This window comes from Primulina eburnea, chromosome 13 (assembly GCF_022965805.1).
Source record: "Primulina eburnea isolate SZY01 chromosome 13, ASM2296580v1, whole genome shotgun sequence".
Taxonomy (NCBI): domain Eukaryota; kingdom Viridiplantae; phylum Streptophyta; class Magnoliopsida; order Lamiales; family Gesneriaceae; genus Primulina; species Primulina eburnea.
In genome coordinates, this window is record NC_133113.1 from 21,709,263 (window position 1) to 21,853,441 (window position 144,179).

Below are 144,179 nucleotides of genomic sequence, written 5' to 3' on the forward strand. Positions count from 1 at the left end.
AGCCACATATCTTTGGCATGCAAGTTAATATATAAAAAGTGTTAAATTCCTTCATTTTTTTCAGAAGAAAACCGAGAGATTTGGGGGAGATTTTCAATTCTTGATCTTAGAATTCGAGTTGTGAAAGATCCAATCGTTAGAATTTCAATCCGACTTCAGTACCGTGTTTCTAGTGACGAGAGCTTAAATATGACGTAATTTTTACTACGTTTTGATATGGTTTGAAATTATGATATTGGAGGAATTATGATTTGCTTATTATTATGTATTCTGAATATACTGATCAGTATATAATTGAATTCAGATCGAAGAACAGACTGTTTATGCAACTGTTATGATTTTCAGAATTGATATGATCGAGATTGTATAGATTTGAGATTATGATCTGTTATTGTTAAGATTATGGGTTGTCGTGATAGAGATTATGAGTTGTGGTATTATGTCTGTGATGTTGAGATTGACGGGGTTATCGAGATTGTGTAGTTATGCCGTCGAAATATCAGTAAAATTGATATTGATCAGATTCAGTATTTATTGAGATTGTACCGCTATGTCGTTGACATTGATCAGATTATGTCTTGATTTGAGTATTGATCATAACAGGTCTTGAATTGAGTTGTATATTGATATTGTATTTCTCGATATGTCATTTCAGATTAAAGTGACATTGATAACTTCGAATTCGAGGCTTCGATTATATCAGATCGACAGAACGAAATGTATAAATCAATGTGAACCCAAGATTGCACAACTCGAGTTGGATTTAACTTGAGTTTCCCTAAATCACTTACTTTATTTTATTGCCTTGATAATTGCAATTGAATGAGATTGATATGTGTGGTCTATTGATTTATAGGTAAAGCATGTATTGAGTCATAGGCTGATATGCCTAGTCTTTGGCTGATTTGCCAAGTCTTCGGCTGAGTTGCCAAGACACTGGACATTTGGTTTATGTCGATGTTTCTTAGGAATTGATTCATTCCTATCGCCGAGATTCGATATATGAGATAATCACCAGGAACCGCGATCCCTAGATTAGAGATGAGTCGAATCTGAGATGAGGAGTCATGAGTTGAATTACAGTTTTATATCGATTCATGTTTTCAGATTTGATACATGTTATTGATGACCGTTTATGCTTTTATATATGTTTTATATGATTACATTTATTCATTATTTATACTGGGATTATATTTTCATCGGAGTTATCCGGCTGTTGTTGTGCTTGTATGTGTGCACGACAACAGGTGGGGCAGGATCAGGGTCAAGAAGAGGATGAGAGATTCAAGTATAGCGTGGAGATCCGGACATAGAAGTAGATCTGTTTCATCACCTGATTTGTATTGAATGGACAGTAGTTGATTATGACTTACTTTTGTACAAGACTTGTACCTTAGATCTGCATGTTGATCTTGTGTATGAAATAAGATTTATTTCATTTATTGCACACTCGTGTAATTTAAAATAAAAATTATGTCCCACATTTATTAATTGTTACACTGGATTCTAATAATGATTAAGAAAATGAATTAAGTTCGGGTCCCCACATCAGTGTCTTTCACCCTGAGCTGATGGTATCCGGAGCGAAGATTTATTTTAGAAAAGACAGAAGCTCCTTGCAATTGGTCGAATAAGTCCTCGATCCTAGGCAGTGGGTACTTATTTTTCAATGTAACTATGTTCAGCTCCCGGTAATTGATGCAAAGCCTCATGCTTCCATCCTTCTTCTTCACGAAAAGTACTGGTGCGCCCCAAGGTTAGCAACTAGGGCGTATGAATCCTTTATCCAATAGCTCTTGTATCTACTGTTTCAGTTCCTTCATCTCTGCGGGTGCTAATTGATATGGTACCTTGGAGATTGGCACAGTACCCGGCATAAGTTCAATAGAAAATTCCACCTCGTGCTCAGGTGGGACGCTCGCGATGTCGTCAGGGAATACATCGGGAAAATCTCTTACAACTGGGACATCTGCTACTGTCTGACTGGTAGAAGCAGGGGCTGAAATAATGCTCGCTAAGAATGCCTGGCACCCCTTAAGTATAAGGTTCCTCACTTAAAGGAATGATATCATCTGAGGCAAGCTGCTGCGTCCACTTGGCTCGAACACAAACTCATCTTCACCTAATTGTCTGACCCTCGCTGATTTTTGTTGGTAGTCGATGTTACTCCATTCTTTGACAACCAATCCATTCCTAGAATGCTGTCAAACTCGGGCATCAGCAATACTATAAGATCAGCATGGACTGTGTGAACGGTCACAAAATAACTCACATCGAGCCTGGTGGGATTGATGTCCAAAAGTCTCACAAAGCCGTCTGATATAAAATAATGAGTATCCCCGGAATCTAATACTCCCGCTATATAGATCCTCCCCGAGATAATATTAGCATATAATCAACCCAACAATTCACAAAAGGCCAACTTAATCTCATGCACGTGCTAAATCTACTATCCTAAAGTTCTCATGCAAATTTTGAAAATTAGCCTACTAATTGTTGTAACATTTCATGTTCGCAATCTTGATTTTGATGTTAACAAAACTTGTTTTTTTCTAATAAATTTACTTAAGTGCGCAGAAAACTGAAACTGATCATGCTTCGAACTGATCAGTTACCGAGCCAAGACTGAAGCTATCAAGAAGCAAACTAAAAGTACCAACTGATTATCCGAACTGAACCAGTCCAACTGAAATATCAAAGACCAGTTCCACTGATTGTTCAGTTGATAGGTGGTTTTGCAGAAAATCTTTAGAAGCCCGGCCAGCTGATGAAGAGCTCAAATGATGAAGAGGCTAACTGACCAGTTCAACTGAATCAGTGAAATCAATTCAGCTAACGACCCAACTGACTTCACCTCACCAGTTCAGAACATCAGTTAGGAACCAACCATTTTGCAGAACTCGACAAGCTTATCTAAATGGAACCTAGTTGTGCACAATGGTATAAAAGCAAGTGTCTGATCAAAGGAAAATAATGGACGTTGCAGCAGAGCTTAAAGAAAAAATGTTCTAGAATGCCTGTCGGAAATTACAAGACAAATTTCGAGGAACGAATTAAAACTGCAACGAACATATTTGATGAGTCTTGTTATACGATCACATAGCCTCTATAAATACAAGATCAAGACCATAAACAAACAAGTGAAAATAAGAGAGAAGGGCACGCTCAACGCATATCAGCTTACAAGAAGCAATTAGCCCAGATTTGATGGAACATTTCAAAATGTTATCAGCTTAGATTAGAAGCGCAATTCCCTCAGTGTGTGAGAACACTTTCGTATTGTATTCATATATCAGTTCACACACACACACACCCCATCACTCACATAAATACAGAGAGTTGAGCTTATTGATAAGTCGAGTGAGTCTTGCACAAAGACGTAAAACTTGTGTATGTAGTTTTTAACTCATAGACGTTAAACAAGTATTGGCTGGAAGGTGCTGCCTTTAGTTTAGACTACGAATTTAGTTAGTCAGTGGTGTAAGTCCTAAGCTAAGTGGATTTGTACAAGACATTGTATAAATCAAAATCTTCTAGTGGATCTTACCCGAGGTGGTAGGAGCAGTTGAAGTCTCCGAACATCCATAAACATATCTTGTGTATTTAACTGCTTAAATTTCGTTTTAAAATTGATTTGATTAGTTCAGCTGATATCAGAACAATAACTGAATGGCTACAATCTCGTACGGATCCCCCTTATATCAGTTTAGACAAGTCAAAAGGTTTTAAAACTAGTTAGCTTTCTTAACGAATGATTGTTTCAAGTATTTTTCACTTGGTTTAAAATCAAACTCGATCTAATTCATCGATGTTTACATTCTTATAACAGGAGCTATTGTAGCTCATTGATAAAAAAAAATTGAAGCACCCTCGCAAGTGTCAGAACCCATCCATAAATTGGTATCAAAGATAGTTGTTTTAAGAAGGACATTTGAAAGCTGCTATGTTAAATTTGTTTCAAAATGTTGTTTAAAATGGTTTTCAAAATCCTCTTAAAAATTTTATATGAGTTTACCATGGGAAGAGAGAAGATTATTGGATCTGCAACTAACATTGTAGTTACTTCTCTCGACTTCGTAACTTTGCTGTTTTAGCAGCTTGCAGGGTTTTGAGTCCAAACTGACAGCAGAACATCTAAACTGATCAGTGGATAGGATTTTAGTTGTCAGCCTACCAGTTTAGCTGATCAACAGACGTAACCCACCACCAGCTAAAATGTTGGATGATTAGGAGCTTAATCATCAGTAGTATATCGCCGCTTGATTGTTATATCAAATCAAAGTAGATGATCAATGCGGTTTAGCATCAGTTGAGTCCAGTTTGAGTCAGCTCGATTACACTTTGGGCACACTGGATATTCAGTAAGTTTCTGAGCGGCCTTCTTTTGTGGTTGCTGTCATTTTCCCTTGTTAGGCCCTTGAAACAACTTCTTAGCTGGGTGCAGAACCTGTCGCTGAGGTGCCTGAAAGGGCCACTTGCCCTGCAATAAGTCTCAATGTCCTTCAAATCTTGCTCTGCTCACTGCAATGGCATAACTAGGAGGACAAGTTATACGAACATCACGGCGCAAGATCGGCCGTAAACCATCCATGAAATATCTTAGTTTCTCCCTTGCTTCATTAACTATCTAGGAGGCATATTGTATCACAATTTAACCAAACACGTAACCAACATGCATAACCGAGTTACTCATATAACATGCTAAAGTGATTCAAAAACTTAAACATGCATTTTAAAGGAACTTGTACTTATTACTTAATGCATTTAAAATCGTAAAAATTTACAGATTTGAGGCGTGAGTTTATGAGCTTCTCACAACCAGCAGTGGTAAAACCCTATATCAGGAAACCTTGCACTCGGATACCAACTGTGAAGAACCATACCTTAAAATACTAATACTTTAACATTTGAGGAAAAATTTAAAATTTTCTTATTAAATATTTTATTAAAAATATAGCTCTTAAAATAAATTAACAGTCACCACTCATACTAAAATAATATTAATATTAAACTCCGTCATTTATAATAAATCACCAACATCTAATTAATCAAAAAATAAAAAAAATACTAATTTAATTTAAAATTAGTCAAACAAAATTATAAATTTATTTTTTTTATCACCAATCCTAATAAATCAAAAGTCAGAGTAAATAGTTTAAAAACGTACGTAATCATATAAATTAAACGACAAGGTTCTTGGGTTTGCACTGCCACTGGCCCGAGCCTGCTCACTGGTCACCATCTCCCATCTCCTCAACTACATCATCTGCATCGATCAAGTCTAGTGAGTCTAATGACTCAACGTGCATAAACCGTGAATAACGAATAATACGTAATAAAATCCATGCAATTTAAACTTATATGCAAATCTGCAAAATTTATGTTTAACAAAGATTTTAAACATGATGTGTCTAAACAAATGTTTGCAAGATGGCAGGCTCATTTAGATCCCTTTGATTTTGAAATTATTTATAAAAAAGGTGAAGATAATCATCTACCTGATTTCTTAACTCGAGAATATTTATCTTAATGTCTTTATTTACATATATGTGTTGCGTGTTTTCTTAATTGCTTGCAAGTGCACAACGTCAAGTTATAGTAAAATGTAATTTTGAGTACAAGTGTCGATCCCACGAGGAATGTATTTCTAAATTTATATTAATGCTTGTAATTAAAATAGTCTTGATTTTAATTAGAATAATCAAATAACAGATTTGTTCGCATCAATAACTGAATTGAAAATAAATTTAATTGTAATACCAAACAGAGTTGAACAACAATGGAATAAAAGATCTAGAGGTCCGATTTCACGCAACTATCCACCATGTGTATTTTTGTGTAGCTATATTATATTTGTCTTTCTTATTCATTAGCCAAGAATTCTAAAATCATCTACTCCCTCTCCCGAGTGTTAAGCAGATACTAATTATCTAACAAAAGATTGTAACGTTCCCATCAACAATCTATAATTAAATAACACAATAATCACTCAAATCTTTTAATGGCTTCAATAGCACTATATGTCCCTCCCGAACTATATAAATACTATCGATGTATTTTTCCCTTTCTTGTTTATAAATTCCCTTTTCCAAGTGATAATTTATAAACACAAGAATCATTCAAGATATGGCCAATAAATTGAAAGCATTAAAATTGGAAACATACAAATGAACAATAAGACAACTTATATAGCATAAATCATGAATCTCAACACATGGTTTCTAGTTTTGTTCCATCATTCCTCTAGAATTAAGATTTAGTTCATAATAATGAAAATAAAACAACAACACACAAATCTTAAACAAAACATAGTAAATAAAAATGAAAGTAAAGAAAGAAGAACTTAGAACAAGAGTTTTGGAGTTCAAATGAAGCTTTTATCCAAAGATGTGCAAGAACTTTCCCAAGGATGCACTTGATCTTTAATCTCTTTGTTGTAGCCTCCAACCTTTTCCTTTTGATCCAAGATGCCCTAGATGATGAATAATGGAGGCTTTTTATAGTCCTCAACAAGTCTTGCACGCAAAACACCAAAGTCTTCAAGTCCCATGCGCAGCACACCATAGTTTCACAATTTCCGGAAGTTGTCTGTGCATGACCGCAGGTGCGGTGATGGTAGGACCGCGGGTGCGGTGTCTGTTCGCCAAAAATTCTGTTGCTGCATAGGTGACACCGCGGGTGCGGCGCTTGCATGACCGTGGGTGCGGTCATGCTTCGACAATCAGCGCGGGGGCGGCGATGTAAGCAGCGCGGGTGCACTCTCTTCTCGGCAGGCAGCGCGGGAGCAGTGATGTTTCGTGCGCGGGAGCACTGTTGCTTCGTGTCTCTTTGTCCTTTGCACCTTCTAATTCATACTATATCACTCCAAACTCTCATTTCTAAGCTTCCAAACTATAATAACAAAAACAACAACATATCAAATAAAAACTGCTCAAGAATCACAAAATTCCAAGTTAAAAACAAGTAATAAAAGTACAATAAATTGCACTTATCATTATGAGTTCTTGAGGAAGAGGAGAGTCATCTTATAGAGGGCGAGGTGGTAGGGGAAAACCCCCTAATATTATTGCACAACATGGAAAGCAAAGGCTAATAGCCCAGAACTTATCTAGTTCATCAGCCAGTAATACTGAGCAAAATAATGAGTTATACAATGAGTTTCAAGAATTTTTGAAAAAAAAACAGAGAAGTAATACAGATTCTCAAGCTTCAGCATCATATGCTAATATCATAAAAAAAGATGATAATGATTCTGCTCTATATACAGAAACAAAACATCGTGAATTAATTCTTCTTATAGAAGAAAAAGATACCCAATGGGAGAAATGATAAATTAATTTATTTGGTAGCTTGAAAGGCTCAATCGATCCAAAAATCACCTAAATCATTCCTAAGTCATAATTTGTCCGTATTTCGTCTCGAGTGATGTTTGGATAGTTCTAGACAACATCTCAATTCACCATCAAAGAGTAGAATTCTAATCATCGTGAAAATTGTGTCTCAATGCATCAACCAAATACATATATATTCAAAAAGAAATGTGCTTGGCTTCCAAGGAATTTAAAAGAAAACACAACTCTTTTCTCATATAGGCTCAAAAGGGCTTCAAATGAATGTTTATGAATAATATACATGGCCCAAATGAATTCAAAGATTGCCTAAATCATTTATATGTTTGCAAAAATTTTATTTCAATGTCAAAATAAAAATCAAAAAGTTTTATAGAAATTTTAAGTCTCAAACTCACCAAATCTCATGATTATTCTCTAAATTTTCAAAGTGGTCAATTAACATGAATTTGATGCATGACATTGCTTTTCTAAAAAAAATTTCATCATTGGCCAATTCATTAAACATTTTATGACTAAAATACTACAAACACACAAAATAAACCAAAAAATTAAACACACAAAAATACACTAAGTAAATAAACACACAAAAGCAAATAAACAAATAAACACTCTAAATAAATTAAAACAAAACACACAAAATAAACAAATAAACACTCTAAATAAATCAAAAAATTAAACACACAAAAATACACTAAGTAAATAAACACACAAAAGCAAATAAACAAATAAACACTCTAAATAAATTAAAACAAAACACACAAAATAAACAAATAAACACTCTAAATAAATTAAAACAAAACACACGAAGATAAAATAAAATAACTCCCCCAAACTTAAACATGTGCATCGTCCTCGATGTAAATAGTCATGATAAATAAGAAAATGCACATACACTGGGCAACGACCGTCAGTGGTCATTGCCATCATCCTCGTCGTCGTCATCATGGTGGAGTGGTTGGAACTCTGGCGGGTGGTAGACAGGTGGCCACTGTGGAGGAGGTGGAAATGGATGTCCTGAAGTAGAAGCAGATGGGAACTGCTGAGCCAACACCGTAGTGAAATCCATCATGTAATCCATGAATGTATCGGTCCTATACCGAAAAGCATCCATCTCTTGGCGTTGTACCCTCATATCCTCCTCCAACTGGTTCAGCCTATTTCTCCTATGCCTTTGCTGTGGCTGTGGCTCTTGAGCTTGGGCTTGGTCACGCCTCTCTGCAGCTCTCCGATTGAATTCTCTTTCAGCTCTACGTGCTGCAGCTTGGTCATTTCTGAATCCCATAAATGCCTGAGCTATAACAATAGGATTTTTCGGCTTCAGAACTTCCTCATTTGGAGCCCAAGTAACCCCCACATGTTGACATAAAACAGTGATGAGAGAGGGGTGGAGAAGTCCACTCGGAGAGTTGCCACTTGCATAATCGTAAATTGAATTCTGAAGCAATCGACCTAGATCGATTGTCTTCCCTGTAATAATGCAAAATATGAGGATGGCCCTCTCCTTAATGACAGTGGTTGTGTGTTCGGTTGGCTTTATTCTGGCAGCAATGAATGAATACCAATATTTTGCCATTTCCTTGAGGTCAGACTTTGCAAGGCTTAAGTGCACATTGTCTCTCATTCGCCATTCGGCTCCCTGTGTACAAATAGTCTGAAGAATATTGTCATAATCAACATGCTCATTTCTATATTCTTCGTACTCGTCGTGCATGATTTCAGGAAAGCCATATATAGTGTTGATTGTACGTGCATCAAAAGCGACATCTTTACCTCTCACAAACACCACTAACCGATCATGTCTCACCTTTAAGTTTGCATAAAACTCTCTCACCAGTGATATGACAGCATCCTGTGGCTGTCTTCCAAACTCCTCCCACTGTCGATCCCTAAGCATTTGTTCTATTTGAGTATTAGGGTTACTAAGATCAAAACCCCTCTCCTTGATAATGCTTCGATTCAAAATTTTTCCGTATTGTTCCTCCGCCCTCTCATTATAAAACCGAGTCGCATCATAATTCACCCTTGATGAGGATGAAGCACCCTTTGATGACTTTCTTTTTAGTGGCATTTTGTCAAACACCTTGCAAACACCAACTTTACTTCAACCCAATTCTCACAATTCAATGATTTTTTACTCCCCCAAACTCAATACAAACAATATCCACAACACAACAATATTCACAACAATCAATGAAAAATATCCCCAAAATGAAGAATGTATTCACCAATAATTCCTTCTATAGCCACTAACACCAACAATCTCGAATTTTCCAACAAATATGCAATGAATTTGCTCACCTTGAGTGTGTTGAAATGTTTCTTGAAGAATTAATTCAAAGCTCCACTCAAATCTTGAAGAGATTTTCGAAACCCCTTTTTCAACCCTAGGTTGGATTTGTGAATTTGATGTAAAGAAATGAGGTATTTGATGGAATGTGTAAGATTTGTTAGTAGTAGTGATGAATTTGTTGAAAGAAGAACAAAGATTTGGTGAGTGAGTTGAATTTTGGGTAGGGATTTCGAAAATGGAAGTGGGTTTTCTTGAGTGTGATTTTCGGTAATGGAGAAAAAATCCCGATTGTTTCTTAAAAAGGTAGCACCGCGGGTGCGGTATTTGAAGCACCGCGGGTGCGGTGTGTTTTCGAAAATGAAGCGCGGGCGCGGTGTCCTAAGGAGCGCGGGTGCGGTATGTGTTCGGCATTTGCATGAATTTTTCCATCGACTCAGCGCGGGTGCGGTATGCTAAGGAGCGCGGGTGCGCTCTTGTCTCGGCAGTTTAGCGCAGGGGCGGTAGCTTAGGAGCGCGGGTGCGGTATGTGTTCGGCATGTACGCGCATTTCTTCCTACAGCACACCGCGGGTGCGGTAGTGTACGCACCGCGGGTGCGGTGCCAGTTCGGCATTCCAAGCGCGGGGGCGCTGTCTTTGTGCTGCGGGTGCACTCCTGCTTCGAATTTTCTGTATTTTGAATGCACCTCAAGCATAGGTGCAGTGCACATGAGACTGTAAGGGCACTCCTTGTTTCGTCAAAATATTTTCTTCTCAAATTTTCATTCCTGAAAAGAAAACAATTGGGATTCATTAAATTTGGGAAGATATAAGCATACACTATATTAAAAATACACAACTAAAAATAACATGATTAAAATAAAATCAAAACTGAAATCACAATGCAAACAAGAAACAAAGAATTGAGTTGCCTCCCAATAAGCGCTTGGTTTAACGTCATCAGCCTGACTACCATCAGTCTATATCAAGTTGATCCGCCCAAAGGAATGTTGTCAAGGTGCCTTACTTCATTTCCATAATATGGTTTAACTCTTTGGCCGTTCACCTTGAAAGTCCTCCCATCACTGCATTTTAGCTCAATCGCCCCATGAGGATACACTGTCTCCACCAAAAATGGACCTGACCAACGCGATTTCAACTTACCAGGAAACAACTTAAGACGGGAATTGAACAAGAGTACTTGTGTCCTGGTTTTAGTTCCTTTCGTACAATGAGCTTATCATGCCACTTTTTTGTCTGTTCTTTATAAATCTTGGCATTTTCATAGGCTTCATTGCGGAATTCCTCCATTTCATTTAACTGTAGTTTTCTTTCATCACCAGCGGCTTTCAAGTCAAAATTCAATTTCTTAACTGCCCAGAATGCTCGATGTTCCAATTCCAGCGGCAAGTGACAGGCTTTACCAAAAACCAACCTATATGGAGACATCCCTATAGGTGTTTTGAATGCTGTCCTATAAGCCCACGGTGCATCATCCAACTTTATAGCCCAATCTTTCCGGTTTGTATTGACAGTCTTTTCTAAGATTTGTTTGATTTCCCGGTTGGATATTTCAGTTTGTCCGTTCGACTGAGGATGATATGCCAATGCCACTCTGTGCTTCACATTGTATTTAACCATCAGTGAATTGAAAATTTTATTGCAAAAGTGCGTACCTTCATCACTTATGATAGCTCTTGGTGTTCCAAACCTTGTGAAAATGTTCTTGTGCACAAATTTAACTACAACACGAGCATCGTTAGTACTGATGGCGATTGCTTCCACCCATTTCGAAACATAATCTACAGCTAATAATATGTAAGATTGACCAAAAGAAGGGGGAAAAGGTCCCATGAAATCTATGCCCCAGACATCAAAAAGTTCCACTTCCAAAATATTTGTCAGTGGTAATTCATGACGCCTAGAAATGTTCCCTAACCTTTGGCACCTATCACATGATTTCACTAAGGTATAGCTATCCTTGAACAAAGTAGGCCAATAAAAACCTGATTGCAATACCTTAGCTGCTGTTCGTGTTACCCCAAAATGTCCACCATATGGTGATGAATGACATTGTTCCAGAATTTTGTGTGCATCTTCTCCATCAACACATCTCCTAATCACTTGGTCAGCACATCTCTTATACACACAAGGATCATCCCAAAAGAAAAATTTGATATCATGGAAGAACTTCTTTTTCTGGTGATGATTCAGATCTGGAGGAAAAGTACCACAAGACAAGAAGTTAGCTATATCAGCAAACCACGGGAGTTTAGAACTTACCTCAAACAGTTGTTAGTCTGGGAACAACTCATTTATAACTCCACTTTCCGTTCTTTCTTCTAACTCTAGTCTTGATAAGTGATCTGCCACCTGATTTTCACAACCTTTCTTGTCTTTTACTTCAAAATCGAATTCTTGAAGTAGGAGTATCTAACGTATCAACCTGGGCTTGGCATCCTTTTTGGCAAACAAGTATCGAAGCGCTGCATGGTCAGTGAAAACAGTTACCTTGGTGCCAATAAGATATGTTCTGAACTTGTCAAATGCGAACACTACTGCTAGCATCTCTTTCTCAGTAGTTGTATAGTTCTGTTGAGCTGCATTAAGTGTACGACTTGCATAGTATATAGCCTTGAACATCTTATCTCTCCTCTGTCCCAATACTGCTCCCACAGCATAGTCGCTAGCATCGCACATGAGCTCAAAAGGCTCCTTCCAATCAGGCACTATCATAATGGGAGCAGAAATCAGTGCTTTCTTGATCTTGTTAAATGCCTGCAAACAATCATCATCAAAAATAAATGTTGAATCTTTCTCTAACAAATTACATAAAGGTCTAGTAATTTTAGAGAAATCTTTGATATAACGACGATAAAACCCGGCATGTCCCAAGAAACTTCTTATTCCTTTCACGTTCTTTGGCGGTGGAAGATTTTCAATTGCCACAACTTTGGCCCTGTCAACTTCTATTCCTTTAGCTGAAATTTAGTGGCCAAGCACAATACCTTCGGGAACCATGAAGTGACATTTTTCTCAATTCAGAACTAGATTCTTAGCTTGACATCTCTGCAAAACGAGCATTAAATTTTGCAAACAATGATCAAAAGATGTACCAAATACAGAAATGTCATCCATAAAAACCTCCATTATTTCCTCAACCATGTCAGAAAATATGGCCATCATACACCTCTGAAAAGTAGCAGGTGCATTGCATAGTCCAAATGGCATTCTCCTGAAAGCAAATGTACCGTAAGGGCAAGTGAAAGTAGTCTTCTCCTGATCCTCTGGTGCTATGACAATCTGATTATAACCTGAATAACCATCTAGAAAACAATAATAATGATAACCACCAACTCTATCAAGCATCTGGTCAATAAATGGAAGTGGGAAATGATCTTTCCTAGTAGCATCATTCAATTTCCTGTAGTCTATGCATACTCGCCAACCAGTCACTGGGCGAGTTGAAATCAATTCATTGTTCTCATTTTTCACTACAGTTATTCCTCCCTTCTTAGGCACTACTTGTACTGGTGAAACCCATGAGCTATCAGATATAGCATAAATAACACCAGCATTTAACAATTTTAACACCTCAGCCCTTACAACTTCTTTCATTGCAGGATTAAGCCTTCTCTGATGATCAACATAAGGTGAATATGATTCCTGCATCAAAATTTTATGCATACAAACAGTAGGGCTAATTCCCCTTATATCAGCAATTGTCCATCCCGAAGCGGATTTAAATTCTCTCAACACTCTCAACAATTTTTCTTTTTCAGTACAAGTAAGAAAAGAAGAGATGATTACCGGATATGTTGAATTTTCACCTAAAAATGCATAACAGAGGTGACTTGGAAGTTCCTTCAATTCAGGGGATACTTTTGGCACCTCTATAGTTGCATCTTCAAGTAATTCTACATTATGCACATCAATCTTTTCTCTAGGCAATGTATCGAGAGCAAGTAATTCCTCTTGCACATCCCAATCATCTTCATCCAGTATAGACGCCGATTCCAACAAGCATCTTTCCAAAGAATCTTTCGTCAATCTACCTGCACCAACATGAGATACACATGAGTCAATTACATCAATACTATTACAAGTACTTACCTCATTTGGTTCTTTGATTGTGTTGTAGATGTTGAACATGACTTCTTCTCCACCTACTCTCAATGTAAGCTCACCCTTGTGCACATCGATCAAAGCTTTTCCAGTGGCCAAAAATGGCCTTCCAAAGATAAGTGGGGTGTCCTGGTCTTCTTCCATATCTAGAATGACAAAATCAGCAGGAAATATAAATTTGTCTACCTTTACCAGAACATCCTCCACTATACCCCGTGGATATGTAAGTGATCTATCCGCCAGCTGCAAGGTAATAGTGCTAGGCTTCACCTCGCCAAGCTCTAAAGTCCTGTAAATAGAAAAAGGCATTAAATTAATATTGGCACCTAAATCACACAAAGCTTTATTTATTCTAGAACCACCAATAACACAAGGGATAGTAAAACTCCCTGGATCTTTGAGTTTCTGTGGTAGTTTCCTTTGAAGTATGGCGCTACACTCTTCTGTCAATTTCACTGTTTCAAACTCATGCAACTTTCTCTTCTTTGACATCACATCTTTTATGAACTTTGCATAGTTTGGCATTTGCTCTAAAGCATCAGCAAATGGGATGTTGATATGAATCTTCTTGAAGATCTTCAAAAATTTGGCAAATTGCTCATCCAATTTCTTCTTTTTAAACCTCTGCGGATATGGAAGTATTGGCTGAAATACCGGAGGTTTTTCAACTTCAACTTCAACTTTGGAACCCTCAGTTTCGACTTCTTCAACAGTTACCTCCTTTTCATCTTTATCATTGGAATTTTTACCATCAAGTTCTTTTCCACTCCTCAAAGTCACTGCCTTGCACTGCTCTTTTGGGTTCACCTCTGTGTTACTGGGAAATTGCCCCTTGTTCTGATCTTTTAGAGCGTTGGCCAACTGTCCGATTTGCGTTTCCAAAGATTTCATTGTGGCACCCATGTTTCCCATGTGAGTCTCCATATTGTCAAGACGAGATTCAGTTCTCGCCATCCTTTTTCCAGACTCAGCAACAAATGTACCTACCAAATCTTCAAATGAAGGCTTTCCCTCCCCCTTTGATGTATTGAACCCCGGCGGAGGATTCAACACATTCTTATTATTAGCATATGAAAAATTTTCATGATTTCTCAAACCAGGATGATACGTGTTAGAGGGAGGGTTACCTCGATATCCTCCATAACCACCAAAATTCCTATTGTTGATATAATGAGCCTCATCAGGAATTTGTGGTTCTTCAGTAACAACCGATGCATTTTCAACCTCTGATGTACCAGTCTTATTCATTGCTGCAATTTGATTTGTCAAAGCTGAAACTTGAGCTGTGAGTGATGTAATAGGATCTATGGCATAAATTCCAGCTTGCTTCTTTACTCCTGACCTTTCAGACGGCCACTGATAACTGTTAATGGTCATCTGTTCCAGCAAATCATATGCTTGATCAGGTGATTTTGCAAATATCGTGCCACCAGCTGCTGCATCCACAGTACCTCTTGTTTGTCCATTCAAACCATTGTAAAATAATTCAATTTGTACCCAATCTTCAAAACCATGGTTTGGACATCTTCTCAACAACTCCTTATACCGTTCTCATGCCTCATATAGTTGCTCAAAATCAGTCTGCCTAAAAGTACTTATCTCGATTTTTAACTGTGCAGACTTTGCAGGTGGGAAATATTTTGCAAGAAACTTAGTTGCTAACTCCTGCCATGTAGTGATACTCCCCAAAGGAAGCGATTGGAGCCATCCTCTTGCTTGGTCCCTAAGAGAAAAAGGAAACAAACGCATTCGAATTATATCATCAGAAACACCATTTATTTTTACCGTATCAGTAATTTCAAGGAATGTTCTGAGATGTAGATGAGGATCTGCAGTAGCGGCTCCATTAAACTGATTCTGTTGAACCATGTTTATCAATGCAGGCTTGAGCTCAAAGTTGTTTGCATTAATAGTTCCTCGTGCTATACCAGAATAATGAGCATTCAATACTGGTCTAAAATGATCTCTGATGGGTATTGCAGGGGGTGGATTTTCATTGTCTCTGTTTTCAGCCATTGCTAGAATCTCTTCTCTTCTTGCCTTTCTTAACCTTCTTGCGGTTCTTTCGATTTCAGGATCAAAGATAAGCAAGTCAAGATTTTGCGATCTTCGCATGCACTGTCAAACAAAAACAATAAACAAATCAGTGTTTAATGTAGTATAATAAAAAATAGCTCTAAATTAAAATCTAGACTAATTGGTAACAATACTAATATAAATTCAAATTTTACACTCCCCGGCAACGGCGCCAAAAACTTGTTGCGTGTTTTCTTAATTGCTTGCAAGTGCACAACGTCAAGTTATAGTAAAATGTAATTTTGAGTACAAGTGTCGATCCCACGAGGAATGTATTTCTAAATTTATATTAATGCTTGTAATTAAAATAGTCTTGATTTTAATTAGAATAATCAAATAACAGATTTGTTCGCATCAATAACTGAATTGAAAATAAATTTAATTGTAATACCAAACAGAGTTGAACAACAATGGAATAAAAGATCTAGATGTCCGATTTCACGCAACTATCCACCATGTGTATTTTTGTGTAGCTATATTATATTTGTCTTTCTTATTCATTAGCCAAGAATTCTAAAATCATCTACTCCCTCTCCCGAGTGTTAAGCAGATACTAATTATCTAACAAAAGATTGTAACGTTCCCATCAACAATCTATAATTAAATAACACAATAATCACTCAAATCTTTTAATGGCTTCAATAGCACTATATGTCCTCCCGAACTATATAAATACTATCGATGTATTTTTCCCTTTCTTGTTTATAAATTCCCTTTTCCAAGTGATAATTTATAAACACAAGAATCATTCAAGATATGGCCAATAAATTGAAAGCATTAAAATTGGAAACATACAAATGAACAATAAGACAACTTATATAGCATAAATCATGAATCTCAACACATGGTTTCTAGTTTTGTTCCATCATTCCTCTAGAATTAAGATTTAGTTCATAATAATGAAAATAAAACAACAACACACAAATCTTAAACAAAACATAGTAAATAAAAATGAAAGTAAAGAAAGAAGAACTTAGAACAAGAGTTTTGGAGTTCAAATGAAGCTTTTATCCAAAGATGTGCAAGAACTTTCCCAAGGATGCACTTGATCTTTAATCTCTTTGTTGTAGCCTCCAACCTTTTCCTTTTGATCCAAGATGCCCTAGATGATGAATAATGGAGGCTTTTTATAGTCCTCAACAAGTCTTGCACGCAAAACACCAAAGTCTTCAAGTCCCATGCGCAGCACACCATAGTTTCACAATTTCCGGAAGTTGTCTGTGCATGACCGCAGGTGCGGTGATGGTAGGACCGCGGGTGCGGTGTCTGTTCGCCAAAAATTCTGTTGCTGCATAGGTGACACCGCGGGTGCGGCGCTTGCATGACCGCGGGTGCGGTCATGCTTCGACAATCAGCGCGGGGGCGGCGATGTAAGCAGCGCGGGTGCACTCTCTTCTCGGCAGGCAGCGCGGGAGCAGTGATGTTTCGTGCGCGGGAGCACTGTTGCTTCGTGTCTCTTTGTCCTTTGCACCTTCTAATTCATACTATATCACTCCAAACTCTCATTTCTAAGCTTCCAAACTATAATAACAAAAACAACAACATATCAAATAAAAACTGCTCAAGAATCACAAAATTCCAAGTTAAAAACAAGTAATAAAAGTACAATAAATTGCACTTATCAATATGAGTTCTTGAGGAAGAGGAGAGTCATCTTATAGAGGGCGAGGTGGTAGGGGAAAACCCCCTAATATTATTGCACAACATGGAAATCAAAGGCTAATAGCCCAGAACTTATCTAGTTCATCAGCCAGTAATACTGAGCAAAATAATGAGTTATACAATGAGTTTCAAGAATTTTTGAAAAAAAAACAGAGAAGTAATACAGATTCTCAAGCTTCAGCATCATATGCTAATATCATAAAAAAAGATGATAATGATTCTGCTCTATATACAGAAACAAAACATCGTGAATTAATTCTTCTTATAGAAGAAAAAGATACCCAATGGGAGAAAACTCCATGGACTATCATGGAACGATACTTAACCAATACATCATATGTATATGGTTCTTATAAGCAAAGAGGATTTTATGAAAATTTCTGTTATCTACAAAAAGTGTGGACATAACTCACTTTTTTAGTAATACTCAGCAGAAAGGAAGTTATAACTTCTCAAAGTTTATTATAAAGAAGATAATATCTATTGAAGAATGGGGTATATCTCCATTGGTTGAAAAAGAATTTTATTCTGAAAATCATAAATGAGTTTTAAATTCAATTTTTAGGATTATATTGAAAGTTTTAATAAAACTTTGTTTTATGAAAATGAAAAAAGAAACATACATGGTTTCTAAAGATTTGTGAAAATGTTTTTCATCATCCTATTCCAAATTGGTTTTTCATTTGGTGGAAGATATTTGATCCATTTGCAAAGATTTTGCCAGAAGTTTTTATAAAACCCATGAATACTTGGTTGAATGTTTCCCCAAGTATTAAAAAATCATTCTCTGAACATTGGATAGATGGCAAGACTTTATGTCTATTCTTCATGGAATTTGGAATTTCTTGGATCTGGAAATGGCAACCAGAATTTGGATATATTGATGAAAGAAATTGAGTCTCACTAAATTTTGGGACAAATTATTACGTGATGATCCTGAAACTGAAAAGCCTTATGGCTATGACACTATTCATCAAATGGAGGAAAAAATTTCATTGTATCAGAAAGAACTTCATAATGAACAAGAAAAGGAAAAAGCCTCTATGAGTCCATTCAAGATTCTCACTCAGAAATATTCTGAAATTTATTCAAAAGATAATATGATTGAGATTTATATTGAAGAAATGAAGAAGGATCTTTTTCAGAATATTGGATGCTCTGATTCAAAGTCAGATAAATCTATGGCGTCTGAATCCAGTGAAAATCAATTCATACATCTAATGCAAATGCAGGATGCACAGGATCCAGAGGATGATACTCCTCAATTATCTCAAATCGAAGATATATTTGAAAATTTGAAGAAATCTCTAAAGGACAAAATCAAAGATGATTAAAAAATCGTTGGAAGTGGAATCTCACTATTCAGAGTTGGTGGAATAACACATCATGGCATATCATGACAAAAGTGGGTGGAATATCACTGTATACTTTTTGAATTTTGTAACCATGTTGCTTTTTGCTTTAATAAAGCATTTTACTATTTTTATTTTGAGATGGAATCCGGGGTTTCATGTTCGGCTCCTCTGTCTATTTATAGGTTTATTCTGTGTTCTTAGAGAAACACGATTGATTTTGCTCCCCTCTATTCTGTCTTGTAAAAAACCCTTCTGAAGTATATCAATAAAAGCTTGAACTTCTGATAACAACTTTGTAAGTTATTACTGTTTTTATTTTTTGTTTTTATTTACTGTTTTAAATAATTTTTATTTCATAAGATTAGCCTGAATGATAGGCTAAAGTATTCGTGCTAAATTATTACATTACTGTGACATGATCTATATTTATTTGTAACTTGGAATTAAATTGAGATAATAAAAGATTTATTTAAATTTTTGGAATTTAATGTAATATAAGAGTTTTTGGTTAGAACATAAGGTAAAAAGATGAACCAGGAAATGGTAAACACAATGTTCGAGTTTAACCAGGAAAAATAAATTCATGTTGTAGCCCTTCAGCCTGCTTAGTCGAGAATTGGCGTTTAAGATGTTTATGGGTGATTTTTATGAATTTATGATTCTATGGGATCTCGGTAAAATCCTCTGTTGTTTAATTTCTTTGGTATATCTTTTATAAATTCTTTTATGTTTTGTAAAAGTTACATACAAGAATCTTATATTCATTATTATTCTGGAATTTAAATTCTTCCTTTTCATAGCTCAATATGAGTTGAAAATGGTATATAGGCTGGAAACCAATAATCTCCATGTGTGTGAAAGTCAATAAGAAAAAATTTAGTAAAACAATGCCACGTATCAGATTCACTTTGATTCCAAGCCTCAGATGGATTACAATAAATACATTAGTAATAGTTATTTATTATTTATAAAAAGCATAACGTATACATTTGTAATTAAATTAAGTATAGTTATTATTATACATTTAATATTATAATTATTCAAATAAATAATTATTCCAATAATACAATTACTATTATAATTATTACGTGATGCATTCATTATTATACAATTATACAATTAATATTATAATTATTCCAATAACATAATTTATATTACAACTAATTCCAATAATACAATTAATATTATAATTTTTCTAATTAAATTAAGTATAGTTATTATTATTACTTAAAATTAATATGATGCGTTCATAAAGTGCTCGGTAATGCAAATATTCTAAATTATAGTATTATAATTCCAATAAAACAATTAATATTATAACTATTGTTATTATTTAAAACTACTATAATTAACGAACAATAATAAATTACTAGCCACCGAGGCACATGCGTTGCGTGTTTCATGAATATATTGAGCTAATATATTAAACATTTATGAAATTACAACAGCATGAAAATTCAAAATTTTGTACGTGAATCATGGAAGACATGTTGATTCCAACGCTTAAATAAATCTGCCAAACTCAATTTGTTACCTTACATTATATAGGTTGTGTTCAAAAAAAAATATTTCGTTTGAAGTCGCAATATCATCTCATGTGAAATAATTATAAATTTCAACATAAAAGAAGTAAACAATTAGTCATTTACTAAAAATGTCACAATATTGTTGAACTAAAATATACTGAAGATAAACACATCAAATTTGTCTCTTAAATTCAGCTACTAAATTGAACAAAAACAATTAAAATTGTATTCATCTTTATACAATGTATGCATAAGTTAAACACTCTATGTTATCGCGTATTGATAAAATAAATATGAATTTTATCGAATCATACCCAAGTACAACATAAATATACAAAAGAAATAGAGCAATCTATTAAAGCGTGCTATAAAAAATTGACATGATATAACAAAATGTAAACTACTGCAAGGATTTTGCTAAATGCATGAAAAATCAAGTAGAAATTGAAAATCTCCTTTTATTTGCCAAAAAAACCAAAATGTTGTAAGTATATTATTTCACGAAGATTAACAATACAAATTCTAGCAATAGTTTATACATGCATTGATGACATTGAGAAAAAAGTAAAGTTTGTAGCTCATCTGAAGGACTGATACCATCAAGGAATGTATAGTGTGGGTTCCACGCATACGCATCTACCAGATGACCGAACATGTTCATCCAGAGTAAAAATGTAAAGAATGTTACTTTAATCAACTCACCAAGACTTAGTTATAACCATGATTATATTTCATACATCCACATCACCTATCAACCCCATTTCCTTCTCTGTTGTCCAATGGATTGCTGTGATAGAGTCTTCCAGGTATTGCATTGCCTACCGAGAAGTGCATATTGTCAACTTCATTCCCATGCCAAGTCTTGTTTGGCAAGAATGTGATCCTTCTTCACAGCCGCCCATCTTGCAGAACATATATTTCTCAGATGTGTATAAAGTGCAGATTATAAAAGTCAACAAAAGAGAAGTACACACTTACCATATGATAGGATGCGTTTTCACCAATTTGAAACATTGTATCAACAGATGGGCAACTGTTATCATTTCTGGAAGAAAAATAAAGATCATTGATAATTGCGAGCAATCTTTTCAAATGATTCATACAACTTCCAATGTACACAGAATCTAATATTAGCTGTCCGATTCGCTTTTGAGAGACAAAAAGACGATACATGGTTATTGTAGAAGTCTAAAATTACAGCTGTATGTATTCAGAAATCGGAATGCTACGAACACATTTTACATATGTAAAAGAAAATAAAGTAGTAATACTTGTTATTTCTTGACATATAAAGAGGCAAATTGAACTCGTGACCATTGTGAAAATTAAAAAGCACAAAACTGTGTAAGATCAGCAATATGTTAAAATCCAATGTTTTAACACAAAACTGTGTAAGATCAGCAATATGTTAAAATCCAATGTTTTAACACAAACACTTGCTTTGTTCATATTTTATTATCAGGGGAACCATATATTTTGAACAGGTGTCGCATTCATATTTCAATTCCATGGGCTTATGCTTGTGGGAAAATAAAAACTACATATTTGACATAAAGATTTCGTGAGAAATGCAATTTTACTCAAACATAGAGTATCATTGCTAGAAAAGCACCGAGAATACTATGAATAAAAGAACACAAAAGTTAAAGCAAAAGCTAATTTTTTTATCCCCGCTAATTCCAACAAATAACCAATGTAATCAGTAACACAAAATCAGTTTAAAAAAACTTGGAGATCAAATGCTTTCAAGTCACAGGCACATAATCCAGATATTTGAGAAAATTTAACTTACTCTTTAGCATATGCATAGTTTCCATTAACTTGCAACATGAAGTAAGCCTCTTTTCCGTCATGCACTACCTAGTCATGAACAAAGTCAGACAAAATAACCCAACTGAAGATCACATAATCATGAACATATTAACATGGTTAAAGATTGGTTCAAGTTGTGAGCGTCGTGAAATGCAACTAATTGGATTAGAGTAAATTGACAAAGCTTGCCACCCCGGGAGATTCGAAGTATATAGTAGTCAAAATGGCTCCAAACTGTAACAAAAATATCACGTTAAGAAATTTGATTATCAAAGAGTTGTATGACACATAAGAGGCATGAACCATTAAAATCAACTATTGTCCATATTCAATGAACATAATTTACTATTTAATGCAACCCAGCACAAATGCGTGCCAAATTGAGTAAAAAATAATCAAACGAAATAATTAACGATCAATATATGAGTTGTGACCACACCTTATTATCTCTTATAATTTTGGGTGCTCCAGTAGTAATCAAATATCCAAGCACATGCTATCAAACGAGGTCATATATTTATTTGTGTGAAGTAAACAAAGTGCACAATTTTAAAGAAGACATTACCATGTGGTGAGAAAGGAGCCAGTTAACCGCTGTTTCTTCGGCTTTAATCCTCGATGAACGATGAAATTTAAAAAGTCGACAAACACAAAAAATGAAACAAATGGATTGCAGTCAAGCACAGAAGGAGAAGAATGAACAAAGAGTAAATATGATTTGCGAAGAAGAAAAGGAACTATAGACACCAAAATTTTTTTATTTTAAAGCATTATACGGAGATTATAAAAAAAACATAATATGGACATCATTTTGAGTATCTCTAAATCAATGAGAAAATTGCAACATCAATTCACATATTCAATACCTAAAAAACATCTTTGCTACAATTAATAGCACAATTAAACACAAAGTATCTTCCAGAACCTAACACATACTATATGACTATTAAACCAATAGATTTGGGTATGTCCAAGAAGCAACCAACAATTGGGCTGGAAGAATGTCACCCTGAAGTCTCATAATGTGTATGTTGAAGCATTATATCACGTGTCACCATAACCGCTAATCAGTACATTAATGACATGTATAAACCTAAAATTTTTCAAGAGATAATAAACTGTCAAAATCAAAATAAAGTAACATTTTTTTTTTTCTAATACTTTCCTCAAGCTCACCTAATTGAAGAAATCATTATTTCATGAACATCTGGCGAAGAAAAGAAAGAGGTTATTGTTAGCCAATAAAATATTGTAGAATTGTATGTACCCAAATGAAGCATATCATTAGCACAAAACAACTTTTTGTCAATATAAAACACATAAAACCGATTGAATGAGGAAGCATGAAGAATTAAAAATAAGGAAATTTTAATTGAGTGGGAATTTTTTTTGTTTTAGAGAACAAATTTTCCAGGTAACTATATATCTTCCTATGCCTTTATCCATGTTTACTACAAAGTTTTTTTATGATTTATTCATGTGTAGATGTATAATAAAGGAACTCCAGCCCCTTCTTCTCTTTGCGGTAGGAAATAATCCATAGTCCTCGAAAGTTGAATAATAGAGAGTTTGTGATAATTTTCTTTTATTGAAAGCTTATTTAGTAAAATATATTGCAAAGGAAATTAAGAGAATGAGAACATGAGCGTAGTGAAGATAAAACATATACACCAAGTCGTGACTCAAGAAAAACCATAAATACCTCGGTGAATAAGAAAAATCATACTCTTCTTCAGGATCATTGATGCAAAAACATGAAAATAAATTAAATAAAGGAAAAAACTTTAAAAATGGAATTAAAATTTGTATTTTAGGGTTGTTCAGTGTGGCGAACGATCTTCGTGGGTTGTATGATTGTTGGTTTTCTTCTTGAAGAGAGATTGGAAGATCGTGTTGAAGAGGGATTTGGGATCTACGTATGTTGTTGCCTGTTGGTTTTCTTCTTGAACAGGGATTTTGGATCCACATGAACACGTGATCCCACCATGGATTTTCTGATTCCAATGGAAACAAAATAAAAGTCTACGGTTTGTACCGTAGGACAATTCTTGGTGGAGGAAAAATGGATTTATACAAACTTTGTATACATATCATGGAGTGAAGTGGTTCACCAAGACATCGTTTAGTAACTCTAGCGTTCACAACTTAAAAAATACGTAATAGTAGTTATTTTTATATATTATTTAAAAGAATATAATATGGAAATATGGTCACTAATTAGCAAAATGTATTGTTCCCTTCATGACATTATCAACACCTATAGGTTGAGATTTTTATTTGACAAACTGTAGTATGCATACCAGGATGAAGGATATGCTTTAGGATTACGAAAATCCAACAAAGATGGTGCTATTGCAAGGTATTTTACTCGTCAGGACCTTATGATCCAAACCAATTGGAGCCTGGCATTGTGTTGTATTTTTTGAACCATCATTAATGTAACATCATTTTGTTGACTCTTCTGGAACTTTTGAAGCATTGTGTTTTCTGTATTATATGCTAATCATTTAAATGTTTATGTTGAATTAAGATTTATGATTTGAAATTTTGGCTGGACGTTGACCTCAAACCTTTGGACCAAAAATTTTGTAATTTTCCCTTGATTGTTGGACCAAATAGATCATTTGTTTAATATTCCATTTCTGATTCTTTTTTTTTTTTTTTCTGGTTGAGATAAATCACGATCACAGAACTCATTCCAGATTTTCAAAATTTGTAGTTTTGAGAAATTGTGTGACAACATACAGGAACTGTGGCAAATCACATTGGGTTATGAGAAGAGGCAGATTGAGATGCTTCTGTGATGGTTAAAATGAAAACTTACAGATTGCTTGAAGTTTTACCGTTGAAGTTAAATGTTATTTCTTACTAATGTAGATCTTCCACCAATTGTGGGGAACTTTGCTTATAGAATTCTATCCCGGAATTATGATCTGGTGGGTGTAGACCAATAAATGACACAAAAGCGTTAGGGTCGACATATGACAATTATATTCGTAGTTCGGTAATATAATAAATTCATTAAAATACCTTGACAATATCAAAATTTTGCCTATTTGTTTAGTCTATAAATATTAAAAAAAATTCAGATTACATGCCTTCAGATTTTTTCTCAACTTGACCAAAACTCAACAAATTTTTCTTCCTCTATTTTTTATGGAAAGATAACTCATTCTAGCACATTTCAGTTGTTCAATTGCTTAGTCTACAACTACGCATAAAAATTCAGTAGCATACGGGTTGAAGTAAATGAAAAACTCATATGGGATTTTGAAGAAGTATTTGAATCTACAGGGTTATTGAGGAGGTGATTTTCGCAGATAAAATGAACAACATCAAATGTAGAAAATATAGAACGCAAACCATAAAATAATGAAACCAATGTCAAAGATACAATAAACAATAAATAAAGAAAAGTAGAAAATAATCCTAATGGGAAAAAAACCATAGCAGAACAGAGGAAAAAAAAAAATAAAACTTCAAAATTGTGATGTGTTTGAGGCGTGGTTGAAGATCGGTCCAAGTTTTGAGCGGCGTGAAATGCATCTTATTGTATGATAGTAAATTTACAGCGATAATCTCAAATGAGTCTAAGAGAAAAAAATTCAAGCTAACATTCAGAACGTGCATCCTTTTTCGAGATTCTAGAATTCAGACGTTAAATAAAAAAAAGTGGAAAAAGATTATAAGATGTTAAAATATATTAAAGAATAGAGAGAGACAAAAATCAAACCTTCAAAAATTTGATGTGTTTGAATCGGGATCAAGCGCGGCGAAGTTATGAGAAGTGAAAATTTTCAGAGCAGAGAAGATCGTCACTCTGGGTGAGAAGTTGAAGATGAGAAAATCTGAGGGATGCGTTTAAGAACGTGGAGTGATGTAGTGGTGGTGAAGGGTATTTTAGGTATTTTAAAAAACAGACCAACTTAGTTACTCTAGCCTATTCCGCTTTAATAAATAGTAGAAGATAATAAACAAAAATAATATAGTTACCTCTTAATATTCTGAAAAAATGCCGAAGACTTGCGCTATGAATAAATGGAGAATTCTGAAGATCGGTGCTGGAAAGAGACAGGTGCTCGATGCTCGGTGATCGAAAGAAAAATGCTCCTGAAGGAAAAGGAAGAAGTGCTCGATCGGTGATCGAAAATGAGGATTCTGTCTGCCACGGATTCTGAAAAAGTGACTATGTATTATTTAAAATCCGTGAGCGTTAATTTTGTAAAAAATCCGTGAGCGTTAATTTTGTAAAAAATTTAAAATGAATCCGGAGTTCTGATTTGCTGAATGTAGTAAACACTCCAAATTTGTATTATTTTAATATATACTTTTTAAAATTATATTATTTAAAAAAAAAAACCCATAATACTTGCACCGAGTGACGAACTAAAAATTGAGCTAGGTCCCACGTAGCACGTGCACCTGAAGATATGTAGGACTAAGTTCAGCCGCAAATACACAGAAGACAAGTTTGTTTTTATCAAATAAAAAAAGAAATAAAAAAAGGCCACGCTTGATTTGCTGTATATTCGAGGTATCTTCTCCTCCTACCCAGGAAGCGTCGTCGTTTGACGTTCCCTAATTTCTTGTTCCATCTCCATCGCCGACTTTCTTAGAACTCAATCACGTAGCTTCTCATTCTCGATTTTTGAAATTGGTTTTATCGTAATTGTTGGTTCGATAATTGAGAGAACAATTCACCTGTTGCTACTTGCATTGATCATTGAGGTGACTGTGATTCTTATTCAAGATAATTTTCTGGACTGTGGTATCGTTTCTGAATGTATTTAATCCCAATTTTTATGAGAGAGACAGATCAAACGGGGCGGGAAGTTGGTTGTTAGCTGAAAACATGTGTCCGTTTCGTTTGATTTATTTATCCTTTTTTAGTGATTGTCAGTTTGTTTCATTCATAAATTTGTTTCAATCTCTTAAAGACCGATCTTTTTATTTTAAGAAAGGTAAGTTTATAGCTAATTAAGAAAAAAATTGGCCTGAGGAAGATGCTGTGGCATATTTAATAACATGGTGAGAGAGATTCCCGTGGTTTTTGTTATATTGGGTGCTTGAGGAGGTCATAAATTGATACTATCCGAAATTTTATGGATTGTTAAATCAAACACCTAGCCAAATCATCCGTAGATTGAGGTCTCAACTTGTTGAGGAATGAAATGATCGAATCTCTCAAGTTTAGTTCCTCCTATGATGTCCTTTGTTGGAAACTTTTCATGATGGCAATGTTTGGACGAAACATTATGATTGTCGATCCTCAAATTTCAGTCACCAAATCCATTTTCTGTTTTGCAGCTGTGGGAACTCTGTTGTGATGGAAGACCTTAAAGAACGCCTAATCCTACCAAAACCTGCTTCTGCTTTTAATCTCAGAGATTCATCGAATAGGCCGGCTACCTCTGGCTGGCTAGGGGTGGATATTTCTGGCCTGAAAAAGCGAGGTCAAGGCCTTAGATCTTGGATACGAGTCGACGCAAATGGGAATTCCCAAGTGATAGAGGTTGACAAATTCGCCGTGATGCGTCGTTGTGATCTTCCTGCACGTGATCTAAGATTATTGGATCCCTTGTTTGTTTACCCCTCAACTATCCTTGGTAGAGAGAAGGCAATTGTCGTGAATCTTGAGCAGATTCGATGTATCATTACCGCAGATGAGGTTTTGTTGTTAAATTCCCTTGATAGCTGTGTGCTACAGTATGTGGTGGAGCTGCAGCGACGTCTACAAGCGGCGGGAGTTGGTGAAGTTTGGCAGTCTGAAGGTCCAGAATTATGCAGAAGGAGAGGAAGTAGAAATTTTGACAATATGTTTGCTAATTCATCTCCTGATTACTTGCCCTTTGAATTTAGAGCTCTTGAAGTTGCCTTGGAGACTGCCTGCACTTTTTTGGACTCTCAGGTATGCAACAAGAACCTGTTTCGCGTTCGCTTCCCTTCCCTTTATCTCTTTCCATGTCTTTGTGGACATAGGTATTGCATCTCAGACAGAATTATAAACTTGAAATTTCCTATTACTGAAAGTAACTCTGAAATTTCATTTCCTGATGCTGTTAATGACACTCTGTTTATGTTATGACGTAATTTTTTTCCTGTTGAAAGCACCATGAAATTAATGTTTAGAACATAGAATCTCTGTTCTGAATACTGCCGGATTCTGGTTCCTTATAATTTCCGTACAGATTTCGTGTTCGATAATTGTTGGAGCATATAACCAATAACTATACTTGGATTTGCAAATTTTTTGAAATGAAGGCAGCAGAACTAGAAATTGAGGCATATCCACTGTTGGATGAACTTACATCAAAGATCAGCACACTGAATCTGGAACGAGTTCGCCGATTAAAAAGCAGACTTGTTGCATTAACTCGGAGGGTTCAAAAGGTGTGAAATCAATCTGCTGGGTGCACCATCTTTATTTCCCCTGGCGATTTGGCTCTGATATATGCTTCTTACAAATTTCTAATGTTATTTTCTAGGTTAGGGATGAGATAGAGCAGCTCATGGATGATGATGGAGATATGGCTGAAATGTATCTCACTGAGAAGAAAAGACACACCGAAACATCATTTTATGGAGATCAATCTTTGATGGGAATCCGATCAGTTGATGGGTTTCTGTCTGCTTCTGCTCCTATCTCTCCTGTTTCTTCACTCTCTGGTGGCAGGAAGCTTGAAAAAAACCTTAGTTTTGCAAGGAGCAGACAGGATAGCGTGAGGAGCTCAGAAAGTGTTGTTAATAGAATAGAAGAGCTTGAAATGATGTTGGAGGCATACTTTGTTGTCATTGATAGCACCCTCAATAAATTGACTTCGGTATCATCTGCAACCATGTACATGTATTTTCTTTTTATTTTTTGTCTTCAGTCTTAACAATTTCTTGTCTAATTTCAGCTGAAGGAATATATTGATGATACCGAGGACTTCATCAACATTCAGCTGGTATGAGGCTTTTTTATGGTCTTACCTGCTCAACTTCTTTCTTCATTCCTGAAGAAATACATGTCTTCTGTTAAAAGCAAACAAATGTGTTTTAAGTGGTGTGAGCTATTTCTAAATGAGCCAAGGAAGAAACATGGTCATAAATATTCTTTCATTACATGGACCCTTTTAACAATCTTTACCTGATAAACAACTTGCATACGGAATTGTATTTCTAGCTACTAAATTATTATAATTCTTAAACCTCTATAAAAAGGAACAATGTACGTCAATGCAGCAATCTTCATCTGGATTCTGGCTGATTTACAATCTGAGATTCAGATAATGGAAGGTGCAACTATGAGTGCTGATAAACCTTAGAACTCATACTTCTAACCTATTAACCCCTTCCAAAGTTATATAGAAAGATAATGTTCAGATACTCGCAAGGTTCAGAGGTCCTGCTGTGATAGTTTATGTTCTCTGCAATTCTTTAATGTGCTTCCAATTTTTAGGCGCATGTTTTAGTTATCAATTACCCACGAAATTTCAATGTCTATAACATGGGGTCAGATCAATTGGATCATTATTTTTATGCAGGATAATGTTCGAAACCAGCTTATTCAGTTTGAGTTATTACTCACTACTGCAACATTTCTTGTTGCCATATGTGGAGTTGTAGCTGGTATATTTGGAATGAACTTTCCTATTCCCTTGTTTGATGACCCAGATGCATTCAAATGGGTTATAATAATCACTGGAGTTTCTGGACTCATTATGTTTTGCCTATTTTTATGGTTTTACAAGTATAGAAGATTGATGCCGCTGTAGAAATGGATAAATCAGAGGCATCTCTTCTCTAGTCACTAAGTTTTTCATGATCCACACTCGAGGTAAAGGTTCTCGCTCGAGTAATCTCACCTGTCCTTTTCCTTTCCATGAATGAGGAAATGGGATTTGAAACCATGATAATACACTCTTCTCTTGGTCTTTGCCATTTGCCGGTGGTATCATTCTCCCCGCTTTCCGAGTACTGGGCTGATTGTCCCTTTCTGCGGCTTTGCTTTTCCTGTCTAATTTCCAGCAAGAAATGGAATTGGGGTCTACTGGCCAAATTTCTTATCCGCGGACCGACATTTTTTGGGTTACAGGTTCGTAATACGGTAATAATGTTCCTGTGGGCTGTGCTATATCCCAAGTGAACTGCGCATATTTATTCACGAGTCTCTATGCCTACTAATAATTCACCTGTATAAATGAATGTTGTCTATTGAAATATTAAATAAGATTACTTATCATTCGCTTGAAAGTTATCTATGGAAAAGGTATTATATTCTTTGTTCACCAGTATTCTTATTTATTCTTAGTTTTCAGTTCATTAATATAAAGTATCTAAATAGATTAATTACTTAAATTTAATTCGTATATTTATTAGAACTTGATGCCTGATTTGAAAAAAGATAATAACAATCGTGATGAATAAAACAGTAGAGAGAAAGCTTGAAACAAATGGATTGGAAATTATATTTGTACTGAAATAAGCTTGAAATTTTCGAACAACTTATAAGTTATATTTCACATGATGGTTATCGTCACTGGAAAACTTCCTTTCCACATGAATTATTGATGAACATGAATTCGACCGAGATTTATCGTTTTAGCAAAATTTGTGTGAGACTGTCTCATGGGTCTTATTTATGAGACGAATATCTTATTTGGGTCATTTATGAAAAAATATTACTTTTTATGCTAAGAGTATTACTTTTTATTGTGAATATGAGTAGGGTTGATCCGTCCTACAGATTAAGATCCGTGAGACTATCTCACATGAGACTTACTCTTATGTTTTATAAGTAGATTGTTGTTAGATGTCAAAAGTTATTGTGGATAATATGATAATGCAAAATAGATAAATTTGGACCCATAATGTGGACAGATTGATAAAGATTTTACACCTTTTGATGCATCGTCTTTGCTGAAAGTTACTAGGCATCGTTTTCTATTAAATCAATTCTATATTGAAATTGATCGGTTCCCAATTTTGTTATCCAGAATTTGGATTTCTTACTCTAGAGATATTTTGATAACATATATTGTCAAAATATATACATGAAATAAGATATTGAATATTATAAAAACACGAGATTAGTGTATATATATATATATATATATATATATATATATATATATATATATATATATATATATATATATTGTTAATTGATAATATAGGTTTTGGTTAAATGGTATTTCGTAATTTTTTTAAAAAAAGACTTAAAATTTATAAAATATAAGTCTAATAGTGAAAATAATTTGATTGTTTTTGAGCTCCAATTCAATAAAATCCTTTGAAAGATTGCCGATTTTTTAAATATTTCACTTAGTTAAATGAAATCTTGTGAAATCTCATCAAATACCAATTTCATTTTGAAATCCAATGTTGGCAAACACTAAAATAATATTTTCAATTTCAAATTCAACCCAATTTCATGTTATCGAACACACTATTAGGTGTTTATTGTTAAGTAAAAAATAATGCTTTTAGCAGATCCGCAAATTTATCTCCTTATATTGTGGTAGTGTAGAGTTTCATGCTAAATGATAAATGTACATACATGATGAGTCTTACAAACTTAGATGTCAATGAGTTAAGTAGTTCATATTAAAAACAAATGTACATGATAAGCTACACCTACTTAGATGTCAACGAGTCAAGTAGTTAGATTCATAAATCCAGAAAGATGTGTTGCTTGTACTACGATTTGTTTCATATCACTCAAATATCGTTTCTCATGCTTTCTCCATTGGACAACAATCTTTTAGATTTATATATATATATATATATATATATATATATATATATATATATATATATATATATATATATCAATTAATTTATGAACTTTTATACACTATGATATACAATAACTAAAGTGGAATCGTGCTTGCGAAAGTGTCACATTTAAAAAAGGGTAAAACCACGAAGGGGCAAAATATCAAAGAAAAAGCAAAAAGTGAGAAAATAATTTAATAAAGCAGCCTTCCCAAGCCACTTACTTTCCACGTGTGATGCACAATGCAAACAAACTATGATTTATACAACTTTTTAGTTAATTATAAAAAATCATGTCCAAACTTATTAGTTTTAATCTCTAAATTTTTTAAAAAATCATTAAAATATATACGCAAAAAAAAAAAAAAACTAATTTATATATGGCATACAACACGTGGATAAGGTTACTACAATAATTTCTTTTTGTAGATTTAGATTAATTCAACAAATAACTTTAATAAAAATTAAAGTTTAATATTTAATAATATATTGCAATTAACATTTAATAAACTTTACCATTTTAGTTTAAATGGATATTTTAAGTCATTCATATGATTATTATGTGGATGAAATTATGATAATCATAATTTATTAAAGAATATGAGCAATTATTCAGATTAGTTATTTCAAAAAATATTGGATTTTTTTGAGATAAAAATATTGGATATTGTTTATAGGTATGATTGAGGAAAACTTTAAAATTTACCATGGATGTCAATTTAAAAAATAAATATAGCGGAAGTGTTAGAAATTTATCTATTGACACAACTTGAAATTAATTTGTCTGTTAACTGACAGTAAATTGTCGGATTTTTCACACAAAATTTAAGTGACTGTAATATATAGAAATAATTGACAAAATATCTATCTATATATACTAACGCACCGATGCAACTTGATGGTTAAGAAACAAAAACTCTATCCGTTGAGTTACATGTGACACATATTAAAATTTTAACACTTTACTAATATATATAATTATTAAAACAGACAATTTCGTCAAAAGTTAATTATTCTAAATGTCTCAAACTTAATAATATATTATATATATATATATATATATATGTATATATATATATAATCAATAATTTATGGGTAAATTTGTGAAAAATCTTTGTGCACATCTTTGAATTAAAATTCAGTACATCTCCACAATTTTTTAAGATTCACTACCTGACAATTATATAATTTTAGTTTTAATTTTCTACAAACCTAAAGTTACAATTTTGCCCTTTTATTATTTTAAAAAATATTATTTTATCTACAAAAATTAAATATTTTTTCTCAATCTAAAATATAATTTTTAAAAAAAATATTATTTCTCAATTAGCATGGGATAAGAGTAATACTTATTTTGATATACAAAGTACCTATAATGAGGTTTCGCTATTTGAATAATCCAAATGTATAAGAAAATATTATATTTTCGAGTAATCACCACAAATTCAGTTATTGTTGATCTTTTCATGAAAAATACATTATGATAACTTATTCATGTCATTTTATTTTTTAAAAAAAATTTAGTTCACCACTCACCATGAAATAAGATTAGATATTTATTTTGACCTACAAAGTACCTATTTTGGAGTTCTAAATGCTTAATTTGATTCTTTGAATACTCCAAATATGTAAAAAAATACTGGATCTTCGAGCAATCACCATAAATTCTGTAATTGTTAGTTTTTTCATTGAAATTGTGTTAGGATGACTTATTCATGCCATCTAATTTTTGAAAAAATACAGTTTCTCACTAATCTTGTAATTAGAAAAAATATTTAGTTTGAACTATAAAGTACCTATTTTAGGGTTTCAGATATTTGATTTGGCTATCTGAATACTTCATATCATGTGTTAGAAAATACTTGAATTTTAGTAATATTAAATGACTTTTGATGGTGTCATTTGTGAAGTTAAAATATGATGCCTTAATTGGTACAAAAAGTATCTAATTAATGTCTAAAAATACATGATTTTACTCCATAAATACTCGTATCCAATTATTTGGAGATGTCAGAATATAGTTTGAAGTGAATATTGAGTGGCATTGATAATGACATTCATGAAGTAAAAAATTTGATACCTAAATTAATACAAATAAAACATAATTGGAGTCCACAAATACTTGATTTTACCCTTTAAATATTCAAATTCGATTATTTTAGGATGTCAAAATATATAGTTTGAAGTTAATAGGGAGTGAACTTTGATGATGAGATTTGTGAATTAAAGATGTGGTACCTAAATTAGTATAAATAGTACCTAATTCAATCACACCGATAATTGATTTTACCTTTTGAAGACTCAATTTTGATTATTTTGGCATATTAAAAAATATTTCAAGTAATATTGAGTTACTTTAGACGTGTCATTTGTGAAGTTAAAATATGATATCTAAAGTGGTACATATAGTATCTAATTCGAGTGTATCAATACTTGATTTTACTCCATAAATACTAAAATTCAATTAATTTTTTATGTCAAAATATATAGTTTGAAGGTAATATTGAGTGTTCTTTGATGATGATATTCGTGAAGTAAAAATATGATAGCTAAATTAATACAAATAATATCTAATTCGAGTCACGAAATACTCGATTTTACCATTTAGAAACTATAATTTGATTATTTGATGTTGTCAAAAAATATAGTTTGAAGTTAATATTTTCTACGGTGTTGAAGTAAAAATGTGATACATAAATTGGTATAAGGAAAACATAATTCGAGTTACAATAGTTGATTTTACTTTGTAAATACTCATATTCGATTATTTGGGATGTCAAATTAAACATTTTTAATGCTACATTTTTAGATATCACATTTATAATTCACAGATGTCATTATCAAATAAGTAATATGTCATATTTTTACTTCACGAATGTAAAAAGAATATAATTTGAAGTTAATAGCTTTTGTTGGTGCCATTACCAAAGGCCACTCGATAATATCCATGGAGTCGAATTAGGTACTATTATTATTAAATTAAGCATTATATTTTTACTTCATGAATGTCATTATCAAATGTCACTCAATATTAACTTTGAAATATTCATTGTAAAATCCCCAAATAATCGGATATGCGTATTTAAGGGTAAAATCAACTATTTGTAACTTGAATTAAGTTTTCCTTATACCAATTCAGGTATCGCAATTTTACTTCACGAATGACAACATATAAAATATTAACTTCAAACTATATTTTTTGAAAATCATCAAATAATCAAATTTGAGTCTTTGAAGGGTACAATCAACTATTTTGTGACGCGAATTAGGTTTTTTTTGTATAAATTTAGGTATCACATTTTTACTTCACAAATATCATCATCAAAGAACACTCAATATTACCTTCAAATTATATATTTTGACATAAAAAATTAATTGAATTTTAGTATTTAGGGAATAAAATCAAGTATTGGTACACTCAAATTAGATACTATCTGTACCAATTTAGGTATCACATTTTAACTTGACAAATGACACATTAAAAGTCAATCAATATTACTTGAACCTTTATTTTTTTATATGCTAAAATAATCAAAATTGAGTCTTAAAAGGTAAATCAAATATATGTAGGATCAAATTAGATATTATTTGACCCAATTTAGGTACCACATCTTTAATTTATAAATTTCATCATCAAAAGTCACTCAATATTAAATTTAAATTATATATTTTGAGATAATCAAATAATCGAATTTGAGTATTTAAAGGATAAAATCAAGTATGTGGACTTGAATTATGTCTTATTTGTATTAATGTATTAAATTGTTGAGTAGGTCTCATGTGAGACCGTCTCACGGATCACAATCTGTGAGACGGGTCAACCCTACCCATATCCACAATAAAAAATAATACTCTTAGCATAAAAAGTAATACTTTTGCATGGATTATCCAAATAAAGATCCGTCTCACAAAATACGACCCGTGAGACCGTCTCACACAAGTTTTTGCCTAAATTGTTACTTCATGAGTGTCATTATCAAACTATATTTTGACATCTCCAAATAATTGGATATGAGTTTTATGGAGTAAAATATGTATTTGTAGACTCTAATTAGATACTATTTGTACCAATTTATGTATCACATTTTAACTTCACAAATAAAGCCATCAAAAGCCACTTAATATTACTTGAAACTCAAGTATTTTCTTACATATTTGAATTATTCGAATAGCCAAATCAAATATTTGGAACACCAAAATAGGTACTTTATCGATTAAAATAAGTATTTTTTTCTAATTCTATGATTAATGAGAAATTGTATTTTTTCAAAAATTAGATGACATGAATACGTCATCCTAACGCAATTTCAATGAAAAAAAACTAACAATTACAGAATTTATGGTGATTGCTCGAAGATCCATTATTTTTTTTTACATATTTGGATTATTCAAAGAGCCAAAGTAAGCATTTAGAACACCAAAATAGGTACTTTATATGTCAAAATAAATATCTAATCTTATTTCATGGTGAGTGGTGAACTAAGTTTTTTTTTTTATAAATAAAATGACATGAATAATTTAACATAATACATTTTTCATGAAAAAGACCAACAATGACCAAATTTGTGGTGATTACTCAAAAATATAGTATTTTTTTTATATATTTGGAATATTAATAGAGCGAAATCAAGTATTCGAAACTCTATAATATGTACTTTGTATGTCAAAATAAGTATTTACTCTTATTTTATGATAATTGAGAGATAATTTTTTTTAAAATTATATCTATGTGAAGAAGACATGTATAATTTTTGTGAATAAAATAATATATTTTTTTAAATAATAAAAGAGCAAAATTGCAATGTTAGGTTTATAGGGAATTAAAAGTAAAATTATATTATTGTCAGATATTAAATTTTAAAAAATTATAGTGAAATACTGAATTTTAATTCAAAGACGTGTGAGAGATTTTTCACAAATTACGGATAATTTATCCATTCACTTATTAATTTTTATAGTCGCCACCTTTTCGCATATATAAAGCCAGCCCATTTGGCCATCTGTAGTTCGTGGAGAACTGAGCTTCATTAGTACTGACAGAGCTATGGAGTTGGTGAAATACATCTGCCCCGATTCTCCATATGTATGCACAAATCTTCTTCTTCTTCTTCTTCTTCTTCTTCTTCTTCTATCTTTTTGTAATTTGTGGGCATTAAAATTATCGTGGGAAATTTTATTCACGTTTAATTTTGGAGTTTCAAGCATTTATGCGATAGGATTACGTAAACCCCTGAGTTACACGGTTATTGATTGAATCTTGAAAAGCATGGGCCTTTCAGACACACAGAAACTGTCATCACCAAAAAAAATAAAAATCAGTGAATACCTGCGATGTAAATGAGCTGCAGCATTCGTTCTTGTGTTTCTTGTGCAATCATATCAAAGTATGGGTTAAATGTTTTGGTTTTTATTTATTTTTCTTGCCATTCTAAATGGAATTCTTGATTTTCAATTATGCGAGCAGACATGTAATCAAAGTGCAAAATGAACCTATCGTCTTCTCTTTTTATTGTTTTTTATGTATCAGAAAACAATGCATTTTGTATTCCGAATGAGGAATTTTATTTATTCGCCTTTAATTTTGTATTTTGGACAATTTGTGGCTGAGTGACACTCTCTGTTTGGTAGTTTTTTCTTGATATAAACGAAAAATAATACTGACATATTGCCTACGAGGACTGGGATGGCTGCAATTTTTCATGTACACTTATATTTGATGCATGATATTTTCGGAAAAATAGGATTGGCCCCTCCCTCTAAAATCTTCTGAGCTCGAGCTTTACTTTTGTCCCCCATTTGAAAATCATGGCTCCATCATTGATTATAGTTGATTGAACCGGTAAATTTCTTGAATCTTGAAAGGTATAGGCTATTTACCATTGTTTAATAATTCAATGTTCATAAAGGTTCAGAATAAAGTCTTGGGTTTTTGAAGGAATGTGAAAAGAAGAGAATTTGTCCCACTTAAAGGGTGTATCGCAACATGTGTTTTATTATTCTTATACACAATACATTGATATCAGGCAATAATTTCTTTTGTTGATTTTCTGATGGTTCTAATTTGAATCTTGATTTTACTCTTGTTGATCAGGTATGGAATAAAAATGGAGTTTCTGAGTGTTTTGACAACTTATATCCTTTGAGTTTCATTTTTTTTGATGTTATATTTAATCATATGACTTCTAAGACTACACTCTTATATGCCCATATGCGTCCTTTATTGTTTTTCCTTAGCAAAATTCACAGTGTTAGGTTTTGGAGCAAATTTGGCAACTGCTGTTATGGTTGCTGGGCTTGGAATTTTTAATAAGCAGCATAAAGATAGGAGGAGGGTACGTAAAAAACTTTTATTGTTTAATTATCCATGGAATTTTGTATATGTGTAATTGCAGCTACATACAGTGAAGGAAAATTTAATAGGGTGATCCAGAAGAATTAACAGAAGACTTTGTTGTGTTCTTGAATTAATCTCGAGTTATGTCTCATATAATTGACTTGCTAACATTTTCACGTATCTGCGGTGATTACTGATAATTACTGATATGCTTTGTTTGTGTAGTATTGAAACATTTTAAATCTTTCTACATAAAGCGTATTCATTCTATGATGTTGTTTACTTATGCTCTTCTCCTTTGAGTCTCTCTATGAGCTTTTCAAATTTTTCTGCAATGATGTCAAATTTTGCAGATACATCTTTCAGCAAGAATTTTAGTGTACATTCTAGCTGCTTTTGGAGCATGTGTTACAACTTTTGACATGGCTGTTCTTGTGAAGACGAGCACCCAATCCACTCCGTATCATGAATGGCTCTTTAGATGCTCCCGATTCTCAGTCTGGGTAAACCAAAATTTAGTTTAATTAATAGAAAATCCAGGAAGACAGCGTTCATATTGTTTTCTTAAACTATAGTTTGGTTTTTTGTGAATCTCAGGTGATCATTTTACTTGTATCAAGGTGTGGAAGTTGGTTGGATGTCTTATCCAATGGAATGCTGTGTTTTTGGTGGATAGCAAAACTTGCTCTCTTGATCCCTCAACTGCAAATTGTTCTTTCTTCACCTGGGGTAATCATCACATAAATTACGTAATTATCACTTTATCTCAGATATTATAGACTGTGCATCTTCTCCTAAGCACATGCCTTGTTGAATGAGACTCAAGAAAGGTTTGATTTATGTTCCGGTATTTGGAGTCTTGGACACACTGGAAATAGGTTGCAACTGAGGTGATCAGGGATTTTCTCTGCATGTACATATGCTGTATGATGGTAGTTGGCATTATGTCAACGTTTGATTGCTGCATAGAAAATTCTCAATAAGCTTCCAACCCTGTTATATTTGACTCAGTTTCTGGTAATCATTTGAAGTTCAAGATTGCCAATAATAAATAGAATAGATCATACGACTGCAGTTGCAATGTGGAGAATAACGTTCTTTTAAATTAGTTAATTTAAAGCTAGAAATGCTAAACGACGAGTCACAGTGACTAACTATGGAATCGGAGAACAATGTTACCTGATTCAATCATTTATGAAATTCCGCGGGCTTTTTATGCCTGCTATGTGTCATTGCCTATTCCTTTAGTTATTCTCAAGAGCCTGTTCTTTTCTGGTTCACCTCATTTTGTACATGTTCTAAGAAGTTGATTAAAGATAGGAAATGGATATTCAAGTATTTGTATTTGTTGGTCCCACGTGCGGAATTTGAGATAATAAAACCCGAAAATAAAGAATAAACTGGACACCGAGATTTACGTGGAAAACCCCTAAAAATTATTAGGGTAAAAACCACGGGCAAGATGAAAAGAATTTCCACTATAATATTTTGTGGTGTAAAACTCACTCACTGTGTTTCCAAAGAGAACACACACTCTCTTAATACAGGAGAACAAAACACCTCACAAATATTATAGAACTAAGCACTCAAATGCTTATAAGATGAGAGAAAACTCGAAGAAGGGATGATTTCCAAATGAAGGGAGGAGCTCTATTTATAGAGCCCCTTGACCGTGTGAAAACGTGTAAAACGCGTCTTCCATCTTTCCACGAAACCTTTGAGCAGCCCACGTTTTTTTTCTTTTGCTGCCACTTGTGCATTTAATGCACCTACCGACATTTCTCCCACTTGGAGATTTGATTGAGAATCAAACACATCTCCACACATCCTTTCAATCTTGCCATTTCCTGCTGCTTACGTTTCTGCTAGACCACTTGAGGATCTACACCACTCAAACTTATCAGTGTTCACTGGCTTGGTCAGAAAATCAGCTATGTTGTCCTTCGTATGGATCTTCTGCATATCCATGCTTCCTTCTTCTACTACTTCTCGTACAAAATGAAATTGTACTCCAATGTGTTTAGTCCTGGAATGAAAGGCTGGATTCCTTGCGATGTGCAAGGCACTCTGACTGTCACAAAACAAAGGAACATTCTCTTGTTTGTGCCCAATCTCCTCCAATAACCTTTTAATCCATATTGCCTCCTTGCAAGCTTGAGTAGCTGCCATATATTCTGCCTCCGTTGTAGATAACGCCACAACTGTCTACAGTTTTGAAACCCAGTTTACTGCTCCTTCTGCAAGCGTAAACACATAACCAGTAGTAGATTTCCTCTTATCAGGATCACCTGCATAATCTGAATCGACATAGCCCCTGAGTGTAAAATCCGATCCTCCATAACATAATGCAGCATTCGAGGTACCCTTAATGTATCTAAGGATCCTCTTGACAGTGCTCCAATGCTCTCGTCCAGGATTCGCCATATACCGACTAACTGCTCCCACTGCTTGAGCAATGTCCGGTCTTGTACACATCATGGCGAACATCAAACTTCCCACTGCTGATGCATACGGTACTCGAGACATCTCCATCCTCACTGCTTCACTGCTAGGACACATCTCGGAGGATAACTTGAAGTTAACAGGAAGAGGGGTCGAGATTGGCTTACTATCTTGCATATTGAAGCGTTGCAAGACTTTCTTCAAATAATTTCTCTGGGAAAGCCAAATCTTTCTGTTACTTCTGTCTCGGTGAACTTGCATCCCTAGAATCTTGTTTGCTGGTCCCAAGTCCTTCATATCAAATTCCCTAGCCAACTGTGCCTTCAATTCTTGGACCCGATCTTTGTTGGGGCCTGCTACCAACATGTCGTCCACATACAACAGCAAATTGATATAATCATCAACAGACCTCTTGAAATATGTACAAGGGTCTGCACTCAGTCTGTTGTATCCAAGGCTCATGATATAGGAATCAAATCTCTCGTACCAACACCTCGGCGCCTGTTTGAGACCGTACAAAGATTTCTTCAACCTGCAAACCAAGTTCTCTTTGTCTTTTTCCGCAAAACCTTCTGGCTGGAGCATATAGATTTCTTCTTCAAGATCTCCATGAAGGAATGCCGTTTTCACATCTAGCTGTTCTAGATGTAGGTCAAACACCGCACACAATGCCAACACCACTCTGACTGTTGTAAGCCGAACCACAGGAGAAAATATCTCATTGAAGTTAATGCCTTCTTTCTGAGCATACCCTTTTACTACCAATCTAGCACGATATCGCTCCACTTGGTTATTGCCATCACGCTTGATCTTATAGACCCATCTGTTACCAATGGCTTTCCTCCCTTGTGGTAGTGTAACAAGATCCCAAGTTTTATTCATGTCTAATGCCTCCAACTCTTCTTGCATTGCTAACATCCACAAGGATACATCCGAGCTTTGAGTAGCCTCGTGGAAACTCGATGGCTCACCATCCTCTGATAATAGACAATATGCAATGTTGCTTTCAGTGACATAATCTGAAAGCCAACCTGGTGGTCTTCTGTCTTGAGTTGACTGCCTCACATTGGAAACTTCAGACTCAACATGTTCTTGTTCTTCGTGCTCTGGTACTGCTTCACAAGAAACTTGACCTTCGTCCGTCTTATTTTCCACCTGAAAATAGTAGTTTCTAAATTCGGTGTGCCTTTGTCTCCCTTTACTTTATCTTCCTCGAAGATAACATCCCTGCTGATGACAAGCTTGTGAACAGTAGGATCCCACAAGCGAAACCCCTTTACTCCATCAGCATAACCCAAGACAATACATTTTCTGGATTTCGAATCCAACTTTGATCTTTCTTGCTCATTGTACAGAACGTACACAGGACTTCCAAATGTATGCAAATGAGAATAATCTGTCGGCTTCCCGGTCCACATCTCCATCGGAGTCTTCAAATCAATCGCCACTGAAGGAGAACGATTGATAATATAACAAGCGGTTTTGACTGCTTCCGCCCAAAATGACTTTTCTAGACCCGCAGTCCTCAACATAGCTCTTGTTCTGTTCAACAAGGTCCTATTCATCCGCTCCGCCACTCCATTCTGTTGAGGTGTGTAAGCCGTCGTGAACTGTCTTTTGATGCCCTCATGTTGACAAAATGCATCAAACTCGTCACTGGTATATTCTCCTCCATTGTCAGTCCTCAGACACTTGATTTTCTTTTCTGAATCAAGTTTAACCCGCGCTTTGAAATCTTTGAAGACCTGGAAACATCGGATTTCTTCTTGATTGGATACACCCAACATCTCCTAGAGAAATCATCAATGAACGAGACAAAGTATCTCGCTCCTCCTAGGATACAACCGGTGCTTGCCAAACATCCGAATGAATCAGCTCCAATATGCTTTTGCTCCTGGCAGTAGAAGTGCCAAACTTTAATCTGTGTTGTTTACTGGTAACACAATGCTCACAAAAGGGTAGTGACACTTTTGTAAGTCCCGGCAGCAGCTTCTGTTCTGAGAGAATTTTCAACCATCGTTCTGACATATGCCCGAGCTTTCTATGCCATAACACTGTTAATTCTTCTCCTGAACCATTTGATGCAACAGCTAGTTCTGCTTCTTTGTGTGTTTCTCCCAAAAGAACATACAGATTTGCAGCAACCTTTTCCGCCTTCATAACCACAAGCGCGCTTTTCACAATTTTCATGATCCCTTTCTCGATACGAGTTTTGCACCCGATGTCATCCAATTGCCCCAAGGACAAAAGATTTTTCGTCAGTCCTTTCACATGTCGTACCTCCTGTATGGTGCGAATGATGCCATCAAACATTTTAATTTTGATAGTACCGACCCCAGCGATTTCCAAGGCATGATCATTTCCCATGAATACAGATCCACCTGAGATTGGTTCATAATGATCAAACCATTCTCTCCGAGACGTCATATGCCACGTCGCTCCTGAATCCATAATCCATGTGTCACAAAATTTGTGTCTGCCTTCTGCAACAGTTGCTGCTTCGCTGAATAATATTTCACCACTGCCTGAAGTACTGGCTACATTTCCTTGAGAACTTTTATCGATACTCGTACACTCTTTCTTGAAGTGCCCTTTACCGCCACATTTAAAGCAGTAAATATTTTTCTTCTTACTTCTTGACTTTGATCTACCTCGCCTTTGGCTCTCACTGGAGTCACGGTCCATAAATCTTCTTCTTATCATCGGTAACGCCTCTGCCTGCTTCGAGGATACCAACCTATCTTCCTTATTCTTGCGTCGGCTTTCTTCTCCGAGAACCGCAGTTAAGACATCGTCGAATCTTAGAAAGCCCATAAGAATATTGTTGGTAATGTTGATGATAAGTTGATCATATGAATCTGGTAGACTTTGAAGTAGAAGCTCCGCACGTTCATTTTCCCCTATTTTATGCCCCATGGAAGTGAGTTGGGCAAATAGAGTATTTAGTGTATTGATATGGTCGGTCATCGATGAGGATTCCGCCATCCGAAGAGTATAAAGTCTTCTCTTTAGGAAAATCATGTTATGTAGACTTGACCTCGTACATCTTTGTCAGAGTATCCCAGATAACTTTGGCTGTTTTTATCTCAGAGATACTTGACAAAATTTCGTCAGCTATAGCCAAGTGTAAATTGGCAACAGCATTATCATTCATCTCATTTCACTTTCCATCATCCGTAATCTCCACCGGTCTATCTCCAATAACCGCCAAGCAATTCTCCTTTCTTAAAATTGCTTGTATCTTTATTTTCCACAGCATAAAATTGCTTCCGTTGAACTTTGCTATCTCGTACCTTCCCGCCATTATGTCTACAACAATTTTAGTAGACCGGACAAAATAATCCCGCCTTAAATAAAAAATCTCAAAAAATCTTTTCTGATGTGGAAGATCAGTTTAGGCTGCAACCACAGAGCATACTCAGAATTTTAAGAAATTTTAAACCAAGGCTCTGATACCACTTGTTTGTCCCACGAGCGGAATTTGAGATAATAAAACCCGAAAATAAAGAATAAACTGGACACCGAGATTTACGTGGAAAACCCCTAAAAATTATTAGGGTAAAAACCACGGGCAAGATGGAAAGAATTTCCACTATAATATTTTGTGGTGACTCACTGTGTTTCCAAAGAGAACACACACTCTCTTAAATACAGGAGAACAAAACACCTCACAAATATTATAGAACTAAGCACTCAAATGCTTATAAGATGAGAGAAAACTCGAAGAAGGGATGATTTCCAAATGAAGGGAGGAGCTCTATTTATAGAGCCCCTTGACCGTGTGAAGAAGCGTCTTCCATCTTTCCACGAAACCTTTGAGCAGCCCACGTTTTTTTTTCTTTTGCTGCCACTTGTGCATTTAATGCACCTACCGACAGTATTTGTATACAAAGTTCTAATCAAATGTCATTGTCTGAAATCTTCTCTTCAAATCCTTTTCCTCTGTGTGATGCTTGATTGAAAAGATACACATTTAAGGATAAATGAAATAAAAAAGTTGACATATTTATGTGTTGTGCATCTTCATTCACAGGTTTTGAAATGGACCATGGAAATCTGCGGGGCTCTCATAGACATCTTTTTTGGGATTTTGATAAACATAATTAGAGTAAGAGCCGCAAATTATGAAAGCAGGTAGCTCTAATCTCATAAAGGTTTAAGGTTTAGCTTTTCAAGTTCTTGGAAAATCATTGTAAGAATGTTTGACGGCCCCGTTAATTACAATTAAAATAATCAACGAAAATAATGGTGGAAATCTATTGTGTTAGACGTTGCATTGTTGAATTACATTAAATCCATGCTATCTTTGTCAACTAGTTACCTCTCTAAATAGTATGTAACATTGTGAAGAAGCAAATGAAGTTGAAATGGTTGATATGTTTTCTAGATGGCCAAGCCACCTTATCATGTATTGAACTAAACAAACTTCTGAACTTAATGTTGATATTGAAGGTGCACTCATCATATTTTACTATTAAAGGCTTGAAATAAATAAAGACTATAATTTTCATCTCTTGCGATCAAAGGTTCTATTTTTGTGAAGTTTTTGCAATCCCTACTCTATTATCGAGGCACCGACATGGTTTTTTTACTCAAAATATTGACATGCTCTCTTTTAGGTTGTTCAATGTTGCTTCATATTGCCTGAGCACTAAAAAACTATTATATCTTCATAGAGTTTCTTTTAAAATGTAAATTATATTTGATATACATATATGCAAATCAATGTGAAAGTTAGTTTATGTTTATAATACTGATGTAGTATATCTGTCATGGGTGACCTTCAGTTTAATCATGGAACCTCTCCTTCCTTACCAAATGGAAATCGAAGAAGATAATTTCAGGGACATGGTATGAATATTCTCCATCATTCTTCTATTCTTTTTGGTGCTTCGAAGTGACATTTATCATGCATAAAAGAGCTAATGGAGGCCCATTTTAACGTTAATGTTGCTGGTAATTTAACTATTTTCTTTACTTGTTATTGCTGAATTCAATGTTCCATTGGCTTTTCCCTTCTCTTAAAAGTCGTCATGTATCACAAATTTATATCACTTCTCAGTTGCAACTTCATCAACTCAAAAATGTGAAAACCTTTGCCCACATGTATCAGCTGTACCATGATAATATGTCATTTCCCTTGCAAAGTTTGAACAATTAGTTTCAAAATCTTAGTTTTTATTTTTGCAATAAGCTTTTTGTATTTCTTCAAAACCGAGCACTAAAAATTGAAGATTTTGAATTTATAATTGAATCCATAAATCCGAACACACTATTACAATCTCTGTGAATAACAATCACAAAACCGTTTCAATGAGACTTAAGGTATGCACGCACTGTGAGCCGGATTATAATTATGTATGTGAACCAGATTTTGATTATGCCCTGTTTTATATTATCGTTGAAGGGAATCATTTGTAAAGTTTGGCATTTCATGACATTCAAATTGGTTGATCCTGTAATGCAACATGGTGCAAATAAGCAGCTTGAGTTTGAAGATTTACTGAAGCTACCAGTAGATATGGATCCATCTTTTTGCCATAATATGATACTGAAATTTTGGGAAGGTCAACGAACAAATAACTTTAATCACCCTTCTTTGTTCAAGACAATTTGCTTGGCTTATGGATGGCCTTACTTTTGCATAGGTCTGGTAAAGGTAATACATTGTATTCTACCTATCACTTTAATTTGGCTCTAATATTTGCCTTGTAGTGTTATTCAATCTTTGAAATAAATTTGAGTTTATCACCTTCATCAAAGATTTGCTTCTTAGAATTATCACAATAACCACAAATCATTTTAATTATCTTGCTTGTCCTCATGTTTTTCGAAACTAGAAAGTTCAGGAGTTTCTCACTGTCTCATATGGAAACAAATGGTTGGAAATTTGTAGATCACTATGTTTTCAAAAAGACGTAGTTGAGTTTATGAATTTGGTGTGTTACGTTGTTTACAACTTGCAGAAAGCTATGCCAGAGAAATAATTTCATAATGTATATTATAATACGGATAATTTACGTCTTAAACAGTATGTGAAGCCATTTAGTGTTACACTATAGATTTCTTTGGCAAGTTGAAGTTTATAGACATATGAGTCCCGTTCTCATTTCATTCAATTTTTTTTCGCCGTTTCAATTACCTGCTTTTTTAGGTGCTCAACGACTGCATTGGCTTTGCTGGACCACTACTTCTCAATAAGCTAATTCGGTTCCTTCAACAAGGTTTACGTATTTCAAACATTTTACTCTGTAGGTTTCTAGGTTCGTTGTTGTTTGTTTTTTCTTTTTCTTTTTGTTGTAAACAAAAGATGATATTCAAAATTCGTATTGATATTATCAATAAATATTTAACTATAAAATATTTTGTGCCATGTTTATGATTTTATTGTTATTTACAATAATTTCTACCATTTTTGTGCATAAATATTCTCTCACCTTTAGAAAGGGTTAATTATTGTACCCTAAATTTAGAGAGAAAGAGTTTTAACATTTGCCTGATAAATGTATGTTTGCATGGCCGAACCATGTAAAATGCTATGTTATGGTATTGTCTTGCTATTATTGCACTTTTCAACGTGGTATCTTAGTAAACTTTATGATTTTTTTTAATCATAAATTATGCACAAAAAAAAGAAGAAGAAAGAAAAAATACAAGAAGAAGGAACAATGTTGTCCTGGTTATTGTTCCTAGTTCATATCTAGTCACTGTTCTAGAATGATTTTTTCTTATTGTTTGGTTTATCTTTGCTTGTCTATCCTCCTGTGGTCACAATCATTCTGTTTATAAGTCTCTAGAAGATGGAAGATCTGATCTTTGTCTTGATGTTTCCCAGTTTTGTATGCATTATGGTGCAAGTTTTCTCAAAACCTTTTTATCTTTCAAGTTAGTGGCTGAATCACATAAATTATGTTTTCTTGCTTTCTATTTTGATCATTTTCCTACAGCTTCATGTAAATTTTATAGATGAGTTGATACAAAAGCACAAGAATCACCTATATTCTATTATTAGTTTCTATAGCATGTATAATACTTTGAATAAAAAAAAGCATTTATCCCAATTTAAATTATGACCATGGATTCATCTATGGTCGAGCTTGGTGATTATAGTTATATCTATAAGACCTATATAGGTCAAGTTCGTTTTTTTCTTGAATTGGAGTGCAACTGATTCCCTAGACAAATTATAATATAGACTAGATTATGTGTTATCCTAATCTTTGCTCCAACAAACACCTCATACTATTCACATCATTTCACAATTAACTCACAATGTATTGAGCTATTGCAACTTGTTTTTGTGAAGAGCTGCTGAAGGACAGTGGGATATATGGTGCAAGGAAATTGCAAAATATATTGATTTTTTGTTCATCCAACAGGTTCCAAACATGTTGATGGTTATGTCCTTGCAATATCATTGGGCTTCGTATCTGTTTTAAAGTAATCTTTCTTCGCTTCTCATATAGTTATTTATGATTTTTCTTATGATTTCTAGTGATATTCTGTTTTAAATATTCATTTATTTGCGTAGATCATTCCTTGATACACAATATACTTTTCATCTTTCACAACTGAGGCTGAAGTTGAGATCTAGCATTATGACTCTCATTTATCGTAAGGTAAATCTTTAGAATAGCTCCTGAAACTGTATTTTCTCAAAATGCAATGTGTTCTCTCATCGGTTTTTTCCTATACAGGATGCATGATTATATTTTGCTGACTGCCCGCATATATTCTCTTAGTGTCTTTGTGTTAGCTTAGCAGAGAGATCAAAATTTTCTGAAGGAGAAATTCAAACATTTATGTCTGTTGACGCTGACAGGATTGTAAACCTGTGCAATAGTGTCCATGATATGTGGAGGTTATAATTCCAGTCCTTTAAAACTATAACTTGTTTTCTCAGATTTTATTTTCTAGATATTACACATCTTACCTCACCTAACTGATCAATGAAGTTATATAATACCCTCTCTGAAACAGTATGTGAGTTGGTACCACCAGATAAATGTGCCAAATACATCAGCAAATCCTGTAATTATGTTTTAACTTATTGCATTTTGTAATTGCATCAGCTTGCCTTTGCAAATTGGGATTGCTCTCTATCTTCTATATAAACAAGTCAACTTTGCCTTTGTGTCCGGGCTAGCGATTACTATTTTGCTAATTCCAGGTATCTCAACAAAGTGATTTGTTTATTAAGTTGTTCACATACAAATGATAATTGATTTGAACCATCCTTCGGTTGTCAAGCTACAGTTACCTTTTTCTTAATTGCTTTTATACACTTTTCCCCCCAAATCTTATGTAAATTTTAATAAGAGCTGAATTATATTCTTAGTTGTTCACAATTTAATTCACAGTTAACAAGTGGATTGCTAATTTGATTGCAAATGCCACCAAAAATATGATGGAGCAGAAGGATGAAAGGTATATACATTTTTTCGAGACTCCATGATAACCTAGAACTTGCCTCTGTCTATACCATTGTCTCATCTTTCCCAATATTCTTGTTAGTGCAATACTGAGACAGGTTTGGGTGTTGGCTTTAGGACAGGGTTAGAATCCATAATGGATGACATGTTAGAATATTTGTGCATGCAAACATTTAAGAGAACAGAACCAAAAAAAAAAAAGTTCTTTGTAAAATCTGTTGGAATACCGTTTTCTCGCACCTAAGGCGTAACAGAAGTTTAAAAAATTTTGCTTTGACGTTCAAAACGTTCCTTGGGCGTCGTATGAATAAAACATTCATAGGATGTTTAGATCTGTTTACCTTTGCGTATTTAACGATGGACAGCAAACCAGTTCGGGATTAGCGGAGATGGTTCTTTTTATAAATCCCTAAGAACGGATCTCACGTCTTCTTTGATCGTCAAATAAGGTCCACGTTCATAGACTGGATTCCTCATATAGATCACACTAGAGATCTAAACGAAATTTGCATCGAGATTGGATCGGCGGAATTTCAAAAATCCGACGAGGAGCGGCGGCGTAGGCGACGGCGAAAGAATTGGCCGAAATTTTTTCTTAAAGATTCAAGTTGGCTGAAAACACTGTGTGGAGGAGAGAAGAGAAAATTTTGGTTAACAAATTTTGGCGTAAAGTTTATGTTATTTCATATAATCTTTAATGAAATATTTATAAGTTTTGATTCTTGATCAGATAAAGAATCCTACTTGGATCAGGACACTGTTTTTCCATTATTTAAAATATCTCATTTATGTATTTTCCATTCTTGAAAATATCATGCATAATTAAATCAATATCAACTTTTTATACATATATATATTTATGATTTAAATTAAATAACTTTTATTTAATTACTCAATTAATTATTTAATATATTCTAGACTCTTTCAGAATATTTCATGAAAATTTTGCACTTAGTAGTCACCACTACTAACATTTTTATTTAATTAGCAGGTTCTAAATTGACTAAATAAATAATTGTGAATTCATTATAACCCCGATCGACGATCAGACAACAACGATGTGTTGAGGGTACAAATCTCGTTCATATAGTGAAAAATGAAAATTTTGCACTGATCCATTTTTTGCAGCTGCCAGTTTTGTGAACTCTTTCACCAAAATAGGCAGTTTCACTCTCGTTACTTAATTAGCTATTAAGCTAACTTCAACATCTTCCATCATATGGAATCAACTTATAAACGCATTTATAAGTGATCTGTTTGATCTCCATCAAACTATAGTCGCTCATTGAACTTGATTATCTCAACATGAACACAAAATCCAATACTTGTGCGACCTTCAATAGTTCAGAAATATAGCCATCCATTTGTCACAACTTCACGTGATTTAGAATAACATTTATTGTTATCCGGGCTTACCCTAATTAGCCTCATTCTTTTCATCAACCTCTTGATCAAGAATGTCAGAACTCAAGTCTGATTGCACCCATCGGATTATGGTAAGAGCGTCTAGTAGTACCGCTCCATGATCCTGTATGTATCACTGATAGTGCTTGCAAGAACCTTAAGTTATGGTTAGTGTACAGTACGGTCCCTTCAACTTATATACCTCGATCGAATATGCAACCATTAGTATATTGTGAGTTGCAAATGAATTCGATAACGATGTGATATATCTTTGAGTAATAATAGTGATATGATATGTGCAACTGAGGAAACACCTTTTCAAATTACACATGTCTTATTCTGGCCAGAGATTCCTTGCACTATTCTCGTCAGATCACATAAAATATCTACGCAAATGGTGAATCCCTGACTACAATGCATTGACTCCTTTGTATTTCGAAACTACACCCAACATCCCCATCCGATGACCCTCAATGGAGTCGATAACGGATAAAATGAATGCTACTAGCTCTAGCCTCTACATTGTCCCTAGTCAAATGACTAATGGTGTACAACCATAAATGCGAACTACTCCACTCGATAATTGATAACCACTTGGACAGTCCGAGAAAGAGTTGTTCAGTGCATCATCAAATGATCACACATTTATATGAATGAACATCTCGATGCTCTTACCAATGAAATATGACATTTACATCACAGATGCTAGTCTCAAGCTCGAATGACCTTTATCCTTATTTTAAGCGGCTGATTCGACTAAGAATCTGTTTAGAATATACGGTACACTTCTTAACGAGTTTCATGATCATACGTTCCGAGACAAACCTCATGATACCTATTGTATATCCAAGAGCTTTATCTATGCAGTTTGCATGAATATACAAATAAAGTAATTGCCATAATTTGATAAAACCGTAAAATATTATTAAAATAAAGATTGTTTTTACATAAGAGTCAATAAAACCTAAGCCACAAGTTGATTTACCAGGCACCTACTCTAAGTCAACCTTAATGGCATCTGAATGGGGCTGTGAATTAATGGACTAAATTAGTACATACTCCTGTTGACTACTAATTTGAGCGTGCGATGGTCCGTGCACCATTGATATTTTATACAATGTAGAAACTCTGATACAAAGAAGTCATTGAGCAGGATCAGAAAAACAGCTGAACTACTATCGTACATCCGCACTATAAAAATGTGTGGCTGGGAACTTCTCTTTGCTGGCTGGTTAACGAAGACAAGGTCCTCCGAAGTTCAATATCTATCTGTAAGAAGATTTTTTTTAAGACATGCTCAGAATCAGTTGAATTTGTAATCATTCTGCATGTCAGGAAGTTGCTAAACACTTGAGCTTATGTGCTACTCTTCTCTATGTTAGACAAGAAAATATTTGGATGCCTGTTGTGTGTTCTTTTGGGCAACAACTCCAACCCTATTTTCTCTTTCCACATTTGGACTATATACTCTAATGGGCCACAAGCTTGATGCTGCGACGGTATGGTCACTATTCCTCTATTACTCTGCGAATACCAGATATTATTAAAGACAATCTCCTGCAATTTCGGCATCAATGAATTCATGTTACATTAACTGGAATTGAGTTTCAGGTTTTCACTTGTCTTGCTCTATTTAACAATCTGATCTCTCCTCTGAACTCATTCCCATGGGTCATCAATGGGTTGATTGATGTGAGTTTTCTTATTCTTCAGTTCTGAAATATAAGACTGCAAAGATGATAGTATCAGAGTAATAAGATCTATTATATCTTACAGGCTGCTATATCAACTAGGCGATTGAGCAGGTACCTCTCTTGTTATGAAAGTGATGCTAGGCTTGGCATTTCAACCACGTTCGACTGTGATAAGCATTTTAATGGTAAAGAAGCTGCTGTTGCTGCCAATGATGCATCTTGTACATGGTCAAGCAACAAGGAAATGGAATTTGATTTGGTCTTGGAGCATGTTAATCTTTTTGTGCCTAAGGGTTCAATGGTAGCTGTGATTGGAGAGGTAAATATACTTGCATGATAAATGGATTTTTTTTTATCCGCGACATTTCAAAACTTCTTATGGTGAGTTTTCTAACATTAAAGATCTGGTAAGAGACTCATGTTTGTCAAATTTATTTATTGTAGATGCCTGGTACTAAGTAAAAATAATTTACTTTATCTCCATGTTTCCAAACTTTTACGAGGACAATAATTATGTGACTGTCAAAATTTGAGGTAAAGGATCTTTTACAAGTGGAGGAACTCTAGCAGCGTTTTAATTAGATGTATGGATGCCTTATCTGTATATCTTACTTGCCACCGATTACGTTTTTTACTTCCCCGTGATTTAGAGTTTAGAAGTTCATTTTGTAATGAATATTGATTATGATAGGATCGATTATGGGGGTAATCGTTGAGCTAAAATAGCTCGGTTCTTGAAATATTGAACACCGATGAATTAAATCGAGTTTGGTGTTCAAACCAAGCGGAAAATACTCGAAATAATCCTTCGTAGAAACCGAATAAATAATTTGTAAACCATTTAAAATATATGCACGTTGAATGAGTTAAAATATTCAGTTGAAGCATTTTATCAAACACTTGGTGTACAATATTTTGGTATTTGAAGAACACATAAAATGCTTCAACAATGCATCTTTAAAACTATGAAATGATAAGTAAATGAAATAAAGAAATAGACACGAATTTGTTTATGGATGTTCGGAGATTTCAAACACTCCTACGTCACCCCTTCTTCCCCTTGGGAAGGATCCACTAGAATACTTTGATTTATACAACTCATTGTACAAACCCATTCAGCTAGGACTTACCCACTGCCTAAAACTGAACTCCTAGCACTCAAGATTGTAGGCAGCACCTCACAATCAGCATATTGTTTAATGTCTCATATGCAAAGACTACAAACACAATGTTTTACGTCTTTGTGTAAAGACTCACTCAACTAAACTTTTCAGCTCAAACTCTCTGTATATGTGTGAGTGATTGTGTGTGAGGAATTTATCAGTTACAGTGTACATCTCAAATGTTTCCTCACACAAGGGCTTGTGCTCTCAACTAGCTGATATATTCATGCTAAGTGCCCATGCTTTGAATCCACTTCAAAAGCTTTTGTTTGATCTTCAATATGCTGTATTTATAAGCCCCAACAATGATATATACGTTAGACACAAGAATATGACCGTTGGGAATGTTACTGTTTCAGGAAGTGCAACGGTCAAATTCGTCTTGCTGGAAAATTTCCCGACTGGTCAACTCTGATCAACTCAACTGGTCAATCAGTTCAACTGGTTCAGTTGGTCTGGTTCAGTTCAACTGGTTCAGTTGGACTGATTCAACTGGTCTGGTTCAGTTCAACTGGTTCATTTCAGCTGGTCTGGTTCAACTGGTCTTCAGCTGGTCTGGTTCAGTTCAACTGGTTCAGTTGGTTGGTCAACTGGTCAGCAGCTGGTTCAGTTTCAGCTGGTGTGCTGAAATCAGTCTAGCTGATTTCAGTTTGTGCAGAACCAGTAGCTTCATCGTCATTTATCAGCATCGTAAGCTTCGATTCAGACTTTGACTTATCAGAATGATTTGTAGATCTTTGTCTTATCTTTCCAACGCATACTGAATCGCTTCGTTTCGATAACCGAGCTGAGAGATATGACCAAAATACCGCAGCTGCTCAAACCCAATTGATTGCTGTTTTCGTGCAGTCAGTTCGTCACTTCAGCGATCAGTTAGCCCTTGATAACATCCGATTTTGCCCAACTGACATGAAATACGATTTGTTCCAAATTGAGTTTTCTAATCACTCCAGTTGGCGGATTGTCATTTGGATAATCCAGTTGAGAGATATCATCAAAATACCGAAGCTCGCCAGAAATTCAGTTTGTGCAAAATTCAGTTTCAGCTAGCTTCTTGTGTTTGCAACTTCACACTTGAGTAAATATGTTATAAACACAATAACAAGTTTTGTTAACATCAAAATCAAGATTGCGAACTTGAAAAGTTCCAACAGATTACTTAGGTCCATCCAAGTGTAATGTTCTTAGTGTCTGAAATCTGAATTGAAGTAGGTGATGGACAATTAACAAGTTTCAAGCGATACACCATATTATTTTAAAATCATTAATGGTTAAAAAGTTAGAACATTCGTTGAACTTGTGTGCTTGAGTTAATGGAGCTAAGAAGAATCAGACAGCGAACTTTCAAAATAGCTTAGAATTGTTTGGATCATGTAATGATGAAATAAATCTGAGTTCAGACACATTCCAAAAATGCTTGATAGACACACTTGGATATCCTAGCTCTGGTAAAGTATGCCAGATCCGTATCTCCTCGAAAAATTCCAATTTTATCTCGAGTTTATGCAGACAGTACCCTGATTTGCATTATTGTTTTCACGGAAACAATCTTTATCATTGAATTGATGGTATTGAACTTTTCATAGTTTTAATCCTTCTTATTTTTCACAATAAAACAGGTTTCCTCTTGAAGTAAAATCCCTTGATTTTAAATAAATATTTGAAGATCTACTCTGTGCTACAGGTTGGATCAGGTAAATCATCTCTTTTAAATATGATTCTTGGGGAAGCCAGACTCGTCAATGGATCAATACATTTGAGTGGAACCAAAGCATATGTACCACAGGTTAATTAACTCTTCCTGTCGTCATTCTTGTACCTGCTTTCGAAACTCAAAATTTTCATTCACTTCCTTTAGATTCCCTGGATAATGTCTGGAACTATCCGTGAAAATATTTTGCTAGGGAAGGACTACAACGGGAAAAGGTAATTGTATTCCATGCACCTTTATGTATGACAACAAGTAAAGATTCTTTTTCTAATATATTCAACCCAGTGAGGGCCTTAAATTCTTAAATGCAAGAGTTTTCTGTCAGTTGTTAATGCTACACGAGTCAACCTCAGAAAATAATATTTCTAAAAAAATATCTCAAAATATAATATTTCTAAGAAAATTTTCCTTTATCCTTTTACTCGAGCAGATATTCGGAAATATTAAGGGCATGCTCTTTGGATCTTGATGTTTCACTAATGTTAGGAGGTGATATTGCTTGTGTTGGTGAAAAAGGAGTCAATTTATCTGGGGGACAGAAAGCCCGTCTTGCGTTTGCCAGGTGATATCCACTGACAGCAGTCATATTTGAATTGTTGCACAATACATCAATTATTTATCTCAATCCTTTTTGTTTTATCATGGCTTTGGACAGAGCTCTTTATCATGAACCCGATATATACCTGCTCGACGATGTTTTGAGTGCTGTGGACGTGCATGTAGCATGCTCAATTCTACAAAATGCCATTCTTAGCCATCTTATGAACCAGAAGACTCGCATTCTTTGTACTCATAACATCCAGGTTTTTTTAATTGGTTACAACACATTCAGGTTTTAATATTATCTGTTCTGTAATCCATTTTTCTTGCCTCAAACTGACAATAACTATTGAACAAGTTTAAAACAGTGAATTGTAGTGATTCTTTTCTATTATAAGACTTCATTCTACTAAGGCCAGACATGTTTTAGATTTTATTTTGTCCATCTTGTGGGTAGCACAGAATCATATAAAAATTATACTCGATAAATAAATGATCTCAGCATACAAAAATATGCCCCTTTTCTATGTGCATATTAAGCAATTTAAGAAGTTCAAACAAGTTATAGTGATTTACCTAATTTTGGAAATTAGGCAACATTTTTGAGGTTATCTTTGCAACTTGAACTATACACATAGCGTAGTTAATGTTTCGCATACAAGGATTTGCGTGACTATACGAGGAACCTTTTATTTTAGCACTTGTATGGATGGAACTGTGGAACCATTATTGGAATTCTGCAGGCAATACATTTGGCGGACGTGATTGTTGTGATGGAAAAAGGACATGTGAAGTGTGTGGGAAATTCAGCCGACTCATATGTTGCTTCCTATGTTTCATTAATATCCTTAAATGATTCCAACACATTTCCCGAAGTAGACAACAAAGGGAAAAAAACGAGTAGTTTGATTGAATACATTGAGAATACTCAGGAAGTTGAGTGTGCAAACACTTCAATTGAAGTCCAAGACGTTATTGAAGTTGAGACAAGAAAGGAGGGAAGAGTAGAATTAAAAGTTTATCAGTGAGTTTTCACTTTGTCAATTCATATTCTGCCTAAACAACAGATTTAAATGACCTAGCTATATTTAAATTCAATTTTACCATCTAGTTTCATCTCCCACAGAAATTATGCTGCATTCTCTGGTTGGTTCATTACTATTATCACATGCCTCTCAGCAATCTTGATGCAAGTTTCTCGTAATGGCAATGATCTGTGGTTGTCATATTGGGTTGACACTACAGGAAGCAATCAAAGAGAGTATTCCACCACCTTTTATCTGGTAAACAATTTTTTTTATTTAAAATATAAACGATATCCTATAAGAAATTGTGTGTGTATATATATATGAGGCCTAAATTGATTATGTAATTATGGGCTTTAAATAATATTTATTTTAGACCAATAAAAATGGTTTAATAAAATAATATGACCATTAAAGAAAATAAAAAATTATGCCGGGGCTCGAAATAGAAGTAATTAGGCCCCTAACAAAAATTACTAAATAAATCTACACAGCCTGTAACTAAACTACATAATTTGAACTTGAATTAGGCTGTTCCACTTTGAACTTCCAATCATAATCGCTCTTGATCATAGAATAAAGCAAAGGCTTAATTCTTTTTTTTTTTTGATGAGAAACATAAATATTATTAATAATTATTGTTATTTAAACATTACAAGTAGTGGACTAGCAATCCACTATAGCCAAATGAAAGCTCTAATTTTAACAATACACATAGGACCAATCTCTTAAAATGTCAAAAGTAGAGACTCCATAAAAGTTCTTATCCGCTCGAATCCAATTGGCTAAAGTGAACTTGATTTTCCCCCAGATATCTTCCGTTGTTTCTTCTATTTCTTGAAAAATTCTTCTATTTCTCTCCAACCATATTTCCCATGTTACGCCGTGGATCACCATTCTCCAGAAAATCTTTCCTTTCTTACCGAGCATATTGCCAAGATCTGTACTGTACAAGTCATTAATTGTCCTCGGCACAACCCAAAACAGTTTCAATTCCACCAAAGCCTTGGCCCACAATGCATGAGTGAATTTGCAGTGAATGAGCAAATGATCTTGTGTTTCCACCTCCTGACGACACAACACACACCAGTTTGGGCAAAGAGAACAATTAGGATATCTCTTCTGCATCACCTCAGATGTCGGTAATTTAGCAAGGATTGCCGTCCATGAGAATATCTGAATCTTTGAAAGAATAGGCACTTTCCAAATGATATTGAAAAATTTGAACTCTTGGGCCCCATTCTCTCTTTTGAAAAAAGATTGGAAAAAAGATTTGACCGAGAATATCCCAGATGGATCCCCCTCCCACTGCTGAAAATCATCAACCCCCTCCACTAATCTCACCCCCTGTAGAATGTTAAATAATGAGGATAGTTGCGAGACCTCCTCCTCTCGGAGTGATCGACGGAGATGAAGGTCCCAAGAAAAAACATTTGTGGAACAATCAAGGTGAGCAAAATAAGAGATAGGTAAATTATGTGCCAATGAAACACGAAACAAAGCTGGGAACAAGTCCCGGAAAGAAGAGACTCCCAACCAAATATCCTCCCAAAATCTTATTGTATTCCCCCCTCGAACCACTACTCTCACTAATCGGTGATAAGCCTGGTGTGTTTTAGAAATGAACTTCCACGGACATCTAAAAGTCACATTCTTAGCCAACCCCGCATCCCATCCATTTTCTTGCATCCCATACTTGCTTCTTATTATTCTTTTCCACAACGCCTAATTTTCAACATTAAACCTCCACCACCATTTCCCCATAAAACTTGAATTGATGTTCGTCCATTTCAGTTTAATAAGGAAATTTACTTGTTCACTTCAACACGGAAGAATTGGGTCAATGACCTTAAACAAATTTGAATTTTAAAAAATAATCTTTGTTTATTAAAATAGCATTTTGCAATGGGCTAATAATATGTAAGAAGATTACTTTTTAAATAGATGTAGAGGGAATGTTATATATGTAAATAGATGTAGAGGGAAGGTTACTAATTATAAGTTTGTGCATTTCATAATATCTTCACGAATATATAAAGATTATATAATTTTATGGACGTAACTTACTGTTTACTTTGAGTGAACATTAAAAAAAGTCACAATACCCACACGCATATGGATATATAATTCTATTCACCTATGAACTCAAGGTCAACCGTTCCCCTAGCTTGACTTGTTGAGTGAAAAATTCCAAGAATTCAAGCTCGAACTCTTTTGGTTTATGTAAAATGTGGACGTGGAAGCTCGGAAAAACAATCAGAAAGTCGGGTATTGCATAAAAGAGGTTTGTCTATGGGTCTAGAGTTCACAAATAAAGCATTCAGTAATGAAAGATATAACTCACATTTCAAAAATTTAAGTAATATTTTTTGCCTCTCTTGCTCGGTGTTTTCAAAGTCGGACCAAATGAAGAGCGTAATTGACTTATGCCATTTGTAAAACCTGTTTATCATAACTGTTTATTTGATTTTTCAGGTCATACTCAGCATATTCTGTTTGTTTAATTCGTCTTTGACATTGGTGAGAGCATTTTCTTTCGCATTTGGTGGTTTACGGGCTGCTATTAGAGTACATGATCAGTTGCTACATAAACTTGTCGATGCACCTATCAGTTTCTTTGATCAGAACCCAAGTGGAAGAATATTAAACAGGTAGCTTGGCATCCCACTAAAAATACTTTGAAATTCGTCATATTCTTCCACATCAATACTGATTGGAATATATAGATTGTCTTCACATCTTTATACCATATTTTTCCACTTCTAAACTGACTGGAATATGTAGATTGTCTTCAGATCTTTATACCATTGATGATTCTCTTCCTTTTATTCTCAACATTCTTTTGGCTAATTTTGTGGCCCTCTTGGGAATTGCTATAGTGTTGTCATTTGTCCAGGTAATAGCAGGCCTTGGCAGTTCAATTTGTTTAATTACCTTTATTGATTCCTTAAAAAACCTGTAATATGCCAAGTTTGTGACTAATGGGATTACTTTGTATGTGCAGGTCATGTTTTTGCTTCTGTTATTGCCCTTTTGGTTCGTGTACAGAAAATTACAGGTTTGCATCATATCTTTTAGGAGTATATACCTATATAGGGACAAGATTCAAATCACAGGTTTGCATCTTTTTTATTTTGGATTGTATACCAATATAGAGGGCATTCCTGTAGAAAAATAAAAGGTGGACCAGGATAAATTAGAACAAATATTGTCTAGCCACCCATATAACAGCTTTATATGGTGTAATTAACTAGGATTCTTGCTAGAGGGACCTCTGTCATTCTATATACACTGGAAGCTAGATAAAATGAAATGGTCAGTCGTTTGCGCTAGGTTATTCATTTTAATGCTTTTAGCCTTTATATTTTGTGTGAAATGTCCTCGACTAATTGATTAGTATTGTAATAAGCTATGAAACTCACAATGGTGTGAAGAGTTTAAATAGCAGATTTACTTACTTAGCATTTTTCAGTTTTACTACAGATCAACCTCGCGGGAATTGAGAAGACTGGACAGTGTTTCTCGTTCACCTATTTATACTTCATTTAGCGAAACATTAGATGGATCCTCAACAATTAGAGCTTTAAAATCTGTGGTAAGTTTCTACCATTTCAACCGTAGTTGATTTGTATATCTGAATCTTCATTATTTTGTACTGTTAACTGTTGAGAGAGCATAACCAATAATCCTACTACAATGTCATCCTCTGGTTCATGGAAGTTACTTTGACCAGTACGGTAGCCATAAGTTATGAATGAGTTAGTCCCACAGATTGTTAGTCATGAACTTCTAATAAAATAGGATATTCATTTTATATTAAATTTCTGAAGCCTGTATTTATCTTCCTAGGGGAATTGTTCCTTGGAATTGAGTTTCTTTTCAATGAAGCTCTAGAAGCTTCATTTTTTCTGCGAAACATGCATATTTTTATTATCAGTTATTTAATCAATAGATCTGCTGCTTTAATTCTTCCAGGCTCTGCATAAGATGTTTTTGTGTTCAACTTTTAAGTGATTCACCATCTTAAATTCTCAGAGAGGTCAATTAGTCAACCTTGTGTGCAGGATTTTTTCTTGTTCAAATTTTTACAGCATGTGCAGTTATATCAGCGGACTTCTTATACAGAGATAGTCGCAAGTTTGTGGCTTTCTCTTCGTCTTCAGGTATGCCTTCAAAAAGTTTTCTTGTTCATACTTGAATTTCCTTAGGCCTGAAATTTAATTGTTCTTCATACTTATGACATTAACTTCCATATCGTTACAAGTCATGATGGGTAAATTTGTTTCTAGTTGCTGGCTGCTATTATTGTCTCATTTGTTGCTGTGATGGCTATTATTGGAACTCATGGATATCTCCCTGTCAATTTCGGTACTCCAGGACTGGTAAATATTTTTATATTCTGAAAGCTTGTGAAATTGTTTCTTCTTTTTGGTCAAAGTGCAACCTCTTAAAGTGATGGAAACCAATTTTGAACATCTAAGAGTGAGGGAGCCAATTGTTAAGGACAAAGTTGGTTTCTTAATTATCAAGTTCAAGGTCCCTTAAAAGGGTGACCGCGCACACAGAGTTTCTTGTTTATGGTTTTGCAGCAATTCCTGATATGTGTAGCCAGTGGGCATCTGAAGGATAATGATCAAGAATCCCACCTTAAAAATGATTAAAAAATAAAATAATATTTCTATGCATAGGTTGGGCTGGCTCTTTCTTATGCTTCCCCTATAGTATCGTTGTTGGGAAGTTTTTTGACAAGCTTCACTGAAACGGAGAAGGAGATGGTTTCAATTGAGAGAGTTCTTCAGGTGAGTTAGATGAAGATTTTGCGCACTTGATATGTTAATAACGTTGTGACACATTTGCTTTTACTTTAGTACATGGACGTCCCTCAAGAAGAATTAAGTGGACGAGGCCATTCATTAGATCCTACTTGGCCATCTCAAGGAAAGATAGAGTTTCAAAATGTGACCCTCAGATACATGCCGTCCTTGCCCCCTGCATTATCTGATGTTTCTTTTACCATCTCTGGAGGCACATCGGTCAGTTGATTTTTCTCCGATAGAGCACCTCTTATACTTAATTGCACATGAACTGAGAGGCCGGCTGCATGACATTAAAACAGGTGGGAATTGTAGGAAGGACGGGTGCTGGGAAATCAAGCATCTTGAACGTTTTATTCCGTCTCAACCGTATTTGTGGTGGACGTATTCTTTTGGACAGTATAGATATTGTTGGTATCCCAGTTAGAGATCTTCGGTCCAAATTAGCTATCGTTCCCCAGAGTTCCTTTCTGTTTGAAGGGTCATTAAGGTAATAAGATATGGTTAGAAAGTTCCATATCCGTAATGAAAATACTTAGATTATGGTGGTCCACATGTATGATCAGGGCCAACCTCGATCTGTTCCAGACCAGCAGCAATGAGAAGATATGGGAAACACTCGAAAAATGCTGTCTGAAAGATGAGATTGAAGCAGCAGGAGGACTAGACATTCAAGTGAAAGAGTCTGGAACAACGTTCTCCGTTGGCCAACAACAGCTTCTTTGCCTTGCACGTAGTCTTCTCAAGCCTTCTAAGGTACAAGAACCAATGAGTAACTAATTTGCACTAGGAGTCAGTCTGTGTGAAGATTATTTCCAACTAAAAAATATTTCAGGTACTCTGCTTGGATGAGTGCACGGCAAACGTGGATACTCAAACAGCGTCTAAGCTGCAAAAGGCTATTGCAAGTGAATGTAAAAGCAAGACCATTGTAACGATTGCTCATCGCATTTCCACTGTTATGACCATGGACCAGATCCTCGTGTTCGATCAAGGCTTACTGGTAATATCACATGACATTTGATTCTCGTTTTCTAGGCACGAAAACGTCATTCCTTCTTGCTTTTTCTTTTCCCAGGTTGAACAGGGAAATCCGCAGGTACTTCTTCTCGATGAATCATCTAAATTCTCCAGCTTTGCTAGAGCATCAGCCATGTAAAATTATATGATGGTAATTTATCCTAGTTTTTAAGATGTTGATCCAGCTGTTTCTTGTTTAATCTTATAGGCTGGCTAGTTAGTGCTATGGTCTGCAGAATATTTTAGTTAATTTTGAAGCATTTAGACAAATTTTGGTGGTAATTTTCATATGCAATTAGGAATTTTTTTAATGTGATGTGTGATACTGAAAATTGCGTTAGAAGTATAATTTCTACAACTAAATTATAATTAGAATTTTGAGGGGACTGTTCTTTTTTCATAAAAGTACGTTATCACGACCAATATATTAAAATCTACTTTTAAATAATTGTTTTTACGTAATTTATATAATTTTGGTTTATTTAATTTTTGTGAACAAAACAAGTTTATGATTGCAAGCGTTCACAATCGAAGTACCACATCATTTAATTTAAAACAACAAATGCAAGAACAAAAACGTGTGAAGATTAAAATCTTACATACTGTTTATTCGATGTACAAGTCAAAGGTCTATAAAGAATAAAAATTTGAGTTGCTGAAATGGGGTTCTTTGGTATGGAGTACATGGATGATAATGAGTTGAGTTGAGTTGAGTTGCGTTGAGTTTGAGTAAGATTTTATATCATATCCTCATTTTTATTTGTTATCTTCATCTTTATCGGGTATTCAATTTCATTCTTATTACTATACCCGTCTGAAAATTGGTTATATGTCAAACATACATATAAATATACGATTTCTAATTGTGAATTTTTTAATATACGATTATTCATTTAAGTTAGCAAATTAAATCAATTGTTTTTAAATGGGGTTTTTTTTTTTGTAATTCATCGTCCATCTTAAATGACTTTGGACATTAATGCATATTGAATTCATCGATTTACCAATGGTTTTTTTTTTTGTTGCTAGTAAAATTGGTTGTTAAAATGAGTTGATTTTGTTTATGGTTGCTAATGAATATTTAATATTTTTATCTTATCTTTTCTTTTATTTTACATATAAATACATCACTTTTGTTACCAATGGTTTTTTTTTGTTGCTACTAAAATTGGTTGCTAAAATGAGTTATTTTTTTTATGGTTGCTAATGAATATTTAATGTTTTTATCTTATTTTTTCTTTTATTTTACATATAAATACATCATTTTTATAATAAGTTGATTTATAAATATGAAGTAAGAAGCATCATACTTCTTTTTATTTAAATATGTGGACACTATTTTTTTTATATGTATTGTTTAATGTTTGCGGGTGTTTTTGTGCTTATTGTTTTTATTTAAAATTGTTGGAAATATTATACGCATAGAAAATTTAAATCATAATGTGTCATTTTTATTTTACATATAAAGACATCATTTTTATAACAAGTTGATTTTTAAATATGAATTAAAAAGCATCATAATTTTTTATTTAAATATGTCATTATATTTTTGTGACACTATTTTTTCTTATATATATTGTTTAATGTTTGCGGGTGTTTTTGTGCTTATTGTATTTATTTAAACATTGTTGGAAATATTATATGCATACAAAATTTAAATCATAATGTGTCATTGATAATACACATTAATGGTCCACCAATTTTATTTCACAATAACTATAATATTTTTATTTAATGATTGTTTTACTTTTTTTAAAATATAATTAATTAAATTTTTGTATTCTTCGACTCTATTTTTCCGCTTTTCTACATATTATCATTATATATGATGGATTTATTTACATAAAAAAAAACAATTTTCCACATTTCAAAGTAACAAAACTGTTATTTAATACTACTCACTTAATGAGTTAACTAAATTATATTTACCAATTCATTGTGCATTATTATTATGACTGCAACATAATGGAGCATAGGTGGGGCATAGAATTGTCACCCCAACAATTAATATTTGTGTTTAATTGTTATCATAGCCAGTCTTATAAATTCAATTCTCATTCATTGCAAAGAGTACAATTTTTGGGGTACAATAACTGTCTCTACAGGATAGAGCAATCGAAACGTTACGTTTGAGCTACTGTATGATTTTAAAATATTTGAGTTAACGTTTAAGTATTGTTACCACAAGTTATAAATTTGGTAAATCGACAAACGCTTGGACTTTTCTGATTATGAACTATTTTGAAATTTATTTTGTTTCTCTAATAAAATATCTATCTACATCTCTTATTTCGAGATAGTTTTTTTCCCTAATATATTATTTGCTCTTGAATTTTCATGTATTTTCTCCTAATTTTTATATCAAGTAATTTTATCAATAATTTTAAAATTAATATATACATCACATCTATTTTAATCATTCCATTTTTTCATTTTCTATTCATTATATTTCAAAATTCAGACATAAATTCTTTCTAATTAACAGTTACTTTATACACTTAATTATGTTTTAATGCAAAATATATATAATATATAATGTGGAGAAATCGAGTTATACTTTAAAAAAAACAAAAAAATGGAGTTAAATCGAATGGTGAACGACTCAAATAAACAAAATAAGAATACCATAGGAAAAAACACATGCAAACATCCACGAGATTAATTAAAATCAACTCATATAAACAAAATAAAACGACCATAGGAAAAAACACACGCAAACATGAAATAGATTAATCAAAATCAAATCTGACGATGAAAAACCATAGAAATTAGATATGATGATATGATTGCTGAATTAAATAGAAGAAAGAAGTAGGAAAAATAAAATAAAACTATGATACTGAAAGATTCGAAAATCATACAAGAAAATGATTGAAAAAATTAAACTATGTTGTTTAGAATAATAGACAAACTGCGAAATAATATTTGTTATTGAATAATTTGTGAAATATTATGTATCTACATGCGTTTGCAAATTTAGGATCAATGTTCATAGTGAACTTAAGTTTGTTACCTATATATATGTTTATTCTTCTCAATATCTTTCTTCATTCGTGTTGGGAATCAGATTCTTCGTTGAGTTCAGAGGAAATTTTCATCCCTAATGGAGTATAAGATAATATGTTTATAAAAAAAATGATAACTTTTCAAAGTATGAAGTTATCAGGAAATTTCTTGACATAGTACAGATGTGCACTGTAACGTACCGTACTTTTACTATTTAAAATTTGCGGAAAAAATTAAAAATTTTCTTAAATAAACACGAACGTTCAAAATTCGATAAAATAACTGTACGTCTCAACTTGTCGCAGCGAAAGATCTAAAATAAAGTTCGACAAAAGTGTTTGAACATTTTCATGAAGACTTAAAAACATGGGCGGTCCTCGGGTTTAGCCTCCCACTCAGTCCAAGCCTGCTCCTTGGTCCCCACCTCTTGTGTGAGAACTCGACTTTTCAGCAGCTAGCAATTTCAGTAGCAAATGAAAATTCCAGCAGAAGCTAGCAATTCCAGCATCAAGCTAATATTTCAGAAGTTGATATTTTCCAGCAGAGCAGACATGTAATTTCCAGTAGACAGAATCCAGCAGCAGAAGAGCGAGAAAGCAGCAGCAGCAGAAGAGCGAAAAAGCAGCAGACAGTTACTGATTCAGCTTGAACTTGTAACTGAAGCATTTAACACGAAATAAAGATTGTTAATGTCAGATTATGGCCTTTAACGGGGAGGCTAACAGTCAGAATTTCACCTATAAATATCACTCTCAAACACCTGAATTGGTTTACCAAAACCTTGAGTTATCACCTGAAATTAGAGCTAAGAGAGTGCATTTTCGAAGCTGTAAAATCCAGTAGCGAGGCAAGCAGAGTTCAGTAGACTTCAACCGAAACTCTAGCAATTTACGGTAAGTGGGCTTACATATAAATATCTTGAAATCTGTTTGATAATTCTGTGTTAAAGTTCAGTTTCTGTATGTTGATTTCTGATTTTGAAGCACTGAAACTCCCTAGTGAACTAATGGTAGGAATATATATTCTGAACATTTCTGAATTCTGATTCTGATTCTGATTCTGATTCTGATTCTGGCCTCACCCCTTAGAGGAGAGAACATATAGGGGACTGATATCAGTTTAGCCATGAAATTCACTAACGTGCTCAGTGCTTACTAATTCTGAATTCTGTTCTGTAATTTCTGAATTCTGATTTCTGTTATGAAAATACGAGTTTTCTGTATATTATTATATTACTGTTTCTGTTGAAAACGATTTCGAAACTGGGAGTTATTCCCGCCCCCGCTTACTGAGTGACAATCATATCACTCACCCACCAAACCCATCTCAGATAAAAACGAGGAAGAGTTGATAGAAGAAGAGGAGCAACGTCAGTCTTGGGGCTGGTGATGAAGATCGTTGTTATCAGTTCTTATTTATGTTTATTTCGCTGCACTTGTTAAGACGATGTTGTAATTGGTTTTACATTTCCGCTGTAAAACATTATTATTGAGTTGTATCAGACAATGAATATTCAGTATTATGAATAAAAGACTGGTTTTTCTGAAATTCTGTACTTCTGAGGCTTGTTGTTTTCGAATGTAAATTTGAGAGCAACGCCGGTGTCAACCAACCCCGTCCCGGGGCGTGACATCTTGTCTCCTCATAAACATCCTCACCTACATCGATCAAGTCTAGTGAGTCTAAAGACTCAACACGTATAAACTGGAGATAACGAGTACTACGTAATAAAATCACATGCAACTTTAAAATAGGACATACATACTTGAAGCTTGAACTTGAAATGAACTTGAACTTGCATACATATATAGACGTGCCATAACTTAAAAGCTTTCATAAATATGCTTGCATATTTGATCATACTTAAACATACATGACTTCATTTTGCGTAGAGGATGTTTCAAAGCAAGTGACCCATATATAATAAATGCCTGATCAGACAAACCACAGTACTGGGCTGACAGGGACGTATCCACTGCCACATACATGAGATCCCCGTTCATAATTTAACGGGCTGGTTGGTCCCCGTTCATAATTTAACGCTTTCCAACCACGATCTAACCCGTTCATAATTTAACGGGGTGGAGAGGTCCTCGGCCACGTTCACCGACTTCCAAACCCATTCATAATTTGGTCACAAGACAATTAGCATACCTCAAAAACTTAAAATATTTTCTTGCACGTCAACATACTTACTTGGCGTTGAGGGATTCGTTGGACTTCGACTGGGGCCACTGCTGCAACATACTAACATGAGTTCACATACTTAACTTGCATAACTTAGACGTAAGTACTCGAGCTCACCACCGAAGTGAATAAATAGCTTATGACATTCTAGTTCACTCGGGACTTGAACTCGTTTAATCATCGTACTACACCATAGCATAAAACCCCAAATCAAATCTTAAGGTGAACTAACAAAATCATCCCCAAAATGGAGGTACACAGACCCCGTGCCCAGGTCCGGCTCCGGGTACGTGTAGGTACTGTAAAAAATGTGTGTGCAGAAAAGAGGAGACACAGACCCCATGCCTGCATCCGTGTGAGGGTCCGTGTAGGTACTGCCAAACTGACTCAATGAAAAGGAGGGGCACGGACCCCGTGTAGAGGTCCGGGGTCGGGTCCGTGTACACAGTGGAAGGACACACCAAGTGAAAAACAAAGGCACGGACCCCGTGTCAGGGTCCGTGTAGGGGTTCGGCTGGCCAAGAAATATCAAACCTGCGGGAAAACTTTAGGTGATGATTATTCCTCCAAACTAAACCAAATAGACTATGAATCAATACCTCGAGACACGTCTTAGGGCACTAAGTATGGACTCCAACCCGTGCAAACCATTGAAAATGTTCCCAAGTGCGACAATCAACAACCAAAGACGCAACCCGAAGTTCGACACCTTTCTTTTCTTCCTACAACTTCTAATGGATTCCGGTGCCTATCGACACTAACCGGCACAACAAATACCAACCCAAAATCATATTAAACATACCTAAATGCAGCAACGATCACCCGTCGAGTCTCAACGAAGCCTGCAACAATAAAACTTCAAGAGTTCATCAATAACAAATTTTCTGAAAACGCAGCTTGAGCAGTCTCACGAAAAAAACCATAACTCACTCAGTTTTTATCCAAATATTTCGAATTTTTTATCAAATCGAAGGTATCAAAAATTTCTACGATTTTTGCGTTTAAAGTTTTCTCAAAACAGTTACTGAAAAATCACAGTATTTTAAAGAACAGAAAAAACGTGATTTTAGATCCAAAAACTTCTTCAAAACCGATCCAACCGATTTTCTGCTCAAACTACAACATAACATGCACATGTTTTCATACAAAACACATTAAAATTTATACTATGACAAGATCGACGCAGGAAAAGCAGAATATACGTGCCTTTAAATCTTTAACGTTACCGAACCGGAGATATCGAAGCGGGGATGAAGCGAGGCCGATCAGGGACGACTTGTGGCGAGTTTTCTTGCTGCTAATAAAATAGAGAGGCTGATGAAAAATTTTAGGGGAAGGGTTGGCTGCTGGAAGAGCTCAAGAACCCTACTTTTTGCTCTCAAAAGAAAGAAAACCCAAGGGGGTGTGTGTGTGCGCGATGGGGGCGTGTGTGTATGTGTAAGGTGTGTATATGTGTATTAGTGTGTGCGTGAGTGTGTAGTGTTTAAGGGGAAAACTACTTAGGGGGTATTTAGGGGATTAATTAGTGGGTTAATTAGGAGTTTAATTAGGAGGTTAATTAGGCTAACTAAAATAGCTAATTAAATACTAAACCATAATATTAATCCACCACTAACTTTATTAGAACCCCTAATTTTAATAAATACACATGTCAGATTTTCAAAAATTTAAAATCCTCTACTATTCAAATTAGTATTTTTGAAAAGCTTAAAAAAATCTTAAAATCACCTAATAAATTAAATTAGGTTTTAAAAATGCTAAACACTTAATAAATCATTTAAATGTCATTTTCTTGACTTTAAATAAATACTACATTTTAAAATCTCCTAAATTCGTCACCGGTCTCTTTCCCCCGATCCCGCCTCGAATAATCGCCTGAAATATAAAACTCAAGGAAAACGTTTTAACGTGCATCATATAATAATTTAAAATAATGCAAATTCATAGATCATGAATTAAAACACAAATTAATAAAATACATGAGGAATTTAATAACTTGCACGCACGTGGTTCATGTGGAACTCAAATTTTCGGGACGTCACATGTACTAAGGAATATACGAGCTATACCAAACTTGTCCACTTAAAAATTCTTAATAAAAATTTGAGAAACTACAAATTTTATTATCAAATTCCAATTGTAGTTTTTAGTCTTTTTTTATCTGATGCTGACGTGGTGCTGACATGAAGATGATGCAACATCAATGTGACACTATTACATTGATGCTATCACATCATCAATCATGGGAAAATTACTAACATTGCCAGAGAATGAAATATACACGACTAAGAATGAAATTATATAGTATAGATGATGTTAGAATATAAATGAACCGAAGTTTTGGTAATGACAATAATAACATTGAGCTATTTCAGGGGTCCAGCCGTCAATTTATTTGTAGTACAGAACATCCAACCGTTGGACAACTCAAGTCTCTCGGCATTTTATCAAGTGTTCAAGTTGCAAAATATCATAAGAACATCTCGACAATCTACATCAAACCGAACCACTGAAATGTCATTATAACTGTTCAAGTCTAACTGGTCAAACTTTAACACATCAAAGTTGATACGTTAACTCCAACCGTTCTAAAACTATCGGTTAAAGTAACAAAAGCACCAGTGCCCTACAAACTCCCGATTGACTAAATATTTCCCAAAGTGTTAAGATCAAATCAACTTTTTTAGATGTTAAGGGCTAAAATTTACAAAAGTAAAGAAGCATTAAATTAATTTTATTTACAATGATTGAAAGCGATAAGGTCATCATGTCGGGAGTTAGTACAGATGAATGTTGAAAAACATTTCCGGTCGTTAAAACTTTTCAACTATAAATATGCAAACTCAAGATAGAAGATATACAACAATTCTCATAATCTGCATTATTTCAAGATCTTCGAGCAACTCTCAGATTATCATATATTAAACCGCCCATCTTAGCACACTCTTATCAGATTGTATCAAATCAGTCAATGATCAATTTGTGCTATCCTACCAGCTCAAGTCGTCAAAAGCTAACTGTTGGATTGTGGTGTTTTTTTTTTATGGTGAATCGATGTATTTTAAACAATCAGAATTTGTTGTGTGAAAACTAAGAGTTTCAATATAGACAGTGATAAGTTTTAGTCAAAATGAGTTGTTAAAAAATTGTAAAACCAAAGTATTTTAGTGAATTCCTTCCTAAGTTGAAGAAATGATGATGTATAATTATTCATCTCCGAACATCCATAAAATATATCTCATTCACTTACATATTTTATTTTGCTTGATCATTTCTGATCGTTGACATTATATTGTTGCTTATATATATATATATATATATATATATATATATATATATATATATATATATATATATAAGCAACAATATAATGTCAGTGATCAGTATATATATATATATACATATACATATATATGTATCACTAGTCTAGTTGGACCGTTTCCGTACTTACTTATTTTTAGTAGTTCAACAAAGTCTAGCCACTCAAGAAAGAACATTAACAACTTAAAAATTGTTAAAACTAGCTCGTTTTAGCAAAAAAAATATAAGAGTTTATTCGACCCTCTAAATTATAGTTCGATCCCAACAAATTGCATCAGAGAGGGTTTTTCTCGAGCTTTGATACTCATATATTCATTATGGAATATTTTAATAAAATTTCAATGTTTTCAAAAAAAGAATATGATGATTACAAGATTTGTATGCAGGCACACTTGGTTGCACAAGATGATGACATGTGGTACTAAAAGCTAATGCAACACTAGCAGTATCTGAGGTTGCACCTCAAATTGTTGAAGAACACAAATCATAATAGACTGTCGAGGATAAAAAGAACGCAAATTTGGATAACGTGGCCAATGACATTCTATGCAATACTCTCGACAAGAAAATGTTCAATAAGATCAAAAACTATTTAACTACAAAAGAAATCTGGGAGAAGTTAACCCAACTCCATTAGGGAAATGATCAAACTAAAGAGAACAAGCTAACTATGGCTATCAAAAAATTCGTCAATGCAAAGATGATGTGGGGACCCGGGCTCTAACTCTTTTCTTTGGGATTCAATGGATCGTTATTATAAAAAGTGGGTCAAAATTTCGCTTTTCAACATTAATTCTAATGTATATAAACAAGCATAATTTCTTTATTTAAAATACAAACATAAGGTACAACATGTCTTGTTCCATCCATTCTCAACAACTAGTAATTAAATACAGTACATATCAAAGGTACAACTACTAGTTCTTCTGCTACGCCCGAGATCACCACGCTATGTCCATCTCTCATCCTCTGCGTGACCCAGATCCTGCCCCACCTGTTGTTATGCACACATACAGACATAACAACAGCCGGAAACTCCGGTGAGAACAAATCCCAGTATAAACATGTATACATGCATATAATCAATCTAAACATGAAACATGCTATTATGAAAGACAACCATATAAACAAGCAATGCGAATCAAACCATGTCTGGACTCGACTCGACTAGAACTCTAGGGATCCCGGTGTGAATAAGACGTCAATGGCTGTCACCTACCCTCCCACTCGGGGTGACTGTACGTCTTATTCCTAGACTTGGTCTGAGCTGTATCAACGACTGTAATAGGAGTCAGGGCTGCTCCTAAGCTGAGATACACCGAACATCTAGATAGTTGACAATGGCTGTCAACGACTCTCCTATCTTAAATGCAATGAATATCAATCTGTAAACAAAGCATGCTCATATTCATATCTGAATATCACAATGATCTTATATGCTTGAATACAATGCTATAATCAAAGCATAATCATGTTACAAGATTTGAATATAATTCTATAAACAATTCATAAACATGTTACCAAAGATACAACAATTCTAGTATGTGATTTTGATTGGGAAACTCAAATGATATCTTATTTGAGTTGTGGCTTCCCAACAAACATGGCTTATACCTTTCTTGTTGTGAAATAAATCGAAGTCTCGAAATCAGGATACCAACTCTGTCACTCCAAATCTGAAATGGCAATTGTTGATAGATACCATATCAACAAACAACTCACAACAAGTCTTATACAATTCTTAATCAATCTCGGTATAAATCGACGGCATAACGATATAATTCTTCGATACCGTTTAATCCAATTCAACATATATCAACATTGTACAATTCTCAACTCATAATCATCATAATATCTATGTCAAGATCTCAAAATCTGCATAATCTCATGTCAATATATGCTAAAACTCATCACAATTGAGTTCTATATCATTTCTTCGTTCCGGTTTCAAATCTACAATCCTATAATCATGAGAACATATTGCTTAACTCAAATCATAATTCTCCCAACACCTATATATCAAGACATGCTGGAATTTAACAAAACATATACCCTTTTGAAGCCCTTAATGCAAGGAATACAAATTCGAACTTGAAACTAAATTCGGGTGGCTAAATCTTGAGATATCTTACCCCAAAACTTAAAGAATTTGAAGAAATTTGAGGGAACTCTCGGTTCAGCTGCTGGAAGTGAGAAAGAAATGAATCAGCACTAATTCATATATATACCATGCCATGTGTCACGTTAAGAAGAAGGGGTGGACTTCTCGCATGCAGCACCGCGGGTGCGGTCACGTTAGCACCGCGGGTGCGCTATGCTCTCGGCAATCTTCTCATTTTCCAAAAGTAGCGACCGCGGGTGCAGCCCCTGCAAGACCGCGGGTGCGGTCTACTTGCACCGCGGGTGCGGTCTTGCAATGTCAAAATTAGGCACCCTACTGGACATCCACCGCGGGTGCGGTGTGGCTTCGATTTTTTTTGCTAAAATCCATAATTTATGACCGCGGGAGCACTCTTGTTCTAAGCGCGGGTGCGGCCTCTCACACATGAAATATTTTGTACTTTCATCTTATGACAGGCATTCTCATATCCTCCGAGTCTTACGTCAATGAAAACTAATAATCTCGAGCCTTACATTTCTCCCCCTCTAAGAAATGATTTCGCCCTCGAAATCGCACATCATTCTATCAATGCAAGCATCAAAAGTAATAACATCAAAGTTAGATCAATACTTACATTATTGAAATAACTCGGGGTGTTTTTGTCGCATGTCGGCTGCTGTCTCCCATGTCGCTTCTTCAGCGCCGTGACGACTCCATTGGACTTTTACTAGAGGAATAATCTTCGTTCTGAGCTTCTTTTCCTTCCGATCCAGAATCTGTATCGGTTGTTCAATATAGCTCAATGTCTGATCAAGCTCAGCTTCGTCAGGCTGAATGACATGAGAAATATCTGGCATGTATTTACGCAACATCGATACATGAAAAACGTCATGTATTCCAGATAGAGAAGGAGGAAGAGCCAGTCGATATGCTCGGTCGCCAATCTTCTCTAGGATCTCGTAAGGACCGACGTATCTAGGAGACAACTTTCCACGCTTGCCAAATCTGACAACAACCTTTGAATGGGGAAATCTTCAAGAATACTATGTCTCCCTGTTCAAATACCAACGGTCTACGTCTGATGTTGGCGTATTTCGCTTGCCTCTCTTGTGCTGCCTTCATCCTCTTCTGAATAACTTTCACCTTCTCAGTCATGTCACGAATCATATCTGGTCCAAGTTCTGGTACCTCGGAGATATCATCCCAGTATAGCGGAGATCTGCACTTCTTACCATATAAATCTTCAAACGGTGCCATCTCAATGCTCGTCTGGTAGCTATTATTGTAAGAGAATTCGCAAAGAGGTAGGGAATCTTGCCAACTAGTGCCAAAATCTAGCACTACGGCTCTCAACATATCCTCTAACGTCTGGATAGTCCGCTCTGACTGTCCGTCTGTCTGAGGATGATAAGCAGTACTCAGGTGTAATGTCGTACCTAAGGCCAGCTGTAAACTGTGCCAGAAGTGTGAAGTGAATCGTGGATCACGATCTGATACGATAGACTTCGGCACACCATGTAATCTGACTACCTCTCGAACATATATCTCCACCATTTGATCGTGTCTGTAAGTCATTCTGTACGGAATGAAACAAGCTGATTTGATCAATCTGTCGATAACGACCCAAATCTCATCACAGCCTCGGGAAGATCGGGGTAACTTCGTCACGAAATCCATGAAAATGTGATCCCATTTCCATTCTGGAATAGCTAAACTCTGAAGTAACCCTCCGGGCTTCTTCCTCTCGGCCTTCACCTGTTGGCAGTTCAAGCATTTAGACACATATTTTGCGATGTCTGACTTCATCTGCTTCCACCAGAACTGTGTCTTCAAATCATTATACATCTTCCTGCCGCCAGGATGAATGCTGAACCGATTACAGTGTGCTTCTGATAGAATCTGATGTCTCAAATCTGAAACATCTGGCACGACAAGGCGGTTATTCACGTACAAAACATGCTCACGCACCTGATATTCTGACAAATGCCCTGCTCTGAACATCTGAATCGATCTTTGCACATTCTGATCGGTTCGTTGAGCTTCTTTGATCCTCATGATCAAGTTCGGCTCAACTTGAATAGCAGCAAGTCGTAGTGGCCTCCTATCTGGATAAAATTCTAATCCAGAGAAACAGCAATTTTCAACTAGCTTTGTAACACCTATCATTGATAAGGATAGGGAACAAACCTTTCGACTCAAGGCGTCCGCTGCTGCATTAGACTTCCCTGGATAATATTTGATCTCGCAATCAAAATCTTTCAGCAGATCAAGCCATCTACGCTGCCTCATGTTCAACTCTGACTGAGAAAACAAGTATTTTAGGCTTTTATGGTCTGAATAGATCTCAAATTTCTCGCCATAAAGATAATGACGCCATATCTTTAGTGCAAATACGATAGCCGCCAATTCAAGATCATGAATGGGGTATCGAGTCTCGTGAGTCTTCAACTGTCGTGAGGCATATGCGACTACATGATCTCGCTGCATAAGAACACATCCCAAACCTCTGTGAGAGGCATCACAATATACAACGAAATCACCCGTACCTGAAGGAATCATCAAGACAGGTGCACTGGTCAGCCTCTTCTTCAATTATAGAAAGCTAGACTCACACTCCTCAGACCATAGGAATGGCGCATTCTTCTGTGTCAATTGTGTAATTGGCTTCGTAATATGGGAGAAATCTTGGATGAATCGTCTATAGTACCCTGCTAGACCCATGAAACTGCGTATCTCTGGCACAGAAGTCGGTCTCGACCAATTGATCACAGCTTCCACTTTACTCGGATCTACAAAAATACCATCTCCAGATATGATATGTCCCAAAAAGACAACTCGATTCAACCAAAATTCACACTTTGACAATTTGGCATACAATCTCTCATTTCTCAGTGTCTGCAACACGATTCTGAGATGTTCTGCATGCTCATTCCTATTCTTAGAATACACCAGAATGTCATCGATAAAGACAATAACAAAATCATCCAAATACCTCTGAAAGATTTGATTCATCAAGCCCATAAATACCGCCGGAGCATTAGTTAAACCAAAAGGCATGACAATAAATTCGTAATGCCCATACCTGGTTCGAAATGCTGTCTTCGGTATATCTATATCTCGAACTCGGAGCTGATATATCCGGATCGCAAATCAATCTTAGAATAAACAGAGGATCCCTGCAACTGATCAAATAAATCATCGATCCTAGGCAATGGATATTTATTCTTTATCGTGTCCTTATTCAGTTGCCTGTAATCGATACACAACCGCATCGATCCATCTTTCTTTCGCACAAATAGTACCGGAGCGCCCCAAGGAGATACACTAGGTCTGATATATCCCTTGGCTAGCAAATCTTCCAACTGTGCTTTCAATTCTTTCAATTCTATCGGTGCCATCCTATACGGGGCTCTCGAAATAGGAGTGGTACCTGGAATCAGATCAATACTAAAATCTACCTCTCGCACTGGAGGTAACCCTGGAATCTCCTCTGGAAACACATCTGCAAATTCCCGTACTACTGGCAAATCTGCCAATGTCGGGCTAGATTTCTGTACATCTACAGCATACACAAGGAACCCATCTGCTCCTTTCTGAAACAACTTATTCATAGAAAAAGCCGAAATAAAGGGAATCCGAGATCTGGAACCCTTACCGTAGAATTTCCACTCTTCTGCCATTTCTGGTCTGAATCTGACAATCTTGTGGAAACAATCCACGGTGGCTCTGTACTTTGTTAGCATATCAATTCCAACAATGCAATCAAAGTCAGCTAGCCCAAGTACTATGCAATCTAGATCAAGTTCATGACCCTCAAACTGTAAGATGCAATGTCTAACCGTAGTCACCGATATCAAACCACTTCTTAACGGAGAAGTAATAGACACGACATCTAACAATGACTCAACAGGCAGAGAATGCAATAATGCAAATCGTTCTGATATGAATGTATGCGATGCACCCGTATCTATCAATATATAAGCATGATAACCGCAAAGAGAACAGTTACCTGCTATGACATCATCTGGGGCATCCTGTGCTTGCTCCTCGGTCAACGCAAACACCTGAGCCTGTTGTCTCTGAGGTTGACTCCCTGTCTGGCCACCTCTGGCTCGAGGCTGGGTCTGTGCAGATGGCGGCTGAAAGGAGTGAACAGATGAAGCTTGCCTCTCAGGCTGAGCTACGGATGTTGATGACCCTGCACCCTGAAATCTCGATGCACCACTTCTCTGAGGACAGACCTTGGCATAATGCCCCGGTTGCTTACATATGTTACACATGCCCACTACACCTTGACACTGTTCTGTGGCATGCTTACCTCCACAAGTACTGCAATATCCACTCATCACCTCTAAACTCTGGCCAGGACCTCTCTGTCTTGACCCGCTGGAGCTCGATGAACTGCTCCCTGCCCTCTTAAACTGTTTGCCCTTCGCTTTCAACGGATCCTTCCGCCCGCTGCTACTACCGCCGCTATCAAATCTAGGAGGGGGTTGTGCTGGCGGTAGTGGTGGTCTCGGACTCGGAGCAACGTACGGGACACTCCGTTGCGGTCTTGCAATGTCAAAATTAGGCACCCTACTGGACATCCACCGCGGGTGCGGTGTGGCTTCGATTTTTCTTGCTAAAATCCATAATTTATGACCGCGGGAGCACTCTTGTTCTAAGCGCGGGTGCGGCCTCTCACACATGAAATATTTTGTACTTTCATCTTATGACAGACATTCTCATATCCTCCGAGTCGTACGTCAATGAAAACTAATAATCTCGAGCCTTACAGATAAAGACCGATGAGACTTTGAATTAGTTTGATGAATGATTGAATAATAATATTATTGAACTTAAATCATTGATAAATAATACTGTAACCAAAAACCTGCATTGAAGGTAATGAGAACTCCACATAGAGCGTGGGATGTAAAAACGATGGCTATGAGGGAGTCCAATGACCTCAACAACTCGAGCTTCATGAATTATTTGCAGACTTAAAAGAATATGAGTTCGAGTAAAGGATCTGTACAGAAGAGGAGCCATCCACGTCACAATGAACCAAAGCTCTAGCCGCCACAACCCCAACTCCAGCCACTAGAAAAGAATCTTCCAGCAAGAAATCTGTTGATCAGATAAGCAATAAAACAATGTATTTATTTGTTAAGAAATTTTAAAAATTAATGAGAAAGAACATGTCTAAATTCAATTCTTATCTTAAAAGAGATCAGATTGATGATAATCAGACTTGGTTTAACTATAGAAAAATTGGTCATTTTATCACTGATTGTACTAGGCCCAAGAAAGACGATAATAAGCCATATGAAAAGAGGAGATCCAAATATGAGAAGAAATTCTTTAAGAAGAAAAAGATCAAAAGGCGTTTGTTGCTGAGGATAACAAAAGCAAGTTGGCAGACTCAGATTCGGACCAATCACACTCAGAAACCTCAACCAACGAGAGTGATGATGAAAATGTGCAGTGCTTCATGGAAGAAGTTGAGCCAGAGATCATAGATGTTGAGCTGGAGACTACAAATGATGATTTAGTATTTGACTTCAATCCTGATAAATTTACATGATTAGATCTTGTCACGACACTACATAACATGGTAGATGAGTAATAAAGATTTCACAGTTATTAGAGAAAGTAAACGTAGAGAATATAAGCCTGATAAGTGCAATTTATTGCACTTTTATTACTTCTTTTTAACTTGGAATTCTGTGATTTTTGAGCAGATTTTATGTAATTTGTTGTTGTTTTTGTTTTTATAGTTTGAAAGCTTAGAATGAGAGTGTGGAGTATTAAAGTGTTGAATTAAAAAGTGAAAAAGATAAAAAAAAAAAAACAGAAGCAGCAGCGCACCCGCGCTTATACAAGCACCGCACCTGCGGTGAAGCACTGCACTTGCGTTAAAACAAGGACCGCACCTGCGCTCACACACCAGAAGCAGCAGCGCACCCGCGGTATGTTCTGCATCGCACCCGCGGTCCTCGCAAGACAGAATCCGGAAAATCTGTAATTTGGTGTGCTGCGCATAGAAGTTCAAGATATTAGTGTGCTGCGAATTGAGGCTTGTCTGGACTATAAAAAGACATAATTGACTTACCATCTAGGGTATTGGGGAGCCAAGGGAAGAGTGGAGGCTATTGCTAGAAGATTGAAGACTCAAGTTCATCAAGTTTTTTTTGGGAAATCTGCTACACATCTCCGGGGACATAATCAACACTTCAAACTCTTTTTCTAAGTTCTTCTTTCTTTTATTTTTCATTTGATATGTCTTGTTTTAGAACTATATTTTGTTGTTTTACTTGTGATATTATGAACTAATTTTTATTTCTAGAGGAAAGATGGAACAAAACTAGAAACCATGTATTGGAATTTATGAACTAAGCTATTTAAGTTTTTCTTATTGTTTATTTGTATTGTTCTAATCTTAATGATTTCAATTTATTGGCCATAATTTGAATGATTTATATGTTTACAATTTATCACTCGGAAGAGGAAATTATAAACAAGAAAAGGTAAAAAATACATCAATGGTATTTATAGAGTTTGTGAGTTTCTATAATGCTATCGAAGCCCATAGAGAATCTAGTGTTTGATGCGTTATTTAATTGTAGATTGTTGATGGGAACGTTGCAATCTATTTTTAGATAACTAATATCTACTTAACACTCGGGAGAGGGAGTAGATAATTATAAGATTTTTGGCTAATGCATAAGAAGGATTTTTATAACATAGCTACAAGAAATTACACATGGTGGATAATTGCGTGAAATCGGACCTCTAGATCTTTTATTCCATTGTTATTTGTTACAATTTGGTGTTATATTTAAATCCCTTTTCAATTTAATTATTCTTGCAACCAAATCTTTTAATTGATTATTCTAAATAAATTCGAGACTATTTTTAATCACAAACACTAATATACATTTATATACATACTCCTCGTGGGATCGACACTTGTAGTCAAAAATAAATTTTACTATAACTTGACGTCGTGTGCTTGCGAGCAATCAAGAAAACACGCAACAAAGCCTAATGGATAAGTCAAGCAACTCTAGCTTCTTGCAGTGAAAGAAACTTGATGGTATGTGGGTGAAACCCAATCTGCTAGCAGCTGAAAATGATGACATGCAAAGACTGTTCCAAGAAACTATGAATGAGAATAAACGATAGACGTTACTAGTCAATTCTTGGAAAAAGTCTTCTTGATGTGATTCTTGAAACATGAAAAGCAAACGCGGTCTAAAACGGCGTCACGTCCTCAATTCGATGAAATAAAGAACGTTGTGTTGTCCCGATCTTTTTTGAAACAAGCAACGGTTTGTGATATTCACCTCTAAGCTATGAAAAATGTAACCGCAAATATTCACGAAGATAAACAACCGAGCTCAAACGAACATTCAAATAACTCTTCTTTGATAATCCGAGTGAAGAACAATCGAAAAATGCCACAAATATTAAATCTTTGATAAGTTTGATTTTTGGTGGTACAAAGCAAAATTTGAAAATCTTGAGAAGGAAGACAAAGAAATATATTATATTTTCAATAATATTTTTATAATGTGCTTATATGTAAAAATACAACAAAAATCGTAATCTAGGGTTTCCATATTCAAATCTACACTACGGCGCACTGTGGCATGAGATTAAGTCCGTTGGGGCGTGAAGGTCTTGCAGACGGGCGTAGTAGGCACGCTAGGTGGCTTCTTTCAGCCGCTGGGGAGTGCAAGCGTGCTGGGGCAGGTATTTTGCCCGGCTGGGGTGCGTCCTGGCTGCCTTCGAGGTCATTCTACACTCGAATGATTTTTGTTGCTCGATACATCTTCATGGAATACATCATTGAACTCCTTCAAGCATTCGAATGCGCTTGATTATTCATATTTAATGTTGGAAACTAAGCTTTGGTAGTTTGACAAACTAAGAGTATAAACTTATTGGAATAACTGATCAAAGGAGAATGAACTTAACTAACTAAAATCATACAACTGATAGTTGTCAATAGCTGAAGATTAATGCGTAGATTATCAACGGCAACTGAAGCCAGCTGAATCTTATCTACGTCGAATTGATCAGTATCTAACTAACTGATCAGTTGAAACAATCAGTTATGAGCTTTCCAGCAGAGTGTCTTTCAGCTGATCTCTCAGCTGTACACATCATCAGTTGAGAACGACAACCGACAAATAGTACAAAAGACTGCAACTCGTAGTGGAATGCCGCATTTCAGAGTCTACAATGTACAAATTTCAGAAGAATGTTGACGTGGCAATCAACAGCTATAAAGAATCAAATTGTATTTATTGTTACCGTTGAAAGAGATGTCTATAAATAGGCGAGAAGAGCAGTTGAAGAGACAACAAGCTTCTATTCATCTTGCTGTTACGCTGCTCTAGAACATTCACAAGCTCACAGTTATCAGAAATATCAGTAGCATTCAAGGCTATATTTCGAGCTTAAATAGCACAAGTCATTTGTTGTATATTCATTCAAGTTGTGCTAAGATCAGTTTACGAACTGTAAGAAAATTGTATACTAAGAGTTTCAGTATTGGTAGTGTTAAGTCCAAAACTGAAGTGGGTCTATACAATCTTGTATTGATCAAATTCTTTTAGTGAATATCATATCTTTGTGATAGAAGGGGTGACGTAGGAGGGATTCATTCTCCGAACATCCATAAACTCTTGTGTGTCATTTTATTTCATTTACATATTCTATCTTTCAGTCAGTTTACTTCCGCAACTATTTTCTCAGTTAAACTGATTGTCATCGACTGACAAGATTTCCAGTTTCAGTTTCTTACAAAACTGACACTATATTCTTCAAAAGCTACAAAACCGAAAGTGTTTATTCAACACCCCCTTCTAAACACTTATTCCAGTAGTAAACCGATCCAACAAGTGGTATCAGAGCACAATTAAATCTTGTCTAAGAATACTTTTATTCACTAAACTGATTACCATGCCATCTTTCAATAAAATCCCTATGTTTTCCAGAGAATACTACGATGATTGGAAAATCAGGATGCAGGCTCACTTAGCTGCACAAGATGATGACATGTGGTATGTCATCACTGAAGGTCCGATGAAAATATTGAAAGCCAACACAGCAGTTGCCATTACCGATGGGGCACCTCATAGAATTGAAAAGCCCAGAGATGAATGGACTCCTGAGGATAAAAGAAAAGCAAATTTGGACAACGTGGCCAAGGATATATTATACAAAATGCTGGATAAAGTCACATTCAATAAAATCAAGATGTGTAAAACCAGCAAAGAAATATGGGAAAAGTTGATCTAGTTATGCGAAGGCAATGAGCAGACAAAGGAAAACAAATTATCAGTTGCCGTTCAGAAGTTTTACAACATAAAGATGAAAGCTGGTGAATCTATGCATGACTATGATGAAAGGATCAGTGGAATCATCAATGAGCTGAATGCACTAGGAAAGGTGTATTCAAATAAAGAAGTAGCACTGAAGGTTATTAGAGCACTTCCCAAGGAGTGGGATGTGAAGACTATGGCTATGAGGGAGTCGAAGGATCTCAACAAGATCGAACTCCATGACTTGTTTGCCGATCTTAAGGCTTACGAGTTTGAATTGCATACCAAAGAAGGAGAGCCTTCTACACCATCTGCAAAAACAGCTTTAACTGCAGTCAGACTGGAGCCAACTGGTTCAGCTGACAAAACTGCTGACCAATTGAGCAATGATGCAATGTCATTGTTTATCAACAAATTTGGAAGATTCATGAGAAAGAATCAAGGAAACTTTCAGAAGCAATTTCAGAAGAACCAGACTAAATAAGAATCCTATGTGTGTTACAACTGTGGTAAATCTAGTCACTTCATAGCTGACTGTCCTAAACCAAAGAAGGACAGTCGAGGGTCAACTGATAAAGTGAAGAAGTCCTATGATCAAAGAAAAAAGACTAAGGATGAGAAGAAATCATCCAGAAATAAGCATGAAGTGCTCTTAGCCGAAGCAAGCAAATCCAAATGGGGTGAAACTGATAGTGATGAATCAGAACCAGATAGCTCAAGCAGCTCAACTGAAGATGAAGAAGAAGTAAAATGTCTAATGGCAGATGATGTCCCACTGGAATCAGCTAGCGAACAGGTATTTGATTTTAGCTCAACTGATTTTACACGAGAGGAACTCATTACCACCCTGCACGACATGGTAAATGAGTATAAAAAACTTGCTAGCTCATTCGAGAAAGTCAAAGCTGAGCGAAATGACCCCAAAGAAAATAAAAACTGAAACTGAAGAATCAGTTGAAGTGTTGAATTTAAAAGGGGAGATCGCAAAACAGAAAGCTGAACTGAATGAGAATCAAGTCATGATATGTCAGTTGAAAATCGAAATTTCAAAACATTCTAAACTGATACAAGCTTGGAACAAGTCGTCAGTTATTTTAACTGAAATGCAGAATGCTCAAAAATCAGTTGACGATAAAACTGGTTTGGGATTTAAAAATAAGTTGATTATTCTGGAAATGATGCTCAGCCAAAATTGAATAAAGGCAAAGGAAAATATATTACCTTTGTAAAATCAACTATGGAAAATGAATTTTCATAGCCAAGTAAACCGGCTGTTCAAAAGATCGAAAGTAAGAACAAAGGCAAAAAGTATGGTATTGGATATGTCTATGACAGCTCAACTGACTCAAGTAACTGGTCAGTTAAACGATTCAGTTACAAAGACAGTACTCTAGGAATGGTTATTACAATTACTACAACCAAAAGCTAGTTCAGAAACGATATCAAATGAAAAGTAAGTTGAAAAAGGAAAAAATATCATATTGTCTCTTCCTCATTTCACACACCCAACAACCAAAAGCCTGGAAAAGTTATCTGGAACACTGCAATTGGAAGGCCAGTTAGACTGATCCAAGTCTGGGTTCCTAAAGGACTAATCAGTTTAGGACCCAAATAAATAAGGGTAACAAAATTACATTTTGTGTGTGATTGCAGGAAACATGTATAATCAAAGAATCCACGTGGTATCTTAACAGTGGATGTTCAAGACATATGACAGGAGATGCAAAGATGTTATCCGAACTGATTAAATACAATGGACCTAACATCAGTTTTGGAGACAACTCCAAAGGTAAAACTGTGGGTAAGGATAAGCTTATCCATGGTAACTTTACAATTAAAGATGTATTGCTAGTTGAGAATTTGAAGTATAACTTGATAAGCATCAGTCAGTTATGCGACAATAATTTCTCAGTACAATTTGATAAACACACTTGTTCAGTTAGAAACTCAACTGATGAAGTCATTCTAACTGGCAATTGATGTGGAAATACATACAAAGTTAGATGGACTGAACATTCTTATGCACCAGTTTGTTTCATAGCTCCTAAATCTTCTAAAACTGGTTATGACATAAGAGATTGAACCACTTAAATTTTAAATCTATTGCCTATCTGAGTAACAACAATCTTGTAACTGGCTTGCCCAAAATAGATTTTTCAAAAGAGAAAATTTGTTCAGCATGTCAGTTTGGTAAACAAGTAAGATTCTCGTTTAAAAACAGATATTGTAAATCATCTTCCCGATGCTTAGAACTGCTGCATATGGATCTTTTTGGTCAAATACCAGTCATGAGTTTAGGGGGAATGAAATACATTCTGGTGATTGTGGATGATTTTTCAAGAATTACTTGGGTCATATTTCTCAAATCTAAAGACCAAACTGCTGCACAACTGATCAAGCTTTTCAAGAGATTATAAAATGTAAAATCAGTTGGGATTGATCGAATCAGGTCCTGATCGAGGACTGAATTTATCAATCAAACTCTTTCAAATTTTTTAGAAAATATTGGAATTAAGCATGAGCTCTCAGCAGCAGGAACTCCTCAGCAAAATGGTGTAGCTGAGAGAAGAAACGAGACCCTAAAAGAAGCTGCTAGAACAATGCTTGCTGATTCTGGTATTTCTCAAAGGTTTTGGGCAGAAGCAGTAAACACTGCATGTTATACTTAGAACAGATCAATGATTAATAAGAATCATTTGAAAACACCATATGAGATCTGGCATGGACGGAAAAGTGTGGTTTCTTACTTCAAAATATTCGGCTAGCAGATGTTTTATTCTTGACAATGGAAAAAATCATTTAAAAGCCTTTGATGCTAAATCTGCAGAGGGAATATTTCTGGGATATTCTTCAGTCAGCAAAGCTTATAGAGTTTTTAACAAGAGCACATTAAATGTTGAAGAGTCTATACATGTTGTTTTTGATGAAACTGTACTAACTGATAAGCCAACTGATCCAGTTGAGCTAGTTGATGGATTTATAGATATCAATTTGGAGGATGATCATGAAGAAGAAAAGTCATATCAATCGAAACATCCTTCAAACACCTGAACCTGAAATTGTGGATCAATCAGTTGAACAGGAAGTCGTTCCTGAAAGTCAGTTGGTAGAGCAAACAAATGATATTCAGTTACCAACTGAAATAGCTCCAACTGAAACTGAAATAGTTCAGTTGCCTTCTACAACTGAAACTGTTCAGTTGCCAACAGAAGCAATTGCTGATACAACAATGCTGAACTCAGATGGAAGAAATCTCACCCACCAGATTTGGTAATAGGTAATACATCTGATCCGGTAAGGAAAAAGAATCAAATGATTAATTTGTTCATTCATTCCGCTTTTGTATCGCAATTTGAACCAAAGGAAACTGATGAAGCTCTTGCTGATCCTAACTGGATAAATGCAATGAAAGAAGAGCTAAATCAGTTTACCCATAACAAAGTCTGAGATTTAGTTCCAAGACCAGTTTGCAAAACTATTATAGGTACGAAGTGGGTATTCAGGAATAAACTGAATGAAGATGGTTCAGTTGCACGCAATAAGGCAAGACTCGTGGCACAAGGGTATAGGCAGGAAGAATGAATTGACTACGATGAAACATATGCACCAGTTGCTAGACTGAAAGCAATCAGAATATTCCTCGCCTATGCATACTACAAGAACTTTAAAGTATATCAAATGGATGTGAAGAGTGCCTTTCTGAATGGTCAGTTGCAAGAAGAAGTCTACGTTGAACAACCTCCAGGTTTTATTAATCACTCATTTCCTGATCATGTTTATCATTTGAACAAAGCATTGTATGGTCTTAAACAAGCTCCAAGAGCTTGGAATGAAACTCTTTCAAAATTCTTAACTGATCACGACTTTACTGTAGGATCACTTGACAATACTTTGTTCAAATTTTCCAAAGATGGTCATATTTTACTTGTGCAAATTTATGTTGATGATATTATTTTTGGGACAACTAACCCCAAATTATGCAAGAAGTTTGCTAAGTTGATTCAGGAAAAATTCGAGATGAGTATGATAGGTGAACTGACAATTTTTCTCGGTCTGCATGTAAAGCAACTAGAAACTGGTACTTTCATCAGTCAAACTAAATACACTAAGGAATTGCTCAAGAAATTTGGTATGGAAACATGCTCGGGCGCAAGTATACCCATGATTTCATCAGTCAAACTAGAAAATGATCAAGGGGGAATATCACTTGAGGCGACACTATACTGAGGTTTAATAGGTTCATTATTGTACCTAACTGCTAGTCGTCCTGATATTGTATTTGTTGTTTGCATGTGTGCTCGTTTCAAGAAAATCCTAAGCAATCGCATTTTATAGCCGCTAAAAGAATTTTAAAATATCTTAAGGGCACACAAAATGTGGGATTGTGGTACTCTAAAGACTCCTCCTTCAATTTAGTTGGATATTCAGATGCAGATTATGCAGAATGTAAGCTAGATCGTAAAAGCACCAGTGGATCATATCAGTTTCTTGGAGACTGACTGATCTCTTGGTTCAGCAAGAAGCAAACATCTATAGCAACTTCCACAACTGAAGCAGAATACCTTGCTGTTGGAAGCTGCTGTGCTCAATTGCTATGGGTTCAGTAACAACCGAAAGATTATGGAGTTGACGCTAAATAATCTCCATATTCTATGATAATGCGAGCACAATTGCTATTACATATAATCCATTTCTTCACTCAAGGACCAAGAAAATTGATGTCAGACATCACTTCATCAGAGATCATGTTTTGAAGAAAGCTATCAGACTGGAATATGTGTCAACTGAACAACAAGCTGCAGATATCTTCACCAAACCATTACCAGATACTAAGTTTCTCACTTTCACAATATACTTGGTTTAATTGATTTATCTTAATCAGTCTTATGGTTGTTTTCATCAGATCTTTCATTTAAATATTTATCAACTGGTTTCAGTTAAGTGGCTCATCAGAATATTCTTTAGATGTTGATCAACTGATACCAGTCAGTCTTTTATCAGTTACAATATTCAATTCTTTAACCATTTCTCAACTGATGTCAGTTAGTCTCTTATCTTTTGCCGTATTCAGTTTGTTATATATTTACCAACTGATATTGGTTTTTTTGCAGAAAATAAAGAGACAACGATAAATTAGATAAAAATTTCATTTATAATAAACTGAGCGTACAAGTTTAACTTCCTTTTTAACAGCAGACCTCCACGAGGTCAACCAACAAGATATGACCGCCGTGGAAGTCTTCAAAAAGCCCTCTAAAATCTCTATGTGCTTCAGAGTCCATTTCTCCTTCTTCAGCATTAGTAGGTAGACACCTTCATCAGTGAAGATATCCACCTCATCAGCAACGCGCAGGCGCCGCCGATATTTCTTCAGTAGTGCCACCTGTTTAGAGGTGGAACCTGCTACTCCCTGCAGACTGAGACGGAGATCTTGGAGTTTTTGCCAAAAGCGGAGAACTTTGTGGAAGACTTTATCTTCCATAGATATCTTTCTTGTCTCGAAGCTGATTCATTGAACTCTTCAACCAAGTCGAGAACCTTTGAACTACTTGGACCTGCCATTATATCTCGTGATATATTTTTGCTAATGTGGTTAAACTAACTTTGTTGCTCTTATTTATAAGCGCATGTTCAAGGCATCTGAAGAGACGTAATCATTATCCTCGGCGCTTTATATTCTGAAGCACAAGATTTATTACGTTGTTTCTGTCATTTTAAATCTTCGTCTTTATACATGCATTTATTTAGGGGGAATATCGATTTTAAGAAGTTAACTGAGAAGACAATAGTTAGTGAATTTTCATTTGAAACGTTTCAGTTTCACAACTGATCGTTCAGTTGATAATTTATCTAATCTTCTCATGTAAGTTAACTAATCAATCGTATTTTATTTCAAATCAAATGTTGTGACTGCTTATATTAGCATTAAAAGTTGTCTTTCAATGACTAGTACTTTGAAACGTGGACTCACGTAAACCATCACCTTGTTACACACGATTTTACCACACGAACACACATTTTCAAATCAATTTTTTTCTGGACTGACTCATGTCAAAAAATTTGAACAGTCACCAACATATATCATCTTCCCCGCTCCAATTCAGTTCTTCTTTACAAGCACTTTCAGCATTTCTCGAGCAAAAATCTACCCAAAGTAGATCTTCTTTCTCGCAGATTTTAAGCAATCAAATGGCAAACCAGATCCCAGCTCACCTCTTAAATGCAATGGCGATTGACTTCGACTCTATCTTCACTATGAAAGAGGAGGAAATCAAGAATATTTTTCTGAAATTGGAAGAAGCAGGTCTGAAGCAGTTTTTGGGATTATCTTCCCAGGAAATCTATGTGAAAGAAATCCAAGAACTCTATGCCACTGGATATGTTACTCAAGAAGGACATATTGCATCGACTGTAAGTGGTAAGTTACTGATTAATGAGGAAGAGTTTTTCTGTAATTTCTTTCATCTTCCAGCCGACGGACTTATCAATCTTTCTGATATAAAAGCATCTAATATTGAGGTAATGCAAACTACCCTTTCTGCTACTGGTCAGAAGATCAAAGTTTCAAATTCTAAGAAGGAACTTAAGCCAGAAGTACAACTACTGGCTGATATTGTAGCCAAGGCAGGATCATTTGCTGCCCTCACTCTCGAAAAGTTTCAAGCCATGACTGCTATTATAATGACTGGAAGGAAGATGAACAGGAGAAACATCATCTTCAGTATTCTGAGGAACATGTTTCAAACTGCCAAACAGTCCAAAGGCTTTGCGGTGCAGCTCAACCATGTGCTAAAAGTTAAAGGTTTGATGACTGATGATTCTGAGAAGTCATCAAAGATAAAAATTTTCAATGCCAAGTCTGTCTAGCCGCCCAAACAGAAACTGGACATGTCACCTGAGCAGTTCATTAAGGTGAAGAAGGAAATTGGGACAGAAGCAGCTCCCAAATCAGTCAAGAAGGCTCGAAAGGAGATTAAAAAGAAAACAATCATGTGTATGCTGATTGTCAGCGAAATCGAATCTGAGAAAACTCCTTCACCCAAAGTTGTGAAGAAACCACGTACTTAAAAGGTCAAGCCTACTACTGTTGTTGGGACAATCCCAACTGATAGATTGAAGCTGTCTGGAGCTGAACATCCTATCAATGCTGTCCCACTACAAGCAATCCCAACCGATCCTCAGTTCTACCAAAGAAGAAGGTCACCGAATCTGGTGATAAAAAGAAACTGGCTGGAGTTAAGACGCCGTTATCACTATTTCTATCTATACTCCTTTACCTATTGCCAGACCAAAGGGGATAGTGATTCGAGAACAAATAGATGCAACCACTTCAGGGTTGAGTCTTACTCATTCCTTAACTGATCCCAAGGGCAAAGGGAAATTGCATGAAGAGCCTAGGCCAACAAATGCTGTTCAAACACATATCGATCTTATTTGGCAAGAGATCAATGATTTTGCAGAAGACAAGCTCAAGGCTTATGATCAATGGGTAAAATTCAAAACAAAAGTTTTTGCTTAGAAACTTCAGAAGAAATCCACTCTGAAAAGATTTGTTGACTTGGAGAATCTCGTTCTGAAGGTAGTCAAGGCCCCTACAATCGTCCAAGCTTTGGAACGTAAGCATTATTTCTTCAATCAACTGAGAAGGAAGAGACTTCAGCAGATAGTTAGTCAGTTACGATTAAATTATGATCCAACTAGTCCGACTGATTTCAATGACAAAGCCGTAAATGATCAGTTGGACTCCGATCTAATTTCATTACAAATGAAGATCAAGAACTGGAAAACAGGTCAAGAACTGATCATCCCAGCTGCCTCTCAAGATGTATCAGAGGATGCAACTGTACCATCAGTTCAAGAACCTTCAAAAGAACCATCTGTTGCTCCTTCTACATCAGTTGCTCCTTCATCCTCATCTTTAGAACCTCTATCTTTTAATGTTGATCCACCAGCCTTATTTTGAAGCTGATTTATCTTTGGCCAATATAGATGAAGTAATCAAATCAGTGACCTCAGATATTAAGCTGGACACTACTAGATCAGTTGAAGATGCAACTGAAAAACCAGTTGATCAAGCTGTCATTTGTGAAGAACCAGCTGAAGAAATCTTGTTTGAACAACCTACAGAGTCAGTTCAGTCAGAAGTTGTGACTGAACAAGCAGTTTTGAGGCAATCTGTACAAGTAGTCATTCAAACGGCTAAAGAGGATCAACTACATTCAGTTCCAACTGAAGAATCGGTTCCTCCGCCAACTGAACAAACAATTGAGATCCAGTTGTTGAACCAACTGTAGAATTAGTTATTGAGCCAATCAAAGAACCTTCTAATTCTTTTGCTCCTCTATCTGTCTCCGCTCCTCCCTAGGTACCTACAACTGAAGGAATTTCAGAAATAGCTATGCATGAAATAGAACAAACTGACAGCGCTATGGTTGTGTTTGCTTCACAAGAAAGGGAACAAATTCTAGAAACTTCGGAGCCATGTCTCCCAGAGTTTCAGACTCTGATGCTCTATTTGAAGAACTCCAAACCATTCAATGAAATCTCGTCAATATGATGAATGCTATTTCTGCTATTCAATCCACTCAGCTGGCACATACCCTGAAGCTAAATTCAAATTATGAATTTTCACAGAGAGGACTGGGTCAGATTAACAGAAATGTGACTGATCTCTTCCTCCAGATGGAAAATATCAAGAAAGACAGGCTGTCGACTGAATATCACTTCCAAACTCAAGCACTTGTCGACAGGCGATTTGACTTTCTTGAAGAAAGATTCACTAAAAGGATTGACCTGCTGCAAAGTATTATGTTGAATGCCGTATCAGATATTGCAGCATATGTTCGCATTTTAACAAGAAAAGTGGATGTGATTGACAAAAAGGGAGAAGTTATGAAAGAAACAGAATAAGAAAAAGGGAAGAAAAAGAATGTATGAAGGTCAACTGATTTCAGTTCAATTGTTGAAGATTCTTTATTCTTTATTCTTTGTACGAATATGTACATTAGAGGAGTTATTTTATCTACAATAAAATTAGAGTTCTATCTTAAGTTCAGCTGATCAGTTCATACATTACAAGTTTTGTCAAACACGAAAAATGAGGGAAATTGTTGGAAACTAAGTTTTGGTAGTTTGACAAACTAAGAGTTTAAATTTATTTGAATAACTGATCAAAGGAGAATGAACTTAACTAACTAAAATCATACAACTGATAGTTGCCAATAGCTGAAGATTAATGCGTACATTATCAACGGCAACTGAAGCCAGCTGAATCTTATCTATGTTGGACTGATCAGTTGGGAACTGATCAGTTTAAACAATCAGTTATGAGCTTTCCAGCAGAGTGTCTTTCAGCTGATCTCTCAGCTGTACACATCATCAGTTGATAACGACAACTGACAAATAGTACAACAGACTGCAACTCGTAGTGGAACGCCACATTTCAGAGTCTACAGTGTACAAATGTCAGAAGAATGTTGACGTGGCATTCAACGGTTATAAAGAATGAAATTGTATTTATTGTTACCGTTGAAAGAGATGCCTCTAGATAGGCGAGAAGAGCAGTTGAAGAGACAACAAGCTTCTATTCATCTTGCTGTTACGCTGCTCTAGAACATTCACAAGCTCACAGTTATCAGAAATATCAGTAGCATTCAAGGCTATATTTCGAGCTTAAATAGCACAAGTCATTTGTTGTATATTCATTCAAGTTGTGCTAAGATCAGTTTACGAACCGTAAGAAATTGTATACTAAGATTTTCAGTATTGGCAGTGTTAAGTCCAAAACTGAAGTGGGTCTATGCAATCTTGTATTGATCAAATTCTTTTATTGAATATCCTATCTTTGTGATAGAAGGGGTGACGTAGGAGGGATTCATTCTCCGAACATCCATAAACTCTTGTGTGTCATTTTATTTCAGTTACATATTCTATCTTTCAGTCAGTTTACTTCCGCAACTGTTTTCTCAGTTAAACTGATTGTCATCAACTGAAAAGATTTTCAGTTTCAGTTTCTTACAAAACTGACACTATATTCTTCAGAAGCTACAAAACCAAAAGTGTTTATTCAACGCCCCTTCTAAACACTTATTCCAGTAGTAAACCGATCCAACATTTAATCATCATCAAGATTGTACGTCTTAGACAACACACCTGTCTGTATCTCTTCCAAATATTTAGCACATCTTCCCCGGTAAGATTTATATCATACTCCCCTTCTTCAAAAAGATTTGTCCTAAAATCTTCACTCCTTGCACAAAAACGAAGCAAGTGAATAAAAAAATTATATTAACATGCTTACCTTTCAACTCTAGTCTCTAGGCACTGCCGTCCATGTGCTCCATCACTGTTTGGAACCATAACCCTATGGTTGCCTTCATAATATAATCACCAACTTCACCATACACCAATTAACAAATGACACCTAATGAAAATAACAAAATCTCATTAAGCATCATGAAAATCAAGTTCCTCCCCTTCTTATACCTAGTTAACACATAAATAAAATACATACAATTATACATCCATATCTCACTAGGAAGAAGAATTAGTTTATGAAATACATAAGAATTTTTCCTAGATGTTGTCTTCCTATATGCAATGCATGTTTCACTATTCCACTCAACATACTGCTTCATATGTAACCAACACAGAAAATCATGCAATACATCAATTATCAAGCCAAAACTTTACACCTCACTATCATGTAACTCATGCAATGAATATACAATGAATTTATGCTCTTTACACCAATATTCATCATGAACATAAAACTTCTCATATCCCTCCATGCACATTTCACCAATATCACCCAATAAATAATAATAATAATAATGCAAATAGAACATACTACATGTTTTATCCATCCAGTCCTTTAATCTATCACAAGAATTTAACTCAAATGCAAACACGTCATTGCTACGACTAAATTTATGAATTTTGCAAATTTTAAGAAATCAGAAATCACAATATGTACATGAAATTTCTCATTACCCTCAAATCCATAGAAATTAGAAAAAGTTAAGCATAAATCCAGTCTCTTTGCTACCACATTTGAAACTTGTTCTTCAAACTCTTGAAAAAAAACATAGAATTGAGGTAAGGAAGAAAGATATACCTTTCAGTCGCTGTATGAGAGCAAGTACACTTACCTCACCTTGAGTTCTTTTGAATTCATATGGCTCAACCCGTTGGATTCTTCCATCAACAAGACTCGTTTGTCTCCTCGCCATTACATTTCCATAGTCATGCAAAGAAGAAAATAACAATGCTCGAGATTAAACTGGCTATATCATCATAATGTGAGTAAACCTCTTTGTACAAAGATACTTTAAAGGGTTTATACAAAATCAAGTTTATCTCATTCTCACTCTTTTGGGGCATTAATTTATTTTCTCTTCTTTTTTTTTGACGTCTTTTTCTTTTCTTTCTTTCATCTTATATTTTTCATCTTGTTTTCTTTCTATAGTCATATCTCACTCTTTTGTTCACAATATTTTCCACTCACTTCATGAACTATAAATTGAACCTCAGGGACTTCTTCTTTTGGATTCGATTGAACAAGAGATATATATTTTCCTCAATACATGTATGAACTAATTTTTCATATTCAGTATATTTTCGATTAAAACAAGCTAATTGAACCCTAATTTTCAAGATTGGCTAAGAAATTAAAATATTTCTGAATCCTGAGAAAATGACACACAAACTCAGTCTTTCTGAATTGGTAGAAGCATGCAAGATTGTGGGATCATAGTATGTAAGTTGAAGTGTAATATTCTCACTCATATATCAAATGAATTGAAGAGACAATTTAAGGAAATAATGAATGATGTTGATTTTCATAAGCACATACAAGAGTTGGTTTTGCAAACTCGTATAGCGAGACACACTACTATCAAGGAGCTCATGACTGCATGCATGTAAGATGTGGCCCTGAACCATGAGCTTGATGTACATATTATTAGGCTTATCGAGAAGGTGGTGGGCTTGAAACTGATGATTTCCATGGAGTTCAATGATGACAAAGTCTTGTTGTCACTCTCTTCTTCATTTTATGAGATTATGGTGAAATTCAATATGAATAAGATAGAGAATAGCTCTGAAGATCTAGTCAATATGCTTACGACTTACGAGGCCACCATAAAGAAGGAAAATGTTGCTTTCTTAGTGGGCTCCCGTCTAATACAAAAAGAGGTCCCGCAAGGTAAAAAGAAGAAGAATTATGCCCCTCACAAGAAAAACAAATTCAATAAAAGCAAGCTTCGAAGAATACTTAAAGGGTCCACAAAGCTTGATAAGTCAGAACAAGTTTGTCTCTATTGCAAGAAGCATGGACATTGGAAAGTATTTCAGCTAGAAGTATTCTAGCAACAACTAGATTTCAAAGAATATGGTGATAATCCATTAAACAATGTACAAACTATTTCAATGCAAAAAAAGAAGATATTTTAAACCAAAGTCCCTTCCTAAGAAAAGTGGAGCGCCTACATAATCTATTGGATTTGATCTATGCAGATGTCTGTGGCCCGCGAAGTGTTAACATAAGATGCGAAAAATCTGACTTCATTAGCTTTACTGATGACTTTTCGAGGTATGCGTATGCATATTTAATGAAATAAAAATCTAAAACTAGAGCTGAGTTAGAGAAAAAAATTATGAAATAGTATTAAAACACTTCCATATGATCGACGTGAAGAATATTTAAATATTGAATTTCATGACTACTTTAAGGAGAATGAGAATCTCACATAGTAGACCCCACCTACCACAACCCAGTTGAATTGTGTGTCAGAAAGCCGTAATCAGAAATCGATAGACATTGTTCGATCTATTATGAGATTCACTGAATTTTCGACATTCTTTTGGGGATTTGCTCTTGAGACTAGGGCAATCTTGAACCAAGTCCATACAAAGAAGTGAATAAAATTCCACATGAGATATGCATAGGAAAACCTTCGAAATAATTATTTCTTAAGAATATGAGAATGTCTTGCTTATGTATAGCAGACAGTGGGAGAAAAATTGGATAGCAGAGCCAATTTGTATTATTTTGTGGGATATCAGAGAATTTCGTTGGATATTATTTCTATGATATCAATCAAACAAATGGGTTTGATTCAAGAAATGACATCTTATTGCAGAAGGAGTTTCTATTTGATTGAAATGTAGGATAATAAACTCGAATAGATAAGAGAAATACCCACTCTTGAAATAGTAGAAGCCACACCTCAACAGCCATTTGAAGAGATAGAAACTCATAGAAGATCCGAAAGGGTCTCAAGACCACATAAGAGGATGAGCCTGCTCTTGAAGATGACCAAGATGAGTCTATTCCTGGATTTGATCCAAGAAACTTCAAAGAAATATTATCAGATGTCGATTCATCCAAATTGCTTATATCCATGCAGTTCGAGATGAACTTCATGTCTTCCAGTTATGGTCCTTAGTAGATCCACATGAGAGAGATGTTCTCATAAGAAATAAATGGATTTACAAAAAGAAACTTGGGGCAGATGGGAAGGTAATGACCTTAAAAGCAATATTGATAGCAAAAGGATATGGTTAAAAGCAAGGTATTGACTATGGGGAAAATTTTCTTCAATCGCAATGTTCAAGTCTATTTGGATATTTCTAGCTATAACAGTATGGTATGACTATGAAATTTGACAATGTATGTGAAGACCATGTTACTTAAAGATGACTCTTAACCTGAAGTATTCATATCAACAAGAAGTGATAATAAAGTATGTAAACTTTAGATAATCCATCTATAGACTCAAACAGGAATCGAGGAGTTTGAACCTCACATTTGACAATACTATAAAAATTTTTGACTTTGTTTAAAATTCTGAGGAAACATGTGTATGCAAGAAGGTTAGTGAGAGTGCACTAACATTCTTAGTAATTTATGTTGATGAATAATACTAATTGGGAATGATGTAGAGATGTTGTAGTCAACTAAAGTTTGGTTGGATAATATATCTTCCATGAAGGATATTGGTGAAGCATCATACATATCAGGAATACAAATTTATAGGGAAAAAGGATGCTAGGGCTCACCAATCTAATTATATCGATACCATCCTAAGGAGATTTTATATGGAGGAGTCCAAGATAGAATATTTCTCAATGTGTCATGGTGTGACTCTTTCCAAGTCTATGTGCTCTAAGAGTGATGAGAAGATAGAAACCATGAATTGCATTCCATATGCATTTGTCATCGGTAGTAGTGTGTATGACATGATATCAGCTTGACCCAATCTCTTTTTCATTGAGTATTGCAAGAAGATATCAGTCGAATCTAGGCCCATTTCATTGGAAGGTCGTAAAGGTATTCTTAAATACTTGAGAAGCACTAAGGATTTGTTCATGATTTATGAGAGTGGAGAACTAAAATTTGAAGGCTATACTGATTCTATCTTCCAATCAGATGTGGATGATTCAAAATCAATCTCTGTATTCGTATTCAGGCTCGATGGTGGTGCTGTCTCTTGGAAGAGTTTCAAGCAAGACAACACAACGGATTCAACGATTAAGATTGACTATATAGCTGCATCAGCTGCAGCAAAGGAGAAAATTTGGATGAGGAATTTTGTTCAAGAGTTAGGTGTCATTCCTCGAGTAGTTTATCCAGTCTCGGGTTTATTGTGACAACACCGGTGCCATTTTGCAAAAAAAAAAGAACTGGGGTCTCATCAGCGATCCAAAAATATATTGAGAAAATTCCACATAATACGAGAGATTGTGGGAAGTGGAAACATATCAGTAGAGAGAGTCGTATCTGTAGATAACATTGTTGATTCACTGACAAAGCCCTTGATAGAACCATTGTTTGAGAAACATGTAAAAGAATGGGCTTTGAGATCAATGGGTGATTGTCTATAGGACAAGTGGGATATTGTTAAAGTAAGTCCCTAGTGAGTCAACTTGTGGTTTCTCCTATCTTGAATCTTGTGTAAAAAGATCTTTATTTTAATAATGCTTTATGGTTTTTATCCAATTACGACATTTACTTTATCTGTATATCAATGTAAACTACATAGATAAAGTTCTTGCATATACAATAAGTACCAGATGAGTGCTCATTTGATGATGTACTGAACAACCGTCTCTAAGGCTTTCCGAGTGGTTTCCACTTATCTAGTGGAATAGTTTGTGGTTATAGTTGTACACTATTAGTCTTTTGACATGAAACAATGTGGAGGATCTACGTACTACCATCCACTTTGATCAATTTACCAACTCCATTGAGGGTCATCAGGTGGCGATGTTGGATATAGTTTCGAAATACACTGGGGTCGATGCATTCTAGCCTAGGATTCACCGCTCACATATGAGCGAAGATATCATACGCGATTTGATGAGTTAGTTGTGTAAGGAATCTCTGACTAGAGTAAGACATGTGCATTTTGGAAAGTTGCTTCTTCAGTTTCACATACCATTTCACTATATTACTCAAAGATACAACACATCGTTATGAAATCCATTTGTAACTCTTGATATACTAATAGTTTCATATTAGATCGGGATATATGAGTTGAATGGACTGTTCTATACGCTAATAATAACTTAAAGTTCTTGTAGACATTATCAGTGATATCTGAAGGATAAATGGGTGATGCTACAAGACATTCTTATCATGATCCGATGAGTGCAATCAGATTTGAGTTCTGACGTTCTTGATCAAGGTCTTGATGCAATAAATGAGGCTGATAAGGGTGAGCCCAAATAAGAACAAATGTTGTTCTGAATCACATGAAGTTGTGAACCCACGGCTAGTTGTACCCCTGAATCATTGAGGGTAACACAAGTATCAGATTCTGCGTTCCCGTTGAGATATTCAAATTCAAGGAGTTGAATTTGACGAATGTAGTTTTATGGAGATCAAACATATTGTTTACGAAGGATTTTACAAATGGATTTCATTTTTGGAAATTGTGGAATTTACCTTAGATGTCAATTAAGTGAAGAGAGTGAAACTGCCAATTTTAGTGAAGGAGTTCACAAAACTAGTAGCTGCAAAAAATTAATCAATGGAATTTTTTCTTTTTCAAAATTTCATTTTTTATTATATAAGAGAGTTTGTTCTCTCGATACATCGGTGTTGTCTGATCGTCAATTGGAGTTAAAATAAGTTCATAATTATTTATGTAGTAAATTTAGAATACACTAATTAAATAACAAATTTTGTAGTGGTGACTACCATATACAAGATTCTAATGGAATATACTAATTTAATTTCATATGTGTGTGTGTGTGTATATATATATATATATATTTATTTATATAAAGATATGCATTATATACATATCATATATTATCAAGAGTTAGCTATACATGATATTTTTAAGAATAGAAAATATCATATGAGAATTTAAAATAATGAAAATATAAAATCCTGTTAAGGTTAGAATCTTAATCGATTGAAATATTGTATTTATATATATGTTATCGAAGAATTGATAATATACATAACAGAAAGATATACAACAAAAACATCAAGAAAATAAAGTATAGATTTCCTCTGTGTCCCCATTTTAGAAGACAAAAGTTTGGAAAAAGAAAAATCCAGCTTCCCTCCTCGATAGAAGTTTGGCCGAACTTCTTCATCCATAGCACCGCTGCCACAACGTCCCCACACCGCCATCGGATTTTTTTTAAAATTTCGACAATCTAATCTCGACACAAATTTCATGTGGATTTCTAATGCAGCCTACATGAGAAACGTAGTCTCTGACCGTGGATCTAATTAAGGAGGCTGAAAAAAGTTCGTAGAGATTTACAAGAAGAGCTATTAGTGTCTAAACATCGGAATAGTTGGAGTCGATGTTGAATATACAAAGGTAAATAAAATTTAAATGCCCTCTGAATGATTTTAAATCATATGACACCCAAGAATGTTTAGAATGTCAAAATAAAAATTTAAAACTTCTGTTACATCTTAAGTATGAGAAAAAGATACGCTAACATGTCAATGGGTGGTAAGCCTGCAGCTAAAATCAGTTTTACGGAGACGTGGGGATGCATAAAAGCGTAGTTCCCATTCCCTTTTCATTTGTTTTTATGGGCAGACAGCGTGACCCTTTGGGATTGGTGTCACTATTTTTGAAGTTGATCAAGTTCATGTCGTTTTTCTATTTTCATCCAATTTCTCGACTTCATGTGACTTAGATCTCTACGTGTAACGACCATTGTCTGTCTCGATCTTGAGCTCCTCTTGGGGTTTTTTTTGCGTCGTCACTCATAGAATATCTTGGAAAATGGGTTATTTTCGTCTCTCCAAACACTCGAACCTATTACCTCCAAGATTAAATATCTAGATTCCTAGAGTTTTGGTACAAATTGAACTACTCTGGAGATCCTGAGTTCGAGTGTTGAGATATGCCAAAAAATCACTTTCCAAGGGTGATATATTCTATGTGTGATGACGTGTGAGAAAACACGTGAGGAAGAAGGTTTAGAGGAATCATGTTTACGAGAGAAGGCCTCACATGGAAATCAAGATCGAGATAACCTATAATCGTTACACTATGATTGCTTTTTCATTGCTTCATTGGGTTTTTCTAGTGAAGTTGATCATATATTAACTCAAAACAACTGGTTTTGAAAAAAAAATTCAAAATATCATAATTTCATATCAACTTGATTAGAGACAAAATTCAACTTTCTTAATATAGTTATATTTTTCAAAAAATAATAATCAGATAAACAATGAAATGTCTACAAAAAAATTAACATAAATTAATTTTATTTAGCTATACAAAATTAATTTAAGCAGTTTGAACACCATTTCTAGAAAAGTTTGAAGAAAAATTCTTTTATGAAGTTTCAAGAAAAGTTCTTGATATCATGTACGTGTACCAAGAGGGATCTTCAAGAAAAGTTTCTAAGAAACTGTGATGCAATGGCAGACGTGTCCATCTAAAAAAAACACTTTCTATATAAAAATTTATGATATTTTATTAAATAATAAAATAAAAAATGAAATAAACAATGTTAAGATTAGAACTTGGACCTAACTCAATTTCAAAAACTAGTTCTAGAGGGGAGAATTGTCCAAGCTCATATATACAACTCTCAGGTTATTGATCCAAAAGATATGGGACAATTAACACATCCCTCTTACGCCTAAAAATGAACACGGTCCAACACATAACGGTGGAACCCGGGCTCTGATACCATGTTAAGATTGAAACTTGGTCCTAACTCAACTCCAAAAGCTAGCTCAAGGGAGAGGATTGTCCAAGCCCATATATACAACTCTCATATTATTGATCCAACCGATGTGGGGCAATTAACCAGCAATAATTGATTAAAAATATTTTAATATATTAAAATTAAAATTTGATAATTACCCTGTTCACCAATGTCATGAACAAACTGCGCCGACCATCTACAGTGAATCAGAAAGAGAGCTGCCTCCCTCGAGAAGCCAATTCCCTGCAAGAGAATGGGCATATGGGCATGTGTAGGTGTGTTGTCTCCATTCCCATTTTACTTCTTTCTATGGAGGAATCCGCAGACATGGGTGGATCTCTGCGGAAGACAGCGTGATCCATGTAGAATCATGGCACTGGTGTCGCACTTTCTGAAGTTGGTCCAGTTCGCATCGCTTTTTTCAGTGTCCACTTTTTCTTGGCCGCCGCCTTTGTACTTTTGGTCCCTTTTCATCGTTGGCCAGTTTCTCAACTTCAGGTGACAAATCTGTAGCTCTCAGTGTTTTTATGTAAATGAAATTTTATTGGGATTTTGATCGTACAAAATGTTACTTCATCCATTGCTTTTGGGTTCTACTTCTTTTTGTTGTCCTAGGGGAAGACAGATGAATGGTGCGTTGCTCACTCAATGATAATAGATATGGATGTATTACATTTACGTGTTGCAAAAAGACTGACTTTTATTCGTTTTGCTTTATGTTGTCTCAAAGTAGCTAATTGCTACTTGCTCTATCAATGTCTATATGCTCATATTCATTTACATCTCCTGATGCATTTTTTTTTTCCTTTTTGTCTGAATGCATAAGCTTTTTTAGTATAAGTTGGGGATTGATAAAGACTAGATAAAGAACTGAAAAGAAGTAGCTTCTATAAAATGCTACTAACTAGGACAGTAAGTGATGGACATTGATAATTTGCCAAAGAAAGTATGATACCTAAGGTAAATTTAAAATTACAAACTCTGTTTGAAATGATCTTCTGTAAGATGGTTGTGTTTGCTGCTAAGAAAGGCATGTTTCTTGATACCATTTTTTATGTTGAAGTAGCATTTTGATACGTGTCTTCCATCTCCAGATTATAATGCCTCAATAATTTGCATCCCTTGGAGTTTTTGTTTGTTTGTTACAATTAGTTTAAAACTGGAATGAACGAGTATAGGATTGAAGATACTTGGTCTTAATTTTTATGTTCATAGTCAAACTAATAATAACAAAATGAAATGCCAATCCTGAACACGCAGACCCGTGCTTACATACAGCTCATTTTAAGGATAAATGAGTACCTTGAATCTTCTGCAGCTTACTTGCCTCCCGTTTTAAATGGTTTTTTATGAGAAGTGCTTAAGAAAAGGATGGCGAGAAATTGTTTCCAAATAATCACTTGGTGAAATAAAAATGGGGAGAGGGGAATGTAAGTTGCATTTTCTGGTAAAGTTACAGTAAAATTAATGTGGCATATTATTGATATATCTTCTTTAGGAAATGAGCAACTATCCTGCAGTCTTACCTCATTCCATTCCTGTTTAACCATGTGAAAAATTCTGCATTACATCTCAAGTGTAACTGTGTTATCTCCATTTTCTGCTTCAAACACAGGGTTTATCAGCTGCTGGGAGAATCTGGGACGTATTATGGCGTACGTTTTGGGAAGAGCATTCCATGGGTTACTGAGTTCCCATTCGGAGTAATCAATGATCCTCAGTACATTGGGAGCATAGCAAGTCTTGTTGCTTGCCTCGCTTGGGTTCCATTCTCGTACATTCTCCTGTGGATTATAGGATATGTATTTATGATCGTTGTGGAATCAGAGGAGGATCCAGCAACTCGCGCAAAGCCAATCATGAGTTAGTAGCAGGCACACCTATGTGGCCACACCAACCACTCTACTCATCAGAAACACCCCTCTTTTGGGAGCAACTGTGTTTACACAAATTTTCTTAGTTTTTGTAGTCTGGTGCCATCAGCCATGTATGTGGAGCTTTTTCGTTAATTAGTTTTGCATGACTTTTTATTAAGAATGACCATTTCAGATGTTTTGTTTTTAATAATTTTTGTTATTGTCAGTGTTGATTTATCTACTCCTAATACTAAAGTGGCATGGATGTGATGTCAAACTGAATTATCCTTTTTAAGCTCCAGCAACTCCTTTGAATTTAAACCAAGATTTTGGCATCAAATCACCCCTCTGCTCTTCAAAATATGTAGGTTTCAAGTTGAATGAAACCATCCTAAGATTATCCTGGAATAGAACAAATTGAGAATCTAATTCGTTCTAGAAACCATGTAAGTAGAAGAATAAATAAGAATGGTCCCAAAATGAGATCAAGGTAATAGTGGAGCTGAGGTTCCAAGTATCTTACCATCTCCACTTTGTTTCACAATGTAATTTGTTTAACAAAATTAATCCATTTTTACGTGTTTAGGATTTACTCCTTTGTTATGCGTGCGCTGTTGCCAAGAGTAGGTTACATCTCATCGTGCTGTTCATCGTCGACATGAGCAATTCGAGATTTTATGCCTTTTTCACTTTTGGATCTAACAGGAAAAAAAACGTTTAGTCATATGAAGGGTATGGAAACTTACTCCAAAGTCGGCAGTGCAGGCATGCATTGGAATGGAAACATAAAACGACTTCACTTTGTTGCTGAGAAATGACGTGAGAACCTGAAATTTTAGCAGAACTAAAAATTTCATTGGCTGCAAAATTCTAGCTGCAACTACCATTTTTCACCAGCTAGCAAATTTAGAGGCTGGTGATTTTTTTCAGCAAGAATAAAAAATCAGCAGCAACAAGCATTGTGTAGTAGCTAGCAATCATTTTTCAGCGGTTGATCATTTCAGCAGACCAAAATTTAGTAGCCGAAATTCAACAGACTATGTCAACATTCAATTACTACTTCAGACATAACTGATGTATTAACTCAAATAATGACATTATAAGAGCCTAATAGTCAAATTTTCTCCTATATATAACTCATAAAATTCTATGTTGGTGTTACACAAATTCTAACCTTGTAGCAGCAAGCTATGTACCTTGTCAAAGTGCCAACATAAATTATTTAAGCAATTTACCGTAAGTGAGCTTTCTGTTTTAACTTGTAACATGATCTAAAACCGTTCGAGCATGTATATTATATGTTCAAAGCACGAATTTCGAAATCTGCATCTTGGAAGCACTAAAAATTATGAAATAATGGTAGGAATATAATTTGAATATTACTGATTACTGTTATTACTAATTATCGGCCTCACCCCTTCAGGATTAAAATATAGGAGATTGATATAAGTTAGATATGAAACTCATAATACGTTCAGTTCTAAAATGACTACTGTTTATTTATGAAAATATGTGACGTTTGTTCTGCTTTATTTATACGAGACTTTTGTTTTAAACAATTTTAAAAGCTAGGAGGATTTTTACTATTTACTAAGTGATGACCATATCACTCTCCTACTCAAACTCCTTTCATATAAGAATGAAGAAAATATGTAAGATGGTGAACAAAACCGGTTCTAAGTTTGGTGATGAAGAACTCGATGACCCTTGCTGTTTAGTTTTTTTAATATTATTCCGCATCATTAAACTTCTGTTATTTTTTGATTTTGTAAAGACAATGTAATTTCAATATTATGAATGAACAAACTGGTTATATTATAAAATATGTATTTTTGAGGCTTGTTGTTTTCAAATGTATATTTGAGAGCAACACCGGTGTCAATATTGGATCTGTTTGGGGGCGTGAAATTGAAGTGGTATAAGAGAGAACCATGTTTCATTCTCTAGACACTTCAAAATTTATTGTTCTGGTAGGAAGAATTTCGAAATAAGCAGCCTTCAATTTTGTAGACTTGATTTCAATAGACCTCTTTTCAGTTGAGGCGAAATCAGTAGCTGTAAAGTTATCATTCTAGAATTCCGCAGCAAGTCTGATTTCAGAGCAATTGAATTCAATAGGGAAAAAACTAGAAACGAATAGACCGAAACTAGTAAACTAGAAATCAGTAATCTCAAACTAGTAGCTAGTAGCAGGGAATCAATAGGTCTGAATGTTGTAGACCTTGTCAATAGACCTGGAATAAAGTAGACTTGATTTCAATAGAATTATAACTCACTAGTGGTGAATTCTAGCAGGCGTTGTCCAGTAGACCTTGCTAAGCTAAGCTATACCCGTTGAAGTGAGGTGTTCTGCACACAAAATTCAAGCATCCATAATTTTTTACCTCGGAGGAATTTTGACTCTTGTAATATAACGATGGAAAGCTCTTTCGGAGACAACCCTAATCTAGTAACATTTTAATTGTACTAGCACCGCCGAGAAACACAAATTTATTTTGTTTTCGTTGAGATATCAAGATTTTTTTTGAAATTTTCCGTTTTACTCAAACTTTGAAGAATTTTCATTTCCACTTAGCTCAACATTTTTGTACCAAATTTTGTAAACTTCATGCTCAAGATATTGAGGATTTTTTTTGAAAAACTTTCACTCAATTCTAAGGTAGAAAAATTTTGGGCTATTTTTTTTCCATTCAATGTGACAAATTATAGTGATTTTGCTACATCATAAATTATACCCTTGAAAACATTTAATGAATATTTCCTCTCATGTTTTGGGTATAAGATGTGGAACACAACTTCTAAAATATATAAACACTAAAATAATAGCGGAAGAGTAAATAAAATTTATTTAAATACATGACATTACATCAGACAAAGCAAACTCTAAACGAACATATGAAATACAATTTTACAATACAATACATTAAAATATATCATATTAAACTTTTTATTTGACGAGTTTTTAATCTATACAAATGCGTCCAAATCAAGATTAGGATGCGAGCTAATGCAACAAGACAAGGTCATTGCGTATGATTCGAGAAACTTAAAGAATCATGTGGTTAATTACCCCATGCCTGATATGGAATTAGGAGCTATAGTATTTGCTTTAACCAAGTGGCATCATTATTTATCATATGGATCAAAATTTGACATCTACATGGACCACAAAAGCCTAAAATACTTATTGACTCGGAAAGAACTCAATATGAGACACCGAAGATGGCTGGAGCTTCTAGAAAATTATAACTGTTCCATACTTTATCAATCAGGAAAGGCTAATGTACAAACAAATGCAATGAGCCGTAACGTCAGTCTTGCTCTCATGGAGATGAAGTGAACCAGCAACATTGATATGGTAAAGTTGTGTATCCAGTCGCATGGTGGTTTAGTCATCTTAAAGATTGAACCCAAATTCTGTTCCAGAATAAAGATAAACCAAAGCATCGATACTGATTTTGAAAGGTTAAAGAAGTCGGAGATTTTGGACCATGCTCATAAATCCTGGTTAAAAAACCATCCCTGGGTATCCAAGTGTTAGAGTAGGTGCACGTCGAGCCAAGTGTTGGCCGACTGTTCACGATGAAACTCTTTGTATAAACGATCTTTATTTTAATAATATTTGAATTTATTAATTTGGCACATCTTTATCTTTATACCCATGCGAGTTGCATAGATAAAGTCCTTGAATATACATATAGTAGAAAGAATATGAGATGCTCATATGATGAGTATCATGAAACTCATATTTGTAATACTGTATATTCTAAACGGTTCCTAGTCGATTTAGCCGCCACCAAGAAGGATATAGGCCGCTCGAGTTAGAGACTAGTATCTGCGATGTGAGTACCATGTTTCATTGGTAGGGGACATTGTGATGTCCGAGCATGCAGATAGGTGCTCCTTGTAGAGTGCACTGAACAACCCTCTATAAAGGATTTTCCAAGTGGTTCTCACTTATCGAGTGGAAAAGTCCTAGTTTATGGTTGTACACCATTAGTCCTTATGACCCGGGACAACATTGAGACTCTATGTGCTAGCGTTTCACTTTGACTTGTTTACCGACTCTTATGGGGTCATCAGGTGGCAAGGTTGGGTGTTACGGCGAAACATATAGGAGTCGATGCATTGTAGCCGGGGATTCACCGCTTACCTACGGGTATGGATATCCTATGTGTTTTTCATGTATGTGTGGGTTGAAATCTCTGATCAGAGTATGGTGGTAATTATGAAAGGGGTTTCATAGATTACACCATCGATGCAACCACAACATGACACATAGTATCGATTCATTGACAACTCTCGATAAACCAATAGTTGTCGAATCGGTCGGGATATATGAGTTGAAGGGACCGTACTGTACGCTAACCATAATTGATTGGTTCTTGCAGGCACTATCATGTGATACCTAGGGAATCACGTAAGCGATGCTGCTAGGCGTTTAACGTGATTGGTTGGGTACTATCAGACTTGGGTTCTGACGTTCTTACTGTCAAGGAGTTGATAAGTAAGAATGGGGCAATTGGGTATGCTCGTATAAGGACATGTTTAGTCCGAATCACATGGAGATGTGAACCCACGGCTAGTTGTATCAATGAACCATTGAGGGCCACACAAGTATTAGCTTTGTAAATCCCGATGAGAAGTAGAATAGTTCAATGTGTTGAACGGCTTATAAATGTGTTTATAAGCGTAAAGAAAAATAGAAGTATGACTTCTAAGAGAGAAATATAAATTTTAATTTATGGAAGTGTTCCTAAGATTAAAATTTGGCCAAGTAAATAATGTAGTTGAAAATTGTGATTTTCATAAACATTATTGTGGACTAAATTAAATTAATTCAAGTGTTGAATTAATTAAAACACTAGTGGACCTAGTAGAGTCTAAATAATTAAATTAATTCAAGTGTTGAATTAATTAAATAATATTGAGTCTTGTAGAGCTCAATTAAAATAATTATTTAACTAGTGGGACTTGAATAAATTCAAGTAGTATTTAATTAATCTCAAATGTGTTTGAGATAATTAGAATTTAGTCCATGGTTTTTAATGTGTTAAAAAACCATATAATATATGTGAGACATGCTAGGGTTTGCATGCTTGGGAGGTGAAGAGGTGTGTATTACTTTTGATTAAAAAATTCAAAAAGCATGCAACTTTTGAGAGACAACTTTTGACACACCCAAGACTTCACTCCTCTCATTCTACCCTATTCACTTGGCCGAAATCCCCCCCCCCCCCCCCCAATTCTCTCTCATTTTTCTTCCATTTTTGTTCTTCATTTTCTTGGAGAATAAAATCTTCTCATTGAAAATCCTCTTGATTTTTCTAGTGCAAATCTAGAGGGGTTTTACCTTGCTAGTGGTGGGCCTAATTTTGAAGGTGGAGGAGAGCTTGTAGATTGTCATCCATTTCAAGAGCTTAGTTGCTAGTCAACTAAGTTGGTGCCATCATCAACCTTGTGAGGTTGATAGGTAATAAACTTTCTAACACCCTATGTATGTTTTGGTGTTAAAATGTAAATATTGCACAAGAAAACAAGGTGGCCGAAATTTTGCTTAAAAATTTTGACTTCCGTTGCGCTTCCGGCCACCGTAACCGGTCCGCTTTCAAGTGGTATCAGAGCTAAGGTTACGGTTTTTGTGTAATATTTGCATAATATTATGTTGAGATCGATTTCTAACCGCTTGAGAATTTTTGTGCATAAAAATCATCAAGGCCGAAATTTTTTGAAGCAAAACAAAAAAAAAATAATTTTTCGGGCAGCATGTTGCTGCCCGAGGGCTGCCCGAGCTGCCCTGAAATTTTGGGCAGCACGGGCTGCCCGAAAAAAGTGCAGGATTTTAAATAAAAAAAAAAAATTTTGTTGCCGGAATCCGGCGACGTCAATGACGACTAGGGTTTCCAAAAGTTTTTTGGACAATCTTAGTGTCATGGGCCTTGAGATGTTGGGCCATTGGATGGCCAACATAATTTGTGAAATTTAAATGGGCCAAAATATTTTTGGTGAAAAATGGTTTTTGGGCCCTTAAGTTTAAATTTACAATTGTTGCACATATTTTCTCATAAAATAAATAATTGAAGTAGGACTTTAATTATTTATAGTAAATTGTGATTTACAAGAAATTCGATTATAAATAAATTAATTTGAAAGTAGACAAAGGAGTTTGTATACTTTGTTAATTTAATTTATAATTGTGGCGGTTAGTGATTGGATCAAGATATATAATATTGGATCAATTAATTATTGTGAAAATTAATTGATGGTGTATGATATGTGATATTATGCATTAAGGATGATCAAAAGCCCAAGCCCAATTTGCTAGGTGTATGCTAGGATATTTGTGTTGTATGATTGTAATAATTATCAATTTAAAGTGGGCTTGGTTTATGGCCCGTTCCCACCCCATGAGATGTATCCCTATGTGCCATGGATATTTAATTGTAAATATTAGAATAGTGGAAGATCAAGATTGGAAGATGGTGGCCTTGGTGATTATGAAGATCGAAGACATGTAATATTGGATGCTAATGTAATAATATAGTTGCATTGCATCCCTTGCATTTACCCTAGGATTGGACCTAGGCCCGTGTTTAGCTCACACGGGCCATTAGTATTGGGGCAATTGATCATCCTTGTACTGTTTTCTATTTATAATATATGCATGATATGTTATAAATAATGAGTATGTGCATTATTATTATGATAATAACAAAGTTGCATGAATCCGGCAAACATACGATCAAACATGGCGAGCTTTTAAAATAAAATTAATGATGAGACCTTTCAAAATTAAAAACCCTCATTTTGAATAAGATTCAAAATTAATATCAAGTCCGAAAAGGGGAATTATAAATTTGTTTATAATTTCCTTGTCTTCCATCGACAATGGGTGCATGTTGAACGCTACCCGTACTCGGGGCTCGGCTCATATTATTGGGGGAGCCTTGGGTACCGGAAAGCTGTGACATCCATTGACATAGTGATGTGAACTACGTGGAACTCCCATGATTTCGGCTCATATTATTGAGGGAACTCATGGCGACCGTCCATTAAGGTTCAATATCGATGGGTTAGGCTTGACACGTGAAGATGAACGACGTCATATTATTGGGTCCTAATCAAACGTGAGACAAAAGTATACGTAGAGGGTTGCATAGCGATGCAATTGGAAACTACCTTTTAGGAATTGTGATTGGCCGATATTATTCGGGATCACAATTCGCTAATTGGACCTTACGTACCTACTGAAGAAAGTGTTTCCCGTTTTCACTAGAGGGTAGTGAAAATGTCAAAACAGTGGGAGCGATAATTTATAAAGTAAAAGTCCAAACTTTATATCTTATTAAATATTTTAAAATAGTCATTAACATTTATCTGTTTTACTTTTCAGTACAAATCTTTGACAATGTCATCAATTCGCAACCCGTTTTCCGTTATTCTCGAAAAACACATCTTAACCGGACCAAACTATCTCACTTGGCTAAGAAATTTAAAGATTGTCCTAAACCCGGAGAAAATCGCGTATACACTGACTGAGGCGCCCCCTGCTGAGGCTCCTATTGGCTGCACTCCTGAGGAATTGCAGACCCACAAGGAATGGTGTGACCATGACTTGAAGGCCAAGTGTTATATGCAGGCTTCGATGAACGATGAGCTGCAGAGGCGATTCGAGGATGCTAAGAATGCTGCTGACATTCATATGCACCTCAAGGAGCTCTTCGGTGAGCAGACTCGGCCTCTAAGGCATGCCACAGTCAAGGAGCTCATCACTTTACGCATGCGAGATGGGGCTTCGGTCCATGAGCATGGCCTAAAGTTGATTGGGCTCGTGGACAAGCTCGTTGGCATGGATTTGATCTTGCCATCGGAGTTGACCACGGATGTGTTGCTGTTGTCACTGCCTAGCTCTTTCGATCCTTTTATCGTGAACTTCAATATGAACAAGCTCGAGCCCAGCCTTGAAGAGTTGGTGAACATGCTTGTGACCTTTGAATCCACAATCAAAAAGGAGAAGCCGGTTCTTTATGTGGGCTCTTCATCTGGCACGAAGACCGGTCCACCTGGGAAGGGAAAGAAGCGTTCTTTCCAGCGCCCCAAGAAGAGCGTGCCCTTGAAGAGGTAGACTCCGAGTCCCATAGTGGCAGCCGCGCCAGCCAAGGCTGAGAAGACAGTTGACATCTGTCATCACTGCAAGAAGCCTGGACATTGGAGGCGTAACTGCAGGGAATATCTTGCGCAGAAGGGTTCTGGCAAAGGTATGTTCTTTATTGAAGTAAATATCTCGATTAACTCTACTTCTTAGGTATTGGATACCGGCTGTGGCTCACATCTCTGTAATGATTTGCAGGTGATGGGAAGAAGTAGAAGGCTCCGAGAGGGTGAGACCTTCTTGAGAATGGGCAATGGAGCAAGAGTTGCTGCCAAGGCCATAGGAGATGTTTGTTTAATTTTGAACAATGATTTTAAGTTTGTATTAAGAGATGTTTTGTTCGTACCAGACTTGATCAAAAATATTATTTCCATTTCTATGCTTGATATTGATGGATTTTCTTGTTTATTTGGCAAAGGTGTTTGCAATATTTACAAGAATGAATGTTTAGTTGGTACCGGTGAACTTGAAAACAATCTCTACACCTTAAAATTAAAAGATATTCCACTTAACAATGTCCAAACGATAACAACAACAAATAAGCGCAAACAAGATACTCTTAATTCGGCACAATTATGGCATGCTCGATTAAGTCATATTTTCCTAAGAAGGATGAACAAGCTAGTGGGAGTTGGCATGTTTGATATGTCCGATATTAATGCTCTCACGACTTGTGAATCCTGTCTAAAAGGAAAGATGACCAAAATTCCCTTTAAGGGCCATGCGGAGCGAGCCAAAGGGTTATTGGATTTGATCCATACCGATGTGTGCGGTCCGCTTAGATTCACCACTAAGCATGGACATGCCTATTTCATCACCTTTACCGATGACTTTTCGAGGTATGGGTATGTGTATTTGATGAAATACAAGTCTTAAGCCTTTGAAAGGTTCAAAGAATTCAGAAGTGAAGTAGAGAAGCAATTGGGACGAAGCATCAAGACACTTCGATCGGATCGAGGTGGTGAGTACTTGAGTGCCGAGTTCCAAGAGTATCTTAGAGAGAATGGGATTCTCTCGCAGTGGACTCCGCCCGCTACACCGCAGTTGAATGGTGTTTCGGAGCGTCGTAACCGGACTTTGATGGACATGGTTCGGTCTATGATGGGGCTCACAGAGTTGCCGCCATCCTTTTGGGGATATGCGCTTGAAACAGCGGCACTGTTGTTGAACAATGTCCATACAAAGGCAATTGACAAGACTCCATATGAGATATGGATGGGTAAGCCTCCCAAGTATTCTTATCTTAGAATATGGGGGTGTCCTGCTTATGTGAAGCAGGTAGTGGGAGATAAATTGGATAGTCGATCCATTTTATGCTACTTTGTGGGATATCCAAGGAATTCAGTTGGATATTACTTCTATCATCCCCAAGAAACAAAAGTATTTGTTTCTAGGAACGCGACCATTTTGGAAAGGGAATTTCTATTGGATAGAAAAGGAGAGATGATAGAACTCGAAGAGGTTCGAGAGATACCCACAGTCGTAGAACCCACACCCGAGAAGCCAAGTGAGGAGATACAAGCTCCTAGAAGAACCGAGAGAGTCTCGAGACCACCTGTGAGGTATGGTCTGCTTCTTGAAGAGGGCCATGATGAGCCTAACCTTGGATGTGATCCAAGGACCTTCAAGGAAGCGTTATCTGACGCCGATTCATCCAAATGGCTTGAAACAATGGAATCTGAGATGAATTCCATGCATTCGAACCAAGTGTGGAATCTCGTGGATCCACCTGAGGGAATTGTTCCCATAGGGTGTAAATGGATTTACAAGAGGAAACTTGGGGCGGATGGGAAGGTATTGACCTTCAAGGCGCGATTGGTAGCAAAAGGGTATACTCAAAGGCAAGGTGTTGACTATGAGGAAACCTTTTCTCCAGTTGCAATGTTCAAGTCCATTAGGATTTTGCTAGCCATAGCTGCATGGTATGACTATGAGATATGGCAGATGGATGTTAAGACTGCCTTCCTTAATGGGGATATTAAGGAAGAGATTTACATGTCTCAACCTGAGGGGTTTACATCTATCAGAAGTGAGCATATGGTATGCAAACTTCAAAGATCTATTTATGGTCTTAAGCAGGCATCGAGGAGTTGGAACCTCAGATTCGATAGTACAATCAAAGAGTTTGGTTTTACTAAGAATCCTGAGGAACCCTGTGTGTATAAGAAGGTCAGTGGGAGTGCTGTGACATTCCTTGTTCTTTATGTTGATGACATTCTACTCATTGGGAATGATGTAGGAATGTTGCAATCAACTAAGATATGGTTAGCAAGTAAGTTCTCAATGCAGGACTTGGGTGAAGCATCTTTTGTATTGGGAATACAGATCTATAGAGATAGATCAAAAAGATTGCTTTTCCTCACCCAGTCCACATACATTGATACCATCGTGAAGCGGTTCTCGATGGATGAGTCCAAGAGAGGACATCTACCAATGTGTCATGGCGTGTCCCTATCCAAGTCTATGTCTCCCAAGACTGATGCAGAGATAGCGGCGATGACACGAATTCCGTATGCTTCGGCTATTGGTAGTATCATGTATGGGATGATATCTACACGTCCTGACGTGGCATTTGCACTAAGTGTAGTGAGTAGATATCAATCCAACCCTGGTCTTCCACACTGGAAAGCTGTGAAAGACATCCTCAAGTATTTGAGAAGGACCAATAAGTTGTTCTTGGTCTATGGGGGTGGAGAACTGAAATTGGAAGGCTATACCGACTCTAGCTTCCAAAGCGATGTTGATGACTCGAAGTCAACCTCCGGATTCATATTCATGCTCAATGGTGGTGCTGTCTCTTGGAAGAGTTCCAAGCAAGACAGTACTGCGGATTCCACCACTGAGGCAGAATACATTGCTGCATCGGCTGCAGCAAAGGAGGCTGTTTGGATTAGGAATTTCGTCCAAGAGTTGGGCGTCATTCCTAATGGAGTTGCTCCTATTCCGGTGATGTGTTACAACACGGGAGCCATAGCTCAGGCGAAGGAGCCAAGGTCTCATCAGAAGTCCAAACACGTATTGAGAAAGTACCACATCCTCAGAGAGATCGTGGAACAAGGAGATGTCACGATTGACAAAGTCGGCTCCGCAGATAATGTTGCTGATCCACTAACTAAGCCTTTACCAGGACCATCATTCGAGAAGCATCGCGAATCAATGGGTCTAAAGTATATAGGTAGTTGGCTCTAGTGCAAGTGGGAGATTGTTAGAGTAGGTGCACGTCGAGCCAAGTGTTGGCCGACTGTTCACGATGAAACTCTTTGTATAAACGATCTTTATTTTAATAATATTTGAATTTATTAATTTGGCGCATCTTTATCTTTATACCCATGCGAGTTGCATAGATAAAGTCCTTGAATATACATATAGTAGAAAGAATATGAGATGCTCATATGATGAGTATCATGAAACTCATATTTGTAATACTGTATATTTAAACGGTTCCTAGTCGATTCAGCCGCCACCAAGAAGGATATAGGTCGCTCGAGTTAGAGACTAGTATCTGCGATGTGAGTACCATGTTTCATTGGTAGGGGACATTGTGATGTCCGAGCATGCAGATAGGTGCTCCTTGTAGAGTGCACTGAACAACCCTCTATAAAGGATTTTCCAAGTGGTTCTCACTTATCGAGTGGAAAAGTCCTAGTTTATGGTTGTACACCATTAGTCTTTATGACCCGGGACAACATTGAGACTCTATGTGCTAGCGTTTCACTTTGACTTGTTTACCGACTCTTATGGGATCATCAGGTGGCAAGGTTGGGTGTTACGGCGAAACATATAGGAGTCGATGCATTGTAGCCGGGGATTCACCGCTTACCTACGGGTATGGATATCCTATGTGTTTTTCATGTATGTGTGGGTTGAAATCTCTGATCAGAGTATGGTGGTAATTATGAAAGGGGTTTCATAGATTACACCATCGATGCAACCACAACATGACACATAGTATCGATTCATTGACAACTCTCGATAAACCAATAGTTGTCGAATCGATCGGGATATATGAGTTGAAGGGACCGTACTGTACGCTAACCATAATTGATTGGTTCTTGCAGGCACTATCATGTGATACCTAGGGAATCACGTAAGCGATGCTGCTAGGCGTTTAACGTGATTGGTTGGGTACTATCAGACTTGGGTTTTGACGTTCTTACTGTCAAGGAGTTGATAAGTAAGAATGGGGCAATTGGGTATGCTCGTATAAGGACATGTTTAGTCCGAATCACATGGAGATGTGAACCCATGGCTAGTTGTATCAATGAACCATTGAGGGCCACACAAGTATTAGCTTTGTAAATCCCGATGAGAAGTAGAATAGTTCAATGTGTTGAACGGCTTATAAATGTGTTTATAAGCGTAAAGAAAAATAGAAGTATGACTTCTAAGAGAGAAATATAAATTTTAATTTATGAAAGTGTTCCTAAGATTAAAATTTGGCCAAGTAAATAATGTAGTTGAAAATTGTGATTTTCATAAACATTATTATGGACTAAATTAAATTAATTCAAGTGTTGAATTAATTAAAACACTAGTGGACCTAGTAGATTCTAAATAATTAAATTAATTCAAGTGTTGAATTAATTAAATAATATTGAGTCTTGTAGAGCTCAATTAAAATAATTATTTAAATAGTGGGACTTGAATAAATTCAAGTAGTATTTAATTAATCTCAAATGTGTTTGAGATAATTAGAATTTAGTCCATGGTTTTTAATGTGTTAAAAAACCATATAATATATGTGAGACATGCTAGGGTTTGCATGCTTGGGAGGTGAAGAGGTGTGTATTACTTTTGATTAAAAAATTCAAAAAGCATGCAACTTTTGAGAGACAACTTTTGACACACCCAAGACTTCACTCCTCTCATTCTACCCTATTCACTTGGCCGAAATCCCCCCCCCCCCCCCCCCCCCCAATTCTCTCTCATTTTTCTTCCATTTTTGTTCTTCATTTTCTTGGAGAATAAAATCTTCTCATTGAAAATCCTCTTGATTTTTCTAGTGCAAATCTAGAGGGGTTTTACCTTGCTAGTGGTGGGCCTAATTTTGAAGGTGGAGGAGAGCTTGTAGATTGTCATCCATTTCAAGAGCTTAGTTGCTAGTCAACTAAGTTGGTGCCATCATCAACCTTGTGAGGTTGATAGGTAATAAACTTTCTAACACCCTATGTATGTTTTGGTGTTAAAATGTAAATATTGCACAAGAAAACAAGGTGTCCGAAATTTTGCTTAAAAATTTAAAAATTTTGACTTCCGTTGCGCTTCCGGCCACCGTAACCGGTCCGCTTTCACCAAGATGCATAAAGATTTGAAGGAAAACTTCTAGTGTAAGAGAATGAAAACAGATGTTTCCGCTTTTGTTAAGAATTGTCTCTCATGCCAACTGATAAAATTTGAGCATCAAAGGTCATCTGGACTTCTACCCTTTACCCATACCTAAGTGCAAATGAGATAATATCACCATGGATATTGTAGCTAGACTTCTGCCAATCCAAGGAGGCCATGATAGCATATGGGTAATATTTGACCATTTTACCAAGTCTGCCCACTTTATACCGACAGTCAAAAGTATCGAGTGGAGAAGATAGCCGAACTCAATCAAAAAGAAATTATCCGGTTACATGGAATCCCTACGGCTATAGTCTCATACCGGGACCCAAAGTTTACATGGATACTATGGAAAAGGCTACAAGAATGTTTGAGAACGAAATTGAACTTCATCACCACTGTACATCCAAATACTAACGATCAATCTGAACAAAAAATTTGAACAATGGAGGACATGCTACGCGCATGTGTGCTGGATTTTAGAAAAAAATGTGGAAAACACCTGCCTCTAGTGGAGTTTTCCTACAACAACCATTTTCATTCTACTATTCATATGGCTCCCTCTCCCCTCAATTGGGATCTGGAGAAGTGGAAAAGTGCTAAGGATGGAAAAATAGAATCATATTGTTCGATATAATACAAGATACCATTGAAAAGGTGCAACATTGGACGATGAATTCAAATAGCACAAATTCGGAAAAAGAACTACGTAGACAAATTTCGAAAGAATCTCAAGTTTAAAATTGGTGATCGTGTGCTTCTGAAGGTAACACCAAGGAAACGAATTTTTTGAGGAGGTCGAAAAGGAAAGCTACAATAAAGATTTTGAAAGGAATGTTGCTCATAAACATATACAAAATTAAAATATTGTAATGTGTGTATCAGAAGTTAGTGTTGTGCTCTGGTGTTGTCAACACGAGCATACAACATGCAGCGGAAATTGATTATTTAACACACACGTAAACTTTTAATAAATAAATATCATATTTAAATTATGAACAAGTGCGAATACTTATGCGATGTCTCATGGCAAAAATTTCACTAGAAAAATATGTAAATCGTTTACACCAAAACAATACTAGTGAAAATAACAAAATTAAATTTCTTGACACTTCAAGGAATTAAAATATACATAAAAAACACAAATCAAATCTAGATGCATAAAACAGACACGTATTGCTTAAAACCAAACAAAATCACTCATTGATCAGCACTATGCGTCAGTGTTATCCTTAGAGTGTTGTCAACACCAATCAGCAACACGGTATAACAGTGAATCAATCACACAAACTCTTCAAACAAAAATCTTCAACTCTGAACTATGAGTGTGTTCAGATAAAAACTTCAGCATCTCTCCTGCGCTGCAAAGTGATCACCCGATCACACTCCTTAGCCGACTTTTTCGTGCACTCCCAAAAACTCCAGTAGCTGTGCCCTTGCAAAAAGTGATCACCCTATCACAGAAAACTTTAGCAGCTACTCAATAAAGTGATCACTCGATCACATAAAAACTGAAGAGCAAATATATGTTGGACTCTTGTGATTTTCTCTCTCTGAAAAGCTCTCTCGTTCAACTATCTCCTCTAGACAATTTTTTGTCTCTAAAACTCTCTCTCTGTGTAAAACCTCTTCTCTCTCTCTAAAAGCCTCTACTACGGCTGTAAGGCTATGCATTTTTATATCCATGGCTTGACCTAAAAGTTATTCCATAGAAGATTCCTACAAAATACAGAAACAATATTTTCATTAGATATAAAACTCTTTTAAATAAAAATAAAATATATTAGAAATAAAAATCATATTAAAAACAAATCCTATAATATCTAGAGATAAATCAAGTAAGATATTATCATTTAGAAATAAATCAAGCAATAATCTGAAAGACAAAATCATAAATTGATGATATCAACTTATCAAAATAATAAAGGAATAAAATATTCTTTTCAATCCCTATTTTTGCCTTTTTGGACAAAACATCCAAAAATGATAATCTTGGTAAGTCTCGCAGTCAGTTAAGCTCCCCCTGTGTTAGAGTGTATTTCCCCTGAGTCAAATTTCATCTCCCCCTGAATTAAACATGTTAGAGCACTAGTGTTGTTGACAGTGTTGTCAACACCATCATTAGAACACCTAAAAACATAAGAAGACATACAAAAGAAAAATTTAATAATCACGCAAACAGATATAAGAGCAACCCAAAAACAGCATTACAGACAGAGCATATGTATTCATCCTTTATCTTCTTCTGTATCAATAATCTTATGAGTCTCAGCAACTCGAGATGCTTCAACACCATCCATAGCACCATCCATAGTCTGTGTCATTTTTGGTTCTCCTACTCCTCTTTTTTGGTTAGAATGTAAGCCAACTTCCGAAAGTGCCCTCTACTCAGCCACTTGTTCTTCTTAGTAAACAATAGGTTCTTTGGGATTTTGAATCTGCTATAGAACAAACCCAATTTGGGCCTTTAAGTGAGAAGCATAGAGCATTACAAATCCATTGGGAGTGGAAGTGGACGAGGACGTCATGTTTCCAACAACAGTGGCAAAACCAGTAGCTGACCAAGGTAGGTCCAATTTCTTGTTATCATTGCAATAAGGCGAAGCGATCTAAAGGGTTCCACTCAACATAAAAAAAAAGTCTCATCATCTTCTTTGAGAACCCCTATAACTCCAGTATTCCAATGACCAGGAAGAAGAAAGGATTTCGTCAGTGAAATCATTGATGTCTTCTGTGATTTCACTTTCTTCATCCGCGGGGGTATTGTAGAATTTGTTGATGATAGTCAGAGAGAGCTTGACAATTGTAACAAGCGGTTGTCGATCTTTTAAGAACTTAACTCGTCAAATTTTGTTGGACGTACGCCTCAATGTCAAGGTTCTTCTTTTCAATAAATTCCCCATTCACATAGAGAAACCATAGGACTAAGGCAGCTTCAATGTAGAACTTGGTGGAGACATAATGACTCACATCATAATCAAAAGAGTTAATGTTGTCAACGGTGTTGACAACATCTGACTCAACATCAGCAGTATTTTCAGCCACATGTAGAACGTGAGAGAAAATTATAAAGGTATATCAGGAGTTATGCACAAAAATGCACAAAGAAATCATGAGAGCAAGGAAAGATTGCGATGGTAAATGAGAACAAGCAAGAGTAATTATCAGACATTTAACGACAACAAAAATATTTACTCTTACAAAAAAAATCGATTCAATTATTTCAGCTCCTAAAAATCCGCACGGGAAAGGTAATATTTCCGAAATTTACCCAAAACACTAATTACGGTTCTATCCCAAAATCAAACAGTAAAATTGATTCAAACTCGTGTTATGACAATTTCAAAAGAACATCCAGTGAAACCCACAACCATTATAACCGACTAACACAAGTAGACACGTAAATTCAAAATTTAGGTAATCAAGGTTTTCATCAACCGTCATGAGTCAATACTGATATGTCATTGTACATAATGAATTCACGATAAAAAAATCAATATGCATGTCCTAAATGTGCCTCCAATATGATGAATTATCAAAATGTCAGACAGTGTATAAATTGTGTTGTGTCAGAACTTGGTTTTGGCAACACCACTGAGTTTTATTCAAACTTCCATAAAATTTTATTTTAATTAAGAAATAGTAGCTCTCACGCTAGAAGAACGGTCTTCAATGGACTCCCCTAGGTAGCTTTTTCCATTACTTTTTTTACTTAGAAGTGGTAGCTCCCACACTAGAAGAACGGTCTTCAATGGACTCCTCTAAGTAGCTTTTTCCATTTTCTTCTAAACAATTTTTTATTATTTACCTCTTTTCTGTTTTTCTCCCTATGCTCGTATTTTCCAAGTCACTTTTTTCACATTAGACAATATCACGATTTCCATGAATATCCTCAACTATTCGGTACCTTGGATTGAACATAATTTATTCCTCGACATTTGATTGGAAGTATGACCACACAGAGAGTACCTTTCAGAAATTGCCTTCACTGTTTAGACATTACACAAATAAATAGGATGATTATGATTATGCAGTATGCCTTATATCCTAAAAATAGACATGAAAAAATGGTGTTGTCACCGGTGTTGGCAACACCAATGACAACATGTGTGTGTGATTATTGTACGCACATGCTGAGAGACTTCCGAAGATTGAGAAATCTCTCAAAGTCCAAATGTTTCGAGATTATATCAGCCAGTTGATTCTCAGTCCTAACAAATTTCAGTCAAATTATGCCTTTTTCAACCAAATCTCGAATAAAGTGATGTCTTATGTCTATGTGTTTTGTTCGAGAGTGTTGAATAGGATTCTTAGAAATGTCTATAGCACTTGAGTTGTCACAATATACCATCATGTAGTTGTTTAACTTGTAATCCAAGAAATAAATTCAACTCTCCTACCATGCTCATTTCAAATTGAGAAGACATGCACTCAACAAAGTTATCAACAATTTTGTGATGAAGAACCGAAGATAATGTCATCTAAATAAACTTGACAAATCAGGATATCATGCTTCAATTTTCGAATAAAGAGAGTTTTATCAAATTAACCTCGTTTAAAGCCCAAGTTGATCAAATAATCAGCCAACCTACCATACCATGCTCGGGGAGCCTGTTTCAGTCTATATAGAGCCTTCTTCAGCTTGTAGACATGGTTCATGTGATGTGGATCTTCAAAGCCTTTTGGTTGACTTACATATGCTTCCTCATTCAAAATTCCATTTAAAAAAGCACTTTTAACATCCATTTGATACAATTTGATGTGCAAGTGACATGCTATGGCAAGCAACAATCGGACTAACTCAATTCGGGCTACAGGAGCGAAGGTTTCATCAAAATCCACCCTCTCAACCTGTGTATACCCTTGAGCTACCAACCGAGCTTTGTTCCGAACAATGTTACCAGATTCATCTGTTTTATTCTTGAAAATCCATTTTGTTCCAATAACATTGGTATTTAAAAGTCTAGGAACTAAATCCATACATCATTGAGCACAAATTATTCAAGTTATTCATGCATTGCATTGACCCATAATTCATTTTTTAGTTCATCATTAATATTCTTGGGTTCAATTTGAGACACAAAACATGAGTGACTTACCTGGGAAAACGTGGAGCTCATGCAGATTAAACCAATCATTTTGCGGTAGTCTAACTTTTATTTCTTTTTTGTTTGCACATCATCATGTAATTCACCAATGATTTGTGATGATGGATGATTCTTCTGAATCTTGTTGGGAATTTATTTTTCACAATTGATCACCACATCATCATTATCAACGTTATCATTTTCCACAGTTTCTGTTTGGTTAGAGGTGATGTTGTGCTTGATGTTGTCTCACTGGTCTCAACACCATTTCTGGTCAGTGGCTCTTTTATATCCAGAAATTCTTCTACATCATCCTCCCGTGTTTTACATGCCAGATCTGCAAGATCATTAAACACAACGTTAATTGATTCTATTGCAATCCCGGTTCTTAGATTAAATACACGATAAGCACGTCTATTAATAGCGTATCCAAGAAACAAACATTTAACACTTTTGGAATCAAATTTAGCTAGATGATCTCTATCATTTAAAACATAGCAAACACAACCGAAGATGTGAAAGTATTTAAGGTTTGGTTTCTTCCCCATGATAATTTCATAATATGTCATGGTAGATCCACTTCTTAAAAACACACGGTTGGAAATGCGTATTTAAAGCTTCGGCTCAAAAACGTTTTGACACATTCTTGGAACTTAGCATGACTCGAGCCATTTCTTGGAGGGTTCGATTTTTCCTTTCAGCTAAGACATTTTTTTGAGGGGTTTTCAGAGCTGAAAATTCATGAGTGATACCTTTCTTATCGCACAAATAAATAAAATGAGAATTTTCAAACTCCTTATCGTGATCGGTTCTTATTTTGACCACCCTCATATCATACAGATTTGTTATCCTAGCATGCAATTTCTAAAAACATCAAATGTATCAGATTTTCCTCTAAGAAAACTTACCCAAGTAAAATGCGAAAAATTATCAGCACAAACAAAAGAATATTTCTTACCACCCAACCTCTCAACATCCATCGGACTCATTAGATCCATGTGCAAGAGTTCAAGCCACCGTGTTGTTCCAAAGTGTTGCAACACCGGGTGCGCAACACAGGTTTGTTTACCTTTCTGACACGGTCCATAGACATACGCATTACCTGAACTCAAATTTGGGATACCTCACACAGCATCAAAATTACACAGATTTTTCAAGGTCTTGAAGCTCGCATGTCCCAGTTTTTGATTCCATAGGTCTAAATCACTCACCTTGGCACTTAGGCAACCCTCACCTTCTCCCAATTGATAGCAATTGTCAGTAGAAAAAGTACCTGACATTACACAAACATTGGCATCATTAAAAAATTCACAATTATTTTTATTGAATTTAACATGTAAATCATCGTCACAAAGTTGACTTATGCTTATTAAGAGAGTCAAGTCCTTCAACGTGTAGAACATTATGAAGTTCAGGAAGCCCGTCAACATTCAGGGTTCCTTTGCCTACAATTCTTCCTTTGGCACCACCACCATAGGTTACACGCCCACTTTTTACTTCAACATAATCCGTTAGGTGTTACTTAGATCGAGTCATGTGGCGTGAACACCCACTGTTGAAATACCATATAATTGCAACATTAGTTTTAAAAGACGTATAAATCATTTTTCAATGAATAACAGCTTTTGGTACCCAAAATTTCTTCATAGGAGGTTTCTTGACCGTTGTGTTGCACCTAGTCTTGGGCAACACAGTGGGAAATACCCGATTTGCATGCCAGTTCATATAGTCATTTCTCATATTAAAACAGAAATGTTTATTGTGACCTGGCTTATGGCAATAGTGGCAAATAAAATGTCGCTTTCTTTGCTTTGATTTATAAGTTGACACTGGCTTCTTGGTTTTTGACATCTTCACTGACGGGTCAAATTTCAAATGAGAAGAGGAAGCTCTAATTTGTTTTAGCAATTGTTCTGAGGCTTGCTTTGATATTGGCAGAGTCTTCATGGGAGGTTTCACTATTAAGGGGACAGAGCAGTCTTCACTTGCCTTTACAAACACGGTTGATTTTGATTTAGAGTTGGAAGTTTCACCATGTTCATATGCGCTTTCAACATATCAAAGACCAGTTCTGTTGTCCTTTCCCATAGTTAGCATTGAGTCAAATTTTGATGAACTTGAGCTGAGTTTAGCAAGAGTCTTTGAGGCCTTCTCAAGATCATCCTTGACTTTTCACAGTTCGAGGTCCTTCCTACTCAACAAGACTTCCAGTTGAGACAAAATACTCTTTAACTCAGTATTTTCCTTTGAGAGCACATAATTTGTTTCATTTCTTTTGATCCAATCTTCGTATAACTCTTCATACATAGCCTGCACACCTTCAAATGTGAGTTCATCAGAACCAGTTACCTGGATTTAATGATTACTTGAGTCACACTGAGATTTAGCATTGAGACACAAGGATTTTGAAGTGGTGTTGCGGCCCGGTGTTTCAACACCTGAGGCAACACCGTGCGGGTTGACTTGTAGCCAGAATATTTCCTTCAAAAAAATAGTGTTTGTAGATAGTACCTCCATTGGGATTCTGTTAAATTTCCTGTAAAAGCAACAATAAACCAGAATCAATCACTTAGTATATCAAGCATTGGCTCTGATACCACTTGATAGGAATTGTAATGCCCGAGAATTAATCACTGTTAATCAAGGATTATTGACGTATAATTTAACGTGATTACGAAAGGGTAAACGGAGACATGATTTAAGATAATGTGTGGCCATTTATTTGAATTTCAGAGTGTGTTGCCGAAGCAACACCGCACCCGCGTCCTTGCATGTACCGCACCCGCGGTGCATGGACAGAAACATGGTCAGTTTTACCGATGGGTGACCGCGCCCGCGGTGTTAGCATTACCGCACCCGCGGTGCAGTACCGCACCCGCGGTCTTGACAGGTACCGCACCCGCGGTCATGCAATTCCAAAATAGATAAGATTGACGAAACGTTAGCGCACCCGCGGTGCAAGATGGAGCGCACCCGCGGTGTGACGTGCAGCATGGAAACGAGACACGTTTCTTGCATGCAATTCTGATATATATAGGCTGTGATTCCATTCGAAATTCATTCAGAATTGAGGAAAAGGGTCGAAGTTTTGGCATGAGAAATCCTTACGCCTTTTGTGAGAAATCCGTCCGTCTGAATTTGAATCCGACTTCGGTATCGAGTTCCTAGCAACGTAGGCTACAACTGGACGTAAGTTTTACTACGTTTTGACATGCTTTGAAATTATGATATTGTCAGAATTGAATGGAACTCATATATGTTGTTCTTGACATAGTAGACATCATAGAATCGAAGTCAGATTAAGAAACAGACTGATTATGGAATTGTTGTGATTTTCGGAATAGTTTTGGAGTCGAGTTGATATCAGAATTGAGTTGTTATTGAGAATGAGATATTAGAATGAATATCTGATTGATATGGTATTGTTGGGTATATTGATATTATACCGTTATGCCATCGATATTGAATTGGATTGAGTATTGAGCAGGACAGATTTAATTCGAGTGGTGTATTGATATTATACTCCTCGATATTGTTTTTATCAGATTGAGTATCGACAGGCTTTGAGTTCGAGACTTCGACAGAGCCAGGGTATCAGAAAGAAAGGTATAAATTAATGTTGAGTTGGGATTGCACAACTCGAGTGAGGTTTGACTCGAGTCTCCCTAAATCACATACTTTCAATTATTGCATTGATATTTGCAATTGATGAGATTGATGATTGTAGTCTATTGATTTATAGCCACTGCATGTAATGACTGCTGATTTGCTAGTCATCGATTGATTTGCTTAGATACTGAATGCATCTATTGATTACTGAGTCATTGAGTCATAGGCTGATTCGCCTAGTCACCGGCTGATTCGTCGGGTTATTGACTGATTCGTCTTATTATAGGCTGATTCGCCTAGTCACCGGCTGATTCGTCTGGTGATTGACTGATTCGTCTAAACTTAAGCTGATTCGCTTAATTACAGGCTGAGTTGTCTGATTATTGGCTGATTCGCCTAATTACTGGCTGATTCGTCAGGTTATTGACTGAGTCGTCAATTCTGCGGCTGATTCGCCCAGACACTGATATATGAATTATATCGATGCCGTTTAGGGATTGATTCATTCCTATCGACTGAGATTCGATATAATTACCTATATCCAGACATCGGGATCCCTAGGATAGAGTTGAGTCGAGTCTGAGACGACGCATTAGTTGAGTCGAGTCTGAGACGACGTGTCGATTGAGTTGAGTCTGATATGACATGTTGAATTACAGTTTTATATCATTCATGTTTGTTGAATTGATACATGTTATGAATATTTCTTATATGCTTTCGTATATGATTCTATATGATTGCATGTATACATTGTTTATACTGGGAGATTTATATCTCACCGGAGTTATCCGGCTGTTGTCTTGTTTTGTATGTGTGCATGACAACAGGTGGGGCTGGATCAGGGTCAAGAAGAGGATGAAGGAAGATTAGATAGCGTGGAGATCCGGGCTTCGAAGCAACATAGGATTCAGCACTGATATGTAGTTGAACCTAGTTAAATTCTTGTAGATAACACAAGATTTGTATGTTCATGTTTAATATGTAATTTGAGTAAATTACATTACGTTTCCGCTTTGTATTTTAAAAAAAAAAATTTAGACCCTGTTTTATAATCGATTAATTAGTCCCAATAATGATTAAGAACTTGATTAGCGTCCGGGTCCCCACAGGAATGTTGCTCATAAACGTACAGTTATAATGTGTGTATCAGAAATTAGTGTTGTGCTCTGATGTTGTCAACACGTGCACACAACATACAACGGAAATTGATTATTTAACGCACACGTATACTTTTAATAAATAAATATCAGATTTCAATTACACAGAAGTATGAATACTTGTGCGATGCATCATGGAAAAAATTTCACTAGAAAAATATGTAAATCGTTTACACCAAAATAATACTAGTGAAAATAATAAAATTAAATTACTTGACACTTCAAGGAATTAAAATATGCATCAAAAACACAAATAAAATCTAGATGCATAAAACAGACATGTATTGCTTAAAACCAAACGAAACCACTCGTCGATCATCACTCTGCGTCAGTGTTGTTCTTCGAGTGTTGTCAACACCAATCAACAACAAGGTATAATAGTGAATCAATCACACAAACTCTTCACACGAAAATCTTCAACTCTGAACTATGAGTGTGTTCAGATAAAAACTCCAGCAGCTCTCCTGCGCTGCAAAGTGATCACCCGATCACACTCCTTGGCCGACCTTTTCGTGCACTCCCAAAAACTCCAGCAGCTGTGCCCTTGCAAAAAGTGATCACCCCATCACAGAAAACTTTAACAGCTATTCAATAAAGTGATCACCCGATCACATAAAAACTTTAAAGAAAATAGATGTTGAATTCTTGTGATTTTCTCTCTGTGAAAAGCTCACTCGTCCAACTCTCTCCTCTAGATAATCTTTCTTCTCTAAAACTCTCTCTCTCTCTCTCCAAAACCTCTTCTCTCTCTAAAAGCCTCTAGTACGGCTGTAAGGCTATAAATGTTTATATCCATGGCTTGACCTAAAAGTTATTCCCTAGAAGAGTCCTACAAAATATGGAAACAAGATTTTCATTAGATATAAAACTTTTTTAAACAAGAATAAAATATATTAGAGATAAAAATCATATTAAAAACAAATCTTATAATATCTAGAGATAAATCAAGTAAGATCTTATCATTTAAAAATAAATCAAGCAATAATATAATAAGCCAAAATCATAAATTCATAATATCAACTTATCAAAATAATAAAAGAATAAAATATTTCTTTCAGATTTGTTTGGACTTTGATATCAAGAAGTGAACAGGTGCAGTAACAATCAACTTGATCGTATGTCGTTCTTCAATCACCATATTAAATCTACAATTGAATATTGCATTTCCTTTTTATATTGTTTTCAACGGAGTTAGGAATCCCGTAGTTTCTTTTACCTTTTTTTTATTTTATTTTTTATCTTAAGTAGCAGTTTGATCTCCGCCTCCACTTGCAGTGCTTGATTGATAGCAGAACTATAATACGAGGCTTCGGCAGATAAGGTTACCCAACGAATCTCAAGGTTGAGGCCTTGGACAAATTTCTTTCTCTTTCTTGCCTCATCTTCCTGATAGTGAATCAAAAGGTGGAATTATGCCTCGTATTGAGCCACTGTCATAGAATCTTGTCCTAATTCCATGAATTTGTGTTCTCGTGTGTTAAGTGTTACCTGGGTGACGTATTTTTCTCGAATTCACGCGCATAAAGTTGGTCCAGGTTTTAAGCGTGTTTTTTTTCTTTCACTGATGATAAAATACTCTCCACCAGTTATGTGCTGCCATTCAAATTGATACACTACAAATTTCACTTTCCGTTCTTCCGAGTAGTTTAGGACAGAGAAAAAACTTTCAATTTTGATTAATCATTCTTAAATTTGTTAAGTGTCAGGGTTGCCGTAAAACTTGGGTGGGTGAAACCTAAGGAATTTTTCAAGAGTTCGATCATTTGTTTCTTTAAATCTTTGAATACCTCGATTATCTCCGCCAAATGCATGAACTGCTGAAATATGTCATACATATTTCTTGAATTTCGCTCTTGATGTGGAATATGTTGTCTCTCTCCTTGGTTTCCCATTGCTTGGGAGCGATGATCTTCGTCATGGCTGGTGTGGTTAGCTCCTTTTGCAGTTGACGTTAATTCATCTTGACTCCTAGCTCGAAAACTATTTCTGGATAAAAGCATCCTACGAAATAAAATTTTAAATAATTTTTATCTTAAAACACAAGTTCTCAAGGATTAATGTTCAAGATCAATTCAAAAGGGATTTTGTACAATACCATCATCAGTATTATCATGGTCAAGATTCACCTTAAATCAAAACTATCGAATCTTGTAAGGTTCAAATTTTGGGTGGAAACAAACCAATAATGATTTTATTTTCCTTACCCATATGTTTTGGGCGTACTAGTAGGTGCCAAACTTTTATTCTAAGTCAGATCTGCAAAACAAAAAATAAAAAATCTTATTTATTTTATTTTAATACCCAAAATTTATTCAGTATAACTTGGAAGGGCTCAGATCCCACCGGTGGGCCGCTAAATTGTATTACCGTCATTAACGTATAATTACGATAGAAGAAGCGTGTACAATCTTTTAATTTACATCATATAATAAAATTATGAACTCAACAGAATAACCACGGAATTGCTAAGCCAACAATTTCATTCTCAATTTTTATTATATTTGAAGTCCTGATATCGTGTATCTGGAATTTACGATAAATAGAAAGAAAATAGATATTAAGTCTTTGGAGATTTAGTGAAAGAATAGAATTGGGCTTATATATATTTATAACAAGTTAAACGATCAGTGTAGTAATTTAGTATGAGATGGCATGTATGAGTGGTAACATATTATTATGAAAATATCATGTCAGGTGACATGCGGTGAATGTTAAGAGCTCTGAAGTGAATATTGTAGGATAAAGAGGTGGCTCCCACCAATATTTAGTGTAGAACTTTTCCTCAAATAGGATCCGCACAATCGATCATTTACGAGTCAAAGTGAAATCATATTTATGGACTGAAATCACTTTGTTCAGATGAATTATATACCAGATTTTAAACATGTTCATTGGAGTCAATTTTCCATACTGAAGCCGTATTGTCCAGTGGACTAGCAATCCGATACATAGATCGATGTCCATGATCAGTTCATTCATTCATTCATCGTTAACCAATCAAGAACAAATAAATCAATATATTCAAATATGCAGTACAATATGACTAATAATTTGTGACATGCATAACATGATGCAATATATGAATATCAGTGCTCACTTTGGACGACCAAATATTGTACTTCCGCCTTATTTTGGGATGATCAGCTAACACATTTTGTAAACTAGAAAATATTTTCAACAACATGTATTTCAAAACCAAAGGCAAATTCATTCAAGAAGATTGAGTAATTCGAACCTGATGTGGCTACCTTAAAATTGGTTTTCTGGAATTTTCCAGAAATTTTCTTCACAAAATTGAATTTACTAAGAAAATTTGGATAATCATATTGTTACACCTCTAGCATATCATGAATTTAGATATGAAAAGGTGGTTGTGTGAAAATTTGGATATTTTTTGACAAAATCTGGTAATTTTCTTTAACATTTTCCACTCCAACTCCCCACTACAATTTATCCTCTATAAACCCAATAATTTAGATCAAATTTTCTGATGAAATGCTTCATAATGAATGTATTTATATGAGGAGAGGAGTCACCAAGCTTAAACACTTGTCTTAGTTTATTTTCAATTTTTGACACCTGTTTTCCCCAAAATGGGCACATATTTCTATTAAATTATTGACACACAGACTATTAAATTAGTGACACTTAATTATATATTAAATTTAATTATTAATAGACAATTTTTAATTAATTTATTTTTTATAAGTTTTTTAATGTTTGTATATTATATATATTGTTTTTTTTAGTTCTTTATTTAAGTTGTATTATTAGAATATTTTATGTGGTTATATTATTCAACTTGAATTTTATTGGTAGAATAATGAAATAAACTTATTAATATTATTTAGATGCATTTTTATTTATTTCATTCCAACTCCTTTAAGTATATTAATGTGAGGCTAATTATTTATATACGTCAAATATTTTTTCTATAATAAATATTTTTATTGAAATTCTCTTTCTTCCATTTATATTTTTCTTAATTTCCCTCATTATTTACTTATATATATATATATAAATATATATTTTAGAAGCATGTTTTATGTATTTTAAATATTCAATATAAATTTATTTAAATTTTTATGTTGAGGAAAAATTTCATTTTATTTAATTAACTTATTATTATTACTTTTATTCAAATCGTTTAATTAAATTTTGTCCATACATGTTAAAATTTTGGGGGGTTACATTACAAGAAAAGTGAAAGATTGTTAGATTAGGTGCATAACGAGTGAGCTTATGGTTTGCGTTTTATTGACTTTTATATAACAATAATATTTATTTTAATAATATTTTATGGTTTATCTGATTATGACATTTAAATTATTTGTATATACATTCAAACTGCATAGATAAAGCCGATTAATATACTGTAAGTACCATGAGGTCCACGAGTATAGTGGATCATGAAACTCCTTAGGAAGTGTATTGTATATTCTAAATATATTCCTATTAGATTCAGCATCCTAAAATAGGGATAAAGGTCGTTCACGCTTGAGACTAGCATCTATGATTAAAACATCACATTTCCATGGTAAGGACACGTAGATGTTCAATCATACAAATAAACGATCATTTGATGAGACACTGAAAAATCCCCCATAAGACTACTGAAGTGGTTTTCACTTATTTAGTGGAATATTTCGCGCTTTTGGTTATACAGAATGTCTTTTCACCAGGGACTTCATGGAGGTTCAGCGTACTAACAAGTACTTTGATCCGTTTACCAACTCCAATGAGTTTCATCAAGGGGCAAGGTTTGATGCAGTTCGAAATACGTATTGTATTTGGAGATTCAATACTCGCCTATAGGTGAAGATATCATATGTAATTTGATGAATTAATATTGCAAGGAGTCTCTGGCAGTGTAAGATATGTGAATTATAAAAAAAGTGTTTTCTTAGTTGCACATACACTATCACTATTATTAATCATATATACATCACATTCATTTGCAACTCTTGATGTATCAATAATTGCAGAATTGATCGGGATATATATGTTGAGGGGATCGTACTGTATACTAACCTTAATTTATTAGTTCTTGCAGGCACTATCAGTGATACCTAGGGTACCATGGGACGATACAACTAGACTATCTTACCATGATCTGATTATGCAATCAAACTTGAATTTTGAAGTTCTTGATCAATGGTTTGATGAATAGAATGATGCCAAATAGGTTAAACCCGAAGAAGAGCAAATGTTGTTCTGAATCACATGAACCTGTGAACCCACGGCTTACTATATCTCTGAACCATTGAGGGTCACACATGTATTTGATTCTATGTTCTCGTTGAGATATTCGAATTCATTATGTTGAATTTGGCTACTATAGTTTGATGGAGATCAAATGAATTATTTATAAAGGAATTTACAAGTAGATTCTATTATTGGAAATTGTCGAAGTAAGCTTAACATCCTCGACCCATGCTAGAAAATATTGCTACAAATGCCCCACTTCTTTGAGCATCCCAACAATTTTTATTTAGTAATTTCTTGTGAGACGGTCTCACAGATATATATCTATGAAAGGAGATGACTTGGTCTATATTTACAGTGAAAAATAATATTTTTGGCATGAAAAATAATATTTTTCAAGGATCGGGTCGGGTTGGAGATATGTCTCATAAACTTGACTAATGATGTAAGATACGAGAGTTTTTGTGATTTTTTTATACGACGAGGACAATACAGATAATATCATTAAGGATAAAAAAATCTTGCAATTAATTATTATTTTTACTTAATAACATAAATAAGATTCTACTTATTTATCCATCATGATCTCGATCTCTTGTCTTCTATAAAATCACTATATCCATAAATTTTCATCGTATATGTATTATTATTAGGGATAAAAGATTAGTTAAACTGATTAGTCAGTTGACTCTCTAAATTCAGTTTGGCTGGTTTCAGTTGCCTTTAATAACCTGCACATTATTCTCCAGTTAGGCAACTGTCAGTTCGTGATCAGTTAGTCCAATAAATTTCTTAGTTTTTCAAACAACTGAAATTAAGTTTCCAACAATTTCTCCCTTTTTGGTGTTTGACAAAACTTGTAAAGTATGAACTGATCAACTGAACTTAAAATAATCTTCGATTTCATTGTAGATAAAATAATTCTTCTAATATACAGATTCATACAAAAAATGAGAATCTAATCTAAGTACAGATTCGTACAAAGAATAAAGAATAAAGAATCTTCAAATCTTCAACTATTAACTGAGGTCAGTCAGTTGATCTTCATATCTTCTTCTTTCCTTTGTCTTCTTTTGTCTCTCGAATAATTTCCTCCTTTTTGTCAAGCACATCCACTTTATTTGTTAATATGCGAACATCTGCTGCAATATATGATACGGAATTCATCACAATGTTCTTCAGCTTACTAATCCTTTTAGTGACTGTACTCTCCAGAAATTCAAAGCGTCTACCGACTAAAGCTTTAGTTTGGAAGTGGGATTCAGTCGACAGCCTATCTTTTTTTATTTCTTCCATCTGGAGATATAGATAAGTCACACTCTGATTGAGTAGCTTCACTCTGTCCGTAGTAAACTCATTGGTCGAGTTGAGCTTCAAAGTGTGTGCGAGCTGAGTAGTCTGTATTGTAGAAATAGCATTCATCATACTGACGAGGTTCGACTGAATGGTTTGAAGTTCTTCAAATAGGGAATCGGTGTCTGAAATTCCAGGAGACATAGCTCCAGAAGTTTCTGGAATCTGTTCCCTTTCTTGTTGAGTAAATACAACCATCGCACCGTCAGTTGGTTCTGTTTCACACGCTACTATTTCTGAAATATTTTCAGTTGTGAGATCCTGGGGAGGATATGAGAGTTGGAAGAGCAGAAGTAGAAGAAGGTTCTTTGATTGGTTCAACAACTGGTTCTTCAGATGGTTGAGAAACTGCCTGTTCAGTTTGTTCCAAAACTGCCTGTTCAGTCACAGTTTCTGACTGAGTCGGCTCTTCAGTTTGTTCAAAAATATGCTCTTCAGTTTGTTCTTCAAAATTGACAGCTTGAACAGCTGGTTCTTCAGTCATGATCTCATCTTCAACTGATCTTGAATTGTCCAGTTGAATATCGGAGGTTACTGATTTGATGACCTCATCGAGATTTGCCAATGATAATTCAGCTTCAGAATATGGTATTGGATCACCAGTGGAAGATTGAGGTGCTGAAGATGAGGATGGTTGAGCAACTGATGTGGAAGGTTCAGTTGCCTGTTGAGTAGCTTCAGCAGCTGAGTCTTTTGTTGGATTTTGAAATAACTGTTCAGTTGGCTCTTCATCAGTTGATAAGTCTTGTGAAGCCGCTGGAATGATCAGTTCTTGATCCATTTCCCAGTTTTTGATTTCCATCTGTAATGAGAGAAGATCGGTGTCCAGTTTATTATGCACAGCTGTATCATTGAATGCAGTTGGACTTGTAGGATCATAATTCATTCGCAATTCAGCAACTATCTTTTGTAGCTTCTTGGCTCTCAGTTGATCGAAAAAATAATTCTAGCGTTCCAGAGCCTGAAAAATTGTAGAAGCCTTGACTACTCTCCAAACAACAGTCTGCAGAGCAATAAACTTCTTCAGTTTAGACCTCGACTGAAGCTGTTTAGCAAATACTTCAGTTCTAAACTTCACCCACTCATTGTAGGATTTGTGTAACACCCTCTGACCGGTTTTAATAAAATATCAGCGGAGTTTAAAATTTTACTTGAAGGGAAGAAGGATTTAAAATACATTTCAATATATAAAAAAAAGTATATACATGATCAATAAAATGCTTCAACAAAATACAAAATATCATTTTTGTGATCATGTCCAAAATGCTAGCAAAATAGTCTTCTTCCTTCCTTCTCTTATGCATATGACTCCGGCCCCAATCAACATCCCGGCTCGTCGCACTTATCTGCATCACATGAAATAACTGAAATGAGTATAAAACTCAGCAAGTGAAACTCTTACATAGCAATTGATACATATCATACTCTGAAAAACATAACTTTGAAAACATTAAATATCATCAACTCTGAAACATAAATATCATAGCATGAATAGCAATAACGATGATATTTCTCTTTTCTCTGATGGATTGATATCTAGATAGTATCTCTGTCTCTGTACCTATAACCCATCGATATGAATCGATACTCTGTTGGGATATAAGCCTATGGTCGTTGATCCACTAATTGCATGCAATCTCTGACTATGTATCTATCAATTCAATAAATCATTTGAACTCTCTCTTTGGCATTAAATCAAACACTTTGAATACTCTACTCTTTTGTATTCTCTTTTGACATAATTGAGACATAAAATGCCTCTAATACACAACAAAGTGTATTAATACATAGCATGAATCAAATGGAAGGGAATAACATGTTAAAACCATTGAAACACCATACATATATTATCATGTGAGTACAAGGAAATGAATTCCACTTACAACCAATTGAAACCTTGAATCTAATCCCTTGGTACAAATCCTATAACAATAAACCATATATTGCACCATTAATAACCCAATAATCACAAACCCATAACATTAAATCCATAAAACCAACACCATCAACAAACCCATGATTTCCCAACATCATAATCCAAGAATAAACAAAGCCACAAGCTTACCTTAGCTTCTTGAACCCAAAATAACCTTGTTCTCTTTCAAATACCCAAATAAGAAGCTTGAATCAAAGGCACAAAATGAAGAAAATAAGAACCCTAGGTTACCCTTGCTCTGAAAATCGAGAAGAGGGGGAGAAGAAATGAGGAAATAAGAGCCAACATTTGTCTTATATCACTTAAAATCTCAAAACACACTTACACTGTTCACGACCGTAGGTGCGCTAACATTAATACCACGGGGGCATTCTATAACACTACCAAAAATCCGAAGGCGACGACCGCGGGTGCGCTGCGTTCTTACTGCGGGTGTGGTGAGCTTACTGGAAAACAACCAAAAATCTGAAGCAAGCGACCGCGGGTGCGGTACCTATCTGACCTCGGGTGCGGTCTGGTCTTTGCCCAAACACCACGGGTGCGGTGGCCAACTGACCGCGGGTGCGGTCACCTCTGTAGCCCATAACCAACTTTCTCAACTAAAATCGAATCGCAACGTCACTTCTCTTCACAATTCGGCAACACTCCCAACAAGAAAATTGAACCTCTATAACTTATCTAACCACCACAATTGGCCTCATACCAATTGGCTCAACATACTAATTACCATGAATTAAATCGCAACAATGCTACAATAAAACCACATCATTTAATATCAACAATACTATAAACCATAAATCACAACTCTTAGCATTAACTATACTTAATCTTAACTAAGGAGTCAATAATCATACGAAATCTTAAACCGCACCGTTCACCAGGCTTGGATATTACACTTTGAGCTTGTTCGCTGCAAATTCATTGATCTCTTGCCAGATGAGATCAATGTGTTTGGATTGCATTAGTTGGCCTGGGCTCTTCTTGCATCTTTCCTTTGCCCTTAGAGTCAGTCAGTATATGAAGGATGCTCAAACCTGATGTATTTGCATCAATCTTCTCTCTGATCACTATTCCCTTAAGTCTTGCAGGAGGAAGGGAAGCGTAGCCAGTAATAGTGATCAATGAAGGCTTAACTCCAGAAAGCTTCTTCTTGTCACCAGATTCGGTGACCTTCCGTTGGAACAACTTTCAGTGGGATAGCCTTGATAGGCTGTTGAGCTCGTGACTGCAACAGTCTTTCAGTTGGAATTGTCTCAACTGCAGCAACCGGCTTGGTTTTCAAAGTTCGTGGCTTCTTCACGACCTTGGGAGATCGAGTGCTCTCAGAATCAGTTTCACTGAAAATCGGTTTGCACTTGATTGTCTTCTTCTGAGTCTACTTTCATACTTTCTTGACTGATTTGGGAGCTCTTTCCATCCCAATTTCCTTCTTCACTTGAATAAATTGCTCAGGTAACATGTCCAGTTTCTGCTTAGGTGGTTGGACAGTCTTGGCATTGAAAATATTCATCTTTGATGACATTTCAGAATCATCAGTCACCATCCCTTTTACTTTTACCAAATGGCTGAGCTGCACCGCAAAGAATTTTGAATGACTGGACGATTGAAACATATTCCTCAGAATATTGAAGATTATGTTCCTCCAGTTCATCTTTCTTTCAGCCATGATTGCAGTCATAGCTTGAAACTTCTCAAGAGTGAGGGCAGCAAATGATCCTACCTTTGCCAAGAGCCTCTTTGCTACAATATCAGCTATTAATTTTACTTCTGACTTCAGTTTCTTCTTAGGATCAGAAACCTTGATTTTTCGACCATCAGCAGATAAGGTAGAGTGCATCTCCTCAATATCGGATGCCTTCACTTCAGAAAGGTTAGCTAGCCCATCAATAGGCAATTGGAAAAGATTTCAGAAGAACTCTTCCTCAATGGTCAGCAACTGACCATTTACAGTAGACGCTATAATGCCTTCTTGAGTGACATAGCCGGTGGCGTAGAGTTCTTGAACCTCTTTGACAAAGATTTATTGGGAAGATAATCCCATAAATTTCTTTAAACCGAGTGATTCTAGTTTCATAAGAGCATTCTTGACTCTTTCATCCTTCACAGTCAAAGACTGAATCAAAGACGATCTCCATAGAATTCATGACGTGAGCTGGGATCTGGTTTGCCATTTGTTTGAGTCAAATCTGCGAAAAAAGAGTATTCTATGAGTAGAAATTTGCTCGGAATGCTTGAATGTGCGCGGAAGAAGAAATAATGAATTGGAGCAGGTATAATACTAATGTAGGTGACTGTTCAAATTATTGGACACGTGTCAGTCCAAAAAAAATTGAATAGAAAACGTGTGTATGTGTGGTAAAAACGTGTGTAAAATATTAATGGATTACGTGGATCCACGTTCCAAAATACTATTCAATGAAACACAACATTTAATGATTCGACAAACAGTCGCATAATTTAATATAGAATATTAATCGAACTACCAGTTAACATATTTGAAAAGATCAGTTAGATCAGCAGCTGAATGACCAGTTGAGAACTCAGTTAGTTCAGTTGAAGACCAACTGATTTTTTTCTTCTCAGTTAACTTTTCAAATTGACATTCCCCCTTAATAAATGCATATAATTTTGAGAAAAAAGGTAAGAAAAACTCAGTCTGTGTGAGTCAAAAGACAGTTCAGTTGACTTGAGTCTCTTCATCTTCTTCAATATTAAATGAGACATGTCTATAAGTAAAATGAAAACAATGTTAGATAACAACAGTTCAATATGTCGAGTGAGTCTGGTTTGTTTATTGAGCCTGATTCGATCATTTCAGATGCTTGTAGCATCAATCATCACATATTGACACAAAGAGCTCGAGAACTGGAAGATGTAAAAAAGACATCGAAGAGTTCGTCTGGTTGAAGGTGATGTCTTCATGGATTAAAGTCCAAGAAATCCAGTCTATACGGAGACACGGTTCAGTTCCCACTACTCAACAAAGAGCTGTAGCCAGAAAGTATTTCAGGCGTTTTAACGTCCGTCACGTTTCACAGCTTGTCACTGATGTAGTTCTATGGCATGTGATGCTGTGGAAAGAATGACATCCGCTTGAGAAGGTCTCTAATTTTGAAATTATGAGAGAACTGCATAGCCAAGAACTTGTAAATTGGTTAAATGATTGGCAAGAAGTTGTAGGAAGAGAAATGAATAATGTAGTATGGTTTTGATTTTATGCTTAATAAAATCATGTTTTGCATCATTTTTGTCTCTTTAATTTCTGCAAGAGCTTCACTTTCATTAGTCGATAAATAACTAACTGAAGACAACAACTGATAAATTAATAACTGACATCAGTTGACAGACAGTGAACGAACTGAATATCATAAATGATAAATGACTAATTAACGTCAGTAGACACACAGTAAAAGAACTGAAGATGTGACCTGATGAATGACTAACTGACATCAGTTAATAAAAATTTAAATAATAAATGACAAACTGAATGAACATCAACAGACAAAACAACAATAAAACTGATTAAGATAAATCAATTAAACCAAGTATATTGCGAAAATGAGAAAACTTAGTCTCTGCCAATGGCTTTGTGAAGATGTCAGCAGCTTGTTGTTCAGTTGACACATTTCCAGTCTGATAGCTTTCTTCAAACCATGATCTCTGATGAAGTGATGTCTGACATCAATGTGCTTGGTCCTTGAGTGAAGAACTGGATTATAAGTTATTGCAATCGTGCTCGTATTGTCACAAAATATGGGAGATTCTTTAGTATCAACTCCATAATCTTTCGGTTGTTGCTGAATCCAGAGCAGTTGGGCACAACAGCTTCCAACAACAAGGTATTCTGCTTCAGTTGTGGAAGTAGCTATGGATGTTTGCTTTTTGCTGAACCAAGAGATCAGTCTGTCTCCTAGAAACTGACATAATCCACTGGTGCTTTTACGATCTAGCTTACATCCTGCAGAATCTGCATCTGAATATCCAACTAAATTGAAAGAAGAGTCTTTAGCGTACCATAATCCCATATTTTGAGTGCCTTTTAAATATTTTAAAATTCTTTTGGCAACAGTAAAATGAGATTGCTTAGGATTTGCTTAAAATATAGCACACATGCAAACAACAAACACAATATCAGGACAACTAGCAGTTAGGTACAATAATAAACCTATTAAACCTCTGTAGAATGACGTCTCAACTGATATTCCCCATTGATCATTGTCCAGTTTAATTGATGAGCTCATGGGAGTGCTTGAAGGTGAACATGTTTCCATCCCAAATTTCTTGAGCATTTCCTTAGTGATTTGGTCTGACTGATAAAGATACTAGTTTCCAGTTGTTTCACTTGCAGACCGAGGAAAAATGTCAGTTCACCCATCATGCTCATTTCGAATTTGTTCTGCATTAACTTGTCAAATTTCTAATATAATTTGGGGTTAGTTGACCCAAATATAATATCATCAACATAAATTTGCACAAGTAAAATATGATTATTCTTAGAAAATTTGAACAAGGTCTTGTCAACTGATCCAACAGTGAAATCATGATCACTTAAGAATTTTAAAAGTGTCTCATACCAAGCTCTTGGTGCTTGTTTAATATCATATAAAGCTTTGTTCAAATGATAGACATGATCAGGAAAAGAATGATTGATAAAACCTGAAAGTTGTTCAACATACACTTGTTCTTGCAACTGACCATTCAGAAATGCACTTTTTACATCCATTTGCGACCTTGAAGTTCTCGAATGATGCATGGGCAAGGAACATTCTGATTGTTTCCAGTCTTGCAACTGGTGCATACGTTTCATCATAGTCAATTCTTTCTTCCTGCCTATATCCTTGTGCTACCAATCTTGTTTTGTTGCGTACAACTCAACCATCTTCGTTCAGTTTTTTTCTGAATATCCATTTTGTACTTATAATTGTTTTACAAACTGATCTTGGAACTAAGTCCCAGACATTGTTATGAGTAAACTGATTTAGTTCCTCTTGCATATAATTTATCCATTTAGGATCATCAAGAGCTTCGTCAGTTTTCTTTGGTTCCAGTTGTGAGACAAAAGCAGAATGAATAAACAAATTAAGCATTTGATTTATTGTTCTTATCGGGTCAGATGGATTACCTATCACCAATTCTGGTGGATGTGATTTATGCCATCTGAGCTCATTATGTGTTGCTTCCATATCAGCAACTACTTCTGTTGGCAACTGAATGTTTTCAGTTTCAGTTGGAGCTGTATCAGTTGGTAATTGAATATCATCTGTTTGCTCCACCAACTGATTATCAGGAACAGGTTCCTGTTCAACTGATTGATCTAAAATTTCTGGTTCAGGTGTTTGAAGGATATTTATATTGACATGATTTTCTTCTTCAGTTTCATCCTCCAAACTGATCTCTGTAAATCGATCAACTAGCTCAACTGGATCAGTTGACTTATCAGTTAGGACAGTTTCATCAAAAACAATATGGATAGATTCTTCAATATTTAAAGAGGTTTTATTAAAAACTCTATATGCTTTGCTAACTGAAGAATATCCAAGAAATATTCCCTCTGCAGATTTAGCATCAAAGGCTTTTAAATTATTTTTACCATTGTCAAGAATAAAACATCTGCAGCCAAATATCTTGAAATAAGAAACCACACTTTTTCTTCCATGCCATATCTCATATGGTGTTTTCACATGATTCTTATTAATCATTGATCTGTTCTGAATATAACACTCAGTGTTTACTACTTCAGCCCAAAACCTTTGAGAAAAACCAGAATCACCAAGCATTGTTATAGTAGCTTCTTTAAGGGTCCGATTTCTTCTCTCAGCTGCACCATTTTGATGAGGTGTTCTAGTTAATGAGAGCTCATGCTTGATTCCAATATTTTCTAAAAAAGTTGAAAGATTTTGATTGATGAATTCAGTCCCTCTGTCAGACCTTATTCGATCAATCTCAACTGATTTTTCATTTAAAAGTCCTTTGATGAGTTTAATCAGTTGTGCAGCAGTTTGGTGTTTTGATTTGAGAAAAATTACCCAAGTAAATCTTTAAAAGTCATCCACAACTACTAGGGTCTATTTCATTCCCCCTAAACTCATGACTGGTATTGGACCAAAAAGATCCATGTGCAACAGTTCTAAGCACCGGGAAGATGATTTACAACCTCGATTTTTGAATGAAGATCTTGCTTGTTTTCCAACTGACATGCTGAACAAATTTTGTCTTTTGAAAAATCTATTTTCGGCAAACCAGTTACAAGATCTTGGTTACTCAGATAGGCAATAGATTTAAAGTTTAAGTGGTTCAATCTCTTATTCCATAACTAGTTTTTAGAAGATTTGGAAGCAATAAAACAAACTGGTGGATAAGGTTGTTCAGTCCAACTGACTTTGTAAGTATTACCACAACGATTTCTAGTTACGATGACCTCATCAGTTGTGTCTCTAACTGAACATGTGTGTCTGTCAAACTGAACTGAGAAATTATTGTCGCATAACAGACTGATACTTGTCAAGTTATACTTCAAATTCTCCACTAGCAAAACATCTTTAATTGTAAAGTTAATATGGATAAGCTTACTCTTACCCACAGTTTTACCTTTGAAGTTGTATCCAAAACTGATGTTTGGTCCAGTATATTTGATCAGTTGAGATAGCAAATTTGCATCTCTTGTCATATTTCGCAAACAGCCACTATCTAGATACCAAATTGATTCTTTGCTTGTACCTGTTACCTGTAATCACACAATATATATAATTTTGGTACCCATTTACATTTGGGTCCTAAACGATTAGTTCTTTTGGAACCCAGACTTGAATCAGTCTAACTGATTTCCCAGTTACTGTGTTCCAAATGGTTTTTTTCGAATTTTTGGCAATATGTGTATGATGTGAGGATGAAACTGTATGATTTGTATCCTTTTTCAACTGACTGTTCTTTTGATATAATTTCTGAACTGACTTACAGTTGTAGTAATTGTAATAACCATTCTTTGAGTACTGATTTCTATGACTGAATCATTTAGGTGACCGGTTTCTTGTATCAGTTGAACTCTCTAAGCTATATCCAATATCATACCTTTTGCCTTTGTTCTTACTTCCAGTCAATTGAACAGTTGGTCTACTAGGTTCTTAGAATTCATTTACCATAGTGGATTTTACAAAGGTAATGTACTTTCCTTTGTTTTTATTCAACTTTGGTTGAGCATCACTTGCAGAATTTTCATCAAGACTGTTAAAACATGGCTTTGGTTTTGGCTTGCAAGCTTAAGGGTAATTGGACCTTCTTTAAATAATTAAATTGAGCCTAATAACAATTAATTAATTAAAACATAAAAATTTATAAAATTACTTTCCACAAAATAATATTTTTGATCTTCTAAAACTCCTTGTTTGCCCAAAACCAGCTTCCCGAGAAATATCGAGCTCGACTCGTAAAATAATTTGAACTCCAACATTTTTAGGAAAATTAATTCATTTTTAAATCATATTAGGAAGCCTTGACATTAATTAAATAAAATTATATATTTTTGTCTTGGTCGTCCCCGGTCTCCTTACCCATGCCTATTATCGAATATTTGGATAAAATCTTTAATTTCATGTAATAATGTCATATTATCATTTAATCATGTAATCATACATTTAATCATATAATAAATATCATGTTAGCATTTAAAATAAATAAATTAAAACAATTAAACAATTAAAATAATTTTGCATGCAGCAGTTTACATAAGTTGGTTTTTCTGAAGTTACAACAACTCAATAATTGTGAAGTCATTCTCTATTAATTACTTCACTAAAACAAAAAAAAAAAAAGATTTGAGCACATAAGCCAACTTGATGAGCCCAAGCTATTGACCTATTTCCCTAAATTCCTTGCGTTCATTTTCTTGCATTGAACTTTCTTTGGGTTTAAACTACAATTCGTATTGGTGACAAATTGCATTAAATGAATCAAGCCCATAAAATGTACATTAACAAGGCTCGATAGAGCAAAGCTCAATAAATGGGATTTTTTACCCAAATCATTTTTTGGTGCTCCAAGATCAAGTTTTACGCCTAAAAGACTTCCTAGAGGGAAAGGGTGCAAAGAATGAAAACCGAAGAGCATCTCTTTCCATTACATAAGGGAGTCATTACAGAGGCAGGCTAGAGGTCAAGTGCATCCCTGTACTATCCCTACTCTATATGCCATCTGAAAGGGATTCCACACATTTCTTGAAATTGAGAAAGTCGGGATCCTCGTCCTCGAGCACGAGGCCTTGGCTTTTGAATATATCTCGGCATCCTTCAAAGCCGACATGAAGGTATCAGTTGGCACTCGGACCCACCATCTTCACAAACTCGGGGGAAGAGATAAGCTCTGCTTTCTTTTCCCCTTCCCCACAAGAAAAGCCTCCAAGGCGGTCTTAGCACGAGCTATTTCTGTTGGAAATTTGAATCAATAGAGTTCGATTGAAAGTTATGACTCATGAATGTGAGATTGTCATGTGATCCTGATGAAATGGATGAGTAGGGTCGGGTGCTCCACCAGATCGAATCAATAATATTATTCAGGAAAATGAATAAAGTAGATGGCTTCAATCGTGACCTGCAAACAATGAAAAGAACTCGTGAATTGGTGCCGGAGGGGTGTCCGACGTGGCCACTCCGATGCTAAAGTCAGCAGGTTGTAGACAAAAAACACAAACAATATATGTGAGGATATATGTGTGTTTGAGAGTTCAGAGATTTCAGAATCCTTTAAATGAGATGCTTACCTGCAATTTATAGGAATGAAAATCAAGGATTACCTCGATTTCCGTGTACACCTACCACTCGTAGCCATTGATGTTGACTTATGTCAAGCCACCTTACATCTGATAGCTTCTCTGACACGCCAAACCCCTGTAGTTCTGGCAGATAAGATAACACTCGATTTCGACACTGTTATCGAGGTATTTCGGGTCATAAGCTTCTCGGGAGATGGCTTGAGAGCCCGGGAATCTGGTTGTCCGGGGAGAATATGTCCCAGACATTCACCTGCTCGGCTTCTTGCAGAATAACCCAGATTTGGGCTATGCACTTAGCAACTCGGGTAATCCATGACCCGTGCTCTTATGTGGGCATCATCAATGTCTCGGGTTATCCATGACCCGGGCACAATTCACACCCACGACCTGGGCTGTCCCAAAGGTATCATCCCTCCCTCCTTAAATAGTCGGGCTAGAATCATACTCGCTTTTCCGATTAGTCTTGTGTGCTCGGTCATGAACTTCAATAGAAAAATTATCAATTCTAGACTATAAAAGCATCGAGGGCTTCAAATATCCCATAGATGGGATGAGGTACAGGGGCCTTAAGTCTCTCGAGCTAGAGATAAAATGTCGGGGCCTTATGCCTCCTGGACTTACTCGATGACTAGGGTACGGATCCCTATGTCTAATAAATGGTCGAGGTGCGGAGCCTTGGGCCGAGGAGCATGTCTCGGAACATGGGAATGGTCAAGGTGCAGAGCCCCGAGCCAGGGTGTAGTGCCCTGGGACTAGATAATGGTCAAGGTGCAAAGCCCCGAGCCAGGGTGGTGCCCTGGGCTCATCAAAAGATGCGGAGCCTTGGGCCGATGAGCATGTCTCGGGACTTGGGAATGGTCGAGGTGCGGAACCCCGAGCCAGGGTGTAGTGCTCTGGGCTTAGATAATGGTCCAGGTGCGGGGCCCTGAGCCAGGGTGTAGTGCCCCAGGCTTATCAATAACCAAGGTGCGGAGCCTTGGGCCGGGGAGCATGTCCCGGGACTTGGGAATGGTCGAGGTGCAGAGCCCCGAGCCAGGGTGTAGTGCCCTGGGCTTAGATAATGGTCGAGGTGCGGAGCCCCGAGCCAGG

General features: G+C 35.6%; 3 protein-coding genes and 1 long non-coding RNA gene across 11 annotated transcripts; 3 read left to right on the forward strand and 1 right to left on the reverse strand.

Moving 5' to 3' along the window:
* Nucleotides 1-21,126: 21,126 nt before the first annotated feature.
* Nucleotides 21,127-26,110, reverse strand: LOC140808898 (uncharacterized). Of its 4 annotated transcripts, XR_012113037.1 has the most exons (5): nucleotides 25,909-26,110; nucleotides 22,741-23,382; nucleotides 22,156-22,223; nucleotides 21,342-21,408; nucleotides 21,127-21,265 (listed from the first exon to the last, which is right to left on the reverse strand). It is a non-coding gene; the product is annotated as an uncharacterized lncRNA (long non-coding RNA). The 4 variants fall into 4 exon arrangements; XR_012113038.1 differs by lacking the exons at nucleotides 21,127-21,265; nucleotides 21,342-21,408; nucleotides 22,156-22,223 and adding an exon at nucleotides 22,233-22,409 and having other exon boundaries at nucleotides 22,741-23,268; nucleotides 23,352-23,382; XR_012113036.1 differs by lacking the exons at nucleotides 21,127-21,265; nucleotides 21,342-21,408; nucleotides 22,156-22,223 and adding an exon at nucleotides 22,232-22,409.
* Nucleotides 26,111-26,663: 553 nt separating this feature from the next.
* Nucleotides 26,664-30,439, forward strand: LOC140808896 (magnesium transporter MRS2-1-like). Of its 4 annotated transcripts, XM_073166239.1 has the most exons (7): nucleotides 26,716-26,903; nucleotides 27,483-28,083; nucleotides 28,437-28,565; nucleotides 28,661-28,996; nucleotides 29,075-29,122; nucleotides 29,702-29,786; nucleotides 29,914-30,439. In XM_073166239.1, exons 2-7 carry the CDS (start codon nucleotides 27,502-27,504, stop codon nucleotides 29,919-29,921), a joined length of 1,188 nt encoding a protein of 395 aa, XP_073022340.1. In that variant the 5' UTR covers nucleotides 26,716-26,903; nucleotides 27,483-27,501; the 3' UTR covers nucleotides 29,922-30,439. The 4 variants fall into 4 exon arrangements, with proteins under 4 accessions (XP_073022338.1, XP_073022339.1, XP_073022340.1 ...); XM_073166237.1 differs by having other exon boundaries at nucleotides 26,664-26,802; nucleotides 29,702-30,439; XM_073166238.1 differs by lacking the exon at nucleotides 26,716-26,903 and adding an exon at nucleotides 26,669-26,709 and having other exon boundaries at nucleotides 29,702-30,439.
* A 6,458-nt stretch (nucleotides 30,440-36,897) lies between these two features.
* LOC140809378 (ABC transporter C family member 13) lies at nucleotides 36,898-62,824 on the forward strand. Of its 2 annotated transcripts, XM_073166975.1 has the most exons (36): nucleotides 36,898-37,017; nucleotides 38,026-38,066; nucleotides 38,179-38,266; nucleotides 38,622-38,771; nucleotides 38,866-38,997; nucleotides 44,744-44,844; nucleotides 45,498-45,561; nucleotides 46,118-46,369; nucleotides 46,865-46,934; nucleotides 48,090-48,150; nucleotides 48,242-48,329; nucleotides 48,453-48,571; nucleotides 48,783-48,880; nucleotides 49,071-49,137; nucleotides 51,700-51,817; nucleotides 51,929-52,045; nucleotides 52,158-52,238; nucleotides 52,323-52,559; nucleotides 55,088-55,189; nucleotides 55,262-55,329; nucleotides 55,545-55,676; nucleotides 55,770-55,917; nucleotides 56,398-56,678; nucleotides 56,781-56,937; nucleotides 59,155-59,330; nucleotides 59,464-59,575; nucleotides 59,684-59,737; nucleotides 60,152-60,274; nucleotides 60,744-60,842; nucleotides 60,969-61,061; nucleotides 61,368-61,478; nucleotides 61,548-61,712; nucleotides 61,796-61,983; nucleotides 62,060-62,249; nucleotides 62,329-62,496; nucleotides 62,572-62,824. In XM_073166975.1, exons 1-36 carry the CDS (start codon nucleotides 36,979-36,981, stop codon nucleotides 62,650-62,652), a joined length of 4,371 nt encoding a protein of 1,456 aa, XP_073023076.1. In that variant the 5' UTR covers nucleotides 36,898-36,978; the 3' UTR covers nucleotides 62,653-62,824. The 2 variants fall into 2 exon arrangements, 1 of the variants encoding a protein (XP_073023076.1); XR_012113106.1 differs by lacking the exon at nucleotides 62,572-62,824 and having other exon boundaries at nucleotides 62,082-62,249; nucleotides 62,329-62,429.
* Nucleotides 62,825-100,794: 37,970 nt separating this feature from the next.
* LOC140809867 (phosphatidyl-N-methylethanolamine N-methyltransferase-like) lies at nucleotides 100,795-102,766 on the forward strand. Its single transcript, XM_073167631.1, has 2 exons — nucleotides 100,795-101,141; nucleotides 102,259-102,766. The coding sequence occupies exons 1-2, from the start codon at nucleotides 100,897-100,899 to the stop codon at nucleotides 102,509-102,511; spliced, it is 498 nt and encodes a 165-aa protein (XP_073023732.1). The 5' UTR covers nucleotides 100,795-100,896; the 3' UTR covers nucleotides 102,512-102,766.
* Nucleotides 102,767-144,179: the final 41,413 nt, after the last annotated feature.

Excerpts from the sequence above, each read along its gene's own strand:
- LOC140808896 (XM_073166237.1), top strand. The coding sequence starts at position 27,502 with ATGGAAGACCTTAAAGAACGCCTAATCCTACCAAAACCTGCTTCTGCT. Across the intron at positions 28,084-28,436 it reads GCACTTTTTTGGACTCTCAG|GCAGCAGAACTAGAAATTGA; the intron begins GTATGCAACAAG and ends TTTGAAATGAAG. Across the intron at positions 28,997-29,074 it reads CCCTCAATAAATTGACTTCG|CTGAAGGAATATATTGATGA; the intron begins GTATCATCTGCA and ends GTCTAATTTCAG.
- LOC140809378 (XM_073166975.1), top strand. The coding sequence starts at position 36,979 with ATGGAGTTGGTGAAATACATCTGCCCCGATTCTCCATAT. Across the intron at positions 45,562-46,117 it reads AAGATAATTTCAGGGACATG|GGAATCATTTGTAAAGTTTG; the intron begins GTATGAATATTC and ends TTATCGTTGAAG. Across the intron at positions 62,497-62,571 it reads TGTTCGATCAAGGCTTACTG|GTTGAACAGGGAAATCCGCA; the intron begins GTAATATCACAT and ends TTCTTTTCCCAG.
- LOC140809867 (XM_073167631.1), top strand. The coding sequence starts at position 100,897 with ATGGGCATATGGGCATGTGTAGGTGTGTTGTCTCCATTCCCATTTTAC. Across the intron at positions 101,142-102,258 it reads GGCCAGTTTCTCAACTTCAG|GGTTTATCAGCTGCTGGGAG; the intron begins GTGACAAATCTG and ends CTTCAAACACAG.